Source organism: Carcharhinus amblyrhynchos, chromosome 15 (assembly GCF_965287045.1).
Source record: "Carcharhinus amblyrhynchos chromosome 15, sCarAmb.v2.hapA, whole genome shotgun sequence".
NCBI lineage: Eukaryota > Metazoa > Chordata > Chondrichthyes > Carcharhiniformes > Carcharhinidae > Carcharhinus > Carcharhinus amblyrhynchos.
The window spans coordinates 61,959,051-62,064,974 of NC_137338.1; the positions used below are offsets into that span (position 1 = coordinate 61,959,051).

At 42.8% G+C, this 105,924-nt stretch overlaps 1 protein-coding gene across 1 annotated transcript; it reads left to right on the forward strand.

Moving 5' to 3' along the window:
• Positions 1-36,365: 36,365 nt before the first annotated feature.
• Positions 36,366-99,468, forward strand: LOC145353361 (gamma-taxilin-like). Its single transcript, XM_080204036.1, has 10 exons — positions 36,366-36,442; positions 63,111-63,423; positions 71,815-71,906; positions 74,557-74,727; positions 79,264-79,458; positions 80,917-81,036; positions 83,135-83,209; positions 83,950-84,042; positions 87,470-87,565; positions 90,959-99,468. Exons 1-10 carry the CDS (start codon positions 36,383-36,385, stop codon positions 91,292-91,294), a joined length of 1,551 nt encoding a protein of 516 aa, XP_080060162.1. The 5' UTR covers positions 36,366-36,382; the 3' UTR covers positions 91,295-99,468.
• Positions 99,469-105,924: the final 6,456 nt, after the last annotated feature.

Below are 105,924 nucleotides of genomic sequence, written 5' to 3' on the forward strand. Positions count from 1 at the left end.
CTCATAATCCATCTTCTCTTTTTAGCTTTTTTGTGGCTTTCTGTTGACCTTTAAAGATTTCCCAATCCTCTAGTTTCCCACTTTGTATGCGTTTTATTTCAATGTGATACCCTCCTTTATTTCCTTAGATATCCATGGCTGATTATCTCTTTTTTTACAGTCTTTCTTTATCACTGGTATATACTTTTGCTGAGCACTGTGAAAGATCGCTTTGAAAGTCCTCCCACTGTTCCTCAATTGTCCCAGCATAAAGTTTTTGCTCTCAGTCTACCTTTGCTAACTCCTCCTCATCCCATTGTAATCTCCTTTAAGTACAAAACACTGGTATTGGATTTTACCTTCTCACGCTCCATCCGTAATTTAAATTCAACTGTACTGTGATCACTTCATCCAAGAACCCTAACTGTAAGATCATTAATTATTCCTATCTCATTACACAGGACCAGATGTAGGACAGCTTGCTCGCTTGTAGGTTCTATTCCATTCTGTTCAAGGAAGCGGATACATTCTACGAATTCCTCCTCAAGGCTGCCTTGACTGACCTCGACTGACCTCATTTGACCAATTGATATGTAGATTAAAATCCCCCATGACAATTGCTATACCATTTTTACGTGCATCAGTTATTTCTTTGTTTAATTATTGCCCCACCATGATGTCATTATTTGGTGGCCTATAGACTATGCCTGTCAGTGACATTTTCTCCTTTTTCTAATTTCCACCCAAATGGATTCAACCTTTCTTTTCCATAGAACCTATATCATCTCTCACTACTGCCCTGATATCATTCATAAATATCAGAGTTACACCACCTCCCATACCTTCCTGGCGATCCATCTGAACTGAGTCTGATACCCCTGGATATTTAATTCCCAGTCATGAACATCCTGCAACCATGGCTCCATAATGGCCACCAAATTATACTCATTGGCAATGATTTTTGCCGTCAACTCATTTACCTTGTTTTGAATGCTATGAGCATTCAGATAAAGTGCCCTTATACTGGTTTTCGTACCTTTTTGAATTCTAACACTTCCATTAATAACATCTCCTGAGTTCTTCCTTTTAACTTTTTTCCTGATTTTTGATGTAGTTGGGAACTGCTCCCCACATTTTGTCCTTACTCCCTCCTTCTCGGACTCCTTACATAGGTTCCCATCCCCCAGCAAATTAGTTTAAACCCTCCCCGACCACTCGAGCAAACGCTCCTCTTAGGACATCATAAATAGGCATACCTTGAAGTTAATGAATGGTTAATTCTTGGGAGCATTGAGTTTAGCAGTTTTGGTGCAGGCATGTATACCACTAATATGTGACTGACTGGATTGGGTGGTCCGCTCTTCGGTGTGATCAATCAACTAAGGTTTAAAGTTAATTTATTACTTTCACAAGACTTACATTAACATCCAATGAAATTAGTGTGAAAATCCCCTTACTGCCACACTTTGGCACCTGTTCTTGTACACTGAGGGAGAATTTAGCACAACCAATGCACCTAACAAGCACATCTTTTGGACTGTGGGAGGAACCTTGAGCACCCGGAGGAAACCCATGTGGACATGGGCAACATGCAGACTCTGCACAGTGACCCAAGCCGAGAATCAAACACAGGTCCCTGGCGCTGAGGGAGAAATGCTAACCACTGTGCCACCAAAAATCTGTAGCCTAATTAAAAAAATAAAGCAATTGCTGGTCCCATAAACAACAAAAGAAAAAGGAGAACACTCACCAAGTCAGTGAGCATATGTGGAAACAAGTGAAGAGTTAATATTACAGGTAATATGTGGGTTTTTGCCAGAACTCCTGTAATTTGTCTTTGTGCAAAATCTCAGTGCAATTCCTAAGCATGCCCACTGGATGGGGATATCGCCAGTATTTTAAAAACAATATCAGCAGTAGTTGTATTAGTTTTGATAAGTAAAAGTAAATGTTTGGGTTTCCATGAGGCAAAGATGTAATTTCAAAGAATTATAAACTAGCTAGTATTTGCAAAGAAAGTAAGTTATCTTCACTGGAGGAACATTTTTTGAAGTAGTTAATCCTAAGGGAGTGAAATGAGTGAGGTACATCCTCAGTGTGGACTTTTGTAAAGGACACAAGCCAGAAAAGGCAATAAAAATTTCTCAAAAGTTGATGGTAAAACTACTTTGTACGGATCAGGTGAACTTCCTTCAACTAAGGAATGTTGTGACATAATCACTGGCAACAGACACGGTTGAGTAAATAATGCCTTGTTTCAGAAGTGCTGATGTTTGCAAAAAAAAATTAGCAAAGTGAAATTCCAATCCTGTATGGAATTGGGATGTAAATGTTCAACCAACTGAGCAGAAAGGAAGGCCCTGACAAACCCCGTATTCCACTGAGCATTTGTACAAGACCGGTGAAACCAGGAGTGTGTGAACACACAGGGCCCGTATTCAGAGGTCACAAACAAAAATATCGAGTTTGTGTTTGGAATACCTTTGCCTTCGTGCTGCCATTGAGAAGATTCTCTCTTCTTTCTTCTCCCCCCTCCACCAGTCCATTCCCCCCCCACAATCCATCCACCCCCACCCCCCTGTCCAACCCCACCCATCCCCATGAACAAAGATACTGAGATCACTCTGTATTCCTGCTTTACCCCTGCACACCCACCTCCCCCAATTTCCCACATTAAGCAGAAATTAGTGATTCCCACTAACCATTTGCAGCAGATATTTCATTACTGTGCCTCCAATAAGTGGGAAAGACATCTCCAGAGATACTGGAGTGATTTTTCACTGCTTCTTAGAAGACATTTCATTACATATTGCCTCATACACCACTCTGTATGTAAATATGAAGGCAGATCTTCACCTTTACTATCTGCCTAGTTTAAGGATTTGGCTGTTTGCTGATGACAAAAAAAATACAAAACTTGAGTTTAATTTTTCCTCATTGTACCCTTCCTTCTTCACCAGATTGTGTGATACTTGGGTAGAATATTTTGAAAGAAAATTGTAATTTGATGTGATGTTGACATGCATTTAAATATCATATCTTTACATGAAAAATTGTTCCAAAGCACTTGGAGGCAAAATCAAAACAAAATGTGCTGAATCCAAGGAGGAGCTATTACAGGAGGTAACAGAATTATAGTTCAAGAGCTGGATTTTAAAAAGAGCAGCAAGTGGAATTGCAGAATATGGAGCCTTGGTGACTGAAGGAACAACTCCCAGTTGTGTGTTAAGAGGGGTAAATTCACAAGAATCAGAAACGCAGAATGTGCTGGATATGGATGTGTTCACTACAGGTTACAGAAGTAGAAAAGTGCAAAGGAGGAAGACAGTGGTATAATGGTAGTGTCACTAGTAATCCAGAGGCCCAGGCTACTGCTACAGGGACACGGGTTTAAATCCCACAACAACAGCTGGTGAAATTTGTATCCAATTAATAAAATCTGGAATTGAATATGAGTATCAGTGAATCCATCTGGTTCACCCATGCCCTTTAAGGACGGAAATCTGCCTTCCTAACCCAATCTGGCCTACATCTGGCTTCAAACCCAGAGAAATGTGGATGACTCTTAACCATCCTCTGAAAGGGCCTACCGAGCTGTTAGAAATGGGCAACAAATGCTGGCCTTGTCAGCGATGTCCACATCCCAAGAAAGTACAAATAAATAAAAAGTGAATCTATAAATACAAGTCTGAGTTAAATTTGAAGCAATGAGGAACTGTGTGCAAATGTGGGGTGGGCAGGATTTTGGTGCAAGATAGAAAACATGCATAGTGTTTGTGGCTGATCTGAAGTTTACAGAGGTTGAATGGATGCTGGGCAGGAGAGCATTGGAATAGTTGAGTTTTGTGCTGACAAAGGATTAAGTGAGGGTTTGGGTGGTGTGGGCACAGAGGCGGACTATGTTGTGGAGGTGTAAGTGTGCAGCCTTTGTGATGGAGAGGATTTGGTGTTGGAAGTTTAGCTTGCGTTGAATGTGGCGCTGAGATTGTTTCAGTTACACTGAGCCAATGGCTGGGAAAGGTAGTTAATATCAAGAGGGCAGCACTGCTGCCTCACAACGCCAGGGACCTGGGTTCGATTCCCAGCTCGGGTCACTGTCTGTGTGGAGTTTGCACGTCCTTTTCTTCAGGTGCTCCTGTTTCCACCCACAGTCCAAAGAGTTGCAGTTTAGGTGGATTGGCCATGCTGAATTGCGTCTTAATGTCAGGGGGACTAACTAGGGTAAACACATGGGGTTATGGGGATAGGGCCTGGGAGGGATTGTGGTCAGTGCAGGCTCGATGGCTCAAACGGCCTTCTTCTGCACTGTCGGATTCTATGACTAAGAGTTTGTAGTGGGAATTGGATACAGTAGCTCTGATCGCTTAACTGGTGGAAATTACAGCTTATCCAAAACTGGATGTCAAATGAGCAATTTTGACCATGGCATGGCTGATAGCTGGTAGTGAGATAGAGCTAGATATCAACAGTGTATTTGGAAGCTGACCTCACATATTTGGATGATGTTGACAAGGAAGAGAATGAAGTAGAGGAGGTCAAGGAAGGACTCTGGAGGTGATGGTACAGTGGTGGGAAGAGAAACTGCTGTGGGAGATATTCTGATGTGGAGGTGCCGCCGTTGGACTGGAGTAAACACAGTAAGAAGTCTCACAACACCAGGTTAAAGTCCAACAAGTTTATTTGATAGTAAACCCACAAGCTTTCAGAGCGCTGTTCCTTCGTCAGGTGAGTGGAGAGTTCTGTTCAGAAACAGGGCATATAAAGGTACACAAAGTTTACAGAATACTGATTAGAATGAGAGGCTATACAGCTAATCTGCCTGACAAAGGAACAGCGTTCTGAAAGCTTGTGGGTTTACTATCAAATAAACTTATTGGACTTTAACCTGGTGTTGTGAGACTTCTTACGGAGATATTCTGACAAATAAGAGGCCAGCCACAAGGAGCCAGATAACAGGGAAGGTGATGAGTGGATGTTAAGACAATCATTTCAAAGGACATAGAGAGGATAAGGAAGAATGCATCACATTTGCGATCGCAGAGCATGTTCTTCATGACTTTGAATATTGTGGAAAGGATGAAAGTTGATCTGTATTTAGTTCCTATCACGTTATCCATTTTCTGGTCATTAACTAGTATAAAATTTTAGTTCCAAACCACTTCAAAAATTGTTAAAGCTTGTGCTTTGTATTGTTTTACTATTGTATGCCAAAAAACCTCTCATTCCTGAATATGATTGCTCTTTGGAACCTTGCTCTCAATCTGTTTCACAAGATGAAGGATGTCAGTGCTGGAGATTGGAATACTCCCTTTCAGAAGGATATTTGGCAGCATCAAACAGTCCCAGGTCAGATTTTAAACATATAGGTACAGGTCTATCCTCTTTCCACTTCACTCTGACAATGCCTCAGGCCTTAGCACAAATGGGAACCCCATATCCCAGGTTCGATTCCTGGCTTGGGTCACTATCTGTGTGGAGTTTGCACATTCTCCTCATGTGTGCGTGGGTTTGCTCCTGGTGTTCTGGTTTCCTCCCACAGTCCAAAGATGTGCGGGTTAGGTTGATTGGCCATGCTGAAAATTGCCCCTTGGTATCTTGAGATGCACATGTTAGAGGGATTAGTGGGTAAATATGTAGAGATATAGGGGTAGGGCCTGGGTGGGATTGTGGTCGGTGCAGACTGGATAGGCCAAATGGCCTCTTTCTGTACTGTAGGGTTTCTATGATTCTATTTCTATGATACTACATTAGTCTGGCATTCTTCCACATCCCATCTCCTAAATTATTATCTGTTCAAAAACAATGCCAATTGTGGGCAAGCTTTCTGCTATAGGCCATACCAACTAAGAATTGAATTAACTCTCCAAACTCTGCATGTAGGAACAAAGAGAACTTGCAGTTGCATCAGTCTGGGCTGGATTTAAATTCAGGCCCAAGAGGTATTTAACCCACTGTGCTACCAATTGTCTCCTCAATTTTATATTGGAGAAGATTTGAAGACAGAGAGTTAGGATAGAGAGAGTATGAAGACAGAGAGAGAGAATGTGAAGACAGAGAGAGAGACAGAGAGAGAGTGAAAACTGAGGGAGGTCAGAGTGAAGACAGAGAGATAGAGTGAAGTCTTGCAGTTGATCACAATTTCTAGAAATTGAGTGTACAGCAGTATGTTGTGAGCAGTCGCCAGCAAGTTTGAGTCCTTCAATTTACAGTTACATTTGGAAACTTGAATGTACTGGAGGCTCAGGTTACTCACAAAGGCATAGGCTTCTAATGGGAAATGTCTTGAATTATGACTAATTCAGAAAAAGCTAAATAGAAAAATACTAATAAAGTTTAATAATTTCATTGTAAGCTTTATAATTCTTTAACTTTATTAAGCTCCAAACATTATTTCCATCAGTAAGTGGCTGACTTAGTAAAGAACACAAGATGGAGGCTGAAAGAACTGGTAGCTCTTTATGACTGAATTAAAAATAGACACGGATTTTATAAACTTAGTGGTTGCTGTCTCTCTTCGTTGCTACTTATAAGGCACACTTCAACAAATAAATGAAAAGATAAATTTGTTTTCATTCTCACATTAGTTAAGGTTAAGAAAAGTTCCTTGGGAGGTGGGAAATGAATGGGGCTCCTGTGCTTTGATTCAATTCCTGAAATGTGCAGAAATAATCAGAAGTTTTTAGCAAAATAAATGTTTCCAAAGATCTCTTCTATGCTATTCGGGCTGAGATTGCAGCCACAGCAACAAACTAACATGCTGTATTTTGTTTTCAGCAGATGTTCTGCCAGTTTGGGATGGAGACATCGTCTGTCTTTTAATTTGTTCCAAGTAGTTTTGTACGAGGGTATGGGTATGAACAAAATGGGGTCGGTTAAGGATTAAGACAGTGAAAGTATCTACTTTCTCAGAAGACAAAGGAAATTTGGCATGTCCTCTACGACTTTCACTGACTTTTACAGATGCACCATAGAAAGCATTCTTCCTGGTTATATCACAGCTTGGTATGGCTCCTGCTCTGCCCAAGACTGTAAGAAACTACAAAGGGTTCTGAATGAAGCTAAGTCCATCTCCCACCCATTGACTCTGTCTACGTTTCCTGCTGCCGTGGAAAAACAGTCAACATAATTAAGAACCCCATACACCCCGGACATTCTCTCTTCCACCTACTTCTGTCGAAAAGAAAATATAAAAGTCTGAGATCACATACCAACCGACTCAAGAACAACTTTTGCCCAGTTGCCATGAGACTTTCGAATGGACCTACCTTGCACTAAGTTGATCTTTCTCTACACTCACACCGTAACACTACATTCTGCATTCTCTCCTTTCTTTCGCTATGAACAATATGCCTTGTCCGTATAGCATGCAAGAAACAATACTTTTCACTTTATACTAATACATGTGACAATAATAAATCAAATCAAGTGAATGCTTGGAGTTCAACTTATAATTCAGCCACACTCACTGGGTAGATCAGTTTGATGTTGCTGAGGTTCTAGGTCACCAAGTACTCAGTTGCAAACACTAATCAAGTCAAATAACAATGATGAAAACACTAAGAGTAGTGCTGGAGATTAGTGAGGGCAGTAGTGGGGTCCTTTGGCTTAGGGACAAAGTATATATGGTTCTAGTACAGTATTTGGAAACAATGGGGTGTTTTGGAGTTAGAAAAGAAATTGGGGGAGGAGTTCTAGTGTTGTACAGACTGTGGAAACCATCTGTGTTATTCCTGGAGGAGTACATGGGATTTATAGGGTCATAAAGGTTTACAGCATGGAAATAGGCCCTTCGGGTTTGGGAGAACTAGATGTGGTACGTAAAGTTTGACTCGCTGCACAATTTACAGGAACTGCCAATACTCATGGGTGTTCTGGAGTTTGCAGTTCTGTGGCTAGCTTCCTGCAGCATTTTAAATTTAAGTTTATTTAAACTTAAGTTTATTTATTAGTGTCACAAGTAAGTTTAAATTAACACTGTAATTAAGTTACAGTGAAAATCCCCTAATCGCCGCACTCCAGCACCAGTTCGGGTACACTGAGGGAGACAGTTGGGATGGAGGGTCCTGGAGTTTAAGATCCTGAAGCTTTGCAGCACTAGGAATGATCCTGGGATCTTGACGGCATTGAGAAGACCCTGCAGAGACTGGGAGCACAGAGAGGGGGCGGCACGATGACAGAGTAGTTAACACTGCTGCCTCACAGCGCCAGGGACCTGGGTCGATTCCTGGCTTGGGTCACTGTCTGTGCAGAATTTGCACATTCTACCTGCATTTGTATGGGTTTTGTCTGGTTTCTTTTCACAGTTGAAAGGTGTGCTGGTTAGGCGCATTGGCCATGCTAAATTTTCACTCAGTGTACCCAAACAGGCACCGGAATGTGGCGACTGGGGGTTTTTCACAGTAACTTAATTGCAGTGTTAATGTAAGCTACTTGCAAAACTAATAAATAAATTTTAAAACTCCAGACACTGAGAGAAGGGTGAGAGGCCCGAGGGTGTGGCAACCAGATAGAAGAAGGTAGGCTCTTAGGTCTGGCAGCATCATTTACAACACGTCACCCCCAATTCAAGTCCTTAGCATCAATATAAGAAACCACATTCTGGTACTGAAGGCATACAACAGCTGAAATAACTTGTCAAATAGTAGCAGTGTTATAACAGTAAGAAAACCTGATAAGTACAGTGGAACCAGATCTCTGTGTGAAATGTGTGAGACAGCCATAGAATATAAAGGAGTATACAAGGTAAAGACTGATTATTTTAAATATATATAAACAGAAAGAGAGAGTGCTTACAAACAAAAAACAATATCATAGGAAATTAAATATTTGATAAAACATTGTGTGGTACATAATATCACACTACTGACATCATACAACGTGGCCCCTAGCTAGAACTAGTTAAATTGCTTTTCAGAGAGCCAACCTTGACTCAATGGGCTGAATGGTCTCAGTCTGCGCTGGGACCATTCTGTGATTCGCTATGTGTAATCTGATGGGGAAGTAGATGAAAACCATTTTAACCATTAATAAATGGAACGTGTTTTTAGGTTCCTCATGATGCATTACATTGCAAATTCTATTGAATGGTGTCAAAACGATGCATGTGTTCCTAACCTCTCTTTGCTGTCAAAGAGAGGCCAAGTATTCTCCAGCAGATGGCAGTGGAAAATATATCTATTATAGGCCACCATTGACAGATGCCTGAGAGCGGGACTCCAACTTATCTTTCCACTAGGAAAGTGTACAAGATGGAGAAACTTCAGTGAAGACAGAGACAAGAAATTAAAAAAGCTGGTTCCAAAATGGGCTATTTCCAGAACAATCAAAGTGGGCTTTGTGCAGCTTGTGGCCCTGCTTCCCTCTATTTTGAATATAACATTTTACCGCAGATACAGTAAACTGAATGATCAGGCAGAGTGTAGCAGACTCTGAAAATTGTGAGATGGCCATAAAGACAGAGTAGGTAAGTCCACTCTCCTGGCTGATCAGATTGCTCAGGTTTGAAATCTTCTGAGAGGTAGCAGAGGATTACCATGGCTGAAAAGACAGATCACTAAATTAAGGATTCTTGCAACAACAACCTATATTTATATAACACCTTAAGCCCACACAAAGGCTGGCCTTTTGTCCCCTCAACTGACAGGAGCTGAAACATGCAGTGGGAAAACACTCAGCTAAAATAAGTTACCTTTAATAATGTCGGGTTCAAAACCACTGAAGTGAAAGGGCTACATCGTTAAATAAATTAAACTGTTCTTAAAGGAAAAAGCATCTGGGTTAGCTTAACTTCACCTTTGCAAGGTATGAAAAGAATCATAAAATCACTACAGTGCAGAACAGGCCATTTGGCCCATCTGGTCTGCACTGACTCTCTGACAGAGTATTTTACCCAGGTCCTCTTCCCTGACCTATCCCCATAACCCACACATTTCCCATGGCTCATCCATCTAACCTAGTGTCTTTGGACACCAAGAGGAAATTTAGCATGGCCAGTCCACTTAGCCTTTACATCTTTGAACTGTGAAAGGAAACCAGGAGACCCACACAGACATGAGAAGAATGTGTAAGCTCCACACAGTTACCCTAGGCCAGAACTGAACCCGGGTCCCGGCAGCTGTGAAGCAGCAGTGCCAACCACCGTGCCACCCTATCATTCAATATCTTATCTTTCAACATGAGCTACGGGAAGGTGGACACACAAGATTTTAAGTTACTAATTTTCACTCCCCTAATCGTTCTTTAAGTGTATGCAATCAGCACTGATAGAGAGCAGTTGATTCCAAGTTGAGTCCCCAGTCGGTGATGTCAGTCAGAATGATTGAATGTATGCTTTAATTGGCCCCAGTCTCCCTGGACTACGATCATGAAAATCAATAGGGTCGCAACTCCTCAACAACATCAGGCATCTCCTGCTCAAAGTGGGCATTAAGCGATGACAGGGTTGAGTTCAAATCTGATGCTCTCCATATCAAATAAGCTACTGACTGTCACTGGTAAGGCTGATCACATGGGGAGAAATATTGGGGGGGATACTCCAGTAAGGAGCATCATCATCTTACCCTCTGGAGGGGGAGAAAATCGAGATGTTCATTTCCTTTGGTACTTATTTCAAAAAACAAACACAGTCCAGCAAGATGAGGAAATATTAAAAATATAAGTACATCTAATGCTGCAGGCTGGGGGATTAAAGATAGATGGATATTACTGACTAACCAAATGGGTGAAGTATTTTCAATCTTTGTTTGATGATGTATTTGCAGAGCTGAAAGACTGAACAGTCTGGGGCTGTTTTCTCTAGAAAGGAGAAGATGAAGAGGAGAAGTCTTTAAAATTATGACGTAGACCTGGAGAACATGTTTCAATTTGTGGGGAGTAACCAAAACTAGAGGCTATAAATATAAGTTAGTAATAAATCCAGTGAAGAATTCAAAAGGTGCATCTTTACTCAGTGGTGAGATTGTGAGAACTTACTACCAAATGGAGTAGTTGAGATGAATAACACAGAGTCCAAGAGGGTTAGGTGCATTGGCCATGCTAAATTCTCCCTCAGCGATGAACTACTAAATAAACTTTAAAGTTAAGATGTATCTAAGGGGAAGTTAGACAAGTCCATGAGGGAAAAAGAAATAGCAAATATATAGTGAAAGGGTGAGGTGAAGTTGGGGTTCATGTAGAGTATAACCACCAACATAGATCTGATGGGCTGAATGGTTGGTTTCAATGCTGCAATGTCTATATTAATATCATGATTTGGAATGTCAGGGTGCTCCCCTCTCCTATTGAGAGGTCGAAACCCCTGGTCTATCTCCAGAAACAAACAGTTGATTTTGCTTCTCACTGAGACCTATCTGAATGTTCCAAGACTAAACTGGTCAATCTTTTCTTCTCTCTTCCTCTCATTACTTCTTTCGAAGCCGAAGGGTGATGATGCTGAACAGTAAGAACTGACTCATCGCAGTTGAAGAAGAGACTAGGTTACAGTAAGGTAAGAAAAGACAGGGAGAAAAGTGACAAGACATCAAGAGAAGTGCAGCTGACATAGTTTTCAGACTCTGGCTAGCACTGCAATTGCTACTTAGGAAAAGGAAGAGGAATTAAAAGTGAGATCAGCCCAGCAGCTACATAAAATGAAACCAACAGAAATTGTGGTCATTGTAATATGTATGACTTGTGGACAATTTCTTCTATCATAAGTTATTACTATGGTGATTTGGCTACCAAAAACTAAACTGCAGATATTAAGGTGGGAATGGATGGACTAATGCAGGGAGCAAAACAGAGAAAAATAGCAGGTGAGTGTAAGTTTAAACAGAGCAATGAAACCTTAGACAGAGAGAGAGCAAGAAGGTGCAAGGTTACGTACTCGGCATGTTTAAGAAAAGGAGAGTTTACTGAATGTTAGATAGATTGTAAATGTGTGGGGTTACGGAGAGAAGGTGGAGGAGCAGACTTGGATAAGATGCTCTGTCACAGAGTGGGTGCAGATTCGATGGGCTGAATGGCCTCTTGTGCACTGCAGGGACTGAATTTGAATTCAAAAAGTAGTTTGACAATTTATACTAATCAAGTTTTACAAACAATTGAACATGTTTTTGGCGTGAAAGAAGAAATGGGCTGCATTTAAACAGGCTCAGAAAGACTATTACTTAACACAGAGCAGGAATTGCCATTTAGACTAGATAGCAAAGAAAAAGGGATAGGAATTTATAGATGAACAAATGCCCCTATAGCATTGCTGGAGGAGCAGGATGTGTTGGCTAATAATGAAAGATGCATTTTACAAAGCATAATTCTGCTGCAAAGAAAGAGCTTTATCTGTAATAATCATCCCATTCTCAGGCACATTTTGGGGTCACTTAGAGGGCAAATGAGCAATTTGAACTTCCTCTGCGCAGCAGATGAAAGCAGTACAAGAGTTTAAAGCAAAGAAATGAATTACCAGCTCCCATCTTTCCACCATTGGTTCAATAGACGGCTGTAGCAGCCATTACATTCAGCTGTGAATTCTGTGCATAGAAAACTATAGAAACCCTACAGTGCAGAAAGAGGCCATCTGATCCATCAAGTCTGCACCGACCACAGTCCCACACAGGCCCTGCTCCAAATCCCTACATATTTACCCACTAATCCCTCTAACCTACGCATCACAGGACACTAAGGGGCAATTTTAACATAGCCGATCAACCTAACCCACACATCTTTGGACTGTGGGAGGAAACCGCAGCACCCGGAGGAAACCACGCAGACACGAGGAGAATGTGCGAACTCCACACAGACAGTGACCCACGCCGAGAATCGAACCCAGATCCCTGGAGCTGTAAAGCAGCAGTGCTAACCATTGTGCTACCATGCTGCCCCATGCATGGTGTGATAACCCCATGATCTGCATGGAGAATCACTAATTGATATCCTAGCTGGGCTCGTTGAATACGAGCTCCCTGGGGATTGATAATTAGCCAACCAGATGGCACTCATATACTAAGCCATACATAAAGCAAGACCTTGAGTGAGTCCATTATCTTTTTAGTCCTGGTTGGGACTGTTGTGTTCATCTCTTCGTTATTGTTTATTCGCATTTTGTGCAATAAAAGCACCGCTCCTTCACAGCTGACTCTTAGAGTTATTAAAGATACATTTACATCAGGGTTCTATACACAGGTAGAATGGCAATGCCAATTTTTATGGCCTTCCAGGTCCACCTGGTAGGGCTGTTGGTCAAATATTTTCAAGAAATTTGAAATATTTATTTTGGTGGAATGAGCAAGATTGCTACTCCAGTTGCTGTCTCACAGCAGAACCCCCCAGTCCTAGGACCTACCTTTTGGTCTCCAGGTTACCAGAATTAGGCGGGCTCTTGTGAACACGTTTGTTGGAATGTATGTTTGAGGTGGTTAGCTTGTTCTAATTGTGTGAGGCTCATACCTCAGAATGGTTCAGGCTATATGATGCAATGCCACCGCGCTCCCTCCCCACCCTCCACCACCCTGGGGATCAGCCCTTGTGTGCTGCCAGTCAACTGCCCAAATGATAAACACTTCATACTTCATTGGTGCTTTGGAGAATAGCAGTTACTTAATCCACCTGGCTTCTCCTCAGCAATGAGGAAACAACAAGAAATGGCAAGATTTGTTTCTCTTAAGCCACAACTCCAACTCAATTTTCAGGTTTGCTGATGACACCACCACAGTGAGTTGGCACTCAGACAATGAGACGGAGTACCAGAAAGGGAGGGAAAATCTGGTGAATTGGTACAACAACAATAATCTCTCTCTCTCAATGTCAGTAAAATGAAGGAGATAGTCATTAACTTCAGGAAGCATAGTGGAGTACATGCTCCCATCTACATTAATGGAGATGAAGTGTAAATGGTCAAGAGTTTTATGTTTCTAGATGTCCAGATCACCAACATCCTGTCCTGGTCCCTCCACACCAACACTATGGTTAAGGGAGCCCACCAATGCCTCTATTTTCTCAGGAGGCTCAGGAAATTCGATACGTCCACCATGATTCTCACCAACATTTACAGATGCACCATAGAAAGCATTCTTTCTAGCTGTATCATATCTTGGTATGGCTCTTGCTCTGTCCAAGGCCTTAAGAAAGTACAAAGTGTCATAAACAAGGCCCAGTCCATCACACAAACCAGCTTCCCATCCATTGACTCTGTCTACACTTCCCACTGTCTCGGAAAAGCAGCCAGCATAATCAAGGACCCCATGCATCTCAGATATACTCTCTTCCACTTTCTACCATCAGAAAAAAGATACAAAAATCTGATGTCACGTACTAACCGCCTCAAGAATTGCTTCTTCCTGCTGCCATCAGAGTTTTGAATTGACCTACTTCATATTAAGCTGATCTTTCTCTACACCCTAGCTATGACTGTAACACTACATTCTGCACCCTCTCCTTTTCTTCTCCAAGTACAGTATACTTTGTCTGTCTCGCATGCAGGAAACAATATTTTTCACTGTATATTAATAAAACATAGAAACCAGAAGGAGTAGACCATTCAGCTCTTCAAGCCTACTCCGCCATTCATCTCGACCATAGCCGATCATCGAATTCAATATCCTGATCCCCCCTTCCTCCCATATCCCTTGATCCCTTTACCCCCAAGACCTATATCTAATTTTATCTTCAAATCAGACAATGTTTTTGTCTCAACTACATTCTGTGATAATGAATTCCACACATTCACCACCCTCTGAGTGAAGAAGTTTCTACTCACCTCAGTTCTAAAAGTTTTACTCTTTATCCTCCAACTATGTCCACCAGTTCCCGACTCCCCCACAATTGTGAACATTCTTTCTGAATCTAGGCTGTCTAACCCTGTTAGAAGTTTATCAGTGAGTGAGATCCTCTCTCACTCTTCTAAACTTCAGTGAATATATTCCTTACCAATTTAGTCTCTGCTCATATGACAGACCTGCCATTCCAGGAATCAGCCTGGTAAACCTTCATTGTACTCCCTCTATAGCAAGGACATCCTTGTACATGTGACAATAATAAATCAAATCAAAAAAAGTGCAAGCATGACCAAATTCTCACCTGAAGTGTGATGACTGCATATTAAAGTTTGTATTTTGATTGAAAAAGAACAACAGCTTGGATAGTAATCAGAACAAGGGGCTGCATCATGTATACAACTGGGAAAAAATATTAAAGTCAGAGGAATCAAATGAAGAAAAAAAGTGAAGCCAACGAATAGGTGCCTGTTGAGGAATGGATCAAAAATGTGATATTCGGACTGGGGGTAAATACAGCATTCTGGAAATTATCCACATGTCAGATGTTGATTTACCCTCAAGCAGTTGTCAGGTCTCATTGAGAAAAGGGCTTGCTGTTGAAGCTTTAGGACAGATTCTCAAAAATACCAGATCCCAAAGAAAACAACAATTTATCTTTGTTTAGCAATACCCAATTTGTGTACTAACAAGTTGTCAAATCATACCTTTAAAAAAACTGACTGACTATCTGTGGCCTTCCCACAGCTCAAAAATGTTGTGGTGGTTTCTGCTGTTGCTAGAAAATGGCTTTAAGCTGAGTTTGGGAACCCATGGGGGATGATTGATAGCACAGAATTCCTCTCATGCATTCTGGAAGTTGTAAGCTTCATCCAGCTGCAGGTGATGGCTGCGTCGAGTCTCATGTCCTCAAGCCAGGCAAGCTTGGAGCAGACTTTCCATCCAAAATATGGTCAAGAATTGTTTCAAGCACAGAAAAAAGCAACTATTTAGGTAGACTTAATTATTTTGTGAACTGAGTAATGTTTCGTGATTCTGTTCTTTTGGAATCATTAGTTCTAGCCTAAATTTTCACCTCAGAAAACAAGTTAGCAGACAAATATTCTTTTTTCCCCTGCTGATCCTTGACTTGTGTTTCTCATTCCTGGTTGCTACTTATTTCTTTGCATCCATTTCACCTCTACCCCCATCCAATCCTGGCCCTGAACTCATGTCTTTCTCTGGTTTGCCCTCTATCACTTATCTTCCCTGCTCCCTTCACCCCATTCCCACAGAACTGCTGACCACCCAACTTCACTCATTTGCCCCCATGCTCACTGACATTCTAAATAATTCCTTCCTTCTTTTAAAACTGGTGTTATAAACCCTCCTTAAAGAAACCCTCCCAATTTTGCAGACTGACAGTCCATCTCTAACATCCCTTTCTTCTCCAGAGTCCATGATTATGTTGTCACCTCCTAGGACTTTGCTACAACTGCATGCTTGAACTTCTCCAGTCAGTCTTTCACTCCTGTCGCAGCATTGAAGCAAAACAAAGGGTGGCATGGCAGCACAGTAGTTAGCGCAGTGTCAGGGTCCCAGGTTCAATTCCAGCCTCAGGTCATCGTTTGTGTGGAGTTTCCACATTCTCCCCGTATCTGTGTGGGTTTCCTCCGGGTGCTCCGGTTTCCTCCCACAAGCCCAAAGATGAGCAGGTTAGGTTGATTGGCTGTATTAAATTTACCCTAGAGTCAGGGGGATTGTGACAGTAAATGTGTGGGGTTATAGGAATAGACCCTGGATAGGTTTGTTTTGATACAAAGTTGATGGGTCAAATGTCTTCTTTCTGTATTGTAATGATTCTGTGAATTAGCGCTAATCAAAATCACAAATACACCTCTGTGTACAATCCCTCCTCATCTTTCTCAACCTCTCTGCAGCCTTTACATGTTGAATCTTCCTCCAACACTTCTTCTTTGTTCTCTAGCCCAGTATCTCTGCCCTCACTTGGTTCCACTGATATAGCCTAACTTGCTGTTGAAAAATTACATTTAGCAATGGCCCTCCTTCCCATCTTGTGACTACTGGATTTCTCCAAGGATCCTTGCTTGGCCTACCTTTTCTTCCTTATCTACATGCTACATCACCATTTAAAGGCACAGGGACATTTTATACATGTTGATGACCGCTGGTTCTCTCTTCCCGTTGCCCCTTTCAAGTCCAGCACAGCTCGTGATGTCAGACTACTTATCCAATATGCAATCTTGGGTGAACTGCAATTTCTTCCAGCTAAACATGGGAAAAATCAAAGCCTTGGCTCTGAAATTAGCTGGACAAATATCATAAAGTAGACTGTTGCGCCCCCTGTTTCGTTCTGTAGTCAGGATCTAGACCATCACTAGCATTCATATTTATCTATGGATTCAAAAGCCCGCAAGAGCCACCAATAATTCTAGGCTGAACCTCCAAGTTGCTAGTAAAATCCAGTTAGGAATCGACAATGTTTCGTTTAAAGTAAACTAAGTTTGAGATTCAAGACACTTAGTGAAGAAAGCCGCAAGATTCCATGGATTCTGAACAAACAAAAATAAACTTTACTACACAAGTTCGGAAAGATAAAACAATCCACAATATCTAACACACAATATCTAGCATTCAGGGTAAATACGAGGTACATTGCACTCAAATTATTCTGGGAGCGTAGCTGGGGGATTCCATGCTTCTGCTGAGCCTTGGAACTGTTCTTGCTCATAACTTATTTGTTTGTTGCTTGTGTCCGTGTTCACTGCCGTCCGGTCTCAGGGGTCCATCTCAGCTTGTACCTGCTGCTCCCATGATGTTCTGACATCTTGGCAAGTCTTAAATATCTTATTTTGTTCTTCCTTCAAGGGTCTCCTTTCTTTCCAACCTTTTATCTTTTTAAGGTCTGCTGGGTTTTTTACTCACTGCCATCATGTTTCACGGTGTGGTCAGGGTTTGCGGGATTGTCTATTTTCCCTTAGTATCCTGCTCGAGACTGTAGTTTCTCAAAATCATTACACTTTATTTACAGCAAGGATTCACACAGTTGGATCTCCTCACACGGTTGGAGCTTCTTGTCCTTGCACGAGCCCAGAAGAAATAGGAACAGAAGGCGGCCATTCATCTTCTTGAGCCTGCTCTGCCAGTCAGTAAGATCATGACGGATCAGACATTGCTCATGTCCACTGTCCTGTCCTTTCCCATAACTCTTGACACCCTTACTGGTCAAAATTTTATCTATCTCAGCCTTAAATATACACAGTGGGCAGGATTTCACAGCTTTGTTCGTCCCAAAACTGTAAAATCCCACCCAAGGTCAACAGACCTTCACATTGTCCACCCCTTGCCCACTCCAATTCACATGTCGAGTGGTGCAGTAAAGTTCTGGCCAATGACTCTGCCCTCATAGCTCCCTGGGCAGGGAGTTCCAAAGACTCGCAACCCTCTAAGAAAAGAAATTCCTTCTCATCTCAGCCTTAAATTGGTACCTCTTTATTCTGAGACAATGCTCTCTGGTCCTAGAGTCTCCCATGAGTAGAACATTCTCTCAGCATTTACCATGTCAAGTCCCTTAATAATCCTATATGTTTCAATGGGATGTCCCTTATTTCTCAGTGATGTGACCTGACATTATTGACATCAGCAGTATGTGTGCTTCTAATGTTAACCCTTTACCCTACACGCTCTGATCCGCTAATGATGAATTCACACCACAATTTGCTGGAAAGACAACTGGAAAGTTTAGTGGTGGTTCAGGGGCAACACAACTAATGATCATGGCATATACAAGGTGCTAGAATCTGAAAATGAACAGGATAACAAGTTATTTAATGATTCCACAACTGTAGATTGATTGATGCAAGTCTCCTTTTTTCATAGTTTACAAATAGATTGGAATAAATGAAGCTATTTCTTGTTTTGTGGTTAATTCTTGTCACTTCTATTTGGGACAGCATAAAAGGGCACTAGCCTGACATTGCTGTTTCAAATCGACTTTCCCTTCTGACAGAATGCTTGTCAGTGAGCGTATGGCTTCATTTTAAACAGTTGTGGCATTAAAAAAAGGCTGTTTCAATAGAATAGGACTAAAACTTTTATCTTCTCCACACACTTTTAAGTAAATCATGATAATCCCTCAACATTTAATCAGGTTGTTCCTAAAGAAGTGCATTGGAATATGATTTTCCCGCAACATTTTAAACCCAGGGAATATGTTTTAATAGGAACTTCGTGCAAACCATATCAGAATATCCAGGACAATTGAGTAGTCACTGATTCTGAGCCCTCTGACATTGTTTTTTTAACGGCCTAAGTAAGTGTCTGTGATGATGACTGTGGTATCAGTTCACAAACTTGATCTCACCGCAGATTTTAATAGAGTCAGAACTTTGATAATTAGCCATTCAACAATTCTTGGCAATGTTCTCTACAGAGCTGTGCAAAAATTCCAGCAAATTAAGGTGTGTCTTATGCAGTGGCATGAGTCACAAACCATGATTTCCTGGGATTTCCACACAACAAATGACTGTCTTAAGTTCAACCAGATTTTCCACAATCTCTATGTTATGTTCATCCCAGTGAAGAGAGCAAAGCTAGAATAAATAACCAACAAGATTGAATAATTAATAATCAATAAGATCATGGCTGATCTGAAGTGGATCAGTTTCACTTTCCCACTTTCTCCCCATAACTCTTAATTCCCCTGTCTGTCAAAAACCTATCTACCTGTGACTTAAATATATTTAGCGAGGTAGCCTCCACCACTTCAACGGGCAGAGAATTCCAGAGATTCACCACCCTTTGAGTGAAGAAGTTCCTCCTCAGCTCTGATCTAAACTGCACCCCCCCCCCCATTATCTTGAGGCTGTGCCCTCGAGTCCTGCTATCCTTTCTAAGCGGGAAGAATCTCTCTACCTCTACCCTACCCATCCCCTTCATTATCTTATACGTCTCTATAAGATCCCCCCATCATCCTTCTAAACTCCAACGAGTACAGGCCCAGTCTATTTAGTCTCTCTTCACAGTCCAACCCCCTCATCTCCGGTATCAGCCTAGTGAACCTCCTCTGCACTCCCTCCAAGGCCAATATATCCTTCCGCAAGTGCGGCGACCAAAACTGCACACAGTACTCCAGCTGCGGCCTCACCAGCACCCTGTACAGTTGCAGCAAGACCTCCCTAATTTTGGAAGATTGGAAAGGGTGTATATGAGATTTACCAGAATGTTGCCTGGTATGGTGGGAAGATCCTATGAGGAAAGGCTGAGTGACTTGAGGCTGTTTTCGTTAGAGAGAAGAAAGGTTAAGAGGTGACTTAATAGAGACATACAAGATGATCAGAGGATTAGAAAAGACGGACAGTGTGAACCTTTTTCTTCGGATGGTGATAGGACGTGGAATGCCCTTCCTGCAATAGTCGTGGACTTGTCAGCATTAAGGGCATTTAAAGGATCATTGGATAAGCATATGGGTGATATTGGAAAGGTGTAGATTAGATGGGCTTTAGATTTGTTTCACAGGTCGGCGCAACATTGAGGGCCGAAGGGCCTGTACTGCACTGTAATGTTCTATGTTAACAGATTATAGTCAGTGATATTGCACAACAGCAGATTGGTGATTGGTTGTGCAGGGAGCCTGAAGGTCAGGAGAGACAGGCCAGAAGCATGCAAATGTCAGAGATCAAGATAAAAAAAACTAACAGTTGAAGCTGTGAATTGGTGAGTTGCTGTCAAGTTTTAACAAATATTTTAATAAGGCCTTAGTTCATTTCTGCTTAGTTATTTTAAGAATTATAGGCAAGACAGCATTCCTCAGTCTTGTGAAGTGTGCATCCTGTTCCCTGAGGGAACTGTCGGATATTATTTGTGACCCAGACAAATATATGCAGGAAATGTCATCAGCTGCAGCATTCAAGCTCTGAGTTCCAAAGATTGAGTGACAGCTGGTGCTTTCGCAATGTCTTGGTGAGTGCTGCGTTTCTGACCTCAAACTCGCCATCATAAAGACCTGCCTCCTTTCACTTTTACAAACTTGCCTCCTCAGCCTATTTTCTACTGAAACATTCATCTGTGCCTGTGCCATCTCAAAACTAAGGCATTCCAATGTTCAGCAGGTCTGCCAGCATTCAATTTGGCAGATTGCAGCCCTTAGGACTCAACATTAAGTACGACAACTTTAGCTTTTAACCATTTTCCATCTTAAACTTCTTTTTAAAATAGCCTATATGTATTGCCTCAATATAACATCCCCCCCCACTACTTTCTCAGGAGGCTAAGAAAATTTGGCATGTCTGCTATGATTCTCACCAACTATTACAGATGCACCATAGAAAGCATTCTTTCTGGCTGTATCACTAGTATGGCTCCTGCTCTGTCCAAGTTTGCAAAAAAATCTACAAAGGGTCATGAATGAACTCAGTCCATCACGCAAAGCAGCCTCCCATCTATTGACTCAGGCTAAACTTCCCGCTGCCTTGGAAAAGCAGCCAGCATAATTATGGCCCCCATGCACCCCAGACATACTCTCTTCCACCATCTTCCGCTGGGAAAAAGATATAAAGGTCTGAGGTCATGTACTAAGCAACTCAAGCACCAATTCCTCCCTGCTGCCATCAGATTTTTGAAATAGAAATAATACCTTGTATTAGGTTGATCTTTCTCTACACCCTAGCTATGACTGTAACATTACATTCTGCAATCCTTTTCTTCTCAATGTGAGTTATGTTTTGTATGTATAGCGCACAAGAAACAATACTTTTCACTGTATGCTAATACATGTGACAATAATAAATCAAAGCAAATCACACAAGGCAATCTGTCTTTTTTTCTCAAAGTTGCTACTTTTTGTTGCAGTTTGTACAGTTCTAACACAAACTCTCTTCCTTCCATTCTGACGAAGAGTCTATGGACTTGAAGCATTAAGTTTGTTTCTCTCCTAATAGATGTTGGCTGACCCATTGAGTTTTTCTGGGGCCTCTGTTCTTTTTTCAGATTTTTGCATCTGCAGTATTTTGCTTATTCCATTGCTTTCTTGACTGGCCTTCCATCTTCCATATTCTTCAGCTCATCCAGTTCTCTGCTGCCTCTATCCTATTCCACACACACTTTCCCAGTAACCTTGCTGCAAACAAATCTCCTTGGCATTCACCCCCTTCTCTTTCCTTCAAAGGTCTCAAATGGAAAGAAGATTAAGTGAAATAATGTTTTCATAATTCTTTTTGCAGCCAAAGCTACTTTAGTGGATTTATAGAGCGCAATTTACATTCATGGCAAGATCTCACAATGAGATAAATGACCAGTCAAATTATTTCTGGTGTTTTTAGCTGAGGGATGAGTACAGGCCAGCGCAATGCTCCTGCTTTTCAAATAGTGTCATTTATTCATATTTGTCTCAGGTCGGTTATTTGAATTGTCATCTGAAAAATGGAAGCTCCAACAATGCAGCACTCCTTTCAGTGCTTCATGTAGCGTCAGCTTAGGTTACATTCTCACATTCTGGAATTGAACCCATAGCCTGCTGACTCAAGACATGATAGTGCTGCCTCTGTGCCAGCCATGGCTGCCACTTGCTCTTTGAGAAGCTACTTCATCGGCCTTCTATACCCACTACATGAACACAGGCTATTCACATGCACGATCCCATTAGAAAGGAAGATCCTTCCAACATTTCTTTAAGTTTAATTTATACATTCGTTAATATTGACTATTAAAATGAAGAGATCATACATTCTGCCTTGAAGCGTATTACATCCATGCAATGGAAGCATTTTTCTATTCAAGTCAAGTGGGAAGCTGCAAAATCAAATCCAATTTATTGCCTCTGCATAGGCATTTGTAGCATGAGAAAAGCCTTTCCCCAAATGCCATCATGTTGATAGCCCTACTGGTCGCTATTGCTATATCGGACTTTCCCTCTACCTAACATAGGATGGGGCTGAGAGAAAGGTATGTTTTACAATGAGTCAAGACAGATTCCCCTTCCCTGAATTAATCCTCTGCCATATCCTTGTGAACTTTTTCAATCTCATTCTATTGGGCTCAGCAGGTATAGAAGAACAAGAACAGGACTGACTTCATTGGGAGATTTAGCAATAGTACGGCTTTAATGTATGGATTCTTGCAAATATTTTATGGGCTTGGGCATTGGCATAGTGAAAGTTCATGAATTTCACTGGAAAGAAATTTTAGAAGTGCTAAAAGGGTTGTTATTTCAAGTTCAATTTGTGGTAATTTTGGCTCCAGAATTATGGGCTATATTTGGAGTGAATGTTGAGGTAGTTTTTGTTTGATGTGGGTTCTGTTTAACTTTAGCTCCCTTGCATATTTTTCCATAAGCACACTCTGTCCATGCCAGCTGCGGTTCTGTTGCGCTCACATCCAAGTCACAAGGTTCTGAGTTCAAATCCCACTCCAGGGCTTGAACACAAAATCCATGGATGGCATGACAAATACTGCATTGTCAGAGGTGCCGACTTTTGTGATGTGACATTAAACCAAAGTCCATCTGTACCCTGTGGCATTATTTCAAGGAAGAGCAGAAAGGTTATTCCTGGTATCCTGACCAATATTTATCCTTCGATCAACACCACAAAAAATAGAGTACCTGATCATTATCACATTGCTGTTTCTGGGAGTTTGCTGTGTACGAGGTGGGGGCTGCTTTTCCTACATTACAACTGTGGCTACACTTCAGAGGTACTTCGCTGGGTAAAGCACTTTAAAATACCTGGGAGTAGTCAAAGCCACAATATAAATGCAAGCCTTACTATGGAAGTTTAGGCAACAAATTGCAATTTGTTATAAAAACAGAAAACACAGGAAAAACTCAGCAGGTCTGGCAGCAGCTGTGGAGTGAGAAACAGAGTTAATATTGAGTCTGTATGACTCTAGAGTTAAGGGTGGGAGAAAAGTGATAGATTTTATATAGTTTAAGTGGGGTAGAGCAGGAGGATCAAAGTAGGTCAGTAATAGGAGAAATCGCACGAGTTGTGTAGAGCAAAGACAGAGGAGGTGTTAATTGCAGTGTGTAGGACTATAGAACGTGCTGATAGTGACATAAAGGTAGGATAGCAGAATGTGTTAATGGCAGAACAAAAGTCAGTGTGCTCAGTGAAAACAAAGCTTACAAATAAGTGACGAATGGTCCTGTGGGTGGGTGGGTGGGGTGGGGGTAGGGGGGCAGTTTGCATTGGGACAACAAAAAGTTGAAGATTAAAAGGGTCAAGATGGAAGAGACATTTCACAGTCTAAAGTTGTTGAACTCAATAATAAGTCCTGAGGGCTGTAACATGCCTAATTGGAATATCACAGCAGCCCAAGGACATGTGGGCATGAGAGTAAGGTGCTGAGGTAAAATGACAAGTGGCAAGGAGGTTGCGGCCATACTTGCAGGCTGAACGAAGGTGTTCCACAAATTGGTCACCCAGTGTGTATTCTGGCTCCCAATGTCGAGGAGGCTGAATTGGCATCAGAGAATACAGTAGACCAAATTGAAGGAGGTTCAAATGAAATGTTGCTTCATCTGAAAGACGTGTTGGGGCCCTGGACGTAAGCAAGGTGGAGGTAAAGGGGCCGGTGTTACATCTTCTGCAATTACAAAGGAAGGTATCTTGGGAAAGTGATGAGGAGTGGACCAGGGTGTCACAAAAGGAGCAAACCTTGCAGAATGCTGACAGGGTGGATGAGGGGAAGATGTGTTTCATAGTAGCATCATGCCGAAGCTGGCAGAAGGAAATTTGAATTTGGAGGCTGGTGAAGTGAAAAATGAGAACAAGAGGAGCCCAATTGGTTCTGGGAGGGAGGGGAAGAGGTGAGGCAGAGGCGCGGGAGAAGGGTCGGACATGCTGAGTGCCCTGTCAACCACAGTGGGGAGAAAACCTCAGTTGAGGGAAAAGGCAGACTAGTTCGAAGTGCCATTTTCAAAGGTGGCATCTTTGGAACAGAGGCCATGAAACTAGGAGAATGAAATGAAGGGTGTGAGGAGCTATTATTGAGATAGCTGTGGGAGTCGGTGAAGGAAAGGGAAGTGTCCCTTTCACATGGTCCATCCAGGAGATGGACTATGTGAAGGGGTGAACGTGATGGAAATTATAAGCAAAAATTGATAAATCTTCCCACATTCATGCAAGAGCATGAAGCAGCATCGATACAGTCATCAATGTACCAGAAAAACAGTTGTGGGAGGGGGCCTCGGTTGAACTGGAACAAGGAATATTCCACATACCCCACAAAAAGACAGGCATAACTGGGGTCCCATTCAGGTACCTAAAGCCATACCTTTTATTTGCAGGAATTGCAACAAGATAAAGGGGAAAATGTTGAGTGAGAGAACAAATTCAGCTAGATGGAGACAGTAGCGGTGGGTGGAGTAAGCTCAGGCCACTGTTGAAGCAGAGAGCGCTCAGGCAATCCTGGTGATTGATAGAGATGTAGAGAGATTGGATGTCCATGGTGAAAAAAATGGCAATTAGAGCCAGGAAACTGGAAATCATTGGTGTGATGACAAGTATTAATGGAATCGTGAACATAACTGGGAAGAGACTGGACAAGGGGAAAGAGGATAGTTCAACAGAACAGGAGCAGACTGATATGATGGATCTATCAAGACAGTACTGTTGGTGGATTTTGGGAAGAGACAGAAACAGGCTGTGTGGGCTTGCCATGACTATAAGTTGAAGAGTATGCGGGAAGATCTCTAGAGACGTTGCGATAAGTGACAGTCCTGGTGGTGGTGTCATGGTCCAGGAGGAAGTCGGATGGACTGCCTGAGCACTGGCACTCAGTCTTTGTGAGGTAGAGGTCATTACACCAGATAACAACAGCGTCACAATTATTGGCAGGTTTGATAACAATGTTGGACCTACAGTTAAATTACAATTTGTTATCTATCTGCAGCGTCTCCGATGTTCCCAATCAGATATTTTGAGAAGCATTACTCAGGATTGTCCAACCCACAGCCCATGGGCCACATGCTGATGGATCAGTGAGCTTGAAGATTCTTCAGGGGGCTGTTCCTCCTATCAGCCTGCTTTTCTGCTGTGCTTGCTGTCAATTGTTTCACATTTGAGTCTATTAGCTCAGTTAGCTCCACTCCAGGTCTCACCCCTGCTTTCATCGCACCTATCACCACCCCATCCTGCTCCCACCTGATTTTGCTAACAAGGGTGGGTAGGTGAGTGTAAGGATGGGTGAATAAAGAGGATGAGTGAGCAAGTGTGCATGGGTGGGTGAGTGTGAGGATGCATGAGTGAGTGAGATGAGTGGGTGGGTGAGTACGTGTGAAGGTTGGCGAATGAGTGTGAGTAAGAATGGATGGGTGAGTGAGTGTGTGTAAGGGTGAGTGAGTGAGCATGGGAGCGTGTGTGAGAGAGCGTAGGACCATATATGGGACAGACTGAGCACATGTGTATGTGAGAGAGAGAGAGGAGTGAGAGGGAGGGAAGAGTGTTTGGTGTTTGGCTGGCTCACTCCCAGTCTCAGGGTTTTCATTCACTCTTGTTAACAGGCACTCTCAGTGGATAAGGGTGAGCGAGTAAGCACGTGAGACTGGGAGCTGGGCACACACACACACTCTCATGCTTTCACACTCAAATGGTTGGCTTTATTCATTGCTCATTTTTTAAATGATCAACCCATTGTTTTGGGTTTTTTTTGCTCAGCAAGTTGTTCCATTTTACACTTCAGCTTTTAAAAAAAGGTTTAATATCGTACTAAACCTTAACTTTCTGAAATTTCCCCTTGGCCCTCCGAGTTTGAGAAAAATGTACCTGTGCTGCCACCAACACCACAGACCTCCGCCCCCTGAAAAGGTTGCACAAGGTTGCACAGCCTGAGAGGAAAGTTTTGCTTCACAATATATTGCCTAAGTCTTATGATATTTTGTATCATTGGCAAGGACATCACCCTCATGAATCTGTACAGGGACATGGCATTATTTTCTATCTGACATATAAGATTTACCAAGCAAGTATGCCTTGTTGTGATCTGGGCCTGTGTGGAGTAAAGGGTTAATGACGGTAATGATAATGTAAGCAAGACACTGGAGAGGCTCCAAGAGACCAGCACGTGCTTACAGTGATGTTTTTGTAAGTAGTTCTTAATAAATCATTTCAAGAAAAACTATATACCATCTATCTCAAATCACTCATAGAAGAAGCAAAACCTCATCAAGACACAGTAACACAACAGAAGAGCTTGTATATTTGCTTTCAGATACATTTTGTACCTAAAATGTTGAGCCTTTTTTGATTCCTTATCAGAAAGCCACAGGGACTGAGCCTCTCAATGCGGCAATCTGCTCATTCTCATCTGGTGAGATTGGAAAATGGAGATAAAATTGCATTTAACAGCACTGAATATTGATGGAAATCCATATGTCTTCGGCACCAAGGTAATGTTTGCAGCCTAACCATAGAATCCCTATGGTGCAGGAGGCCGCCATTTGGTCCTTCAAGCCTGCACCAGCAATCACTTTGCTACCTTCCACATGCCTCATACACTGCTAAATCTATATGTCAACAAGTTCCTTCTTCCTGTCTGTGCACTTGTTGTGCCTGGATATATCTGTCTTTGTAAAGCAATATGACACACTTCTGACCCAGCTTTCATACAAACAGTGGATGCTATTGGGAGGCAATGTTGATCCCAACACTTTGTTAATTTGCTCTTAACAGACAGATTCTCAATTTGGGGTAGTCAATTCTTTCTCCCCCTTGGAGACTGACCTGATGGATCTCCCATGGGTTGGACTTAACTCAATGGTGTACCCTCCCAAGTAATAGCTGTTAAAGATAAACATTTCTCAGGCTTTGTCCAAGGTAATGCAACTTATATTTAGAATACAAGAGGAGACAACGTTATTGTCCGCATAAATGAGTCTTTAAAGAAACTCCTTAAAATGCTTTGACCAAGCTGTCAGTCAGCTGACCTAATATCTTTGTATGGACTTAGTGTCGTTTTTTTGTTTTATGATGTCCTAGTGAAGTGCTTTGGGATGTTTCATAACATAACATGTTTTTACATTTATAAATTGCCCAAGATGTTACATTAGTTGTTGTTTACCTATATTATGTAGGTAAACCAGTGAGCCAGTAAACCAGTAGGTAAATGTTATGTAGGTAGACCAGTGAGCCTTACTTCTGTTGTGGGCAAAGTTTTGTAAAGAATTATAAGGGTTAGGATTTATAATCATCTAGAGGGAAATAAATTGATTTGGGATAGTTAACACGGTTTTGTGAAGGGTAGGTTGTGCCTCACAAACCTTATCGAGTTTTTTGAAAAGGTGACCAAAGAGGTGGATAAGGTAAGGCAGTTGACGTGGTGTATATGGATTTTAGCAAAGCGTTTGATAAGGTTCCCCATGGTAGGCTATTGCAGAAAATGCAGATGTATGGGATTGAGGGTGATTTAGCAATTTGGATCAGGGATTGGCTAGCTGATAGAAGACAGAGGGTGGTGGTTGATGGGAAATATTCAATCTGGAGTTCAGTTACAAGTGGTGTACCTCAAGGATCTGTTTTGGGGCCACTGCTGTTTGTCATTTTTATAAATGACCTAGATGAGGGTGTAGAAGGATGGATTAGTAAATTTGCTGACGACACCAAAGTTGGAGGAGTTGTAGACAGTGAGGATGGATGTTACAGTTTGCAGAGGGACATAGATAAGCTGCAGAGCTGGGCCGAGAGGTGGCAGATGGAGTTTAATACAGAAAAGTGTGAGGTGAATAACAGGAGTACAGAATATAGGGCTAATGGAAGGACTCTTAGTAGTGTTGACGAGCAGAGAGATCTCGGGATACATGTGCATAGCTCCCTGAAAGTTGGCACCCAGGTTGATAAGGTTGTTAAGAAGGTGTACGGTGTGTTAGCTTTTATTGGTAGAGGGATTGAATTTCAGAGCCGTGAGGTCATGTTATAACTGTACAAAGCTCTGGTGCGGCCGCACTTGGAGTATTGCGTACAGTTCTGGTCGCCACATTATAAGAAAGATGCGGAGGCATTGGAAAGGGTGCAGAGGAGGTTTACCAGGATGTTGCCTGGTATGGTGGGAAGGTCTTATGAGGAAAGGCTGAGGGACTTGAGGTTATTTTCATTGGAGAGAAGAAGGTTACGAGGTGACCTGATTGAGGCATACAAGATGATCAAAGGATTGGATAGGGTGGACAGTGAGAGCCTTTTACCTCGGATGGTGATGGCTAACACAAGGGGACATAGCTTTAAATTAAGGGCTGGTAATTATAGGATGGATGTCAGAGGTAGGTTCTTTGCTCAGAGGGTAGTAAGGTCGTGGAATGCCCTGCCTGCAGCAGTTGTGGACTCGCCAACTTTAAGGGCGTTCAAATGGTCAGTGGATAGGCATATGGATAACATTGGAATAGTTTAGGTTAGAGGGTCATTAGATTGGATCCACTGGTCGGCGCAACATCGAGGGCCGAAGGGCCTGTACTGTGCTGTAATGTTCTACGTTCTATGTGAAGGATCCAAATGGAAGAGAAATTCTCAACAGAGTGAAGTCTTTGTCCAAGTATGCTGTTTGTGTCACAGCAAGCATCACTCATTATCATTTCAATACATAACTCATTTTAATTCTACATCACAACTGCACAATATTAAATGGGGTTGTTACCTACGTCACTCCTTACATTTTTCACTTTTTCCATTGTTGACTGCTTTTATTGTAAAAAATCACAAGGCCATAAGGTAAACACTTATGAGAATGATTGTTTAACCCATTTTCTTTATTTGTTAACCAGGATAAACTTATAGTCTTCCCCATCACTGCATCCAGCTGGTTATTCAATGACTCTGAATTTGTTTCTTCTGCCCTGGTATGAAATACATTGCATGCACTGATTACATCAAGTTAAAGCTATATCCTGAGAAGTGGATATTGCTTGCAACTATTAATCTGTGCCCTACCCAGACCTAGTCAGTAAGAAGTCTCACAACACCAGGTTAAAGTCCAACAGATTTATTTGGTATCAAATAAGAGGATCTCCAAGAAGATGTGCTACCAAATAAACCTATTGGGCTTTAACTTGGTGCTGTGAGACGTCTTACTGTGCTTATCCCAGTCCAACACTGGCATCTCCACATCAGACTTACTCAAGCATTGAAGGTGTGGCCAGCTATACTAGGCAATCCAAGACATGTATTCAACTGGAAAATTTCAGACAGATACATATAAAATTATGCAATCTGATACATTTCCCTATTCTATTATGTTTGATTCATACGTTTATGTTTACTTCAGGGTACAGCATAATGGGAGAAGGAAGGATTCCAATTATATTCAAGCAAGGTGAATAATCTCTCATGCACTGCAGTCACTGAGATTCCAATTAGACAGAACATCAATTCTGTTATTTTTTTTAAAGAGGTCAGAAGACTGGAAAGAGTTCTGTTTGCTTAGTGGTTAGAAGACTGGAAAGATAATTTATTTGGAAAGGGGAAAGAAATGTAAGACTATGGTAAAATATCAGAGAAATGGGTCAAATTGGATAGCTCTTTCCATATGACCAGAAGATATAGGAACAGAATTTGGTCCTTCAGCCCATGAAGTCTGTTCCTTCATTCAGTCATGGCTGATAAATTTCTCAATCCCATTCTCCAACCTTTAATCCCCTTACCAAAGACCTATCTATCTCTGTCTTAAATATACTTAATGACCTGGCCTCCTCAGCCTTCTGTGGCAATGAATTCCATAGATTCACTATCCTCTGGCTAAAGAAATTCCTCCTCATTTCATTTCTAAAGGGCTGTCGCTTTACTCTGAGGCTGTGCCCTTGAATTCTAGTTTCTCCTATTAATGGAAACATCTTCACCACGTTCACTCTACCTAGGCCTTTCAGTATTCTGTAAATTTCAATGAGACCACCACCCCCCCAACCCCATCCTTCTAAATTCCATTAAGTACAGACCCAGAGTCCTCAAACACTCCTCATATGTCAAGATTTTCATTCCCTGAATTATTCTTGTGAACCTCCTCTGGATCCTCTCCAAGGCCAGCACATCCTTCCTTAGATACAGGGCTTAAAAATTGCTTACAATATTTCAAATATGGTCTGACTACAGCCGCATAAAGCCTCAGCAGTATAACCCTGCTTTTGTATTCTAGTCCTCTCGAAATGAATGCTAACGTTTCTTTTGCCTTCCTAGCTACCCCCAACTTAACCTGCAAGTTAACCTGAAGAGAGTCCTGAACCAGGACTCCGAAGTCTGTTTGTGCTTCTGATTTTTGAATCCTCTCCCCATTTAGAAAATAGTCTACGCTTCTATTCTTCCTACCAAAGTGCAAAGTCTCACATTTTGCCACGTCATGTTTAGTTCTTTCATGGGATGTGGATGTTGCTGACAAGGCCAGCATTTTTATTGCCCATCTTTAATTACCTGTGAGAAGGTGGTGGTGAGCTGCCTTCTTGAACTACTGCAGTCCATGTGATGTAGGTGCACCCACAGCGCTGTTAGGAAGGGAGTTCTATGATTTTGACTTTGCAAGCGTGAAGGAACAGAGATATAATTCCAAGTTAGGATGGTGTGCGAATTAGAGGGGAACTTGCTAATGTTCTGATGCTCTTGTTCTTCTAGATGGTAAAAATCAAGAGTTTGGAAGAAGCCTGGGTGAGTTGCTGCAATGCATCTTGTGGACAGTACACACTGTTGCCACTCTGAGTCACTGGTAAAGGGTATGGATGTTGAAGGTGATGGATGGAGTGCCAATCAGGCTCCTTTAATCTGGTATCAAGCTTCTTGATTGTTGTTGGAGCTGCAGTCATCCAGGCAAGTGAGAATGTTCCATTACACTCCTGACTTGAGCCTTATAGATGGTGGACAGGCTTTGGGGAGTCAGAAGGTGAGTTACTCTCACTAGAACTCCCAGCCTCTGACCTACTCTTGTAACTATAGTATTTATGTGGTCGGTCCAGTTCAGTCTGGTCAATGGTAATCCCCAGCATGTTAATTGTTAGCAATAGTAATTTCATTGAATGTCAAGGGGTGATGGTTAGATGCTCTCTTGTTGGAGATGGTCATTGCCTTCCACTTGTATGGCACAAATATTACTTGCCCATTATCAGCCCAAGCTGTCCAGGTCTTGCTGCATAAAGGCATGCACGGCTTCAGTACCTGAGGAATTGTGAATGATAAGAACATAAGAACGTAAGAAATAGGAGCAGGAGTAGGCCATCTAGCCCTTCGAGCCTGCCCCGCCATTCAATAAGATCATGGCTGATCTGTCGTGGCTCAGTTCCACATTCCCGCCCTCTCCCCATAACCCTTAATCCCCTCTCTTATCAAAAACCCATCAACCCGCGTCTTAAAAATATTTAGCGAGGTGCTTTAAACTTATTTAAACAGGTTTTTAACAGGTCAATTCTTATCTCTCTCTCTCTGCTCCTTCACTCCTCTGCTCCACCAAACAATGGAAGGCTTCACCGTGTGATCACCTGATAATTAAAGCTTGCTGGCCCACAACTCCCTTTTAACCACTCCCTCAGAATTCTTAAAGAGGTAAATACAAAAAGCCTGCAAAAATGCTTTTAAATGATTTAAACAGTTCTACAAGGAACAAAGTGCTTTAAACTTATTTAAACAGGTTTTTAACAGGTCAATTCTTATCTCTCTCTCTCTGCTCCTTCACTCCTCTGCTCCAGCAAACAATGATGCTGAACAGTGTGCAGTCATTAGCAAGAATGGCCACTTCTGACATTATGATGATCATTGATGAAACAGCTGAAGTTGGTTGGGCCTAAGATCTTGAGGAACTTCTGCAGTAACGTCACTGAAGTCCTCCACCCAAAGTACATTCTGTACCCTAGCCCTACATTCTGTGCTTTCTTCAAGTCGCATTCAACATGGAGGAGCACTGATATATCAGCTGAGGTGATGGGGGAAGTGGAGGGTTGGTTTCCTCGTGCATGTTTGATCTGATGCTACGAGACTTTCTGGAATAGTGATGGTGGTGACTTGGACATTGTTTGTAAGGTCGGATTCCATCAGTATGACTATGTCAGGCAGTTGCTTAACTAGTCTGTGAAACACAGTTTTGGCACAAGCCTCCAAAGGAGAACTTTGCAAGGTCAACAGGCTGTGTTGGCCATTGTCATTTCTGCTGCCTGGGCTGATGCCAGGTGATCCATCCAGTTTCATTTTTTGACTTTGTAGCAGTTTGATATAACTGAGTAGTTAGCTGGGCCATTTAAGAGTCAACTACATCGTTGTGTGCCTGCAGTCACAAGAAAGGACAGCGGATTTCCTTCTCTAAAGGGCATTAGTGTTTTTACAGCAATCTACAATGATCACTATTACCGAGACTTGATTTTCAATTCCAGATTTATTAACCGAGTTTACATTCCAGTTTTTTTAAAGGTTTATTTATTTATCAGTCACATGTAAGGCTTACATTAACACTGCAATGAAGTTACTGTGAAGTTCCCCTAGTCGCCACAGTCCGGTGCTTGTTCAATGAACCAACCCGCACATCTTTCAGACTGTGGGAGGAAACCAGAGCATCTGGAGGAAACCCGTGCAGCCACGGGGAGAACATGCAAACCCCACACAGACAGTGATCCAAGCTGGGAATCGAACCCAGGTCCCTGACACTGAGGCAGACATGATAACCACTGTGCCACTCTTGTGGCGGGATTTGAACCCATATTCCCAAAGCATTAGCCTGGCCCTCTGGATTACTAGTCCAGTAACATAACTACTACGCCACCACCTACCACAAAGGCTGTGCAATTCTATGATTCTAAACTCTCCTTCTGTCCCCTTTTCCTTTCTCTCTCATGGTCTCTGTTTCCTCTGAAAAGCTGATCAATGCACATTAATCATCAAAGCAATACTGAAAATTTAAACTGATGAGTTGAACAAGGATTTTGAAGCCAAACATTAAGGGTCCTTTGGCTTGGGAGACCCTGAAGCAGTAAAATTTACAGATAGCTTAAGCCAGTCCTCAAGGATATAAACAAAAAAAAATTACATACATTTTAAAAATGCCGCATTCGACTGAGGATAGCATCAAGGAGCCCTAGCAAATCTGTAATTAATGGCTAGCGGGGACAAACTCTCCACTGGTTGGATTCATACCTAGCATGTGGGAAGATGATTGTGGTTGTGGAAGGTCAGTCATCTCAGCTCCAGGACATCTATGCAGGAGTCCCTCGGGGTAGTGTCCTAGGCCCAATCATATTCAGCTGCTTCATCAATGACCTTCCCTCTGTCATAGTGTCAGAAGATGTTCACAGAAGATTGCGCAATGTTCAGTAACATATGCGACTCCTCAGATACTGAAGAGGTCCATGTTCAGATACAACAAAATCTGGACAATATCCAGGCTTGGGCTAACAAGTGGCAAGTAAATTTGTGCCACAAAAAGGCTAGGCAATGACCATCATCAATAAGAGTCACTCTAACTACCACCCGTTGACATTCAATGGTGTTACCATCACTGAATCCCCCATTGTCAACAACCTTGGGGTTACCATTGACCAGAAATTCAACTGGACTCATTACATAAACACAATGACTACAAGAGAAGGTTAGACGCTAGGAATATTGCAGCGAGTAACTCACCTCCTGTCTCCCCAACGCCTGCCCCCCATCTACAAGGCAAAGCCAGGACTGTGATGGAATACTCCTCACTTGCCTGGATGGGTTCAGCTTCAACAACACTCCAGGACAAAGCAGCCCGATGGATTTGCACCACATTCACAAATATCCACTCCCTCTCCCATGACATTCAGTAGCAGCATTGCATTTTATGTACAAGATGCACTGCAACAATTCACCAAAGATCTTTAGGCAGCACTTTCCAAACCCACAACCACTTCCATCCAGAAGGACAGGGCAGCAGATACATGGGAACACCACCACCTGCAAATTCCCCTCCAAGCCACTCAGCAACTTGACTTGGAAATATATCGCCATGCCTTCGCAGTTGCTGGATCAGAGTCATGGAATTCCCTCCCTAAAGGCATTGTGGGTTAACCCACAGCATGTGGACTGCAGGGTTTCAAGAAGGCAGCTCACACCACCTTCTCAAGGGCAACTAGGGATGAGTAATAAATGCTGGCCAGCAAGCAATGCCTATGTCCCACAAATGAATAAAAAAAAGTGCAAAACTCCCCCACAGCCACTAATTCACAAATTTGAGAGGTTTTGGAGTATATTCCCTCTAAAAACATTTCAATCTTTACCTTAAAAAGAATTCATTCTGATCTACTTAAGACAATGTTATACTAAGTTATATAATAAGGTAAATGTTCAATCTAAAATTTTGGGAAAAAAAGGCAGTCTGTTACTAAAGACCCCACACTAGTCACCTCCATTCACAACTCTTCCGATAATGAGAAGAGTATACTAGTCTCCTGTAGAACCTGGAGAGCACAGTAAAAAGTCTGACAACACCAACAACACCTGGAGAGCATCCAGACTTGGGCTGACAAGGAATATAGTGACGATTTCTAAAATAAAATGTTAAATCAGCTCCCCTGAACCTCAGCTGCACTACCATTGCTGAGTCATCCATCATCATTCTTGAGGGTGGGTCACCACCAACTAAAAGCTTAACTGGTCTGGCCATATCGACACAGTAACAGGGAAGGAGTTGGATACTCCATGATAAATTCTGACCTCCTGATTCTTCAAAAACTGTGCATTATATACACTGCTCAAGTCAAGGCCGCAATGCAACGCGCACCACTTACCTTGAGTCATTGCTGCAACAACACTCAAGAGGTTCAATATCTTGTAGGACAAGAAGAGTTTTCTTGATTACTGCCACTGACTCAATCGATATCCATCCCCATTCTTATGTTTCATTTCCCATGAACTGGACTCTCTCCCTCAGTGTTTTTCATCTTCTCTTGGCCCATGTTGACCATTTTCAACCTGCGGCATCTTTTGCCCTCTCAGTTTGTGCTGGCACATTTCACCCCTTTCCCAGCTTCTCTCGGTTCTCCTGACCACTTGTGGTTGGGCACTGCTGCCTCACAGTGCCAGGGACTCCGGTTCGATTTCTGGCTTGGGGTCACTATCTGTGGGGAGTTCGCACATTCTCCCCGTGTCTGTGTGGGTTCAGCCCATTGAGTCTGCACTGACCACAATCCCAATCTCCACAACCCCATGCACTTACTCTAGCTAATCCTCTTGACACTCGGGGGCGATAATTTAGCATGGCCAGTTCACCTCCACCCATCTTTGGACTGTGGGAGAAAACCAGAGCACCTGGAGGAAACCCATGGAAAACGTCACAGTGACCCCCGTGCCGTCCCTCCGCGTGAACATCTTCACCTTCCCTTCTGCAGTGTCGGATTCTATGATTCTACCCGAGCAAGTGCCAGACTGTGGCGACTAAGGAGACTTTAACGGCAACTTAAATTTGCAGTGTTAATGTAAGCCTACTTGTGATACTAATAAATAAACTTTAAAATGCTCGACAGCGTTTTACCAATTCTCTGCTTGCTGCTGTCATGCTCGTTTCACAGGAAAGAAGAGCAATGATGTTCTGTGTAAACAGTGTAGAGGCGCTCTGTGTGTGTGTGCGTGGTGTGTTTGCTGTTCTGGGCACTCAGTTCTCTCCCTCCCCTCGCTCTATCTCTCTCTCTCTCTCTCTGGGCTGTTCTCCCTCCCTCCTTCCTCTGCCAGATTCACTTCCGTCACATCATGGCGGCACGGATTGTACAGGAGACCAACAGATTGGATTTAACAGCTGAGGACAGAGAGGTAAAGGGGGGGGGGGGTGCTTTGTGAGTGAGGGTGGGAGAGGCAGCGGTGGCTGCTGATGCTGAGGCAGAGCTCGGCGGGGTTTGTGAGGAGAGAGAGAGAGAGAGAGAGCCCCCCCCCCCGGGGCCGGGGGGGGGGACGGGGATGGACTGAGCGCCGGCTCCACATGGAGCAAAACAACCCTCAGAAAAAAAACAGGGGAGAGAGATGTCACAAAGCGGGGATGGTAACACCATTCAAAGAGAAATAATCAAAATCAAGCCAGCCCTTCAAGGGAAAAGCAAATCCAACTTTCCAGCCCCGGGTTTATTTTCAGTCATGTTTATTTTTTTTTAAAAAAAAAAGAAAGGCGAGGACAAAACTGGCGCCTTGTGATTCAGGCCCGACATTGAGAGTGGAAGGCGGGATTTAAATGGAGCGGGGAGGGCCGCTCTCTCTCTTTCTCGCACGCACTGAGCAATGTATGGAGAGGCTGTCCTCCAACAGAGAGCAGGTGTCCCGCAGTCTCAGCCCCCGCTCCCCACCCCCGGTTTACTTTGCAGTTCAGTCCCTTATCCTCCTCCATAACCGGGCAACCGAGAGAGATTCAGCAGCACCAGCCTCCCCCCGGGCTAGCGCAGGATGCACCAGCTCAGTGTTGAGGCCTAAGAGTCTCCTTCACTTTTATTGCGTAGTTGATCGCATTTAAAAATAAGTCCGTGCAGCCATCCTTTCCAAAGCTATGCATCACCAACGATTTGTCGGGTGTGTAGTTGGGAGCTTTTTTTGCATTCAGAACGTGTGTCTAGGTCAATGGAGGGGAGGGGGGGTCACTTTTTGTTCTTAGCCCCGGCGATGTTGGGCAGTCAAGTGCCAACCCCAGGGCATTGCCGCTTTATTTGAATGTGCATTTTGTTTCTCTCTGAATGGACTCGGAGGTTGGCTTGACCGGGTTGCACATTTGGAGAGGAAGTTGCTGTAGATGGAACGTTACCTAGGCGGCTGGTGCTGCAGATGGAACGTTGCCTGGGCGGCTGATGTAGTGGTTAGAACGTGGCCCGAGATTGACCGGCCCCAGGCAGCCGGTGCTGCAAATGGAATGTAGCCCGGACGGCGATTGTTGTGGTTAGAACATGGCCCGGGACTGACAGTCGTCCGGGGGGCAGGTGCTGCAGATCAAACGTTGCCCGGGCGGCTATTGCTGTGGTGAGAACGTGGCCCGGCACTGACAGTCCTCCGGATAGCTGGTGCTGCAGTGGATGAGCACATGGGAGTAACACAGCGACGCTGCAAGTTCACAAACACGTTTTTTTTGATATGTGCGTGTCTGTTGAAAGAGTAAAAGTTGCACGCAGATTTGTATTTGATGTTGGCATAAATATTGGCCTTGGCGCGCGGGTTTGCAATAAAGGCGTGCGAATGTCAGGGTTTTTTTTTGCTCCATTAGTGGCTTTCGTGTTCGTGGAGCTCTTTTTTAAAACCATTCTTGTTCTTTCGTCCTTTAAATTCACTCCGGAACCGGGTTAGGGTGTTAACATCGCTGTCAGTTAAAGTTGGAGATACAAATTAGTTACAGTTACAGCAGGCGCGATGCACGTGGAAAACGTACTCTAGTTCCGAAATTAATGCTGTATGCACAGATGTTGGAGCATTACGTGTTTTGAACAATAATACTGGCGTTGGTGCTGCGATCTCAGGTAGGCTGTCACCCCGTCTAATAGTTTACCTGACAAATAAGTATTCTATGAAATCCTAGCTCTTCTGCTTGATTTCAAAGCAGTGCAGCCTGATGCATTTGAGTCAGGGCACGTATACTGTGGAGATGTAGGATACGATGGGGATCTGGGATTTGTATCAAAACACTGACGGACCACAGCAGATCTTGGGACTGCTAAGGAGAGTAAATAGGATGTGTAGATTTGAAAGTTGTGATGCTTGGATATCAGCAGGTATTAAATAGTCTTGAGTCCTATAACCTGATTATATCAGTCACAGATATTGCCTGCCAGCAGCAGTTATTGAAGAAGGTGAAAGATTCCCTTTTAGCCAATATATTAAGTATCTTAATTTGTTTGTATGCCACGCAGCATCTTTTTTTTTCACACAAATGTAAACTTACAAAATGTAAATGTAAAAAGTGGCCCGAGTGAAAGCATATGGAAGACAGAAAGTCTAATTCCTCCCCCCCCCCCCCCACCCCTACACCACCACCACTACCTCTACCTCTATTTTGTCACTAATACTAGAGCAAATGTCCAGAAGGAGTAATGGTCCCGGAATAACCGTGTGTGTACGTAAGTGTAAAAACCTGGTTAGTAATTGTTGACAAGTCGTGAATCTGAAAAATATTACTGTCCAGGGACTACCAGTTTCCCATCTAGAGCATGAACAAGTTATTCTAGAAACATCCCAAGTCATTCAGCTCCTGTGGAGGAACATGTGAGCTGGTGCCTTAGAATGTTCACCTTTTGTCAGAGCACGTTTTTGCTTTTCTGGTTCATCTGATTTCTGCACGTTGCACACTTCCAGTAGGGGTCAGTGGAAGTAGTTCCCCTCTCAAAAGACATGAGGCAAGTTGCACTTTTTTAAAATTCATTCAAGGGAAGTGGGTGTCTTTGGCTAGGCCAGCATTTATTGCCCATTCCTAATTGCCTTTGAAAAGGTGGTGATGAACTGCCTTCATGAACTGCCACAGTCCATATGGTGTGTAGGTACACCCACAGTGCTGTTAGAGAGGGTAATCCTGAATTTTGATCCAGTGACAAAGAAGGAACGATGATATATTTCTAAGTTGGATCGATGAGTCATATGGAGGGAAACTTCCCATGCATCTGCTGCTCCTGTCCTTATAGATGCATTGGCTGTGGGTTTGGAAGGTGCTTTTGAAGGAACGTTGGTGAGTTCCTGTAGTGATTTTTGTAGATGGTACATACTGCTAGCAGTGTGGTTCGATGGTGGAGGAAGTGAATGTTTGTATGTGTGGTACCACTTAAGCTGGCTGCTTTGTCCTGGATGGTGTTAAGCGTCTTTAGTGTTGTTGGAGCTGCATTCATCCAGGCAAGTGGGGAGTATTCCGTTACACTCCTGACTTTTGCCTTGGAGATGGTGGACAGGCTTTGGGGAATCAGGAAGTGAGTTACTCACTACAAGATTCCTATCCTCTGACCTGCTCTTGTAATCACAATATTTATATGATTTGTCCGGTTTAGTTTCTTGTCAATGGTAATCCCCCAGGATATTGATAGTATTATCACTCTCCTAGCAGGTGATTAGCATGCATGCATATAAGTGACATTAGATAAACAAGGGGGAGAGGGTTATGGTGATGGAATTAGATGAAAATGGGTGGGAAGGGACTTATGGGCTGCATGGACCGAACGGGTGAAGCTGCCCATTCATGTGATTTACATAATTGAGGTTGGACATAATCAGACTTAAGACCCGAATACATGTCGCAAAATCTATTTAACCGCTCAGCCTTTCTGCACTGCAAAACAGAGAACAAGATCTGTGAAGAACTGCAGTTGCATATCATATCATTACATTTCTTAATTGCTTTTTCCTAAATTACTGATTGCTTGATGCTTTTTGTAGATTGGGCCAGTCTCCTCTTGATCCTGCCTTGAGCTGAACATCCAGTTGGCAGTTGATGGGACTTGTTTCAACAAAGCCCAGAATCTGACCAAGAAACGTGGAAACCATAAAGAAAGCTGATGTCACTCTGTGCACCTGAGCTCCATGCTGTGAGTGTTGCATGCAGAAGGCAGTTTGACCATATCCTTTTAACTGACCTGTTCTCTTGTTGGCTGGATGTTTGGTTTTGTGATGCCAACAGCATGGGTTCAATTCCTGTTACCAGTTGAGGTAATTCATGAAGCCCTTGCTCTCATGTGAAATCATCACCACTCACTTCCCCCCCTCAGAAGGGGAAAGTAACCTATGGTTAACTGAGACAATGGAGACATTTACATTTATCTCTTTAACCCAGATAGCATTGGAATCCAACAGGAGGAGGGGTAAGTGTACACCTCTTAACTGCTGATCCTTGAAGAAGTCCACAAGTGTGTTGAAAAAGGAAATCAGTACTCAAGGTTCAGTGTTGTTTGCTTGAATAATGCCCTGAAACATGCCTGTTCGATAAGTTCACCTGTTGGCATCTGGTCGCGTCATTTATGAACTATACAATAATTGGTTGAGACTTGTTTGGGTGATATGTATAGCTGGCATTAATTCAAGTGAGCCATCCAATTGTCTGAATCATAAGATAAGAAAGTAGGTGGGCAACTGTTCATGCTAGCAGTTGACATTTCCTGTCATGGAACTGGACAATAGTTACAAAAACAGCACTAAAGTGATGTGAACAGGTGTTCTCACTTGTGCTGCAATTCCTGATGTGTTAAGGTGTTATGTGATTCTTGGAAGAGTTGTAAGATTTTCCAATGTCTTTATTGGCGCAATTATGCGTATTAAAACAAGATTATAGAACAGCAATGACTGTACACTGATTCCCAGAATTATGCTATAAAATAATGAGGCATAGATCAGCTATGTAGTCAATATCTTTTCCCAAAGATAGGGCAGTCTAAAACTAGAGGGCAGAGGTTTAAGGCGAGAGAGGAGAAATACAAGTGTGTCCAGAGGGGCAATTTTTTCACACAGAGGGTGGTGAGCGTCTGGAACAAGCTGTCAAAGGTAGTAGTAGAGGTGACTATAATTTTGTCTTTCAGGTAGTTGCATGGGTACGATGGGCATAGAGGGATATGGGCCAAATGTGAGCAATCGGGATTAGTTTAAGGGCTTTAAAAAAAAACGGTGGCATGGACAAGGTGGGCCGAAGGGCCTGTTTCCATGCTGTAAACCTCTGTGACTATGCTAAAAGATGGCTACTACTTTTATTGCACAGTAGTTTGCTTTCAGTGGTGTATGTTTAAAAATTCAAATGACTCACAATTCTCTGATCGTGTTCCGAGATGTGACAGTGTAACCCCAGTATTTCCAAACAAAGGCATGATTCAATTTTACGTGACTGGGATATGAAGGAAATTACAATTCTACAAGCTTGTGTAAATAGTTGATCATTTAAGGACATAACCTGAATTGTTAATTTAGTTCTATTGGTAACCTACTCTTCTGTAGAAGGTTGTGGATTCAAGATCAGATTCAGGACTTGAGTCAGTAATTAACGCTGGCATTTTACTTTGTCCCAAAGGGCAACAAGAGAATAGTTTCCTTGAAACATCTTTTCAAAACATCTTTGACTTTAATTGAAGATTTCAATAAGGTCACTTCAAGTCAAAGAAAAGAAGCTTGACATAGTTAATCTTCCTTTATCCATACTGTTATCTTGGCTGTCCTGTAATTCCTCATCTGCACGCTGCCCCTCAGTGGCACAATTCAAGAGATACGCTGTTGGTTTTCATCTGAACGTTGACAATTCTCTGCTCAATCTCGCCACCACCTCTTCTGATTTGTCCACAACCTCGATCCTGTCAGCCTCTATTGTGTGTTGGGAAAACTAAAACCATTGCCTTTGACTTCCCCACCATTTAAAATTTACTGTCTTGCTTCTGATTCCATCCCCTCCCTGGTGCTCTGACAGGAACACTTTGCAACCTTGGAGTATTTGGTCCAGATCTGAGTTTCCAAATCTCTATCTTCTCGATTGCAGACACCGCCTACTTTCACTGCCCTGCAATTGCGTCTGCCTTAGCTCGACCGTCACTGAAACTGTCAATAATGCAGTCGTCATCTTCAGGCTTTACTGTTCCAATGCTTTCCCCAGTCAGTCTCCCATCTTTGACAAAGTTGAGCTCTGTCAATGTTCTGCTGCTTGTATGGTAACCCACATCGTATTCTGCTCATGCATCACCCCTGTGCTCACTGATCTATGTGGGCCCCTGGTCCTCCAGTGCCCTGAACTTTAAATTTCCATCCTTGTGTTCAAATCGTTCCATGGTCCCGTCCCTTCTCTATCTGCGTAAAGTTTTCAGCCGTGCAACACTCTGAAAGTTCTGTGCTCCTTCTACCCTGGCCTTATGTGCATCCTTATTCCCTTCGCTCCACCATGAACAGCTGTGCCTTCAACTGTCTGGCCTGCAGATCAGGAATTCCCTCCAGCTCTCACCATCACTCGATCCTTTTAAAGTACCCCTTAAAACCTAGCTAAGAACAAGCTCTTAGTCGTCATTCTTAATACTGTCTAATGCCACATTCTCTACTTTTGTTCGATTAAGCTCTAAAGCACCTTGGATTAAAGGTGTTTTATAAATTTAACTTCATGTTAATTCCTGATTTCTGGAATAATCTTCGTCCCTTGTCACTGTTTTCACTTACTGTTCTTCCTGTGCTTAAGCAAAGAAAACTGTACATAATACTCCGGATATGGTTCTAACCAGTACATTATGCAGTGACCATGTGGACTTGATGTGAATTCTTGTCTATCTGCATGCTTAGCGACTGTAATTTAATGTTGGCAAGTGTGAGGTGGTCCACTTTGGTAGGAAGAATGGTAGGAAGGACTATTACTTACGTGGCGAAAAACTGCAGCAGGCGACGGTGCAGAGGGACCTCGGGGTCCTTGTGCATGAGTCGCAAAAACCCAGCCTGCAGGTGCAGCAGGTGGTCAGGAAGGCGAATGGGATGCTGGCCTTCATAGCGAGGGGGATTGAATATAAAAGTAGGGAGGTCTTGCTGCAGCTGTATAGGGCATTGGTGAGGCCGCAGCTGGAGTACTGTGTGCAGTTTTGGGCGCCGCACCTGCGCAAGGATATTTTGGCCTTGGAGGGAGTGCAGAGGAGGTTTACTAGGCTGATACCGGAGTTGAGGGGGTTGAGCTATGAGGAGAGGCTGAATAAACTAGGCTTGTACTCGTTAGAGTTTAGAAGAATGAGGGGAGATCTCATTGAGACGTATAAGATGATGAATGGGATGGATAGGATAGAGGTGGAAAGACTCTTCCCGCTCAAAAAAGACAGTAGGACTAGGGGGCACAGCCTCAAGATAAAGGGGGGGCGGTTCAGAACGGAGTTGAGGAGGAACTTCTTCACTCAAAGGGTGGTGAATCTCTGGAATTCTCTGCCCGTTGAAGTGGTGGAGGCTGCCTCGCTAAATATTTTTAAGAAGCGGGTTGATGGGTTTTTGATAAGAGAGGGGATTAAGGGTTATGGGGAGAGGGCGGGAAAGTGGAACTGAGCCACGACAGATCAGCCATGATCTTATTGAATGGCGGGGCAGGCTCGAAGGGCCAGATGGCCTACTCCTGCTCCTATTTCTTATGTTCTTATGTTCTTATGTTCTTAGCTGCACTTTTATAGTTTCATCCACTTGAACACCTTGGATGTTGTTCCTGATGATTATGGTGCATGATAGTGAAATTCCTTGCTATTTAAAGAGTTAAATGTTCACCTGCAATTCAGGTATGAGCCAAGAACACAGATTGCAATATCGTGTACTCCTAGATTCTGGCCACACAGTGCGCTGGCGTGTGTGATTTTATGAAGCGTGTTTGTGACGTACATCATCAGTGATTGCTCTGTAGACTCTGAACTTGTAATCCTTACTTTTGTAAGGGTGACGAGCGGTGAGGGGAGGGGAACATTCATTATAATAGCACCTGTTGAAATTTCAAACTCATTTGGTTCACTGAAAAGGCAATGCTGTGTAGCCTTTACGATAAGTAATGCTTAACAGTCAAAAACAGCTGGAAATGAACTGTAATTGGGGGTGAGTGCATGTTCATAACCAATCAGGTTAAGTTTAATTAATGGTATTGCTACCTTAATTTCCTCACTCGTATTCTATTTTTAAAGAGAAGATTTGTGCATCATATCTAATCCGGTTTTGCTACATGTTTCTGCAACACCAACTCATTGTTTTGTGTGACAGCTTGTGTTAATTCTGTTAAAAGCACCTCTTCCTGTCAAGTGATGTGAAAACAGGCTGGAGTCCAACAGACAACCATCAATAAACAAATTGTGCACCCACTGTGTGTATATTTATATAAAATGAGTTAGGATGTCATCAGTTATCTTTAAAGTGATTGTGTTTTAATGTTTTGAGAAGCAAACAGGGGAACCTTTGTGTTCAGACACATTTAAGTGACGCATCTTACATTTGGTATATTGCATAAGCACTGTTGCATGTCACCAATCTGCACGAGGCAAGTGTAACTACATTATGATGAGTCCATAATACATTTCAAGCCTTAGAATCAGTATTAGCAATCTGCATGGAATATGCCAGTCTGCAGTATGGGTGTTTGCATTAATGTTAGGAACATGGAAAGATTTTGAAATTCTCTCATGGGATGTGGGCATCGCTGGCTGGGCCAGCAGTTATTCCTCATCCCTAGTTGCTCTTGAGCTGAGCGGTATTTAACAGTCAGTCACATTGCTATGGGCCTGGAGTCACATGTGGGCCAGATTAGGTAAGAAAGGCAGATCTCCTTCCCTAAAGAACATTAATGAAGCAGCTGGGTTTTTTTATAACGACAGTGGTTTCAAGGTCACCATTAGACATCTTTAAAGTCAAATTTCACCATCTGTCATGGGATTTGAACCCAGGTCTCCACAGGATTACTCTGGATCTCTGGATTACTGCTCCATGAAAATGCCACTATGCCGTTGCTTTTTTAAAAGTTTTTTATTTATTTAGTGTCACATGTAGGCTTGCATTAGCACTGCAACGAAGTTACCGTGAAAATCCCCTAGTTGCCACACTCTGGTGACTGTTTGGGAACACTGAGGGAGAATTTTAGCATAGCCGATGCACCTAACCAGCACGTCTTTGGACTGTGGGAGGAAACAGGAACACCCGGAGGAAACCTACGCAGACACAGAGAACGTACAGACTCCGCACAGTTACCCAAACTGGGTCCCCGGTGCTGTGAGGCAGTAGTGCTAACCACTGTGGCACCGTGCCGTCTTTTATGACTTAGGCTGAACGGTCGCCTCCTATCTTGTTTGTACTGGCCAGAAAAAAAAGTAATCTAGCTTAATCCCACCGTCCAGGTCTTCTTCCATAACCCCGTAGGTTAGTATCTCGATTGTGAGTCCAGTTATTTTTAAACGCAATACCAGTTAGTTCCAGACCCTCACTATCTTCTGGTTGGAAAAAAAGAACTCGCCAACTCTCTCTAGTGCTTAATTAATTTAAATCCATGACCTCTGGTCACTGATTCCTCTTCTGATGGAAATAAGTGCTTTCCAACCATTGTATCGAGCCAGCTCATAATTTTACAGACCTCGATTAAATCTTTTTTCCACATAGCTGCGCCAGGATGAGTGGCAGGTTAGGTGTTTGATCAGAACTTGGAGAATGGCAGAGACTAACTGAAAGAATTAATATAATCAGAAGTTAAATAATTAGGAGGAAGAAACCAGAATACGAGAAGTGAGCTAGAAATGTAAAAATGGAGGCAAGTGTTTCTCTAGGTAATTAAAGGAAAAAGTAAGCCTAGTGAGTGAGAATGGGAAGTTAATGGTAGATAATATGGAAATGGGGCATGAAGTGAACAAATAATTTGCTTCTGTCTTCAGTATGGAGGATATAAGAAACTTCCAGTAATTGCTGTAAATTGGGAGGTGGAAGGAAGGAGAACTTGGTGAAATTTACAATCACCTAGGAAAGCAGTACTGAGCAAACCAGTGGAACTGCGTGCTGGCTGACAAACCTCTGGACATAGATGGATACAGAGATGGCTAATGAGGTAATGGATGACTGGTGTTAATTTTCTAGAATTCCCGAGATTCTTGAAAGGTTCCATCAGATACGTATGGGAAGAAGGCAGAAAACTATAGCCCAGTTAACTTGATGTCTGCCATAGGGTAGATACTAGAATCATCATTAAGGCAGTTATAGTTGGGCACTTAGTTTAACTCAAGGTCATCAGGAGGAGTGAACGTGGTTTGTAGATTGGCCTCTTCCTGCAGTCTGAAGCTATTTTCCTTACTATCAGCCACACAGCCAATTTTAATATTGCTCCCCACTTTTTAAGTCTAAATCATTGATATGAACCAATAAAGCAAAGGATCCAGTATTGAACCCTGTAGAACCCGACTGGAAATATCTTTCCAGTCACAAAAACATGAGCCAATTTTGGATTTAAAGATTCACAGCACTCTGAATGAAGAATCAAGAACGAATGATCAATCATTTATCCTGAAGCTGTGTTCTAGATGTTGCAGCCAGGGGAACAACCGTCTCAGCATCTACTTTGCCACTAACAGCAGAGTTCAAACCCATCTGGTTCACTTGTCACTGAATGACAGTATCACAGTCTCCTTGTTAGAAAGAAGGGCTTAACTGCAGTTTATCAAATACATCCTGTGAAAGCACAGATTGAGAGTCACCTTGATTTAAGCTATAAGGAGGCCAAGGTTGAGGGGTGTGTATAAAAATCAAACCATGTAATACAAGGATGCAGTCCAGATGGTGCCTTGGGGGAAGCTGCTGACTCTTTGGGCTGACATTGTTCACCGTCAGATCCACTTTGAGTCACGGTGACGAGAACTGTGTGTCGCCCTCTTGCTCTCTCTTTCACGCTTCCCTCCTCTGATTTGAATTGGGCTTCTGGAGTTCTTAAACTGCCAGCCATGGTGCTTTTTCAGAGCATGTTAGAGATGCAAATGCCTTATGTTATATGAGAATGGGAAGAAACCACTGCTTATGGGAAAAGAAAGAACATAGCTGCTAAACTCAACAAATTATATTTCTGTGCATTACTGTTCCTAGTAAGCTGTGAGAATGATGGCACAATTGGAATTTTCAGAGTGTCAAGGGATATGGAGTTGAAGTGTATTTCAACAATAATCTCATTTAATGGCAGAACAGTCCTTGGGTGGAGCGGCCTGCTCCTACTCATTTATCCTGTTGGAAATATATTTGAGTCACATCTCCATGAATATAAGGCTCTACCTGGGGGTGGGGGTGACCAAATTTAATCCAGAAAGCCAATTAAACCTATTGGGAAGCTATTGGATTGGCTTCAGTGTCAACTGAAGGTGGGTTGGATCAACTCTGAATGAACCTTGATCCACCGTGGGTGTTTGTCCGACCACGCATTACCTCAACCCAATAGCAAAGGCGGAGTGGGAGCTCTGCAGTGAAAGTGCATGTTGAATACCGACACCGCACGCTTTATACAAAACCATTTAGGACTAAGACACAGTTTACATTCGGGATTAAATTGCAAAATTAGCTCTCAGCTGTTGCTTGTTTGTCCAGAATTCGTTTGAGTAGATAAAGTGAGGATTCATCCAGGCCTGAAGCTTCAGTTACACCTGCTAGGAAGTGTTTTTTGTCAATATGCAGAGCTATGCCAAATGTTGATCTGCTTGTGCAAAGCACTTGATGGATGCCATAATAAGTATAGATCAATAAGTTCCTTGAACCAGGCTCAATATCCAGGATTGGGTATTGAAACTTAGTGCCTGAAAGGATGATAGGGGGAAACCCTCAAAACATTTAAGAAGTATTTAGATGAACACTTGAAATGCCATCAAATAGGTTGATAGCTGGTACACACATGATGGGCCAAAGGGCCTCTTTCTGTGGTGTAAAATTCTATGATTGTCACTCCTGTCATTTTCTTTTTATTAAGAATATACTGATTAGCTGACTTACAGGTAGAGTTTGAATATCTTCTGTGACGCATTTTTTAACCATTATACTGACTCTTGGACATCCAAAGCATCTTAATAGTATATTAATTGTGTTTTATTGTCTGTAGACATTTGTCAATAACTGAAAACTAATTTTGAGCCTTCATAACAGAAGCAGATTAAACAACATTTGTTGGGGGCTAGGGGGTATCTGCTTGTAATGTAGCTCTGTAAATGTAAATGTGTGGGAGATTTTGTCCCGGTCTATCCTCCACCAACTGGCTTTCTGGGAGAAAGCAGTCATTGCTGACAGGTGAGGAAATGTATTATTGAAAACGTTGCTGTGGGGAGGGTGTGTGCAGGAGCTTATGAGTGGACAGCATTTCAGTTTGCTTTACTGCTGACTCCCTATTTTGGGAAGAGAAAGGCAGGAAGTGTAACAACAACTAGGAAAAGATTTTCATGCCTTCTGAAAGTGAGAGACCATCTTCAACAGTAAGAGGTGGGTACTTGGTGCACCTGTCAGGCCTGTTTCTTGGGGCTAGGCATAGAACAGAAGATGGTTAGAAGCTAGTGAGGGATGTGTGCTCCTGCTCCTTATTGCCTGGCCCAGGGTAGGTGCGGCTGCGTGGGTGAAGCTTTCTTTCTTTTTCAGTATCCTGTATAGACAAAGACCATCAGAAACATCAGGCCTGAGACTCAGGCTAGGCATAGTTTGCAGAGTATGGATGGTGACTCCATCTTTATGGTGGGATCTGTGACTGCCTCTGCTGTTGTCATTGCTGTTGTTCTTGCAGTCCTGTCACCATTCATGAAAAAAGTGGATGGAATGATGAGCTGGACTCACGTCAGTGTGATGGTGGAGGCATGATCCCTTCAGCCGTGTTGGCCACCTTGACACTCTACGGGAAGTCAGTGTTCTGAAGTGTACCTGGGCCTTGAGAGGGGACTTGTGTGAGCGGGGCCTTCCTACCGGAGGGATGTCTCCAGGCACTGTGCAGCGAATAGTTATCTAAAACATTCTGCTCTTTATCCCAGGATGCTGTGCAAGTCTGCTTCCAGCACTGTCCCCTAGGGGCTGAGTGCTGCTCATGCACCGCCTGATGGCTGCCCCTTGGTCACTTTGATCCCTCCCCAGTTTTGCTGTCAAGATTTGAATGAATTTGTTTTTGCCTTCTGGGATGAAAGGCCACAGTGGGCCTCTGCGACAGTGCACAGACTCCTGTTTGGGAAGGGCGGTTAGGTGCTGCTGTGCCTTTGCATACAGGCAATGACTTTTGCCTTTAGATCCTCCAGATACGCCAGTATGTCAGGGATCCTCCTAGATGATGTACCGACCTGATGTATCTAGACTGCCTCAGAAATGACATACAACTGCTGTTTATAAACCTGGGAGAGTCTTTGTGCCTCCCTGTGTGAGTTGTCTGATTTTACCAGGAACTAACTGGGATCTGGAACAGATAGAGCTTGTATCAGAAGTGGTGACTGTCATCTGAGACCTGCTGTTCAGGAATCCATGCTTCCATTAGCCTCGTGGCTGGTGGAGGAGAGGGCATGGGCTGCCAAGCTGACTAGAATCAGGATGTACTGGATGGTGAAGGGGAAACAGAGTCATAGAGTTTTACAGCATGGAAACAGGCCCTTAGGCCCAACTTTTCCAGGCCCCCCTTTTTTAGTTAACCACTAAGCTAGTCCCCAATTGCCCATGTTTGGCCCATATACCTCTGTACCCATCTTAGTGATGTAACTGTCTAAATGCTTTTTAAAAGTCAAAATTGTACCCGCCTCTACTACTGCCTCTGGCAGCTCGTTCCAGATAATCATTATTCTCTGTGTGAAGTAAATCGCCACCTTTTGTATCTCCCCCCTCACCGTAAACCTATGCCCTCTAGTTTTAGGCTCCCCTACCTTTGGGAAAAGATATTGACTATCTAGCTGATGTGTGCCCCTCATTGTTTTATAGACCTCTATAAGATCAGCCCTAAGCCTCCTATGCTCCAGAGAAAAAAGTCCCGGTCTATCCAGCCTCTCCTTATAACTCAAACCATCTTATCCCAGAAACGTCCTCATAAATCTTTTCTGCACTCTTTCTAGTTTAATAAAATCCTTTCTATGATGGGATGACCAGAACTGTACACAGTATTCCAAGTGTGGCCGTATCAATGTCTTGTCCAACTTTAAGTACCAACTCCTGTATCCGATGTTCTGACCAATGAAACCAAACATGCCTAATGCCTTCTTCAGTGAGCCTGCACTGACCACAATCCCACCCAGGCCCTATCCCCTTAACCTCACACATTTACCCTGTTCACTGTGACTCCACTTTCAAGGAGCTATGAACCTGTACCTCCTAGATCTCTTTGTTCTATAACTCTCCCCAACACCCTGCCATTAATTAAAGTCCTATCCTGGTTAGATTGACTCGGATGGAATTTCTCATCGATGCTGGGCCCTGAATCTACCCTTGGGGACCTCAGTCCCACAGTCTGAGCTGTCTCTCAGAAATACTTTTGGTGCCGTACGCTTTGCAAGGAGGGGTTTCTTGCAGGGGCTGCTTTTGCTCACCCTCCACTTCCTCATCCATGTCAGCCATCTAGGCTCTTCATGTCCGAAGATGTGTGGGTTAGGTTGATAGGCTATGGTAAATAGTCCCATGGTATCAGGAGGACTAGCAGGGTAAATACGTGGGGTTAAGGGGAAAAGGCCTGGGTGGGATTGTGGTTGGTGCAGGCTCGATGGGCCAAATGACCTCCTCCTGTACTGTAGGGATTCTGATGTTCCATCTACCACTGAGAGGAGGTGGTGCCTCCCATAGGAGGCTCCTTTTGAGGGAGTTCTCACATTGTCCATCAGGGTTTTGGCATGGAGCGTGCTGTGACCCCAAAGTAAAGGTATGGATTTGTCAAGGTCAACATTTAAGGGGGAAAAAAAAGCACTGTGCCTTGACAAATCTGCCAACTTGATACTGGGAGCAGTGAGCTGGGGATGCCAACACGGATGCAGCGATCAAGTTTAAAGATGCTCTCCATTCTGTACTTGCTGATCACTACTGATGCTGAATCAGCTGAGGGATGTTTGCTAACAATGGATAAGAGACTTGTAAAATTCTAACAGGGTTGATGCAGAAAGAATGTTCCCGATGCTCAAAACTAAGGGTCTCTTCCCCCCCACCTCGCCCCTCTTCCCCCCACTTTTTCCCCCTCTCTCCCCACCTCAAACAACTCTTGCCCTAAACCTTAAATGTGTCCCATAGTCCTTCCACCATTGGCTAATGGGAACAGCTTTTCTTTGTCTACTCCTATCTAAAGCTGTCATCATCTTGTTGCACTCCTTTATTGAATCTCCCCTGAATCGCCCCAGGTAGGCCAAGCTCAACTTCTCCGCCCTAACCCTTGTAAGCAATTGCATCACTTAACGAAAGGCAGGGTGTCTGAAGCAGTAAGCCTGGCATGCGGATGGAAGATCAGCTGGTGCTAATGTGAAAGAGATTACACTGATAGAAGCCCGAGCTCATAAGCCTGAAGCACCTGTTTACCTGCGCAAAGAACTGGCTATTATTCACATTTTTCATGCCTTTTAATTGAAGCATTTCAGCGGGTCTTGACCACAGCTGCCATTTTGCAACAACATTTGAAAGGATTGCAGTATTAGTAGTTGGTAGTATGGGTGAACGATTCAAATCTGTCTTTGTGTAGACATGAATTTGTATCAGATCAGACAGTTTTCACAGTGATTCAGCCAGTAGCATTCTCACCTGACCTAGAAGATTGTGGGTTCAAGTTGCAACTCCAGCGACTTGCAGGCTTGGTCTAAGTCTAGTTTCTCGCTCGAGTGTCGTTGTGAGGGAATGCATAATGAGAATGCATAATGCATAAATTGCGAGGCATCTTGAAGGGAATTGCTTGATAGAGCAGACGCAGCACGGTTTCATTAAAGGGAAGTCGTGTCTGACAAATTTACTGGAGTTCTATGAGGATGTGTCTAGGGCGGTGGATAGAGGAGAGCCGGTGGATGTGGTCTTTCTAGATTTTCAGAAGGCGTTTGACAAAGTACCTCACAAGAGGTTATTGCAGAAGGTCGAGGGACATGGAGTTGGGGGTAGGGCGTTAGCGTGGATAGAGGATTGGCTGTCAAATAGGAGGCAGAGAGTGGGGGTCAACGGGTGCTATTCGGATTGGCGGATGGTGACTAGTGGAGTGCCCCAGGGGTCGGTGCTGGGGCCTCAGCTTTTTACCATTTATATAGATGATCTGGAGGAGGGAACCGAGTGTAGGGTGTCGAAATTTGCTGATGACACCAAGATTGGGGGAAAGGCAAATTGTGCGGAGGGTGTGGAGAGTCTGCAGAAGGATCTAGATAGGCTGGGCGAATGGGCCAGGAAATGGCAAATGGAATTTAATGTTGGCAAGTGTGAGGTGGTCCACTTTGGTAGGAAGAATGGTAGGAAGGACTATTACTTACGGGGCAAAAAACTGCAGCAGGCGACGGTGCAGAGGGACCTCGGGGTCCTTGTGCATGAGTCGCAAAAACCCAGCTTGCAGGTGCAGCAGGTGGTCAGGAAGGCAAATGGGATGCTGGCCTTCATAGCGAGGGGGATTGAATATAAAAGTAGGGAGGTCTTGCTGCAGCTGTATAGGGCATTGGTGAGGCCGCAGCTGGAGTACTGTGTGCAGTTTTGGGCGCCGCACCTGCGCAAAGATATTCTGGCCTTGGAGGGAGTGAGAGGAGGTTTACTAGGCTGATACCGGAGTTGAGGGGGTTGAGCTATGAGGAGAGGCTGAATAAACTGGGCTTGTACTCGTTAGAGTTTAGAAGAATGAGGGGAGATCTCATTGAGACGTATAAGATGATGAATGGGATGGATAGGATAGAGGTGGAGAGACTCTTCCCGCTCAAAAAAGACAGTAGGACTAGGGGGCACAGCCTCAAGATAAAAGGGGGGCGGTTTAGAACGGAGTTGAGGAGGAACTTCTTCACTCAAAGGGTGGTGAATCTCTGGAATTCTCTGCCCGTTGAAGTGGTGGAGGCTGCCTCGCTAAATATTTTTAAGACGCGGGTTGATGGGTTTTTGATAAGAGAGGGGATTAAGGGTTATGGGGAGAAAGCGGGAAAGTGGAACTGAGCAGCGACAGATCAGCCATGATCTTATTGAATGGCGGGGCAGGCTCGAAGGGCTAGATGGCCTACTCCTGCTCCTATTTCTTATGTTCTTATGAGACATTCAACCAAGATCCTGTCTGCCCCCTCAGGTGGATGATAAGGATTCCGTGACACTACTTTGAAGAAGAGCAGTGGAACTTTTACCAGTGCGCTCAATATTTATCCCATCCGAACACATGAATTCAGATCAGGATCAGGAGTAGGCCACTTGGCCTCGTGAGCCTACTCTACCAAACAATAAGATCGTAGATTTCCTTCTCTAAAGGACATTAGTGAACCAAATGGGTTTTTCCGACAATTGACAATGGTTTCATGATCATCAGTAGATTCTTAATTCAAGATTTTTTTTATTAACTTCAAATTCCACCCTCTGATGTAGTGGGATTTGAACTCTGGGTTCCCAGAACATGAGCTGATTTTCTGGATTGATACTCGAGTGATAATACCACTAGGCCATCGCCTAGTCTTGGACATGTGCTATCAATTTTGATGGTTTTCGTTTGTTGGCAGAGAATCTGCTCAGTTAATCAGAATAATACCTCTGCCCTCATCCTTTGCTCTAAAGGTTTACAGCTTTTGGGTGTGCCTTTATTGATCTACAGTTCTTAGCGTGGGCCAGATGCCTTCAGTGCTATATGGTGACACCCGTAGTCCAGGATTATCAACAATAGTAGCGATTTTGAACTTTTGACTGTTGAGAAATGTGCTTAATTTATCCAATAATATTCGTAGATTAATGCATAATCCATTAACTTTCCTCAACCACAAATGTATATGTTGTCGATTAGGCTTGCTAGTTAGGAGGTACTTTATGTTGGTTAATTTGTAATGTTTAACATTGCTAAATGTTGGAATAAAATATACTCAGGAGGATATTTGCTTACGAGGAAATAGGAGATGCTACTTAATAATAGATGGTCTTTGCATCTGATATGGTGGTTTGTATACTGGCCTCTGAATGAGTCTGGCTCTGATTGTTACTGAATGCTGCTTGAGCGAGAGAGAGAGAGAGAGGAGCTAGTTTCATATTGCAAGATGCAATCTGAAGAAAGTAACTCTTTCTTAATTCTGAACAACAAAGAATGTTGTGTTTTTGTGTCTAAATGCAGGCTAAATGGCTGCTAAATTCATTAGATTAAGCTGAAGGCCCCCCCCCCGCCCCAGCATTGAGACCTTTCAATTGTGAGCAACCTGCATGACATAATCGTACCCACTAACACTGAGTCTTATCCATTGTCAGTTGGAGTCTTTAATTGGGAACATGGTTTTGCTTTGATTTATTATTATTCCATGTATTAGTATGCGTGAAAAGTATTGTTTCTTGCATGCTATGCAGACAAAGTATATCGTTCATAGAAAAGGAAAGGAGAGAGTGCAGAAAATGGTGTTACAGGCATAGCTGGGGCGTAGAGAAAGATCAACTTAGTGCACAATAGGTCCATTCAAAAGTCTGATGGCAGCAAGGAAGACGTTGTTCTTGAGTTAGTTGGCAAGTGTCCTCAGACTTTTTTATGTTTTTCCTGATGGAAGAAAGTGGAAGTGAGCATGTCCGAGGTTCGTGGGGCTCTTTGGACAGTGTCAGTGGATGGAAGGTTAAACTTGAGTGATAGACTGGGTTTCGTCCACAACCCTTTATATTTTCTTGTGGTCTTGGACAGAACAGGAGCCATACCAAGTTGTGATACAGCCAGAGAGCATGCTTTCTATGGCACGTTTGTAAAAGTTGGTGAGAGTCATAGACAAATTTCCTTAGTCTCTTGAGCAGGTAAAGGCATTGGCAGGCTTTCTTAGCTATGATGTTGGAATGGGGAGACCAGGACAGGTTGTTGGTGATCTGGACACCTAAAAATTTGAAGCTCTTGATCATTTCTGCTTTGTCCCCTTGACATAGATATGGCATATTCTCCACTATGATTCCTGAAGTCGATGACTGTCTTCTTCATTTTGTTGACATTGAGGGAGAAATTATTGTCATTGTATCAGTTCTTTAGGTTTTCTATCCCTTTCCTGTACTTTGTCTCATCATTGTTTGAGAGCCAACCCACTGTGGTGGTGTCATCAGCAATCTTGAAAATCGAATTTGGCCACACAGTCATTGGTGTGTAGGGAGTATAGTAAGGGGCTGAGGACACGGCCTTCTGAGGCATTGGTGATCGTGGAGGAGGTTGGTAAATGCATAATGACAAATTCCACTGCATGTCCAGAAGTGTTTTTAAAAGCTGTTGCTAACAGATAATTACAGGTGCTGTTGATCCATGATGTTGCTGATTTTGTCATGCCAATAGGATCACTGGATACTGGTGCCTTGGGTATTGTGTCTCACTTCAGTGCCTAGACCCAGTTTGGGCCATTCCTGGTGGCTTTCTCTTCACTTCAGGGGGGGAGGAGAGAGTGACAGGAAGAGAAAGAGAGATGGACGTGGGGAATTCTGACATGGCTGAGTGGATGAGGGTCAAACGGCCAAACTTCAGAGCGAGTCGGGATGTCTGCTGCAGCCTTTTCGGTTTTGGTGAGAGGGTACAAGGATGGCCAAACAACATGTTCCCCGGAGGCAGGTTGACATTCCAAGTATGTTAATGAGGCTGCATTCCCCACATTTTAAGCCGCTTTACTGTTTTAATTGGGTCCAGCCACGCTTCAGAAACCTGGCAGCTGCAGCAGTGCAAAAACAACTTCAAGAATAAAGTCTTCGCAGCGTGCCTTATTCGTTGTTAGGGCATGATTATCACTGGCAAGGACAATATTTATTGTCCATCCCTAATTCCCCCGAGAAGGTGATGGTGAGCCACCTCCTTTTGTGGGAATTTGGTGTAGGTACACTCACAATGCGGTTAGGAATGAATTCCAGGATTTTGATTCAGTGACAGTGAAGGAATGGCGATATAGTTCCAAGTCAGGATGGTGAGTGACTTGGAGGGGAAACTTGCAGGTGATGGTGTTCCCATGCATCTGCTGCCCTTGACCTTCTAGATGCTAAAGATTGTGGGTTTAGGGGTGCTGTCAAAGGAGGCTTGGTGAACTTTTGCAGTACATCTTGTAGATGCTACATCCTGCTGCCATTGTGGCGGAAGGAATGGATTTTTAAGTTGCTGGATGGAGTCTGGACAAGTGAACTGCTTTATCCTGAATGATGATGACCTTCTTGAGTGTTATGGGAGCTGCACTCATCCAGACACGTGGAGAGACACTCCTGACCTGTGCCTTGTAGATGGTGAACAGGTTTTGGGGAGTCAGCAGGTGAATTACTTTCCACAGAATTCACAGCCACAGTATCTATATGGCTGGTTCATTTCAGTTTCTCATCAATGGTATCCCCAGGATGCTGATAATGGGGGATTCAGCAACAGTAGTGCTGTCGAATATTAAGGAGAAGTAGTTAGATTCTCCCTTGTTGGGGATGGGAGCACCTGTCACTTGTGTGGCATGAATGTTACTTTTTACTTATTAGCCCAAACCTGAATGTTGTCCAGGGCATGCAAACACAAACTGCTTCAATTTCTGAGGACTTGCGAATGGTATCATAGAATCCCTACAGTGCAGAACAAGGCCATTTGGCCCATTGAGTCAGTGTCGACCACAATCCCACTCAGACCCTATACCCAAAATCCTATACATTTACCCCACCTAATCACCCTGATACCAAGGGGGCAAGTTACCCTGGCTAATCCATGCATCTTTGCTCTGAGAGAGGAAACTGGAGCACCTGGTGGAAACTACGCAGACGTGGGGAGAATGTGTAAATTCCACACATACAGTTGCCCAAGCTGGGATTTGAACCCGAATCCCTGGCGCTGTGAGTCAGCAGTGCAAACCGCTGTGACGCTATTTCAAACACTGTACAATCATCAATAAACATCCTTCCTCTGACCTTATGATGGAGGGAAGGTGAATGCAGGCCAAGAGGCACAACTATATTTTCTTAGAATCAGCTCTCCCTCGTACTATGGCTGCATTCAGAGTCCTGCCTCTCCACCGACGTGTGGAGATGTCGGTGTTGGACTGGGTTATGCGCAGTAAGAAGTCTCACAACACCAGGTTAAAATCCAACAGGGTTATTTGATAGCACATGTCACAAGCTTTCGGAGCACTGCTCTTCATCAGGTGAGTGATGAAGGGGCAGTGATCCGAAAGCTTGTGGCTTGTGCTATCAAATAAATCTGTTGGACTTTAATCTGGTGTTGTGAGACTTTTTACTGTCTCCACCCACAGCCAGGACCTCCAAACAGGCTAACATGCGGGTGGAGAGCCCAGTGGGGTGCAAAGCTGTAAGCCGTGAACTGCACAACATGTGGGGAAATGTCTTCTGCACCCATCCCAGTGTAACTGTTACTTTGCCTCTGAATTGACAGCAGAGTTGGTGTATGTTTGCACAGTGCAGGAACAATTCTTCCTTTATCTGTTCGGTTCATCCACCCACTTCCACCCTACCACCCTTTCGAAAACAGAAACGTTCCTTGTCATCTAATGCTTTCTGTTTTTGCACTGGTGGACCTTGCTGGGGTTAGCTCTTGCATGTATATGCATCTTTAACAAAAAAAAAGTGTTCCCAGCTTAACTTTTGCTCTCAAATGAAGCCCAGCAGTCCCTTTCCCGAGAGGATGAGAAGACACCGGCCCTCAGGCCTTTGCCGACACTCGGGTGTGGGGTCTCACCAAAGTGGCTTGATTGACTCACCTGCTGGATTTGATACTGAAATGAATGGCCTGAGTTCAGAGCTTAATTCAATTTGTGGGAGCCTTATCGTGGGTATTTCTGTCTTAGCGTTCTGTTCAAAAGCAGAATTAGCACATGGGTGTGTATATATTAACGTCCCTGTTACTGCCAAATCAACAGTAACTGCTCCCTCCACTGCCTTATAGCTCTTGGCATTGAATTAAAAATATGTGAATATTAAAACATATTCAGGATGATAGTTATCAAGGTAACTATCAAACTTCCATTGTGCATTGTAAACTGTGGTGGGTTTTAAACCACTTTGTTTAGAAACATAGACTATTGTAGTATACAGTACTGATTGCAGTGTGCAGTACTAATATACGAAAAGTAAATTTGCCATAGTCCCAGGTGACCTAGGCTTCTTTCTCCTTTGAGGGAGAAGAGCTGACTGGTGATTTAACCTGCTGTTCACCATACCTCAGGCGAGGGGCAAGGTTGAGAAGGCAGGGCCTTTATGAAGGTACAAGTATGAATCCTTTCCCAGCGTTTTTGCAAAAGTAATAAAGTCTTTTAGTTTAAGTTTATTTATTGGTGCCACAAGTAGGCTCACAGTAACATTGCAATAAAGTTATTGTGAAAATCCCCAAGTTGGCGGCGCGGGCTCGTTGGGCCGAAGGGCCTGTTTCCCGTGCTGTGTTGTTCTTTGCCAAACTCCAGTGCCTGTTTGGATACAATGAAGGAGAATTAATTTAGCATGGCCAGTGCAGCTAACCAGCATGTCTTCCAGACTGTGGGAGGAAACCAGAGCACCCGTAGGAAAGCCACGCAGACACGGAGAGAGCGTGCAGACTCCACACAGGCAGTGACCCAAGCCGGGAATCGAATTCATGTCCTTGGCGTTGTGAGGAAGCAGTGCTAACCACTGTATCACCGTGCCACCCATACAGCGAGGGTGGAGGTGAGATCGAAACCAGAGAAGAGTTCACTTGAATCGGGGTGGGGCGGTGCTGACTGGATTAGCAGCAAAGTGTTTGACAAACTGCACTGTGACAACTACACCACAATGAAGGGACCTGAGGCAGTCGTGTGTTGGGGTTGTGGACTAAAATAAGCACCTATCTTTTTGAAGCATTTTGGACGTTGTCAAGTAGGCCATGCACTGCCCAGTACATAAGTACTCATTTGGAAAATAATAGTAGATGGCAGTGGATTATTTGTTGTGGCAAATAACACGACCCAGTAAGAAAGGTCTTATGACAAGCACCATATTCTGGTGAGACAGTAGAATCAGACTCCCATTTGTCGGCAGCAGTTTGGCTGGATGTAACAACTCGCACGGCCTGATTTTGAAGAGGCACGTTTCCTGTTCAACCATTTCCTGTTCAACGTTCTGAATCAACTCAACACTGGTCAGTAGTGTCACTCAGTAAGTAAAATAGGCTATTTTCAGTCTTGGTTAAATAAAAGCAAAATGCTGTGGATGCTGGAATCTGAAACAAAAGCAAAGAATTCTGGAAAACGTCAGCAGATCATGGCAGCATCTGTAGGGAGAGAAACAGTAAATGTTTTGAGTCCACTTGACTAAAACTAAACAAAAAGGAAAGAAAAATGTTTGGATATTATATTGTACAAGAGGAGTGGAGCAGTGGAGAGTGGAAGCTGGGGGAGGTTGCAATTAAGATGTGGCAAACTTAACAAGACAGATAGCTCAGAGGGGGAGGCGGTGGGGAAGATTGAGATCAAAAATGTATGGGAATTTTTTTAAAAGAATTAAGTTGGAGGAGGAGAGTCCCACTCTGAAGTTGTTGAGTTTTGAGGGCTATAATATACCAAATCTGAAGTGCCTATTTGCCTGTTCAGTCTTCGTACTTGCACATTCCTTGCTCAGTAGGTTAACCTCAGTGTAAAGTTCACCATTCTGTTAGGTGCCCAAGATTTACTTTAGTTTAGTTATTAGTGTCAAATAAGCTTACATTAACACTGCAGTGAAGTTACTGTGAAAATCCTCTAGTTGCCACGCTCTGGCGCCTGTTCGAGTACGCTGAAGGAGAATTTAGCATGTCAGTGCACCTAACCAGCATATCTTTCAGACAGATGCATCAAAAAAAGAGAATCTTTTAAGTAACATTCTTGTGATTGAAAAAGGTGACTTCTTATTCTAAGTTCAAGGTCATGTTGATGGACTGGGCCTGGGATCACCTTTCAGTTTTGTTCTTCCATTATCCTGATGGGGTGCAGTTTAATGGGTACAGACGACCTTAAGGACCTCGTCAACTTGACCTTGTATATGAATCTTGATATTCTGAGTCATCAACATGGAACGTTGCTGGGGATCTGTGTCGAAGGGCCATTTTATGACATAATGGTCTTGGATAATCATGGTGCAAGTTGACTTGGGCCACGTCAGAGTTTCCTGGGACTTTTGATGCCAAGTTTTTCCTAGTTCTCTCCCAATTAAATCAAAGGTGATTACAAGCTCAAGTGACAAGATGGCACAGTGATTAGCATTGCTGCTTCACAGCGCCAGAGACCCAGGTTTGATTGGGTCACTGTGCGGAGTTTGCACACTCTCCTGTGTCTGTGTGGCTTTCCTCTGGGTGCTCCAGTTTCTTCCCACAGTCCAAAGATGTGCAGGTTAGGTGCATTGGCCGTGCTAAATTCACCCTCAGTGTACCTGAACAGGTGCCGGAGTGTGGGGACTCGGGGATTTTCTCAGTAACTTCATTGCAGCGTTAATGTAAGCCTACTTTTGACCCTGATAATTAAATAAATGATGCACTTAGACTATTGAAAAGAAAAATGATGCTGGAAGAGTTTCTGGTTTGAAACATTTGTTGCTGTTTTAAATCCATCATTTTCATTCCACTGAGAGTTTAGCCTTTAACTGCAACAACACTTTTCTAGAAGGAACTGAAGAATCAAACCAATTTTATATTCAGCTATGCTTTTAATTTAAGCTATATTAGAACATAAAGTACCAAAAACGTGCTTTTGAAGGTGCAATTGTGTTTGATCCCGAGGCAATGAACAAACAGCTTTTGTGTTCCAGTATCCCTTTGTACATTCATAATTCATTTGGCCGTATTTTAATTTGATGTTTGATGGGGTAAAAATCAAATTTGACATTGGGACATGTCAGCTTTGTGGATTTAAAGGGAATGTTGGCGATCTGCGACCATGGGGAAGGAATGGAAAGAAATGGTACCATAGTGATAATGTCACTGGGCTAGTAATCCAGAGGTCCAGGCTCATACTTTTGAGGACACAGGGTCATATCTCGCCATGGCAGATGCTAGAATTTAAATTCAATTAATAAAATCTGGAATTGAAAAGCTGCTGAAAGTGACCAGGAAAATGTCATCAGTTATCAGGAAAAACCCATCTTGTTCACTGATGTCTTTTTTAGGGAATGAAATCTGCAATCCTTACCTGGTCGAGCCTACACTTTGACTCCAGACCCACAGCATTGCGGTTAACTGCCCTCTGAAACGGTCCAGCAAGCCTTTCAGTTCAAGGGCAGTTGGGGATATGCAATAAATACTAGCTCACATTCAATGAAAGTATTTTAAAAAGGAAAACATCCTCCTGTTCAAGAATCACGACATATGTGAATTGCGGTAGCGATGGAGAAGGGCAGGATATTTGATTTGACCATGAGGAAGAGAGAGAGCTTCTGTACAGAAAACTCCACCTTTTAAATGGCAGTTAAATACGTGTCTCAATGTCTCAGATGATAAATTTGATAAAGTCAAATGATAAATTTGCTCCAAATATTTGCATTAGAGATACAAAAGCTCCTTTTTGCTTTAGTGGTTTTGCCAGTTTATATTATTTCATCATTACTCCTGTATATGACTCCTATTCATTTGTTGCTTTTATAAATTATAAAACACAAATTAGTTTGCAATTCATTCGTAAATAAACACACTATGATGTTTGCAGGGTAGGGGAATGTAATTATTGATCAGTTAGAACCATACAGTCCCTACTGTGCAGAAGGCCAGTTGGCTCATCAAGTCTACACTGCCCCTCTGATAGAATCATACCAAGATCTACCCCTTCACCCACACACCCACCCCTATCACTGTAACCTTGCTTGTTTACCATGGCTAATCCACCTAGGCTGCATAACTTTAGACTGTGGGAAGAAATATGAACACCCGAAGGAAACACACACAGAGACGGGAGAACAGTCACCCAAGGCTGGAATGTTTTGTGTGTTATTTTTACACACAAAATGGATCAATGGATGAAAGGAAACTTGGAACTGATGAGACTCCTGCAGTTTGTAAAGCCAGGATGAGGTACCCAGCTAACATTCTCGAGCTTTTTGCTGCTAGACTTGTAGAATCACAGAATCCCTACAGTGCAGAAGAAGGCCTTTTGGCCCATCAAGCTTGCAGTGACCCAATCCCACCCAGGCCCTATCCCCGTAGCCCCATGCATTTGCTTTGTTAATCCCCTGACACTAGGGTCAATGTAACATGGCCAATCTACCTAACCCACACATCTTTGACTGTGGGAAGAAATTGGAGCACCCGGAGGAAACTCTCACAAACACGGGGAGAACGTGCAAACTCCATATATACAGTGACCCACGGCTGGAATTGAACTCGGTTCCCTGGTGCTGTGAGGCAGCAGTGCTAATATTGTGTCACTGTGTTGCCCAAAACTCAAGGTCGTGGTTATCTTTACTGAAGGTTTGCTAATAGCCTCATTATTAAATTTCATAACACTAATATTTAATGGAGGATCTAGCAAAATTGTTGTCTAAACTACCAATATCGTGTCTGCGGCAAATTTATACTTGCCCAGCTGTACTTTGCAGCAAAGGTTCCTGGTTAGTTGCTCAGGAGCTGGGCGCTGACCTAGTCTTTTACGCTGTTCTTCCAAGCCTTCCTCCCACGTGCACATTTACTGGTAGTAGCATAGTATACCAAATGTCATCCTAATTTGAGATCAACTCGCATGACATTGATTATCGTGGGAAGAAAGGATTATTCCAGTCAGTAAAACTCTGCATTTACTAGCAGTGCTCAAGATACTCTTAATATTACTTAAAATTCTCTACCTTCTGTCCGCATCCCCCCTCCAACCCATCTAACCACCTTTTCCATTTTTTTTTGTTTGTTTCTTGTAATGCGCTATGCAAAGTTTTTAACATTGAAAACACTTGTTCCATTGTGTTGTACAAACTAAATTTAGTTCATCAAGAACAACATTGCCTCCCTGGCTTCATAATTGATGTCTTTTTCTCAATGTTTTGCTTGCAGTTTAGAGCCGAAACCATGGAAACCCAGGAGGTTTGTGGACTGCACGTGGCTTCCAGAGGCTTGCTGGTCGGCACAGCCTGCACTGACTCCGCTGCAGTCCTTCAGCCGGTGGACGCCACTGCTGAAATCATTGGGAATGCGTGCAACTTGCATCCAGCCTGCTACGCCCGGGAGAGTGGGCTGTTGTCCGTTGAGTCCACGTGTGTCATGTTGGAAACGAGAGGTGAAATCCCTGGCAGCGAGGATATGCGGATGGACCCTGCCGGGGGAGAGCACCATCTGCTTCTGGATAAAAGCAAAGAGAAAGCTCTGGGTGAGTATTCCTGCAGTTCAGTCAAAACCACGACTTTGCCAAGCAAGATGTTGCTGATCTTACTGAAGTGCTAACTGGAAGGAACAAGGCAAGTGAATGAACTGAAGGTTATAATTAGGTTAGAGGCCTGCATAATGTAATGAAAGATTAGTCAGGGATTTAATCCAAGAAAGAAAGAAACGGGGGCGAGCAGAGTAGTGACAGTAATAGCTTGGATCTTGAGTGTGTCTACCAACTAATAAAACTTGCCAAGGTGCTTCCAGAAATAGGCTGAAGGAAAATTGGCACCAGGCCAAAAAGGGAGAGCTATATTCAGGGCGTGTGTGATTGCTTCTCAGAAAGTGAGGTGAAGGATAAAGTGTCTAAAGAGCATAATTCCACAGAGTATAACACAGCAGCGGGAAGCTTTGCTGTGAACGGTGAGGTGAAAGAGTGCAAAGAGCCATTGAACAGGGAGAAATTGAAAGTTTGAGAGTGGATGTAGGAAGAGATTGCAGAGCTGAAAAGATTATTGATGAAGACGCAGATTTAGAATTCAGTGCACAAGATTGTTGGGAGATTCAAAGTGGGAGAGAATAAAAAGCGCATTGTCTGCAGAGTAGTTTTGAAATTCCAGCTGTGGAGATTTACTTTGCTTCATTTAAAATCATTCTTCTTTCTTTCACTCAGATATTCCTGGGCCATATGCTAGCTGTGTCAGGAGAGCAAATAACCTGCATGGCCTTTCCAATTGCACCCTTAAGTGGAGAAGGGTGCAGAAATGATCAATTCAATGCCAATTCTCCATTCTTTTACCTTTCTCCCACACACCACCTTGCAGAAGGCTAATTGAGGTTTGAGATTGCAGATCAATGGTTTAATTAAGCCTTCATTTCAATTCTTTGGTGTCAATTTAGGGTTCCCTCAATTCTTCAAAACCAATCTTATCATTTGGATAATCAAAACCTCATATTTCACTCTGGTCAAAATTTCCAGTCCCTGACTCCAATCAGTGGATTGCTTAGGCTCAAACAGGTTTTTAAAAATCTTTGTGCTGGAAATTTGGGCAGTGCTGGCACTTACTGCTCAACCCTAATTGCGTTCCTGAAACGCTGCAATCCCTGTGGTCAAGAGGCTGCCATAATATTATTAGGTAAATAGTTCCAGACTTTTGACCCGATCCCGAGGAAAGAACGACAATATTTGTGGCATTCAGGATGATGTGTGATGTGGAGGGGAACTGGGAGATGATGATGTTCTATTGAAAATGCCTCCTGTAGATAGTACACACTTCAGTCACAATACAGTGGAATAGCTGGGTGTTTTAAGCTGGTGGATGAGGTGCCAATCAGATGGACAGCTTTTTTTTGCAATGGCACCAAGCTTCATAAGTGTTGTTGCCTAGGAATGGAAGTGTGCTATTCTGTCCCTTTAGCCTGCTGCACCGTTCAGTTTGAGCATGACAGATCTGTGGGTTAACTCTTATCTTCCTGCCTTCACTCCATAACTCTTAATCCTCTTGGATAATTGTTGCAGCGACACTTGTCCCACCAAATGGAGAGTATTCCATTCACTTGTGCTTTGCAAGATCAAGATGTGAGCAACTTTCTGCAGAATACTGGCTTCCAACTTACTGCAGTAATTACTACATTTATATGGTTGATTTAAATGACTTCAGTTGACGCCCCAGTCAATGGTGAGCCTCCAGGATGTTAGTGGTGAGGGACCTGACAATGGTGGTGCCATTGGATGTCATGGAGAATTGCTTATACTATCTCTTGTTGGAAGTGCTCACTAGTCTCTTGTTTAATGCAAGTGTTACTGGCTACTTACAAACCCAAGTCTGGATATTGTGCAGGTCTTGCTGCATGTGGGCACAGATTACTTCGCTATCTGTAGACTTATGAATGGAGCTGAACATCTGTAACCATCAACAACCAACTCCACTTCTGACCTTGAGTCGTGATGAAGGTCATTGCTGAAGCAGCTGGGCCTGGGCTGCTGCCGTGAGGAACTCTGCAGAAATGTTCTGGGGCTGAGAAAATTGGCCCCCAAAAAAATACAGCTACCTTCTTCTTGTTACATGCAACTCCAGTCGTGGGAAAGTTTCTCCTGATGCCCATTTGATTCAGTTTTACTGGGGCTCTTGTCATATTTGGTTGATTGTTGCTTTGGTATCAAGGGCATTTGCTGTCAAATTATATCTGGAATAAAGTTCTCATTTTCATATTTGGACTCATGAAGTCTGCAGCCCAGTGATCGTACCTTAAACCAAACCTAAAAGCTGCTTGATAGCTTAGTTGACGATTCAGCCAGTCTTTTTGCTGATTGGGAATGGACTGATGGCTGGATTGGATTTGTCCTGCTTTTTGTGGTCAATTTTCCACATTATTGGGTAGATGCCAATGTTGTAGCTGTGCTGGAGCAGCTCGTCCAGTGAGTCTGGCACTCAACTCCCTAGTTATGATGCTAAAGACTTATCAGGCCCTGCGGTCTTCGCTATGTTTTACAATCGGGTTGATGATGGGAATATTAAAATGAGTCGCCTCCACTTGTTAGTTGCCCAATTGTCCACTCTCAACCAGGCATGGTAAGAATTTCAAGTTTTGACCTGATCTGCCAGCAAGTTCTTCCAAACTCCACATTCACCTAGAATTGGTCAACTGGATTGATGGTAGTGGAGAAGTGAGGGATAATTCTGACTGAGCTCCCAGATTGTTGTGGAATTCTGCAACTTCCGATGGCCTAAGCGTCTCACAGTTGCCCACTTTTGAGCTGCCAGATCTGTTCTAATATCACACTGGGGCAGTGACATATGTCATATGGACAGTGTCCTCGCTTTGAAGATGTGACTCAGTCTACTCAAAGACTTGTGCAATGAGTCACTTTGAGTATTTCTGTCTAGCCTGTGCGGTGACTTAGCAGTGAAGTCAAGGTCAAGTAGGTTATTACTCCTCACCTGCTACCTCGTCTCACATCAAAATCCTTCAGGACTCAGCCAGCTTGACCAGTTGTGTTAATGGAAAGTTAGACCTGGTGATGGGCATTGAAGTCTCATGGAAAATGCATTCTGTGGCCTTGGTACGTATAAATAAAACTAAGAAATAGGAGCAGAAGTAGGCCATTCGGCCCCTTAAGTCAGCCCCACTGTTTAGTAAGATTGTGGCTGATTTGTGTTTCAAATTGCATGTTGCCATCTACCCTCAATAACCTTTGATTCCCTTGCCTCAAGAATTCACCTCCACCTTAAAAATATTCAATGACTCTACTGTCTTCTGAGGCAGAGTAACATCACACAACCCTCTGAGTGAAAAGAGTTTTCATCATCTCTGTCCTAAAAGGACGACCCCTTATTTTAAAATTATGGTACTTGCTCCCTGTGTGGATGCTCCATCCCTTGTTCAGTCTTGAGCCAAGCTTCAAATTCCACATCTTATCATCCCTAAAACATTGCCTTTCCACCATGTATCTCCTTGACATTACAAATAGAGGCATAGTGTACAAAACCAAGTTGTGCATAAATCATTCTGCAAAATCACTGGCCAGGTCCCAAGTGGAGTCATTGTGGCCAATTCTTGGCACTGTACTTTTGGAAGGATGGTGAAGGCCTTTGAGAGGATACAGAGAAAATTTACCAGAATGGTACCAGATATAAAGGCTTTGTTAATGTAGAGGAGGTAGAAAAACTGGAATTGTCCAACTTGAACAGAGAAGGTTAATAGGAGATTTGTTAAAGTTATCTAATGTCACAAAAGAATTTGATTGAGTCAATAAAGAGAAACTTAAGGGAAATAAGGAGAAAAGTCTGAAAGATGTGCTGGTTGGTGCATTAGCCGTGCTAAATTCTCTGTGTGCCCGAACAGGAGGAGACTAGGAGATTCTCAAAGTAACTTCATTGCAGTGTTAATGTAAGCCTACTTGTGACTAACAAATAAACTTTAAAGAAAAACAAGAGGGACATGAGAAAAAGTTTCTGAACACAAGTTGTCACAACTTGGAATGCATTGCCTGTAATGGAGGTAGATTCAGTAATAATTTTACAAAGTGGAAAAATTTGCAGGGCTGCAGAGAATGAGCAGAGAGCAGGACAAATTGAATTGCTCCTTCAAAGGGCTGGCACAAGAGCAATGGGCTGAATGATGACTTTCTGTGCTGTCTCATTCTGATTTCTCCTGCACTGCTGTTGTTGAGGCCTTTATCTATGATTGACTTACTGAGATTCTACTTTGTAACATTGCCCTCGTCTTGTCCTGATCACCACCCTACAGAAAGCCCAACTTGCTCAACAGTCCATCACCTACTAAGTGTTTTGCTAGTCCACCTTCCCTATCAGCAAACTCTGCTAGCACTCCTCTCTAATGCTTGTCCCGTTTACACATGTCTATCATGGTGCCCCTGCTCTACAACTTGTACCAGCCTTTGAGCACTGTGCGCCTCCAAAGGTTATCGAGGGTAGATGGCAACATACAAATTGAAACAAAAATCAGCCATGATCTTAATAAACGGTGGAGCTGACTTAAGGGGCCGAATGGCCTACTTCTGCTCCTGTTTCTTATTTGCAGTGAATGACAAAGCACAATATTAACAAACTGCTTCAATCTGTGTATGAGTTCATATCTAGCTGTAGTTGGCTAATTAAAAGTTTTCATCTTTAGTTGGCTGCAATACCCTGAAGAGAACTAAATTTCTAACCTGCTTGAGTGGCACAGTAGTTAGCACTGCTGCTTCACAGCTCCAGCGACCTGTGTTCAATTCCAACCTTGGGCGATTGTCTGTGTGCTTGTGTGGGTTTTTTCTAGGTGCTATGACTTCAACACAGAGTCTAAAGGTGTGCAGATCAAGTGCATTGATCATGCTAAATTACCCCTTAGTGTCCTAAGATGTGTGGGTTAGATGGATTAGCATAGGAAATGTGTGGGGATATTGGAAGGTGGGGGGGGCGGTGGTGGATGAAGGGTCTGACTATGATGCTGTTAGAAAATTAGTGCAGACATGATGGGCCAGATGGCATCTTCTGTACTATAGGGATTCTATGACATTACAAAATGTCTGCAATTGTAAGGATAATAGTTGTAGCAAATGAAAAACTGTCATATTGTACTAACGAGAGCTCTTATAATGATGGGCTAAGGATGCAGGCTTATTGATCCCTCACCTGCAATGCTTGATGCTCAATGAAGGTACTCATAATAGTGTCATATTCCACTCGCCGGCAACCACAACTGGATTGACGCATTGAGTGGGCAAAAAAAAAATCAATGTCAGTGGTTCGAAGTTTTGATAGACGGTAAGATTTTACTTAAGCTACCTCAATTTTCACGAGTCATGGAAATTGTTCAGATAAATAATTAGAAGATCTGGACAATTAACCATTCTCTCTTCACTGGAACTATTCCACCCTCCCCCACACCTTCCCCAAATCTGCAATGATACCCTTATCCTCAAAAACTATTTTGTGACCCCCCCACCACACTTGCAAACTACTGATCCTATCTCCAACCTCCCTTTCTTTGCCAAAATCCATCAGTGACTGTTGCTTAGAGCACCCTGCTGTATCTCATCACCAGTTCCTCCAACCTGTACTATGTTTCTCAATTCTCAGACTGCTCATCCCACATCCAGTTCTGGGGAAGCAGAAATTTCTTCCAGTTCTCCTTGGGCCTCAACTATGAAATCTGTTGCTTCGTCATCTATCCCATGCCCAACTCTGGTAACTATCCTGGACAAAAACAGAGCCTTTGCAATCTTGGTGTTATATAGTATATCACTGCAGGATGAGTTTGCCAATCCACGTCTGATCCATCATTTAAGACAGATTTTCATTTCCATTACATTAATTACTCTGTTCCTGTCACAACTGAAACCTTTGTTGATGCTTTTGTAACCTCCAGACTTGACTATTCCTGTATACACCTGGCTAATTTTGTAAGACCATAAGATGTAGGAGAAGAAGCAGGCCATTCGGTCCATCAAGTCTGTTCGGCCGTTCAGTTAGATCATGACTGATCTGATATGGTAATCCTCGATTCCAGTTTCTCACTTTATGTCCATAGCCCTTGATTCTCTTACTGATTAAAAATCTGTCTGTTTCAGCTTCTAACATACTTAACACAGCCTCTCCAGAAAAGAAATGCACAGATTCACTACCCTCAGAGAAGAAATTCCTCCTCATCTGTCTTAAATAGGTGACCCCTTACTCCTGAGATTATGCCCTCTGGGCCCCACAAAGGGAAACAGCCACTTAGCACCTACCCTTTCAACACCCCCAAGCATAATCATAGAATCTAAAGTGCAGAAGGAAACCATTTGGCTCATCAAGCCTGCACTGACAACAATCCCACCCAGGTCCTCTTCTATCCTTGTAACCCCATGTATTTACCCTCCCAATCTCCCTGACATTAAAGGACAATTTATCATGGCCAATCAACCTAACCCGCATATCTTTGGACTGTGGTAGGAAACTGGAACACCCAGAGGACACCCATACAGACACGGAGAGAATGTGCAAACTCCACACAGACAGTCACCCGAAGCCAGAATCGAACCTGGGTCCGTGGCACTGTGAGGCAGCTGTGCTAGGCACTGTGCCACCATGCTGCCCCTAATATATAATAATAACATTCAGCTCCCTTATTCTTCCTTCAGACTTCCACCCTATTTAAACTTGGGCTTTTTCAAAACTCTGTTGTCCATGTCTTGACTCACATCAAATCCCATTCACCCATCACCAAATCTACATTGCTTAATTATTCAGCAACGACTCAATCTGAAAAAGGTTCATTCTTAATTTCAAATTGCTTCATGGCTTGTCCCCCCTCTCAAATCACTGTAATCTTCCCCCGCCCCAAAATTCCCTAGGATATCTGCGCTCCCTGTTCTGACCTCTTGGCCATCCCCCATTTTAAAAATTGCTCCACCCATTGACACCAGTGTCTTCAACTGCCAAGGCCCCAAGCTGTTGAATTTCCTTGCTAAACTATTATCTTTTATCTCTCCTTTTTTAAGATGCTCCTTAAAGAGTCCCTTTGACCATTGTAAGAAGTTTCACAAGATCAGGTTAAAGTTCAACAGGTTTATTTGGAAGGAGTGCTGCCCCTTCACTGGTGAGACTCACCTGATGAATACACCTGAGTCTCGCCTGATGAAGGAGCAGCGCTCCATAAGCTCGTGATTCCAAATAAACCTATTGGACTTTAACCTGGTTTTGTGAGACTTCTTACTGTGCCCACCCCAGTCCAACACCGGCATCTCCACCTCTTTGACCATTGACAGAATATTGTCTTGCATTGCAGATTTTGTCTGATAATGCCCCTGTGAAGTACCTTTCAGCATTTTACTACAATACAGCAATACACAAAATACAAATTGATACTGTCACATTTTAATTTGGTCTTACAGTTCACAATTAATCAACTCAAGTATGAACAGAATCTCACGTTCTTTAAATGTTGGTTGCTGGGAGCAACATGTCACCTTAAACGAGCCAACATGAGAGGGACAGCCACAGTTCAGCTGATCCAGAAGTTTTGACATTATTTAAAGTGATCGATTTGAGAAAGTATTTTCAAAATGATTGATTTGAGAGAGTGATTTTAGCTGTTTTCATAGGATCCCTATAGTACAGGAGGAGGCCATTCGGCCCATTGAGTATACCGACCACAATCCCAACCAGGCCCTATTTCTGTAACCCTACACGTTTACCCTGCTAATCCCCCGACACAAGGGTCAACTTCACATGGCCAATCAACCTAACCCGCACAGCTTTGGCGTGTGGGAGGAAACTGGAGAACCTAGAGGAAACCCACACAGACAAGGGGAGAATATGCAAACTCCACGCAGATAGTGACCCCATGCCAGGATTGAACCTGGGTCCCCAGCGCTGTGAGGCAGCAGTGCTAACCACTGTGCTGCCCGTTTGACTGGAGCGCTGATGACCATAATTTGCAGAAAGTAGCACGTGCCTGTGAACCTGACTGTAGCGATGAACTGGACTCTGTCATTGATTGGTGAGTTTATCCAATGGGTTTGCTGATTACTCACATGATTGGTTTCACTAATTGTAGGTGATTAGTATTTTGTTGATCAAATACTCAAAATGATTGCTGGTTCCAGTATTTCTTCTAGTACATTGATCATGGGATTTGACATTTAACGTTTGCTTTCAGCTTCAGTGATACTAAGGCCCAATTTTGACAGCAGGGGTGCATTGTATTTTTTTTGTTGCAGTTAGTCCGAACTTCTATGGAGTGACATTATTTTATTATGGGCAGAGGACCCTTTGTGTTCATTAACACTTCCAGTGAAGCTGTGAAAACATCCAGAGACTGATTCATTAACCATGGGGTGAATTGGAAATGGAGGTGTAAAGCTTGTGTCCAAAATTAAAAATGACCATTGATTGTCTCATTGCAGGGAAAGAAGTGATGTTGCTGATGCAAGCACTGAACACACTCAGCACTCCAGAGGAGAAGTTGGCAGCTTTGTGCAAGAAGTACGCAGACTTGGTATGTTGTATAAAGGGGACAAGAAAACATTCTGACTAATGCTATAACTCTATACTATATCACTATATAGCAAACTGGAGAGAGAAATAGGGTAGCTGTAATTTCTGGCACCATTTTCTTATTTTATTATCAGTCAGGTCACTGAGCTTATTATGATTGAGTAGACGTGGTCTGTGTTCCCAAGAGTTTAGAAGCTTGAGGGATGATCTCATTGAAACTTGTAAAATTCCTAAAGGGCTTGGGGGAGTAGGTTGGGGTAAGGCAGAGTATTTCTTTTGGCAGGAGCGGGAGTGGGGATGTTGTGGTGCTGGAACTAAGAATTACAGCTTCCAAATACAAGGCTGCCCATTTAGGTTGGAGGTGAGACTTTTTTTCACTCGGTGTTAGATGTCTTTGGAATTTCCTCCTCCTCCTCCTCCTCCTCCTCCTCCTCCTCCTCCTCCTCCTCCTCCTCCTCCCACCCCCACCCCCACCCCCCCAGGGAGCTCAGTCACTGAGTATATTCATAGAATGGTTACAGTACAGAAGGAGGCCATTTGACACCTCATGTCCATATTTGCACTGTGCGAAAGTGGCTCTGCTAGTCCCACGCCTATGTCCCTTCATGGTGGAGGTCGAATGATTTTTGGGTTGGAAGAAAATCCAGCGATCTGGGCATAGCGCAGGAAGGTGGAGTTGAGGTAGAGAATCAGCCATAATTGTACTGAATGACAGAGCAGGTTTATATGGCGAGATGACCTACTTTCGGTTCTGCTTCTTATGTGAGAACCAAGGCCTTTAAAGCTAGGCATTGACGAAGTAGCAGTTATCTCAACCTTTTCTGGGGCCCCTGTCAGTCTCACCATGTGAGGGAACTGGAGTCAGTCACAGATCAGGCCCACCAAAGATTGAAAAAGTTTTTAACCCAGTTTGATGAGCAGCCTTCCCTCATCAGACACTGATATCTTTTGGGAAAATGTAATTATCTGAAGACGTGGATTATAAGGAGCCTTTTTGTTTGTCCCAAGTTTTTCCCCCTGCGGAATGAGGAGAAATTGTGCTCCAGTGCCTCATCCAACTAGCAACACTAGTGTGAGTCCTGACTGTAATTTGAGCTTTTCCTTCTTTAATGTGCTGCAGCACCCTGATCTTGTCTTGGCTTGCCATTCATGCAAGAGCATTTAAAGCAGCAAAGGGAACCTGGGGCATTTTTGTTGTTTATTGTTCTGTTCCCTCTCTCGCAAGAGATTGAGATTGGCTGTAGAGCCTTACCATCACCCTGGCTCGTTGTAGTCCGGCAGTGATGAACCTAACCTCCCAAGTGTTCCTGGTGTCCTCCAGTTGCCTTTGTGTGAGCCAAGACGGCGAGTCTCAGAAAGCTATTCAATCTTAAAGCATCACAGGCAAACCTGATCCTGTCCACTCTTCTATCAGTGGATACTTCACTTTGGGTTCTTTCTAACATGGTAGTGACTAAGAGATGGATCTGTGATGGATTTACCACGGGAAATTGAGGTCAATTTAAGTGCCTACTCTTATTACAACTGAAATCAGTAGCCACAGAACAACCTGGGGATATAACCCAGGGCTATCTTGGTGTCTGTAGCATTGTTGTTCAAGAACAGGTTATTTATGCCTTGAGCAACCAACTCATTCGCTGATGGAAGCAATTTTCCACTGTAATGTTTTCAGAATTTTTCTTGGTCTTCTGTTTTCTGGTGAAAGGATTCTGTGTCTCTGGTTTCTGTTTTCTGTTTTTGCTAAAGCCTCTTAAATCTGGTATTTGCATAAGTTAAACATTGCTCCTTTGTTTTTGTACTCTTCACCCCTACTTACGGAGTCTAGAATTCTAGTTACAACTTTGTCATCTTGTTTTCCCCACTTTTTGAAGGTCTATGTGTTGCCCAGTCTCTCTGATCTTGCTCCTTTCAAGTTGTTTTCATGTTTCATTTTGTTGGCACGTGTTTTTTGACCGGCAGTGAGATGCAGCTGGTTCTTGCAATTGAATTGCTCAAGTCTGAGAAGCAGTGATTGGGATTTGGGAGATCATTATAGCTTTCGTATTTGTCATGAGTGTTAAGTCCTTAATTATTCTGGTTACGCAGTAAAGGAATAAAATGTTTACAGTGAGGTGATCTTAAAATCATAGAATCCCTACTGTGCAGAAGGATGCCATTTGGCGTGTCAAGTCTGCACCGACCACAACCCCATCCAGACCCTATCCCTTTAATCCCATTTATTTACCCTGCTGGCCCCCCTGACTGGCTTGCTAGATAATCTGCGTTCCAATTGGTTTGCTTTGGGAAAGAGTCACTACTGTCACTGTACATTTTAGGCTAATGAAAAAGAAGTGCCAACTCAAATCTGTACGCTTAATTCATATGCAGCTGATGATATTAATTCACCTCTAACTGCTCTTCACACGACCAAACTTGCAATTACTGTAATTTACTCCAGTTTTGTAAAACACAAAAAAAAATTTTGTGCACCACCCTAGTTTAGTTCGACTAATTCTAACCGCCACCAAGTGTCTCCTCATTGTTGGAAGCATGCGTGTACAATACAAAAATTTGTACGTCTGATTCATAGTTCTTCTAACATGAACACCTTGACCTGAAACATTGTTGCCGCGGTCTTTTAGCATCTTAATTTGCTTGTTGTTTATTCCTAGTTGGAAGAGAATCGAAGCGTGCAGAAGCAAATTAAACTGCTTCAGAAGAAACAGGCACAGGTAGTGAAGGAGAAGGTTCACCTGCAGAGTGAGCACAGTAAGGCCATCCTGGCTCGCAGTAAACTGGAGAGTCTTTGCCGTGAACTTCAGCGGCATAATAAAACGTTAAAGGTGAGAGCATTCAACCCCTGATGAAGTGAAGATTAAAAGTGTTATACAAAGAACAAAGAACAACACAGCACGGGAAACAGGCCCTTCGGCCCAACGAGCCCGCGCCGCCGTCCCACTGTCTCAGTGACCTATTCATGATTTTAGTCTACGCCTAATCAGGGAGGTCCAATATAGGGACAATTTAGTACCCAATCAATCAGCCTAAAAGCACATCTTTGGGATGTGGGAGGAAACCGGAGTACCCGGAGGAAACCCACGCAACCACGGGGAGAACGTGCAAACTCCCACAGACACAGGCCCAAATCCATGTGTCCGCACAGCGACAGAGATAGTCTCTGAGCTGTCATGTTGCCCTCGAGATGGTCCAGTTTAAGCACACTAACGACATGAAGCAATAGGCAACTCCCGAAGCAACGTCCAAGAGCAGCCCACCACAACCTGCCGCATGCATGCCCCTTGCTGGACTTAAATGCCTGTGTGAGACAAAAAAATTCATTATTAAACAGGCAAAGACTGTAACATCCCTGAGGCAAAAACATAATCCCAAGCCTACAATGTTTAGTAAGGCCTGCTATATCCCCCTATATGTAGCCCGCTCATGTGGCTGTCTAAGTGACTCTTAAACAACCCTAGCGTGCCTGCTTCCACCACCTTACTCGGCAGTGCATTCCACACCCTCACTACCCTTTGCGTGAAAAACTGCCCTCTAATATTTGTCTTATACCTAGCCCCCCTCACCCTAAGCCCGTGACCCCTCATTCTATCCATTTCTAATAGCGGAAAAAGCTTACCACCATTTACTCTATCTATCCCCTTCATAATCTTATAAACCTCTATTAGATCCCCCCTCAGCCGACGTCTCTCAAGGGAAAACAGCCCAAGTTCGTTCAATTATACAACCCAATTATTTGTGATGCGGTGGAATTACAGCATTTTATTACAGGAGTAGCTGTGATATTGATATTTTGTACATCAAGTGTTAAACTACAGATATGCATTATTATGGATTTGCAATGGTTATATCACACCTGTCTAACCTGGTTAAATTCTTTTGAGGTGGCCATTAAAGTAAGTGTTTTGGGGCATTGTTTATATATTCTTGCAAAAGGCATCTGCTGCAGTTCTGTGCAAGAGATGAACGGAAATGAAAGCACATAAGATTGGAGGTAAGCTCATTAGATGGGTCAGCAATGGGTTGCAAGGCAGGAAACGAGAGTGGGTATGAAGGAGCATTCTCTGACTGGGGTATATGACAGGTGATGTGATGCAAAGTAGTTACTTGAATGGAGGAAGAAAGGTTCCTGGATCCATATTTACAGGTGAACTAAGTTAGGAAGCCTGGTTAATGGAGCAGCTGGGAGCAGAATGTTACAAAGGCACATTGATTACCGAATGGGCAAAATTCTGACAGGTGAAGCGAGGAACATAGGGACAGTCATAAGCCATTGAACCCCCTTTCAGTTAGATTGTGGTGAAGCTGCACCTTAATTCTGTTTACCCACCTTGGTTCTCTCACCCTTAATGTCCTTACCCAGCAAAAACATCCTTCAAAATTCGTTGAGATTTTCAACTGACATAACCATAGTAGCTTTTTGCCTGATTGAGTGCAGCTCCAAAAACACTCATAAAGATTGGCACTGCAGGATAAGGAATCCTGCTTGGTTGGTAGCCTATCCAGTATCTTAAAACATTCACTCCACCACTAACCCACTGTACTGTTGACAATTCATTTCAACATCATCTTCCAACCCACGACTTCTGCAGTCTAGAAGGAAAAGTTCAGCAGATGCATGAGGACACCATCTGCAAATTCCCCTCCACCCACCATCCTGACTTGGAAGTATGTCACTGTTCCTTCGCTGTTGCTGGGTAAAAATGCTGGAACTTCCTTCCTAGCAGCACTGTAGGTGTACCTACACCACATGGAGTGCAGCAGTTCATGCCAGCGGCTCACTACCACCTTCTCCGAGTGCAATAAATGCTGGCTTATGCAGTGTCAACCACATCGCGTGGACAAATAAAAAACTTTCCAGTCTTGGGGGGGACATTTACCATGACTAGTTCTATCAGTAGAATATTTGTTTATCCAAGCTGACACTGACCCTTCTATTCCATGAGCCTCAAATGTTTAAAATGATGAAGAGATTTATAATGATAGGTACAGAGAAACTAGTTCAGAATAAGGGCATTATAAGTTACAGTTAGCCTTTTGAGCTTAGAAGATATCCAAAACCTTATGGGATCATAGAATCCCTACATCGCAGAAGGAAGCCGTCCAACCCATCAAGTCTGCACCGAGTCTCCGACCTTTACCTAGGTCCATCCCTAACCCTATCACCGTAACCCCACACATTTACCCTGCTTACCCCCTAACCATGACACTTTGGAGACTAAGGGACAATTTCTCATGGGTAATCCACTGAACCACATCTTTGGACTTATCCCACAGAAAGATATAAATGCTGAGTGACTATTTTAAAGTCTACAATTGATAGAATTTTGTTAGCTAATGACATTGAGGTATATGGAACAAAAGCAGGTAAATGAAATTGACTTACAGATCAGTTGTTGTTTAACTGAATGACAGTGCAGGCTTAAGGGGCTGAAGGCCTGCCTCTACTCTTACATATTCTGCTGCCTTGACCTTTTGGAACGGAGAGACATTTTAGTTATATGTAGTGGATGTGAACCTAATTAATTGTGATATATTGAGCAGTCAAGTTGGCGTTTCCTACCCAACAACAATGCGGGAGAGCCTTCACCAGTTGAACGACAGCGGTCCAAGAAGGAAGCACATGACTGCCTTTTCAAGTCAAACCAGGAACGTACAATAAATGCCAGTGACCCCCTGGTGCCCCCAAAGTCCAGAGCCGAACAATGCAATAATGTCCTTTTATTGTGTTCCCAGGAATAATCGCAGTGTCACACATGGCTTTCCCAGACCCTGCATCATTCCTCTTATCATTTCCTGGCTTTCATTGCATTCTTTCAGTCTCGGTGCTCTGCACTGCATGGATCCATAAGTGGTCCCTCCATCTAACTTCAGTCAATAATTTATCTCAACGCCATTTTAAAACACAAGTTGAATATTTCAAAGTAAGTCCCAATTAATTTTTAGACTGCAGTTGAAAATGGCCGTGCCACTAAACAGCACATTTCACCAGGCATCCCACCCGCCCCAAATAAAACTCAAGGAAAATAACATTCAAATACAATAACAGCTTTTATATAGTCTGTGCCGAAAACAGATTGGGAAATGTTGCATTGCCCAGAATTCACACCGTTTCCCTTCATTGGACACCTTCCACCTAAAAATAAGATTCTGTTCAATGTTTGGAATTCCATTACATCATCCAAAACTTTTTTTTATTTCACTGGCACACAATGTTAATGTTAAAATAGTTATCTTAAGATGCGCAGAGATTTGAGCTGGATTTTTCACCCCTCTGCTGGGTGTGCTTTTTGGCAGAGGTCACCTAATATGAGTGTTGGCAAACTTCCTGCTTCCTGTCCGTGCCGCCAAGCTGTACTCCACAATAGGGTGAGTGGATGAGTGCCAAAATCGGCAGCCTGACCCCCGTTTTAAATGAATAATTAATGGTCAATTGAGCTTGGTACCAAGCTGGTTGGGGAGAACATCAGTCTGAACCCCCTTGAGTTGCCCAATCCCTCCCCACCCTAAAAACCCTGGGACTAACCTGCTTGCTGTTCCACTCCCACTTTACCAACTCCCATTGTATTAATTGTCAGAATAACAAAGTCACTAATAGTGCTCACCATTCTTTAGAGGTAAATAGCACAGGTGCTTCAAGCAAGAAGAGTGTGCAGTTGAACGTGAATATCCGAAACATTGGTGAAAATGCCACCTCGCTCGCTCGCTCATTCAAAAGCATTGAATGATGACATTGTTTAATTTTTAGGGTTGGTTATTGTCAAACAATGTCCCTAAAACAGAAAATCGAAGTGTTTCACTGTTTCACATTTTAGTTACTGTAGACTTTAAAATGTAAAATGTTTACTTTGTATCCCAACGTCTCTTAAATTGATCTGCTTTTCCCTCGCTTTATTTCCTTTTCTGGTCCTCATTTAGCATTGAATTCACCAACTCAAATTTCTACTTCTTTCTCAGCCCCGATGCCATTAGTTTCACAGCCCATCAATCCAATTGCTGAGAGAGATGTACATTGCTGTCCCTGTTCATTAGGGTCCAGAAATTCCATTTCCTTCGTTGCAGTGCTACTGACTAGCAATCTCACTAACTTGTTACGCAAACATCGTAAAATCCTCAACATGCATGGGCAAACCTAAATAATGGTAGATGCTGTTAAATGCCCTGTCACAGCAAAAGTTGGGGGTTTTAGCGGTCACCAACCCTGCCAAATAAAATCCATAGCAGCTATTTGAAGTCTTCAGTACCGCAGTCTGCTAAGCGGATAAATGCCCTAACCTGCTTTTTACTTTTGTAAATGGTTTTTCTGGCAGAAATTCACTTGGGGTATTGAACTTAACCACTAATGCCTTTTTTAAATTACGTAGGAGGAAAACATGCAGCGAGCCCGGGAGGAAGAAGAGCGACGCAAGGAAGTGACGGCCCATTTTCAGATGACCCTCAATGAAATCCAGGCTCAGATGGATCAGCATAACCTACACAATACCAAGTTGCGGCAGGAAAACATTGAGCTTGCTGAGCAACTGAAGAAACTAATAGAACAGTACGAGCTGCGAGAGGAGGTGATTGGGGGTTGTTTTTGGAGCCTTGCGTTTTGCTTGTAATGGAGAATTGCAGATCCCAAATGCCAGAGGTTTTCCAGTTTCACCGTTTAGATTTTCATGCTTCTTTTTGAGGGACACTTAGTGTTGTCGGGAGCTAAGGTTTTCATTTGTACATTTCTTTACCTTACTTTCTAATGGTGACTAATAGGTTGCATTGGCCAACATTGTATTGTAAAGGGTAAGCTAATTGTTCATATCTTTAACACAGCGTCTAGAGGCAGCCATTTGCTGCATTCCCAGAAGCAAGGGTTTCAGTTGTGGTTTCACAAGTTCATTCATAACTTTGTAATCTTGGCTATTGGCAAATTGACCATGTGATTTAATGGGAGAACTAAGAGTGGAATGGTTGGGCGGTGGTTACACTTAGGGTGTTGTGGCGTGTCTGTGTGTTCTAACGAAGTGGTTACTACGGGGAGGAAGGTTATTACAAGGATCTTTCATTTTCATTACTATTAAGTCTAATGTTGTGCATCATGCAATGTAAAAAAGTTGACATTTCTTTAATGCGGTTGATTTGAAATTGCCAGTACTGTTCTGGACTGGCTTTTACCTAAAGAGACCTAGGCCCAAATTTAGGGACTTTACCCACCCAGCCTCAATTTTTAGGCTGGTGGATCGAGGGGCATAAACAAACAGAATTTGCTCTTGCGTGGGAAATGGGCGGTTGCTCTTCTATAAGAAGCTCCCTTATGACGGGGGAAACTCTTCATTTAAGGCCTCAGTGACCTCCGGACCTCCCATCTCCCATGTCCATATTTTGGGACATTGATTGTTCCCCTCACAATCTTTCCAGGCCACCTCTACTCTCTCTGCTCTGACACCCCTCACTCTTGCCCCTCCTCTGGTTCCTGGTTCTTAATTCCAGGCAGCTCCCTGAAGTTCCTCATCTGACCACTGCAGCGCTGTTTCTGGAGGGGCTGGAGAGCTGCCAGTCAAACAGATTAGCCAGCAACTCCCCACAGCGGACAGCTTCCTGGTGACGGGTGGAAGTCCTGTCTTTTCGTAGTTAATGCCCATTAGAGCGTGAAATGTCACCAGGCCTGCTCAAGTCCCTGCCATCCTGGAAATTCAGCCCTTGAATATTAAGGGAAGTTATTTGTTTTGTATGCAAATGGTGTTTGCCGCATCCAATTGTAGCACCTTTACAACTGTCTGTAGTTTTGGCGTTGAGTAACAGGCAGAAAATCTATTTTAATTGGGTTATTTGCTTTGTTGCTTATCACTTTATGGCTTCCACTGTTGTCAGCTTCTGATAAATCGAATAGCATTTTCCCAATGATCAAGGGGAGTTTTTAAATGGTTCAGTGCTGCTGGTTACTTTGATTATGGATGCTGCAACATGTTAATGGTGTTATTGGTGAGTTTGTGAAGCTTGGTTGGTTTATCTTGCCTTGTCCTTTCTCCACTCCTGCATAGCACATTGACAAAGTGTTCAAGCACAAGGAGTTACAACAGCAGCTGGTAGATGCCAAACTTCAGCGAACGACAGAGATTATGAAAGAGGTGGATGAGGAACATCACAGAGAGAGGGAGTTTGTGAGTACAGGCTGTTTATATTTTCCCTGCTCCCACTAAAGCTGCATTTACGTAATACTTTACGATTTTTTTCAAAGTCCGATACATATGTGAACACGTTTAAACAAAAAATACACTAGCCTGAAAGACAGGACCAGTTTGTTTACGAGACTGCTGTTAACTCACATACTGAACAAGTTTGAATTGCCCCTGTTTTAAACTGCTCCCAAAGAAACTGAAGCTTCTCCACTTTGTTTTTAACCTCTCATACACCCCCTCCTTCCCAGACCTTTTCAGTTGTGTATTATTATTATGTGACTTTTCGTTTGGACACCGTTTAGCTCTTTATCATTCTCTATAGCTCTGAAAGCATTTCCACCACCACCACCACCCCCCACCCCCCCATCTTAATTTTGAGACCCCTTGGTCCACTTCATTCACAGAGTTTAACATACATTCATAGTAGAATTAGTTTCATAGAATCATACAGTGCAGGAGGAGGCCATTCAGCTCACTGAGTCTGCACTAACCACAATTCCACCCAGGCTCTATCCCCATAACCCCATGCATTTAGTCCAGCCAGTCCTTCTGACACTAAGGGACAATTTAGTATGAAAAATCCACCTAACCCTCACATCTTTGGGCTGTGGGAGGAAACCAGAGCACCCAGAGGAGACCCACACAGACACGGGGAGAATGTACTCCACACAGCCAGTTAGAATCGAACCTGGGTCCTTGGCACTGCAAGGCAGCAGTGCTAGCTGCTGTTCCGCCCCATTAATGAAACAAATTCATTTCTACGTGTGTTTGATGATGCCTTCCTATTTGCAGCGCCACTACAAATTGAGTCCAGAGTCTTAAAATGAAAAGACATCTTGTGGATTTAGTGTGTTTGTGTACTCACATGCTGCTGTGTCACTTTTAGTGCCTCTGAAATTGAGATTGGTACCAAATGAATGAACCATGGGATTTATCCCAGAGTGCTGCTGGTTACACAGTAACATGAGCAATGGCTAGGGAATCATTTGCCTGCCTGGAAGGAAATGAAGACGAACTTCAAAAGCCACGAGCCAGAAATTTTTAAATGTAGAAATTATTTTTATCTCTGAAGAAAATGGGTGCTGTGGGTGTTGTTATGCCACAACGACTGCAGCGATTCAAGAAGGCAGCATACCCCACCTTCTCGAGGGCAATTAGTGACAGATAATAAATTCCAGCTCAGCCAGCGACTCCCACATCTCATAAATGAATAAAAAGAAACCAGTGCAATTCATGATAAATACTTAACATTGTGTTTTTAAAGTTTAAGTTTATTTATTAGTCACAGGTCAGCTTACATTAACACTGCAATGAAGTTACTGTGAAAATGCCCCAGTAGCCACGTTCCAGTGCCGGCTGGGTACAGTGAGGGAGAATTTAGCGTGACCAATGCACCTAATCAGTATGTCTTTTGGACTTTGGGAGGAGACTTGAGCACCCAAAGGAAACCCACACAGACAAGGAGAGAATGAGCAGACTTCTCACAGTCGGTGACCCAACCTGGGAATCGAACCAGGGTCCCTGGCACTATATGGCAGCAGTGCTAACCGTTATACCATTGTGGTGCCCTGTTCCCTTGGCCTGGGGAGTGGTTTGTGACTGAGGTTTCCGGTTGAGGGCTTGGACCAATAATCCTGAAATACTCTCCTCCTTGCATTTAAGATGCCCAATAAATTTGAAAATGTTTTTCAGTTTCTTTGAAACAAAGTGTTAAAAGCATTTTCTAGTATGCTTGCCTAAATTTGGGCTAGCCATCTTGTATTAACACGCTTGTAATATCTTTGTTTCTTTTTCTGGGGGAATCCAATACTTTGGGGTTCCGAAGAAACCACAGGACTGAATGGTTCGTGTGCCAATGGACAGCACAGTTTAGAATATGGAAGGAGCTGTGTGAAGCACTTTTACTCCCAGCATATTATCAGTTTAGCCAATAGATATGTGATTCCTAAGACAGGATGTCTCTTATTTCCTTTTGTCTAGAAACATCACCGTTGGTGGAACTGAAAGGAGTTCCGCCATCTCTCAAGCTAAGGTGTTGTGTTATATTTTGATTTTCTTTTTTCGTTTATTATTTTGCTAGCTGCTAAAAGAAGCCACTGAATTGAGGCACAAATGTGAACTCATGAAACAACAGGAGGCACAGCTCAAACAACAGGTATGTTCCAACAAACTGTAATCATGATTTTAGTGAATATTCACCCCCAGTATTCCTATATACCAGCTGATATGCCGTTGGACTCCTTTTGGTCATGTTCCGTTGAATAACTTCCACCACTCATGGATCCCACTCGCTGTCTTTGTTCCAAAACGTGGTGCTGCTCGAAGTGAATGCATGGGATCCGAGAGGTTGGGTTTGGTGGAACTGCTCATGGTCATACTGGTGGCAGCTCTGTTCAGTAGTGTTACAGCTGCACACTTAGCCCTGACAACCCACAACGCTCTTTCCATTCAGAAGGAAGGAGATGTAGTGCAGAATCTTCCCACCTGCCCACCACGGGAATTATAGTGGGCGGTTCATGGACCATGCAAAGGCCTGGTGAACGCGGGTAGGATTTTCCAGTTTTGGGGTGAGCGTGGCCGGAAAAACCCAGCCATTAATTCAAAAGATAATCTAACCACAAGAGGTAAACGTGGGAGCAGAACAAACTAAATGAAGTGAATTAAAACAAGTGAAACGCCACGGGCGGGGAGAGATGACATGTTAAGACTTGCAGAATTGGAAGTAGAACACTAACGCATTACATGATACTTGCTCACCTTTTGACGTGAGCAACACCTGATCAAATTAGCACAATACTTAATATTGATTGTTATTGTTATTGCATTAAAGAAAGTTGTCCGACTTTTTCATTCATTCATTCATTCATTGCATTTGTGGCATTTCTTGTTTTGAAGCTTTCCCTGTACATGGATAAGTTTGAAGAATTCCAGAGTACACTGGCAAAAAGCAATGAAGTTTTTACAACGTTCAGGCTGGAAATGGAAAAGGTAAAGGCAGTGTTACCAAAGTACCCCTCTCTCTGCTAATTCAACTCTGTAAAAATTGAGTTCTTAACGCCATGTTGGATTTTTCTGGTGCTGCCTTTCTTCACTGATTTGCCTTTGTTTGAATTTGGGAGCCTTGTTTTGACCTACACCCCAGGGACCGCCATGGATCAAGAAGGCAGCTTGCCACCACCTTCTCCAGGGCAATTAGGGATGGGCAATAAATGCTGGCCTAGGCAGTGACACCCACACCCATTAAGTAATTTTTGAAAACCAGAACCAGCAACTTGAGATTTACGTAAGTTAATGGCATAATGAATTGGAAGTTCACACATCAATCTTCAATCTTAATGCTATGCACTGATGTTGCCCACAATTAGAAATATGTTGGATTTGCGTTATCAAGACGGCTGATAAATGCCCTTTATTTTAGACTAGATTAAAATTTGATATCTGCCTTTAGACTGGGGTGCTGGAGGCTTGATGAAGAGGCTGTGCTCATCCAACCATTGCTGAGTGCCTGCCAGTTTTCTATAATAACAAATAAATGGCACTGAAAAATCCTTCCTCCACCACAACCCAACTGTTGTAATCATTATTTGTGGCTGTCTACAGTACGTGCATGTTGCCACCAAGAGACCAGATGGGCAATCGCTCACCGTATATGGCATTTACCTTTTTCATTCTCTGGAAGTGGGAGCTGCTGGAGAAGCTGACATTTACTGCCCCATGTGGAGTTGCCTTGAGAAGGAGCTGGCGAGATGCAATGCAGTGATTTGCTTTGCCACGTCAGTGGGCAGTCAAGGGTCAACTATATTAGTGTGGGCCCGGTGTCTTACATAGTCCAGACTTTGAAAAAGGACATTAATGAACCAATTGAGTTTTAAACAATCCTTTTAATTAAATTCAAATTCTCATATTGCTATTGTGGGATTTGAACTTGTATTCTCATGATTATTTATCCAAGTCTTTAGATTACACGACATTGCACTACTGTAGTTGGTATAGCTCCCATTTGTCAGTTGCCAATGAAGGAGGTAGATGGGACCTCTTTGGTGTTGTGGTAGTTCCAGATGGATGTTTGACAATTAGAAGTTTGTAACCACGTCAGCGCTTCATATGTAAAAGCAAATTATTGTGGATTCTGGAATCTGAAACTAAAAGAGAAAATGCTGGACAATCTCAGCAGCAGTAAGGCGCTTCAAGTCCAGATGACCCTTTGTCAAAGCTAAAAGGCATAGAAAGGGGAAGATATTTATACTGCAGGGGAGGGAATGAAAGATGAATCATAGTCACAGAAACCAGGGGCAAAGGCACTACTGGCAGTCTGTAGAGAGAATAAGGGCTGTGAATGGCCAAACGGCGGAGAAGCTGAAATCAGAGGGTAAACTGTGACAGATGAAGATGTGGGGGGAGGGGGAGGACAAAATAGGTGGGAGAGAGGTAAAATTTAGAAAAAGGAGGAGGGGAAGCAAAGGGGGAGAAAAGGTAATGAAATAGGGGATAAAGTAGGGGCAAAGAGTTGGGGGGAAGAAAAATGAAAAAAGACAATAAAGAACTAAAAGGTAGAGAACAGTACATAATTAAATAGCCTTTCATGTAGCTTCTCTAATTGAAATCTAGAACCAGGCAGATCTATGGTTCTCCTAGCTGGTGGGGTTGCAGCTGAAGCTTAGTGGGGCCTGGAGAGTTAGATCTATTGCTGATCCAGGAGTTCTTTCCAGTTGGCTGTGAACATCCCCAAAAGCCAATGATGGGATGTTTCTGAGTGTTTAGCCATGGTAAGCTTACTTCATGATGGTTGACACAGTTTTGCTAGTTTAAACTTCAACCCTACCCACAAACATTGCTGAGGTTCAATCACTGAGGTGCAGCATGTGTCTCTGGATGTACAGTCTGTTTGCTGCACATCTGGCACCTACTAACTACTCACATTTAGCCATAAAAATAGAAACAGCAAATGCTGGGAATTCTCAGCACGTGTGGCAGCATCTGTGGAGAGGGAAAGAGTGTTCGTGTTTCCGTCAGTGAGCGCAGATGAAAATGTTGTAGGCCTGAAACTGCAGATGAAAATGTTGTAGGCCTGAAACATTAACAGTTTCTCTCTCCACAGACTGTACCAGACCTACTGAGTATTTCCAGCATTTTTTTTGTTTCTATTTTGGATTTCCAGTATCTGCACTAAATTTTAGATTTCTTAGTCTGTTGGTTTGGAGATTCTTAACGTATGTGGTGAGTTACTGCATGTGTCAGATGCTCCGTTGACAAAAAAAACTGGCAAATCTGAGACCCAAAATTGATTTCTTTCTATTGAGTACTTGAGCTTGCAGATGTAAAGTTTGTTGCTGCAGTGAGACCAGGTATGATTCCTGTTTGACATTAATAGTAAGACTCTTGCTTTTGTGCACTGTCATTGTACAGCTGACTTTTTTTCAAATGAAAATAAAACTGGGGCATCCTTCAATATTAGTCACAGAAAAATACTTAATAGATCCTTTTACAATACTGTCCCTTCTCCCTCCCTCCCCAACAATGCCAACTTAAAAAATGTCTGTCAGAAATTAGTGAACAGAACATTCAGGCATTTCATTCTGTATGTGTGCTACTTGATGGTATTGAAACATCAAGTTTGGTTGAGGGATCTGTTCGGTTGACACACTTTCTCCTTGTAAACCAGGTGAATTATGTTGCTTTAGAAGCAAGAAAATAGATGACTGAGTCGAGGCGAAACCATAACCCACATTCGTGATATATTTAAGATTGGCCCACTTGGGAGGGTTAGTATGTGGGGTAGCACAGTGGCGCTGCCTCACAGTGCCAGGGACCCCGGATCGATTCTGGCCTTGAGTAACTGTCTGTGTGAAGTTTGCACGTTTTCCCCATGTCTGTGTGTGTTTCCTCCGGGTACTCCGGTTTCCTCCCGCAGTCCCGAGATGTAGCGTTTGGCCATGCTTTAATTCAACCCCGGTGACGGGGATTAGCGAGGTAAATATGAGGAGTTATGGGAATAGGGCCCGGGTTGGATTGTTGTCGGTGCAGACTTGATGGGCTGAATGGCCTTTTTTTTGCAGTGTAGGGATTCTGTGATTCTGGCCTTGAGTGACTGTGTGAAGTCTGTACCTTTTCCCTATGTATGCATGGCTTTCCTCTGAGTGCCCTGCCTTCCTCCCATGGTCCAAAGACGTGCATGGTGAATTCGCCATGGTAATTTGCCCCTTAGTGTCAAAGTATGGAGGTTAGGTGGATTAGCCATGCTAAATGAGTGGGGTTATGGGGATTGGTCAGGGGGGGGAGTGGGCCTGGATAAGATGCTGTTATCCAAAGAGAGTCAGCGCAGATGTGATGGGCTTAATGGTCTCTTGTACTGTCGGGATTCTATGTTCCAACTTGATGTCACACAAATGGGGCCTTGTGTTTCTTCCTTCTGCAGATGACAAAGAAAATTAAGAAACTGGAAAAGGAAACTACGGTGTGGCGCACTAAGTGGGAGAATAATAATAAGGCACTCTTACAGATGGCTGAGGAGGTGAGTGCTATCTCTTTGTTAACTGTCCGCTTTGTTGTCTTTAACTTGAACAATGTGTTGCGTGCACAGAAGAATGCTAACCATGAGGTTTTCCTAAACACCAGCTTTGCAGCAAATCCACAAAACTGATCGACAATAAAAATAAATCTTTTTCAGTAAAACTGAGCTTCTACATAAGAACATAAGAAATAGGAGCAGGAGTAGGCCATCTAGCCCATCGAGCCTGCCCCGCCATTCAATAAGATCATGGCTGATCTGTCGTGTCTCAGATCCACCTTCCCGCCCTCTCCCCATAACCCTTAATCCCCTTGCCTATCAAAAACCTATCAACCCGGGTCTTAAATATATTTAGCGAGGCAGCCTCCACCACTTCAACGGGCAGAGAATTCCAGAGATTCACCACCCTTTGAGTGAAGAAGTTCCTCCTCAACTCCGTTCTAAACTGCCCCCCCCTTTATCTTGAGGCTGTGCCCTCTAGTCCTACTGTCCTTTCTGAGCGGGAAGAGCCTCTCCACCTCTATCCTATCCATCCCATTCATCATCTTATACGTCTCAATGAGATCTCCCCTCATTCTTCTAAACTCTAACGAGTACAAGCCTAGTTTATTCAGCCTCTACTCATAGTTCAACCCCCTCAACTCTGGTATCAGCCTAGTAAACCTCCTCTGCACTCCCTCCAAGGCCAAAATATCCTTGTGTAAGTGCGGCAACCAAAACTACACACAGTACTCCAGCTGCGGCCTCACCAGTGCCCTGTACAGTTGCAGCAAGACCTCCCTGAAGGCCAGCATCCCATTCGCCTTCCTAACCACCTGCTGCACCTGCAGGCTGGGTTTTTGCGATTCATGCACAAGGACCCTGAGGTCCCTCTGCACCGTCGCATGCTGCAGTTTTTCGCCATGTAAGTAATAGTCCTTCCTACCATTATTCCTACCAAAGTGGACAACTTCACACTTGCGTACACACTTCTGTAACTTTCTTATTTAGGATACAGTCAAAAACCATGGGAAGGGTGAAATTCAAAATATTACTGAAGAAATAAACCAGTGCTGTTCAGATTGGGGGTGGAGGCATGGATTAGGAAGTGCAATGTTAAAGGGTCCCAGTGATCTCTGAAAAATTACACCTCAAATAGCCCTCTTTTGAAGGGTCTATTTTTGGCTTCACAATACTTCTGCAGGCAAGCAGTCGTTGCCAGTTGGGAGAGAGAATGCAGAAGAGCTGCTTTATTGCCAAGGGTTGGAGGTGTGTTCTGTGCTGACATTTATCAATGAGTGATGAAAATTTGAATGCTAATTCCTTTTTGCGAGCAATAGCAGGATATTGAAAGAACACTCTGTGCTCCATGTGGGGGTGGCAAATATCTCGGAAGTTTGTCCAGAATTGTTGCATTTGATTCTTGGCCACGGCTCTGTGAAAATCCTTAGGCACAGAAGCCTGCACCTTCCATACCAGTACCACTCCCATTCATTCAAATGCTATGATTCCAACATCATGCATGCACTTTTTTTTAAAACTGGTTATTGCTTAGGTTTGTCTAATTTTTTCATTCTTTGTTCAACATAAAAATGCATAGTGGTTAGGGCAGCACAGTGGTTAGCACTGCTGCTTCACAGTGCCAGGGACCTGGGTTCGATTCCCGCCTTTGACACTGGCTTTGCGGAATCTGCACATTCTCCCCGTGTCTGCATGGATTTTCTCCGGTTGCTCTGGTTTCCTCCCACAGTTTAAAGATTTGCAGCTTAGCTGGATTGGCCATGCTAAATTGCCCCTTAGTGTCCAGGGATGTGTAGGTTCAGGGGGATTAGCCACGGCAAGCATGCAGGGTTACGGGGTGAACCTTGGTAAGGTGCTCTTTCAGAGAGCCAGTGCAGACTCGATGGGCCAAATGCGACCTTCTACTCTGTAGACGTTTTATGATGAGTACTACCCTGTAGGAAAATTGCATAATTTATTACTTCTGCAGTTAAAATTATGGCTGTTGTTGGACCTGTGCCACTGAAAAGCCCATGTAGCTGCATGTTGCATTATAAGCATGGGGTAAATATTTTTAACTGCAATCGCCCCTAGTTGCCATGTTTTCATTTATTTGACAGCTGTTTTATTTCCTTTAAATAAAAGAATCTTCAGTTGCAGTGCAGTATGGAGTTGACTGGAATGAAAAGGCACGTTCTCCAGCTGTAATGCCAGTAAATACTATAACGGCTACAGTGTGGAAAGTAAACGTTAAGCATGAGCTGATGGGTTAATTGTGGTCTTCAGGAATAGTCCTTTATTTACTCGTAGTCAAAACATTCTCTCTGGAGATCGGCACCCAGAAATATTTGAGTGTTAATTTTTTTTTCACCTGCCTTTATCTACCCTGACCCTCCTCTTGTCCTTTTTCCCATGTGTAACATGTAGCTAGAGGTCTGTGCTAGTGAAACTTGTGTACTCTCTTTAGGAGGGTCAGCAGACAAGGTGCTGTGTGTTTCTCAAAATGGATACTGACATTTAATAGAGTTTTAAACCCCTTGTAAGATTAGACCCTTGCTTTGGCTGTTTCTTCCTTTGCAGCTTTTAATGAAATGGGAAGATGGAGCGGAGAGGGAAAAAAAGCACAGAAACCTACAGGGATAGGGTCTCCCAGTTCAGTTCCTTCCTAGACTTCCCTTAGCTTAGAATTAGCATGGCATAGCTGCGAATCTTCACTTGTCCCTTGTGCACGGAGGTGTCAGAAGACAAAATCACCTTTTGAAACAAGATGGAGATGGATGGTCCTCGGGTGCTGAGATAGTAAGTGGGTAACATGGGCAAGACACCGAGTGTATTGCACGCAGCAACAGTCCCATAAACATCAATGTGACTGTGCCCAGATAATCTATTTTTGTAACATCAGTTGAAGGGTAAATATTGACCAGGATACTGGAGGCACCTCCCTTCTCTCTGAAATTGTGCCTTTGGTGTGAGTGCTGCCTCAGTGCTAGGGACTCGGGTTTAATTCTGGCTTTGGGTGATGTTGTGGAGTTCGCATGTTCTCCCTGTATCTGTGTGGATTTCCTTCAACAGTCCAAAGATGTGTAGGTTAGGGGAATTAGCAGGGTAAAAACGTGGGGTTATGGACGTAGGGGCTGGGTGGGATTGTTGTCAGTGCAGGTTCGATGGGCTGAATGACCTTCTGCGCTGTAGGGATTCTATGATTTCCCGTCCACGTAAGAGAGCCGGGCTTTACTTTAATGTCTCATCCAAAAATGGCACCTCTGACAGTGTAGCATTCCCTTGGTGCTGTAGTGATTATCATAGCATTTCAGAATTTAAGAGTAGTTGCAGCAGGCACACAGCAAATGACTAGAATTTGTAACATGTTGAAGAGAGACTTGATATGTCTTGTTTGCCCTTTTGAATTTTGTACAGAAAACGCTTCGAGATAAGGAATACAAGGGTCTGCAGGTGAAACTGGAGCGGTTGGAAAAGCTTTGCAGGGCTCTCCAGACAGAGAGAAATGACCTGAATAAAAAAGTGCAGCTTCTTCAGTGTCAGCTTTCGGGAAATGACAGGCCTTTAGACCTGACGGAAGAGGAATACCGGCCGTGCAAGACCCCAGATCCTTCAGAATTGGCTGAGGTGAACACTTCAAATCAGGAGGAAGGAGAAAGGCAGTCCCATGCAACAGCTGTTTTAGATCATGAGTGTTCACCGGGAGATCTAGAAAATGCTGTTGCAGCTTCGGGCATTGATTCTGTCGACTAAGATTATCTGTTTTAAAAGAAGAATTGTGTGGAGTTTATATATTTTTGTGTAATTATTGTTTGACTTGTTCTTGGTAATTATTGGCTTTGTGGTGAGAATTTCTTACACATTTTTCTACCATATCTGTATTTTCTTAGGGGAAAAAGGAATTTATGTGGTTCAAGTAGCTGTATGGTGGGTCGAGTTAGTCTACTTTATAAATTTTCATAATTGATTACATTTGTTTCATCCTTTTTAAAGTTGAAATTTTTGACATTGCAACCCACCTCGACTCTCAATACTTGGACCGAAAAGTAAACATTTCCATGTAATTTTAATAACAAGATGAGTAACATTTTTTTCACACCAAGCTTGTTTTTGCAATTTAAGTGCAACTGGATATACTTGGTTGGGACATGATTCCACAGATGGGATTGCTATCGGCTGTTTTGTTAGCGCAAATCTCAACTTTCCACATAAAGCGCTGCCTCTTGATTGGAACTTTTAGCTGATGTGCAACAGTTAAGAGCTGGAAAATCAGAGAGCCGTCTCTGATTGCTTCAAATTGACAAAAATAGATGGGAAACAGGGTTTGTGGGCAGAGCTTTGAGATTGTTTTGGAGGTGTTGGCTGCTTCCCATGCCTTCCACTTAGTAGAGACGCAGGCTGAGGAGAAGTGAAGCACCGCTAGTCTATGCCACTTCTCGAATTGGGGTTGTTGTCTGGTAAGTATTGGCACCATCCCATGAATTATTAGGGTCCAGATTGCCTTCGGTCCTGTGGCTTTCTAGTCCATTTTCCACTGTCTATGCCCCTACTGTTAGGAAGAAGCCTCGCCTGGTTTTTAGCCTCAATAGATGAATGTTGGGATTAAGATTAATTTAGCAGGCTGTTTGCACACCAACATTTTTGTTAGTTTGAAGGTTCTGATGTCCTGCCATTGGAGTTGAGCTGAATTTGTTAGTAGCAACTGATGTAAGAAAGTCTAGCATGTTTCCTTTTTTAGGCTGATCAAAACAACCATTTTATTTATTGTTTTCCTTCATTTATTTTAAGAATAAAGGGAATGTTTTCCCTGAGACAGTTTTTTTTTCAATGTAGCCGTGCTAACTGTGCACTATCCTCTCACCTCAGGATTTGAACCTAGACCAAAGCTTAAGGGGATTTTTAAAGAAAATCATGTGTCGCTGGCTCCAAGAGTTTCAAATGAAATTAGTTTTGGCAATCTTCATCTCTGATTTTGTATCTCCACAGCACAAAGCTGTCATTGATAGACCGACTCCCTCAGAACCATTGTAGGTGGAAAAATAAACAGCAGCTGGGGGAGTGGGGTGGGGTCCACTTTTGAGGTTACCACTGAGACACATATGGAGTATAGTGGGGGCTTTTAGTATCTGTAGTTATGCCTGCTAGTGAGTACTAAATACTGAGTACCAAAAATAAATAACTATACCATTCCCATCACTGTATTTGGAATAAAACATAGATTTCATTCTAAATACACATAAGACCTGGGAGCCATTTGGCACCTAGAACCACCTCCACCATTCAATAAGATCATGGCTGATCTGGTTATGGCCTCAAATCCACGTTCCTGTCCACACCCCTGACCTCATTACCCGTAACTCTCTTTTCCATGAAGGATCCCTCTATCCAGCCTTGAATAAATACAGGGATCCAGCCTCCACTGCTTTCTGTGGAAGAGAATTTCCATCTTAAAAGGGAGGCCTTTTGTTTGTGAACTGTGTTCCTGAGTTCTAGCCTCCTCCACCCAGAGGAAACCTCCACCCTATTCAGTCCCCTCAGGATCTTGTATGTTTCAATAACATCATCTCCAATGGGTATAGGCTCAAGCTGTCCAACTTTTCTTCATAATTTATGAGTCGAATAAACTTTCTCTGAGCTGCTTTGGCGATTGTGCCCTCTTCACATGAGACCAAAACTATACATAGTATTCTAGATCAAGCCCTGCACAGATGCAGTAAAACTTCCTGACTTTTATATTCCATTCCCCTTGCAATAAACAACAGAATTCCATCTGCCTTCCTAATCTTTTTCTGTACCTACATATTAACATTTTGTGATTTATATACCAGGACACCCAGATCATTCTGTACTTCTGAGTTCTGCATTCTTTCTGCATTTAAATAGTATACTGCTTTTCTATTCCTCCTGCCAAAGTGGACAATTTCATATTTTGCCATGTCAGACTTGATCTGCCATTCTTTTGTCTACTCACTGAACCTATGTATTAAGTGTCTTGGTCAAAGTTGAGCTTTGATAATTAAATCAAAAACTTTTAGATGCCAACTCAAGTATGCTGGCACATTTTCAACCAAAATGACCAACTTGCGCCCGGGATGTGAGTGGAAGAGATTTCTGAAGTCTTCCTGTTTTTAATAGACACAGTTATTTATAAACTGTCCCATTATTATGTGCCCTAAAATGTATAATTCCTATTTCCAAAATGCTGATTCAAGCCATTTTCCACCTAATCAAGTTTTTGTATATTTAACTGTCTGTTCCCTGTCTCTGAATTTTACTTCAGTTTTTGCCGTGTTATTGATCTTCTCTCTCCTGCTCTATCAGATCTGTAGGTGAACAGTACTCTTCCCAATCTGTTGGAGCCATAGGTCTAGTAGCATATACGTACTCCTCATACTGAAGGATGTGAACTGCAATTCCTGTGCTGAGCCATTTGCAAATCCATCCACATGATGAATTGGATAGAAGGTGAGCCCAGATATGATAGCATTGGGCAACCAGTAGTTTTACAAAAGCAGGACATTTTGATTTGCTCTTTTTATTTGGGCAAGGCAAAAAAAAACCTCAACGGTGCCCCCCTCTGAGTTGGACAAATTTCTGGAGAAGATTACAAAATTTGTTTTCTTCCTTACTGACCGTGACCTGACATGACTGATCATCCCGGCTTCGGCCGAATTTCCCCACTCCAACGTGTAACCCATTTATGATCAAGTGGAATAAATAAAGTACTGTAGCATTCCAGCTTCCACGCTCTCAACTCTTTGATATATCAAATTCTTCACTAGTGTCTGCTGCGCTGACTTGCTCTGACATGTATGACATGACTTATTGAAGTATCCTGTGTATTTTTTTATCAACTCATTTATAGAATAGCTTTGGAAGTGGTCCAGCAGAATTCTTAACTTCCTCTTTGGGGGAGTTGATGATAATATTTCCATTGGAAATGGAAACATCTCATGAACTACTGGTTGTCGAGTGCTATGTTATATTCAACTTTTACTGTTTGTTTCGATCAATTGGATAATTAATGTATTCTCTTTGCGGCATTCCCGTTAAACCACTCAAGAATGTGTCCCACAGTGTAAGCGATCCCTTTAAGATGTGGACGTGCACAGCTTCGTGCTATTGTAAAGGGGGCACACAGTGCAACAAACAGGCGGTACACATCACAGGGAAATGTTGCTTCCTGCCAGCTTTCCTTTTCACCTTTGTCAAATCTCCTTTGACTTTGATGCTCATTTCAAAAAAGCTTCGCTGTGAGCTATCCTTGGCTCTTGCCAGGTTCACAGCGCTCTTGTGAGGAAGATGCTGTGTTTCCTGTGTGCCTAAAGAACTAGTACCTAAAGATGGTGATGTGGTTCTTTGTTTCCTTTCTACTTGGGAGTATCACGTCAGTGATAGTGTTTAATCTGTGAAGCATTCCATTTGATGTGCCACTTGTTCTTCTTCAGTTCTTTGCACATTCTCATGATTTTCTCCCAGAAGTTGTGAAATGTGAACCTACAAACCTCATGGATATAAATTCCTATTTTGAGATGTAGCTCCCTTACATTCACATGAAAGTAACCAGCACTGAGAGTTTAGGTCAATTCAGGCAACAGCGTCTGGGTGCCTGAGCTCAAAATTAACAGCAGTCTTTGCAGCATCTGCCTTTGATTCAGAGAGAGCAAGCACAATGCCAGACCTTTAGTACAGTTATTAATTCTTAGTTGCTCTTATGTAGCTATAAGTCACCTTTATTGGCTCTTGCGTGTGGACCTCAGTCGCTTTCAGCACTTGATGAAATTTACCTTTGCCAAGAGAAAGCCATTAATCTGGAGCAGCCTGAACAAAACCTTTACCCTAGCCTCACTCAAGAGGAATGGCCTTGGGGTTCAGGTGCCTCTGGAACTGTATCCAGAATCAGTTCCACGAAGAGTGGACAGAAATTATGGGAAGATGAAACAAAGAACCAACTTCTCTGAAGTGCTGGAGCACAAGTGAAAGTTGTATTGCACTATGGAATGTGGTTTTCTACATATGAATTTACAAAATAGCGCAAATAGTGCATTGCAGTAGGGGCTCTACTGCAGAAGGTAGACTGCGTACTATTCCCTCGTGTATCCTGCAGCTTCTCTGCAATATCACATGTTGGGAATCACCATAACCGTGCAGATACTTAACAAAAAACTGAAAATTAGATTTGGGAGCGAGAGGCTTTTATCTTTTTGTATACAGTATGCTTGGGATGCCATTCTTCTCGAAGCTGCCTACATTGAATCAAGCTCTGAATGTGGCAAAGTGGATTTCCCATCCTCTTGGATGCACAGACACCTTGTGTTACTGAGGTCTCACTTAGAGTGAACAAGGTATTTTGTGTATTTGCCATTGCCAAAAGAGGGAGGAAACCTCAAAAGTAACAAAAATCCAATCTGTGTACACTTGAGGAGCTCCTTCTTTAATAGACAAGCAATTAATTTATGGCTGCTTGCCCTACAATCTGATAGGCTGGTGATCTCAGTTGAATCTAAAGTTCTATTGCTGCCATGTTGTTCGAAAAACAGCAGTTCTGCAGAAGCATTCAGGAAAAAAATCTCACCATGCACAAATTGAGAGGTGTCCCCAGTTCAATGTTCTCAAATCCTCATTTCAAACGATGCTTGTGAAGTGGCCACTTTCCTCACCAGTAACCGGTTTAATTATTACCTTTCAGTCAAGGTATCAAGTTTATTTGAAGCTGATCTTGAGCCATTCTGTTCAGTCCTGTTCTTGATTTTATATTTGCAGCCTCTGATGAACTTCCAAATCATTATAATCAGAGTATATTTTATGCTTTGTTTCTGTGGAGTGAATTGGTGCGCAATGTATTCTGTACCATGGAACAGTAAGATGCACTTTATAGTTACTGTGAGATTGAGGACAGATTATTGTGTAGACACGTGGAACTACTTCATACAGAGAAAGACAGTCTGGCATCTCACACACGTTAGTTGGTTAAAGGGACTGTTGCGCTGTTAGAACCTGCTCTGACTAAAGTTTACTTTGAACAGGCAGTAGAAACACAGACTCTTCTCCACCAACTGGTATTTTTGGTACCTGATGCTATGAATTTTAACCCATACCTCATGGCAAGTTGCCATATTTCAGCATCATTGCCTACAATATTGCATGGATGGACTGCCAACACACAATCAGTAGAATATTTTACATGCATTTCAAATAGTGAAAGCGAGTGGTACTTACCTGAAGCTTAAGTGCTATCTAATTAGCTAAACTAAACGAGATAAACTGAGTTATTTTACATCGCTGGTTAAGCTAGTCATTTCTCTAGCTCAAAATCAAGTCCAATTTTTGAACGCAATCCATTAGGTAGGTAACCAACAATTCATACACTGAGCAATTAAATCTGTGATCGTGATTTTCATGTATTGGGATAAACTGTTCAATCCCAACACTTATTTCATAGAAAGAATGGATTAGTACAATCCAGTCTCTCCTAGGTAGTTGGATCACCTCATTTTGCTGCCCACTTCACAGTATCCGAGATTGGCCAGCAGAATTACTGCCTGCTTTAGGTAATCCACTTAATTGTAAAAGTGTTTGGCAGCTTGTCAGGGAAAGTAGATAATGCCTGCTCAGCAGGTCAATGGAGAAGTAAACGCTCCAACCATTCAGGTACAAGTTAGAATAATGTGAGCCCACATCCTGCTGTTGGGTACTGAAAACACCCCACTGATAGGATAATATGTAATGTCTCTGTTTGCAAAATTGCCATCATTAGCCCTGTAAGATTCAAGAAAACAACATCATTTGTTTATTGGGCAGGAACAAAATACTACTCCTGTGATTGAATTGTATCCTTTTTTTGCTAGCTCAAAGTCAAGACGTACCTAATACTGTGCACTACATTGATTAAATGATTGATTTTGAGATGTTAAATTAAATGTCTTGTTGAATTAGCAGCAATTGACCAGTGCAGTTAATTTAGAAAATCAAGTTGATGATTTTCCTCAATGCTATCTGAATGACCAATTCTCACACTCCATTGCATTTTATTCTAAATATTCCATGAATCGCTTCAAAGGATGCATTCCAATACCAAGCCCTTACTTGTTAGTATGGCAAAACTGTCCATAGCACTTAAAACCGCCTTTTTAACCATTTTGTTTTGAAGAGGTTTACTGCAATTCTTTTTTTTACAAAGCAGTTACTTTGTGCAAATGAATTACAAGTTCTAAATAATCATCTCTTCAGAGGAGCTCACTAGATTTGAAATATTTTGCTTCAGCCACCCAATGAAGTTTTGAGATTTCATAAATAACATTGAGCAAACAGACCAGATCGCTAGCTTGTCGTAAAAGAACATGGTTTTTACTTTCTGCAGCTTTTTTTGGGGGGGGGGGGGGCGGTGGTGAATAGTGTGGTGTAAGACTGTTGCCAGTTTTAATTTTCTCATTATAATGACTTAATCTGAGGGAGTAAAAAATCTATTGAAAATAGTATGCCTTCTCGTTTGTTCCTTCTGGTGCGAGGTGTAATATGTTGCTTGGTTTTCAGAATTGTGATTGGCATGGCTTCAGCAATTTAGCTTCAGTTGATGTATTGAAAATGAAGAAGTCGACATTCTGCTCACATTTAAATCTACTCCCTCAACACCCTCTAGTGGTTATTAGGTGGTTTTGCTCCCTGCTGTACTGAGTCACAGACCAGAAGTACTTGTGTCCGACCCCTCATCTCTACTGACTTGGTCTCAGTCATGGTGATGGGGGGGTTGTGGGGGCGCTACAGTTGACCTTTGTTATCCCTGGGCTTTAAAAAAAGAGAGGCAGGGGTGTTGGACGGACAACTCTGAGAAATTCTTGCTGCAAAGTATGAATAAGTGCATATTGGCCACAGAAAGATTACACTTTTCTGTGGCCACATATGAAACACACTGCCTTAGCTTGAATATGAAGAATGTTCACTTTGGGGCAAGGTATTAGAGGCTTCTGTCAATCCTCATAAAGCTGTACCCTAAAATAAGTCAAGAATGGAAGGGAAAAAATGGCGGCGTGAAATGCGTTAATCCACAGATATACATGTTTTCTAGAGTATTTTATTCAAAGTATTTCGCAATTGGTAAGACGATAATGAGAGACTGGACTGTGTTCTATTTATAAGCTGCTGTTCCTTGCACATGACTGGCTTTAATATAAGCCAGTTACAAACTTGTTCAATTCATCTTGTAAAAATCACACTGAGTGACTTAAGAGGTTAGAGGCTGCAGCTTTGAAAGAGGAGGGGAGAGGTGGGCACCATTTCCAGTACTGAAAACAATAACGCTTTACTCTGGACTTTTCAGTATGTTTTCTTAAAACTGCTGTTTAATCTAACATGGTTTCTGAAAAAGCTATTTCCCATATTGGTCTTCCTACCTAATCAGGCTGAAAAATAAAGATGCAGCTTCTAATCCAGATATTACTGCAACTGGGATTTTTTTTTAAAGATTAAAATACAGATGACCTGTATTTCTACTTTGAATGTCCAATATTTTGCAAAAGTAGAGATGTTTGGTGCATAGCATGTCTTCCTAGTACTGCCTGATTAGAATGGGTTTTCTGTCTGTTGATCAATGTTTTGCCGTGGCAAAGTAATACTGTACTGACGATGCATTTACATATTTAGCTGGGAGTGTTGCGGTTGAAACCTCAGGTGATGAGAACAAAAAAAAAATCTACCTCTGAAGATTGTGGCAGAGAATAACTGTGAATCAATATGAGGCAGAAATAGTCGATGCTTAAATCCATTTTATTTTCTTTCAGGGATTTGGGCAAGTATTTGAACGGGTGGTCAGCACGGTCTTGCTTTCAAATTTTCACAAACATTTTGTAGAATTCCTGAAATGTGAATCTAAAATGTTATTTACTAAGGACATGTACAGAACAAATCAACAAATATAAGTATAGATAATACTTGTTGTGGCTTCCTTTTGTCATTTACACTTCAGATCAAAAATGTTTACTTTGTGGCTTTAAGATGATTCCTTCCAAATGCCATTTCAGTGCAGCACTTGATAACATTTACCCATATTTACATTAATTTGATAACCATGCTATTCCTGCTTTCAAACTAAGAGTATTCAATGGAGTCATGAAACAACAGATATTCACAGGTAATGGTGTTCAACACATTTGTGAAACATTGCCTTTGCTTCAAACTGTTGCACTTATTGTACAGTGTTTGAAACCGGCAGTTAAAGAATATCACAGAGTATAGGATTAAGCTATTCGGTTCCTTGAACCTGCTCTGCCATTCAACTAGATCATGGCCGATCTTCTATTTCAATTCCATTTTCCTGCAATATTTTTTTTTGGACTTGAACTTTGATGAGGACAATTGGCTGCTACATATGAGTACAACAGTACCCAACTACTTAAAAAAAAGTGCCTCAAAGTATTTTGCAATGTGCTGAGGATGTGACAGGATGCTCATATGTGGGGAAAGTAGAGTGTGGGTTTTGTAGCACTGGGTACGGTCCTATGGTTTTTCAGTACTGGATGGGAAATGGTAATAAAGTGGAGTTTGGAAGTTGAGCAATGTGTTTATTTTGAAATAGTGTTTGTTAGAGCTCGAGCACAACGATGTAAATTTGTCAATTTTGCTTTCTCATTGCAGCATTTGATCAATCATTCCCTGCAAAATAGTCCCAATGCCTTACTCCCTGCTGCCACTTGACTGCTTTCCATCCCTCCCAGTTGAAAGGATCATGTTCTCTGCTTATTTTGTACCCCTCTGCCATAATGACCAAGACCAGAAATGACCAAAATGTCTTATTCCTACCCACACGCTAAACCCCAAGAAAATAGGCAGAAAATCTGCTCACAAGAATTTCCAGTTCTACTTGAGAATTTGATGAAGTATGCAAGACCACCATCTGGGATTAGGATTTTTTTCTTCTAAAGTTTGTGGGAAACAATGGAATATTTTGCTTTAAAACTGCTAAGTTTTAACATTTCTGTTTTCTAGCAGATAGTGTTCTGGGCAACTAAAACACTACGAGCCTGGTCATTTGAGTTTGCCAGCAAAATTGGTCTATCTTGTATTGAGAAATACAATTCGGCCCAGCAAACTGCTTATCCTTTTAAATGAGATAGAAGTTGTGGTGGAAACTATGGATAGGTATCTTTCCTGTGTGTGTCAGTTGTGTGAAATACATGACATGAGTTGACATGTTATGTATTGACTTGCGTTTCAAATACCAGATATTATTGACAGTTTTGTTTTTCAGCCTGTGCTCCATGGGCATGAATTTACATTGTTTAAGAACATAAGAACATAAGAAATAGGAGCAGGAGTAGGCCATCCAGCCCTTCGAGCCTGCCCCGCCATTCAATAAGATCATGGCTGATCTGTCACTGCTCAGTTCCACTTTCCCACCCTCTCCCCATAACCCTTAATCCCCTCTCCTATCAAAAACCCATCAACCCGCGTCTTAAAAATATTTAGCGAGGCAGCCTCCACCACTTCAACGGGCAGAGAATTCCAGAGATTCACCACCCTTTGAGTGAAGAAGTTCCTCCTCAACTCCGTTCTAAACCGCCTCCCCTTTATCTTGAGGCTGTGCCCCCTAGTCCTACTGTCTTTTTTGAGCGGGAAGAGTCTTTCCACCTCTATCCTATCCATCCCATTCATCATCTTATACGTCTCAATGAGATCTCCTCTCATTCTTCTAAACGCTAACGAGTACTTATATTGAAAATATATTTAAATTCAAAACGCTGAACGAAAACTTAAAACTTCTGTTCATCATAACTGTAGATCAAACTGGTGAGCTGATTCTTTAAGCAGTGATACTCTCATCTCATTATTAACTCTCAGTTAAACAAATGGGTCCAGTTATATTGCTGTTGTTTTCTTGTTGCCTTTCAAATATTTAAAGATTGATGCAAACGGTTTTTGAAACAACAAACTTTTTTTGACCCATATTTGAAGAAGCACTTATTTAAATTATAGGGTTTAGCGACCACCCTCTTTTTTCCAAAAGTCCGAGCTCCGTGCATTTCAAACTCATTGATGAGATTTTGCATTTTAAATCTGAGAATAAATATTGAAAATATATTTAAATTCAAAATGCTGAACGAAAACTTAAAACTTCTGTTCATCGTAACTGTAGATCAAACTGGTGAGCTGATTCTTTAAGCAGTGATACTCTCATCTCATTATTAACTCTCAGTTAAACAAATGGGTCCAGTTATATTGCTGTTGTTTTCTTGTTGCCTTTCAAATATTGTTGTATTATTATATTAATAGTTTTAATGACCAGATTCCCAACTTTATTGAACAAACATGGCATCTAACTAACATGCATTTAAGAATAATTCTGTACTTTAACCAATACAATTAACCAACTTCTTGTATTCCCGAGCTAAACATTTCAGTGCACATGGAGATAAGAGGATGTCAAGCAGGAAGTGAAGAAGCTCAGAGCCGAGATAGAACTTGCAATTTAAGGTGGGTTTGATAATGGGAAGAGAGAAAAGATCATTCTGCAGTGGGAAAATTTACTCTGCAGTGGATGGTGAATTGAGGAACTGAACTGAGCGATAGAGGAAGTTTCCCACTTTACCTTGGATTTTATTTTCTGAGCTGATAAGGGTGGCACAGTGGTTAGCATTGCTGCCTCACAGTGCCAGGGACCCAGGGTTGATTCTGGCCTCGGGTGACTGTCTCTTTGGAGTTGGCACATTCTCCCTTTGTTTCCTCCTGGTGCTGCGGTTTCCTCCCACAAAGTTATGTGGTTATAGGTTGATTGGCCATGCTACATTGTCCCTAAGTGTCAGGAGGACTAGCAGGGTAAATACATGGGGTTTGTAGGGCCTGGGTGGGATCTCTGTCGGTACAGACTCGAGCTGAATGGCCTCCTTCTGCGTTGTAGGGATTCGAAAAAAGATAGGTTCCAAAGTTTGGCATCAAGGGAGGATGTTGCACATAATTCTGAACTAGCTGAAGTTTGTGCAACTAGGAGGCTGGTGAGAGAGCGAGAATTTACTGGGAAGGAGGTTGAGATTTATTTGGGATTGAGATGCCATATTAGCAGTGAGCTGTGAGTGGCACAACTTGGGAGCTTGATAGGGTTGGTATGGAGTCTGGATGCAGCTTTACTGTGCTGCCCAAAAATAGTAAAAGAAAACTGAGCAGTGTCCTAATTCCTTCATTCATCGTGCCTTTTGTGGTGAGTGCAATGTGCACCTGTCTCAAGACCTATGGCAATTTTGACACAACGCCCAGCCACCAGAACAGGGCAATTTGTATCCATTTCAGATCACTAGTTATATTACTTGAATTGAGACTTTTCAGTTGGATCTTTTCAGTTTCAAATAGTGCCACTGAAGTTAGCTATATTTTGCTCTCAGTATTTGAATTGTAACTTATAAATAGGAGAAGCATCAGGAATAAGAGCAGATGGAAGGCACTTTAGCTCTTTTGAGCCTGAATTGTCATTCAATACAGTCGTGAATGTACCGCCTCTCAGAATTTAACTTGGTCCTCTCAAGTTTTAGAATTAAAAATGTTTCCATCAGTTTTTATACCACTCGCCTTACTGAACCTTAAATGAATTAGTTGCACGCAAAACATTTGGGAGTTGAGAGGTATGATAACATACTATATAAATGCAGATCATAGAATCCCTACAGTACAGAAGGAGGCCATTTGGCCCATCAAATCTTTACCAACCACAATCCCACCTAGGCCTTATTCCCTCAACCCCGCAAATTTACCCTCAAAACCTCCCTGACACTAGGTCAATTTAGCGTGGCCAATCAATCTATCTATCCTGCACCTCTTTGGATTGTGGGAGGAAACCCACACAGACACAGAGATAAAGTGCAAACTCTGCACAGGCAGTGAGCCGAGGCCAGGATTCCTGGCATTGTGAGGCAGCAATGCTAATCATTGTGCCACCATGTCGCCCTTAATCTACAGAAATCCTTTGAGACCCAGGGGGTTTTTGTGAAAGCGTATAAGAACAGAATTAATGAAATGAATTAATTCATAACCCAATTCAGTTTTCATGTTTTGCTTCCTCTGCTGAAACTAGTAATATTTGCAGGGTACTCATTCAGACACATTCACCTGACTTCTGCTGGTTCCCAGAAAATCTTCAGCAGGTGCTGGCAGACCTTTGTTTCTGGAGGTAAGTCTGTTTTACCTCTCTCACCAAATTCATCCACAAGCATTTTCCAGCATCTCACTGGATATGGAAGGTTTCTCAAAATTGATTTTAAAAAAAATCCAGGTTTTAATCATTACATACCAGATCCCTGAAACAGTAACAAAAAAATGCTGGAATATCCCAGCTGGCCTCACAGCATCTGAGGGAGAATACATGTCTGGATGATCCTTCCCGAATTGAAACTTTGGCTCTATTCTCTTTCCACAGATCCTGTCAGACTTTGAAAGCCACAATTGAATCTGCTGTCACCACACGCTGTATTCAAGATCTAATGACTTGCTGCATAGAGTATTGCCCATTGCCTTTCCCAAACATCTCAAATTGATGACACCTGGCTCTTGATCCTTCCACCAGTGGGATGTTTCACTCCATATACTTAGTCCAGGCTTCTCATGATTTTGAATCTCCTCTCAACTTTCTCTTCATAGACAACAGTCCCAACTTTTTTATGCAACAAGTTCCTCATCCCTGGAACCAATCTTGTGAATTTTTTCTTCAGCTTCTCTAATGCCTAAGTTCTAAAAACTGGATGCAACACTCCAGTTGAGGTTCAACCAGTCTTTTGTGTAGATTTATCATAACTTCCATGCTTTTGAACTTGGTGACTTTATTTAATATATTTGATACCATTTACCCATACTACCTGAATAGAGATCCCATGAACTGGATGCCATTGGTTCTATATTAGAGCAGTTGTTTAGAATCATAAATCCCTACAGTGCAGAAGGAGACCATTTGGCCCTGCACTGACTGTTTGAAAGAGCATCTAACCCAGGCTCACCCCACACCCTATCCCCAAAAATCCACCCATTTACCCTGCTAATGCCCCTTTGGACACTTATGGGGCAATTTAGCATGGCCAGTCCATTGAACCTGCACATCTTCGGATTGTGAGGAAACCTATGCAAACGTGCAGAACGCACAAACTTCTCGCACACAGTAACACAAGGAATTAAACCTGGGTCCCTGGTGCTGTGAGGCAGCAATGTTAACCACTGCATCATCTTGCCACCCAGATTGACCTTGGGGTGAGTGGTGTATAGATTTACCTAGACTACAACTACAAGGAGGGATTAAACAATGTAGCAATTTAGATGGTTAAGAAGTGACTCGATTGGTGTTTTCAAAATTCTGTTACAGACAGAATAAAACGGAACTACTACCAGCCCTGTTCTCTACTACTTGATGGAAATATTTGTTTTAACCCAGAATGTGTGCACCATTTGAACAACCAGCAGCACGCTTTTCATAGGTTTAAATCAATAGATTGTTTATTCACACACTCACCCTGAAATCTAACATTCCAGTGTGCACTCAGTCTCACACACTCTGGGAAAGAGAATTGTGCACTTTTACAGGTTACAAGCAAAAGGAATAGTTTGTAATTCATGTGATTGTCCTGGTTTGTAAACATGCATTGCAGGCAGGATGGAAAAGACATCTTCACTCCTAAACTGTCAGCAGCCAGAGTCACGTGCCTTGTGATTTTCAGGACTCTCTTGAAGAGATAGTTTTACTAGGTTTCAAAAGTAGTCTTGTTACCTGGTTAATTTTCCCTATTGGACCTAAAAAGGAACAGGCTTGGAGACTTTGTGGTTAGTCTGGTGCTTAACACATAGATTTTACTGTCCTTTCTGCTACATCTTCTGCAGATTTAAGGCTTAAAAGATTAAAAAGGGATAACATATGGTTTCTCAAAGTTCCCTTTTCCAAACAGTTTTCAGTGGGGGCAGTCACTGTCTTTCAGACCCATTCAATTCAGGAATATCTTTGGATGCCTCTGTATTGACATTTGACACTAACATATCATTTTATCCTCATGAATGAATGTGACAGATTTTGAATTTACGTATCAGGTTGGATGACCATGTCCATTTTTTTTGCAGCACCTAAGTTATAAATTTGACATGCCTTTACTGGTCATGACGATATTAAGGGGAATAGATTAGGAGAAAGTTACAAAAAAAAACCATTTCTGCTAGTGGGCATAGTCTAAAAATGAAGAGTCAAACCTCTTTGGAGTGAAATTGGGAAAAACTTCTTCAGCAAAAAGATTGTAAAAGTTTGGAACTTTCCTGCAACTGGTAATTCATGCTAGATCAATCGTTCATTTTAAATGTTACAGTAATAAAAATGAATTTGAGATATGGGGAACATTTGTTGCAGAGAAGCCATGGTGTGCTTCAATGAACAG

What these genes read in the sequence shown, in the direction of transcription:
- LOC145353361 (XM_080204036.1), top strand. Translation starts at nt 36,383, where the DNA reads ATGGCGGCACGGATTGTACAGGAGACCAACAGATTGGATTTAACAGCT. An exon ending in TAACAGCTGAGGACAGAGAG is followed by an intron (nt 36,443 to 63,110) that starts GTAAAGGGGGGG and finishes TTTTGCTTGCAG; the next exon opens with TTTAGAGCCGAAACCATGGA. An exon ending in GCAAGAAGTACGCAGACTTG is followed by an intron (nt 71,907 to 74,556) that starts GTATGTTGTATA and finishes GTTTATTCCTAG; the next exon opens with TTGGAAGAGAATCGAAGCGT.